Raw genomic sequence first — 140552 nt, 5'->3', positions numbered from 1 at the left:
TTTTGATCGTGTGTAGCATTCACAGATGGCTTGAGAGAAATACAGTTTTAGTGCAACTAATTGAACACTTAAAAGTTTGCATAAGCTGCAGGCACGACATTTTCTTCACAAGTGATGGAGCAGAAATAACGATGACAGTTCACTGTTTTATTTGCTTGGAATGATGAAGTGTGTCACTGTGTGGAATTCAGATTTCTCCTGTTAGGCTATACGCAGCAGGCTTTCTTACCCTGTGTGGGCCGTCTCCTTTTCCATTCTTACTCACAAGCCTGTAACAGGTTGAATTGAGCTGAAGCGTTGGATTGCAGGGATCAGTAGGGAACATACTCTGGCATTCGTGGCAGAGCTGAACATGTTCTGGTTTCCGTCTGGCCCAGGAGGGTAGTTAGTGTGTTTCCCCTCTGCTCGCCCCACATGCCCTGGCCTTCTGATCCGCCCCAGGTGAGCCTTGGGATGGTCAACCCTGCCCCTGGGATCACCGGCCCTTATCTGGTGTTGATTCCACCACACCTGGTTAAATTTGCTTTTGAATCAGTGACACGTTCATGTTTTAAAATTTTGAATTATGAAAAGGTGCAGAGAGGTTTCCTTTTTCCCTCTTTTGCCCATGCGGGTGAGCACCAGTGTTCACTTCCAGTGTTCCAGAAAATTCTATTTAACAAATAGAACAGTTTGTCAGTGTTTGCATGTGTGTGTTTGTATGAGTGCGCGTGAGGAGTGTGTATGTCAGTGTGCATGAGGAGTGTTAGTGTGTGCATGAGTGCGTGCATGTGTATGTGAGGAGTGTGCATGTTGGTGTGTTGTGCGTGTGAGGAGTGTCCATACATCTCTGAGTGTGCATGACGTGTTGAGTGTGCATGTGTTGTGTATGAGTTTGTGTGTGTACCTGTGAGTTTGCATGTGTGTGTATGCATATGAGTTTGTGTGCATGTGAGTCATACGTGGATTGTACTAATGTGCATGTGGAGTGTGTGTATTGTGAGTGCATGAGTTCATGTGAGTTGTGTCAGTTGTGCTTGCGTTTTGTGAGTTGTGTGTTGTGTGAATGTGTGTGTCAGTATGAGGTGAGTCTGTGTTGCATGCAAGTTGTGTGCATGAGATGTATTGAGTGCATGAGTTGTGTGTGTGCAAGTTGCGTCCATGTAAGTTGTAAGTTGAGTTGTGTGCACGTGAGTGTATGTGAGTTTTGAGTTGAGGTGTGTGCATGGTATTGTGAGTTGTGTGCATATGTGTGCAAGTTGAGTTGTGTGTGTGTGTGAATGGAGTGACTTCTGTGAATGTGTGTGTGTGCGTGTGTGTGTGTGTGAATTGTGTGCATGTGTGTGTGAGTGTACAGTCCTCACCTCCCCGACAGACACCCGTCTTCATTAGTGGGCCCCCTTGCCTCTAGTTTGAAAGGAGGTGGGGTGGTCCGGGCAGGGTCTTTGGCCCCTTAGATGGAGCCGTCGTGGGTGCCTTCTGAGCTGCCCTCTGTGGTTCAAGCGAGCAAGGCTCTGCCTTCCTCCGTTTGAGCCCTGGGAGCCCAGGGCCTGGTCGACAGCACTTCCAAGGGCTATAGAGGCCTCCCTTGAGTCAGATCTTGAGGAAGGACGAGCTGTCCAGGTGGGAGTGGATTGGGGAAGGGTGGAGGGGATGAGCCTGGCTGAGGCTCCTTGTGGGTCCCTGGCTCTGGTCCTCCCAGCTCCACTCCATGTCATAGCCTCCCAGGGCCACTGTGTCTCTTCCTGCTACTGCTGTGGGGGCCTGTGTCCAGGTCCACCCGTGTTTGTCAGCGTTCTCTAGAGCAACAGCCAGCAGAGGATGGGGATCCCGGGTGGGAACGGGGATCCTGGGTGGGTGGGGTATGGTGGGCCCAGGAGAGGATGGGGAACCTGGATGGGGACTCACTGCAGGACCCAGCGTAGCCATAGCGGGGCTGTCGGGGTGGAGCCTGCAGAGCGGTTGGTGATGAATTCCTTTTCTGGGAAAATGCACATGTTGCTCTAAAAGCCTTCAGTGGGTTAGACGAGGCCCACCCGCATCGACTGTGGTCCCCTTTGCTTAACGGCTCCTCTTCCAGGACTTCTGCAGCAAGTCCTCAGCCGGCCTCTGGCTGAATAGGTAGAGCACTGCCAGGCTGACACATGGAACTGACCGTCACACCCTTCAAGGCTCAGAAAGCTGCTCTCCTTCCTGAGAAACACACCACACTGGAGACATTTTGTGTCCACAGGTTCCCCAAGGATGAGAGTCCCAATGTGGAGGTTTCGACGATACATTTTATGTGGGCCATTTTAGTTGTCACTGTTTGGGTTGCCCATGATTGTTTCCTGAGAGCACAATGCTGGTGGGAACACTTACACACACTGTATGTCCGGCGATTTCATGTCCTCACCAGCATTTGCTGGTGTTGGGTTTTTAGGTTTTCTGGGACATAGAGGGGCTCTCATCCGCATCACGTCTGTGGCCCTGCAGTGCTGATAGGAGCTGTCCTCTCGCTTTGCCTGGTCCACCCTGCCCCCATCCCAGGGCTGCTGGCACCTTCCTCCCTGATGTGTGCAATCCTGCCCGACCTGCACCTTGTCCTCAGGGAGCCCAGCATGAGGCCGCAGGTGGCCCAGAAGTGTGCCGCCCTCCTCCGTCTCGGCCACAGATCTCCCGGAAGTGTGCCGCCCTCCTCCGTCTCGGCCACAGATCTCCCGGAAGTGTGCCGCCCTCCTCCGTCTCGGCCACAGATCTCCCGGAAGTGTGCCGCCCTCCTCCGTCTCGGCCACAGATCTCCCGGAAGTGTGCCGTCCTCCTCCGTCTCGGCCACAGATCTCCCGGAAGTGTGCCGCCCTCCTCCGTCTCGGCCACAGATCTCCCGGAAGTGTGCCGTCCTCCTCCGTCTCGGCCACAGATCTCCCGGAAGTGTGCCGCCCTCCTCCGTCTCGGCCACAGATCTCCCGGAAGTGTGCCGTCCTCCTCCGTCTCGGCCACAGATCTCCCGGAAGTGTGCCGCCCTCCTCCGTCTCGGCCACAGATCTCCCGGAAGTGTGCCGCCCTCCTCCGTCTCGGCCACAGGTGGCCCGGAAGTGTGCCGCCCTCCTCCGTCTCGGCCACAGATCTCCCGGAAGTGTGCCGCCCTCCTCCGTCTCGGCCACAGATCTCCCGGAAGTGTGCCGCCCTCCTCCGTCTCGGCCACAGATCTCCCGGAAGTGTGCCGCCCTCCTCCGTCTCGGCCACAGATCTCCCGGAAGTGTGCCGTCCTCCTCCGTCTCGGCCACAGATCTCCCGGAAGTGTGCCGCCCTCCTCCGTCTCGGCCACAGATCTCCCGGAAGTGTGCCGTCCTCCTCCGTCTCGGCCACAGATCTCCCGGAAGTGTGCCGCCCTCCTCCGTCTCGGCCACAGATCTCCCGGAAGTGTGCCGTCCTCCTCCGTCTCGGCCACAGATCTCCCGGAAGTGTGCCGCCCTCCTCCGTCTCGGCCACAGATCTCCCGGAAGTGTGCCGCCCTCCTCCGTCTCGGCCACAGGTGGCCCGGAAGTGTGCCGCCCTCCTCCGTCTCGGCCACAGATCTCCCGGAAGTGTGCCGCCCTCCTCCGTCTCGGCCACAGATCTCCCGGAAGTGTGCCGCCCTCCTCCGTCTCGGCCACAGATCTCCCGGAAGTGTGCCGCCCTCCTCCGTCTCGGCCACAGATCTCCCGGAAGTGTGCCGTCCTCCTCCGTCTCGGCCACAGATCTCCCGGAAGTGTGCCGCCCTCCTCCGTCTCGGCCACAGATCTCCCGGAAGTGTGCCGCCCTCCTCCGTCTCGGCCACAGATCTCCCGGAAGTGTGCCGCCCTCCTCCGTCTCGGCCACAGATCTCCCGGAAGTGTGCCGTCCTCCTCCGTCTCGGCCACAGATCTCCCGGAAGTGTGCCGCCCTCCTCCGTCTCGGCCACAGATCTCCCGGAAGTGTGCCGTCCTCCTCCGTCTCGGCCACAGATCTCCCGGAAGTGTGCCGCCCTCCTCCGTCTCGGCCACAGATCTCCCGGAAGTGTGCCGCCCTCCTCCGTCTCGGCCACAGGTGGCCCGGAAGTGTGCCGCCCTCCTCCGTCTCGGCCACAGATCTCCCGGAAGTGTGCCGCCCTCCTCCGTCTCGGCCACAGATCTCCCGGAAGTGTGCCGCCCTCCTCCGTCTCGGCCACAGATCTCCCGGAAGTGTGCCGTCCTCCTCCGTCTCGGCCACAGATCTCCCGGAAGTGTGCCGCCCTCCTCCGTCTCGGCCACAGATCTCCCGGAAGTGTGCCGCCCTCCTCCGTCTCGGCCACAGATCTCCCGGAAGTGTGCCGCCCTCCTCCGTCTCGGCCACAGATCTCCCGGAAGTGTGCCGCCCTCCTCCGTCTCGGCCACAGGTGGCCCGGAAGTGTGCCGCCCTCCTCCGTCTCGGCCACAGATCTCCCGGAAGTGTGCCGCCCTCCTCCGTCTCGGCCACAGATCTCCCGGAAGTGTGCCGCCCTCCTCCGTCTCGGCCACAGATCTCCCGGAAGTGTGCCGCCCTCCTCCGTCTCGGCCACAGATCTCCCGGAAGTGTGCCGTCCTCCTCCGTCTCAGGCTGCTTCTGCACCTCCTGTATGCAGGGGTGATCCAGGCTCACCGAGAATCCGTCCACACTGTTCCTGAAGGTGTAGGTGCCCATGTAGGCCAGGTATGGGGGCTCATGCCAGAAATCCCACTGCAGTGGGAGGATTGCTTGAGGTCAGGAGTTTAAGACCAGCTTGGGCAACAAAGTGAGACCCCATCTCTACAGAAAAAAAAAAAAGTAGCCAAGCATGGTGACACTATAGATAGTCCCAGCCACTCAGGAGGCTGAGGCAGGAGGATCACTTGAGCCTGGGAGGTCGAGGCTACAGTGAGCTGTGATTGTGCCACTGCACTCCAGTCTTGGGTGACAGAGCCAGACCCTGTCTTAAATGAGTAGGCTAGGCGTGGCGACTCACAACTGTAATCCCAGCCCTTCGGAAAGCCGAGGCAGACAGATTACTTGAGGTCAGGAGTTCGAGACCAGCCTAGCCAACATGGTGAAACCCCCCCTTCACTAAAAATATACAGATTACTGGATGCGTGCCTATAATCCCAGCTACTCGGGAGACTGAGGCGGGAGAATTGCTTGAATCCGGGAGGTGGAGGTTGTAGTGAGCTGAGATTGCACCTTTGCACTCCAGCCTGCGTGACAGAGTGAGACTCTGTCTCAAAAAAAAAAAAAAAAAAAAAGTATATATATATATATCTATATCTCTCTCTATATATATGTGTGTGTGTGTGTATGTATATAAATAATGAGTAAATGTGTAAGTGTCAATTTTAGCATGCGCTTTCACAGCTGGCACATGGCATGTCTGGCATACCCTTCACGCCCTGTGGTGGCTCCTGTCTTTAGTCACTGGGGCCCATCCTGTCGTGGTTTCAGCAGCTGTGAAGAGTTTTGCTGCCTTTTGTGATTTGCTGCCTTTTTCTCAGAGCGTGCTCATGATTTTTGACCTAGTGAATCCACGGAGAGTGCTCAGACACAGGCCTGGCTATGTGCGGTGCAGGCTCACCCTGTCTGCGGGTGCCGGGCCTGGGTCCCTCAGTTGCTGCTCACCTGGGAGTGCCCAGCACATGTGGGCAGTTGACTACACGTATGTTTTCTCGTAGCGCAGAATGACTGCTTTCTGAGGAGCATCCGCCTTTGTTGGTCTTTACTTTCCTTCTGCTTCAATCTCATGTCTAACTTTAGGGTTCTAAGGGGAGGAGGAAATTTAGCAACGATGTGTGGTCGGAAGCTTCATGTTGTTTACATCATTCCTGATGCGTGGTGACTGTTGCTTGTGAACTGTGCCCCTCGCCCCACGCACACACATGGTCTGGGTGAATTCATTCTGGTCTTTTACAACTCTTCGGAAGGGGGTTATAGAAAGGCAGGTGTTGGCCGGGCGCAGTGGCTCAAGCCTGTAATCCCAGCACTTTGGGAGGCCGAGGCGGGTGGATCACAAGGTCAAGAGATCGAGACCATCCTGGTTAACATGATGAAACCCCGTCTCCACTAAAAATACAAAAAATCAGCTGGGCATGGTGGCGCGTGCCTGTAATCCCAGCTACTCAGGAGGCTGAGGCAGGAGAATTGCCTGAACCCAGGAGGCGGAGGTTGCGGTGAGCCGAGATCGCGCCGTTACACTCCAGCCTGGATAACAAGAGCGAAACCCCGTCTCAAAAAAAAAAAAAAAAAAAAAAGAAAGGCAGGTGTCACTTTTGGTTGGCCTGTTCAAACTGCCAGCCTCCTACAAAACCGTCAGGAGAGGCCATCACTATTTCTCTCTTCCTATTTCTCAATTTTTAACCTGAAGGGCATTAAAAAACCCAGCATCGGGCCGGGCGCGGTGGCTCACGCCTGTAATCCCAGCACTTTGGGAGGCCGAGGTGGGTGAATCACGAGATCAAGAGATCGAGACCATCCTGGCCAACACCATGAAACCTCGTCTCTACTAAAAATACGAAAAAATTACCTGGGTGTGGTGGCATGCGCCTGTGGTCCCAGCTACTCTGGAGGCTGAGATGGAAGAATCACTTGAGCCCAGGAGGCGGAGGTTGCAGTGAGCCAAGATTGCACCACTGCACTCCAGCCTGGCGACAGAGCAAGACTCTGTCTCAAAACAAAAAAACAAAACAAAACAAAACAAAACAAAAACCCCAGCATCTGTTTTTAGCCTAGTAGTGACGATTCCATGGTGTAAGCCTCGTTCCCAGGTGTGAGCTGATGGCTCTTGGATGCAGTGCTGCTCTGTGGAGCCGCAGGGCAGCTTCCTAGAGCCCTGTGTGTTTGTCCAGAGAGGTTTGTGGGAGGGGCCTGGGCTGTGCTGTGAACTCGGAGCAGCACCCACGTGTTCTGAGGAGCGGGTGCTGCTGAGGGGCACAGCCACGTCGGGCACGGTGGGTGTGTGGTTTGTGCAGCTGAGACCTCTGACAACTGCCGGAGAACAGCTTTTGTGTGGGGGCTGCTTCAACGTGCGTCCCAGGAGCCTGGGTCTTCTGAGTCTGAGTAGAGTCTGGGGAGAGCAGTGTCTCCATGGAGCGGGTGCCTGGCTGTGGTCCCTTAGGCAGGAGCTTCCTCCTGAGTGCTGACAACAGAGAAGAATGTTCTGTTGTGGCCGGTCAAGTGTGCACAAATGCTGCTTGCCAGCTGGCTACGGAGGCACTTACCTGCAGAGGGGCTGCGCTTGGCCAGATAAGCAAACAAAATATCTCCAACATGGTGGGCAAAATAATAACTCTTACACATGGCTTTGACAATGTGAAGATGATAACGATTGTTTTTCAGAAAATACAAAACTTCATGGTTTCGTAATTTATCTTAAACCCTATAGATAAAAATGTGAATACTATATTTAGACTCCTTTTTCTGTTAATGGATTATAGCAGCTCAGACCGTATTCGTTCTTAACTAATTTTCTCTCCAAGAAAGGAATTCTCCATTTAAAATGCTGTATATAAAATGTTTTTAAACAGTTCCTTCGAAAAAGGCTATGTAGTTGCATTTTACAGCTGAAACAGTATCATTTCTGTTGAGTCAGCTGGTAGGCCTTGCCTTAATGTGACCCAGCTTGTCCCTGAGATGTTAGTCTTCCTCCCATGCATCGATCGTACGTGGCAGTCTTAACAAGAGAATATGTGGGGCACTATAGTTACATTGCCATATTAAAACTAAATGATTGGTTGGGCGTGGTGGCTCACACCTGTAATCCTGGCACTTTGAGAGGCCAAGGTGGGTGGATTGCTTGAACTCAGTAGTTCAAGACCCGTCTGGGCGATGCGGCGAAAGCGTCTCTACAAAAGTACAAAAATTAGCCAGGTGTGGTGATACGAGCCTGTAGTATTAGCTACTTGGGAGGCTGAGATGGGAGGATCCCTTGAACCCTGGAGATGGAGGTTGCAGTGAGCCGAGATTGCACCACTCTACTCCAGCCTTGGTGACAGAGTGAGACCCTATCTCAAAAAAACAAAACAACTAAGTGAAATGACACTTTACCCTGAGATGGACAAAAGAGCAGCAGGACGCAGCAGCCCGGCCGGCACTGGTGTGTTTGGGCGGGAACATCCACGTGGGGAGCTGGGCGGACTCCAGGACAGCGGCCGCGGGGACCCAGGAGGGGTCCCTGGGACACCTGCTTCCCTGGAGGCAGGTGTGCTGAGAAAAACCCAGCCTGCAGTTCAGTGGTAACAAACAGCGTTTCCTGTGACATCCGTGTTCATAGGGCCACGTTATGATAGTGGAGTAGCATCATAACATTTAAGGAAATCAGCCAGGTGTCTCTATGTATGCAGACTGTGAGCCATGTGATATTTTCTACATTTCCGAGGCACACAAAAACAGTCCTCACATCCTTAGGTTCAGCATACCCTGGAAAAGTATTAAAAACGAAGTGAGTGCGTCCACACGAGCCCTGGGAATTGTATGCGGGGCAGAGTCGAGGGGTGGCTGAGGATCTTGAGGACTGTAATTTTATCTCTACTGCTTATGTCTCTGGGAAACTTGAAGCAGGTATGTTGGTAACAGTGAATTTTAGGTATACTGGAATCAAATTGTCATGTTATTGTTTGTATTTGAAGTTTATCAGTGAATAGAAGCAAGAAGCCTGGCCAGGTGCAGTGGCTCACGCCTGTAATCCCAGCACTTTGGGAGGCTGAGGTGGGCAGATCACCTGAGGTCAGGAGTTGGATCCCAGCCTGGCCAACATGGTGGAACCCCATCTCTACTAAAAATACAAAAATTAGCTGGGAGTGGTGGTGGGCGCCTGTAATCTCAGCTTCTGGGAGGCTGAGACAGGAGTATTGCTTGCTGCTTGAACCCGGGAGGTGTAGGTTGCAGTGAACCAAGATCATGCCACTGCTGCACTCCAGCCTGGATGGACAGAGCAAGTCTCCATCACAAAAAAAAAAAAAAAGAAGCAGCCCACCCACCCAGCTCTGGTCCCCAGAAGTCACTGCCCTTTCTAGCCTGTACTTCTGGGTGTGGGTCAGAGATGTATTCAGGGAGGGCCTTGCTGCTTGCTGTGACTGGGTGGCCGGCGTGAGCTCAGTTGTGTCTCAAGGCCCTTCTGAAACGCTGTTCTGGTGGTTTGTCAGCCTTAGGATTCTTTCTCCTTGTTACTGATGCACATACCGTGCCCCTCCGTTCTGTAGAGACTCTCTGTGACCCAGGGGTGCTGCTGGGTTGATGTTGGTGTGCCACTCAGAGGTCTTCTGTTGGTTCATGTCTAGGCTGGGAGGGGCCATCTGTTCTTGGCAAGGCCTTGGGCTCCAAAACCCTTAATCTGCAGCTGGTGTGGGGCTTCAGACTCTAGGTGGACAGCAGAAATGAGTGGGGACGCTCAGGGGCCTTGGATGTCCGTGTGAATTTGCTCATCTTGCACTGGGTATCGGAGGAGGGACCCTCTTCCCTCTTTGTGTTTTTCCCCCTTCCTAGCTGTGAAAACCCTTAGCAACCCACCCCAGCTTCATGGTGCTGGCCTCGGGCCCAGAGGGAGAGACCTGGTTGGAAGGACAGATGGTGTAGGCAGGCCTGCTGGCTGGCCTGTGGACAGAACAGATGGAGGGCAGGCTGGAGGCCCTGAGGGTTAGCTGCACCTCTGTCTCGCAGCCCCCCACCACCTGAATCCCCGAGTCCTACCCACACTCCCCGCTAGGGCAGAAAGGGGAGCCCCAGACTGAGACCCCAGAGCGTATGGTACCTCTGGTGCTGGTGGGCAGGCGCTGTTGCCGGGCCGGGCCTGGCTGTACAGGACGGAGAGAGCCGCCCGGGCTGCTGATGGGGAGAGTGGTGTGTGCCACTGGCTTTTGTGAACAAAGAGGTCTGTTTTGTTCTTCTCATTAACTGAAATTACAGAAGTGTTTGCAGATTTTAAAAGGTGTTATCTTTTTAAGCAATCAACTTAATATTCTTGAAAACTTACTGTTTACTCGTCTGTATGTGGATCTGGAAAGTGATGTTTAATTGTGTATTTTAAATCATTCCCTGCATAGTAGAATATTATTTTTGCTTTTAAAATGGCAAGCATTACACAGTGTATATGTGTATCAAATCATCACTTACACGTTTTGAATGCACACAGTCTTTATTTTTCAATTGAATATTCTAAAATAGAAATATCTTTCACATATATAAAACAATTAAAAAGTAAATATTTGCTTTTCTTAGGATATACATCTTTGTTTTTGAAAGAAAATTAATCCAAAGCAGATCATCGTATTTTAGTTGCAGAAAAGAATTTTAAATATGTGTTGATACTGCTTGGAAAAAACGGACATTTAATCTACTTGGATCAAAAGGCAAATGTCTTTTTAATAACTTCCTAATGATCTGTCCTCGTCAACTTGGGATGTTAAGAGAAATTAACAAGTGTTCTTATGTAGCAGCAAAATTCATTATTTAATATATCCTAAAGAAATGCATAAAAGCAGTAGATGTTTTTAAAATGCATGAGTTGTAAAGGGCCCCAAAATGAAACTTAAGATCGCAAAGGCAAAGTATTCCCGAGTCTCACCAATGTTCTGTAACTCATGTCGTTGCCGACTGGTGCGAATGAAGGGAGATGCGTGTGAGGAGGTCCAGGACCTGCAGCTCTTCGGGCGGGCGGCTGTCTTGGGAGACTGGGCATTTTTAGAGGCCCGAGGTATGGCGAGCTCAGGGGGTTCTCACCTGATGTTGTCATGACCCGAGAGTCTGTCTTGTTCTTCACCTGAGGGTACCGTGCATTCTCAAATGGGGGGCTGTCCGCTCAGCTCCCCCAGCCATGGGGTGGGGTGCTCCGAGTGGCACCCTGACACCACTCCTGGGCTGCGCTGACCACGCAGGCCCCCACCTCATTCCCAGGGTGCTCACGACCACCTGGTTTACGGTTCCTCTGCTCTCTGCTTGGTGATGCTGCTTTTGGGGATTTTATCGTTACACGTCATTTTACTGTTTATCGTGTGAATGCCACATGACCCTTACCCACTGCTGCGTCCCGAGGACCTTTTGCGTGCCGCTGTTGGAGGAGAGAGGGTTCATGTCTCCTGCAGAGGCGCTCCCCACTGCCTTCGCCTGTGTTGGAAGGGCACTTGTGTGTTCAGAGGCGCAGCCTCCATGGAAGGCGCACTCCTTCCTGGGAACAATTGTGGCTCTCCTTTCTAAGGAAAGTGGATGATCAGATTTCCAAACTAGTTGTGCAGCCATATAGAGAAATATTGGGATAAAAATTAACTCTGGTTTTGGAATTCTGCTCCATAATTGTCAGAATCAGACTTTTCCAGGCCGTGGTGCCACTAGCACATTCTGTGGCAGACGTTGCCAAGGCCTGAGCAGTGGATGTTCAGCCTGGGTCCCCAGGGCTGTGTCAGCATGCCCCCCGCTTACAGTTTTACTTGAGAAATAAGCTCCGTGGAGGTGTTTGCTCTTGAGCCATGGATCTGAGACAGTGAAAGTGGGGAAAGCTCAGCATCTCTGATTGGAAGCGCTGTCTTGCTGGAACGGTTACTTTTAGCCTGAATTTGGAAAAGGAGTCTTGCCCTTGACCTGGTGTCCTTGTGTTGCAGGCGTGGTGTCCCTCGTGGCCGTTCACCCCTCCACCGTCAACCCGCTTGGGAAGCAGCTCTTGCCAAAAACCTTTGGACAGTCCAATGTCAACATTGCCCAGCAAGTGGTAAGGCACCCACAGGAGCGGACAACTGGGTGGGGTCGGGACTGCATGAGCCTGGCTAAGGGTGTTCCCAGGCGTGACTGGATTTGGGCTCCGGTGGCAGCGTGGGGCCTTCCCTTCATCAGGGAGCCCCCGGCCAGGGCTCCATTTTCCACGGCCCTCTGCAGGAGCCCTCGTGCTGCTGTGGGAGAGGTGATGGCACCCGCCGCACTCTTGCGCACCGCAGCCCACGCCATCCTTCCAGTAACTGGCGGGAGGTGGATGGGGTCGCGGCGCCGGCCAGAGGCAGCTTCCCCTTTGTGTCAGAGCTCATAGCTCTTCCTCTAACAAGGGCTTCTGACGTGGTGGGGCCAAGCGTTGGCTCTGGCCCTCCTGGCAACGCCGGGCTGGGAAGCCAGGGAGGGGTAGGGCCCTGGCCGTAGGCGTGCGTTGGCCCTGGGGCAGGGACAGCAGATGCTACCGCCTGCCGCACACAGGAGAGGAGCGCGTGGGCGTCGGGAGGTGGTGCACCCCCTCCCCAGGCCGCTGCTGGTAGCTGATGCTGCTTCTGACAGCGCTGTTTCCTGTCTCGTGCCCGCCCTCTGCATCCTCGATGGTGGGAGCCCATCCGAGAATCCCGCAGCCTCGCCTCACCAGAAATGGGGCCCCAGGCACTGGGTGGGCAGGTGGGCTGTGACTGGAGCTGTTGGTGAGGGACACTGCCACCGCCAGGGCTGGGACGGGCGTCCGGTCCTTCCTCGGGACTGGCTTGTGGTGCCTGAGGCTCCTTCCTGGTCCTGTGATGGCGCAGAGGCCCTGCTCCCACGGGCCCTGGGCTGGGGTGACGTAGCGCCTCTCGCACCCTGGCCTCCTGGTCCACTCCACCCCTCCCCCTGCTCCGCCCATGCTGTGGGCCTGTCTTCTTACAAGGATCTAACACCCCCGGGTGGGATGAGAACCTGTCTGCTCCTGTCCCTCAGGGGTCCCCAGGGGTCCCCAGGTGCCCCAGCCCCACTGGGGAGCGCTGTGCTGAGCTGTTTCGTGCTGTCAAGGGTGTCTCCCTTCGGTCTAATCACGTCTCCTTCTGAGGACGACGCGCCCACACCAGGGATGTTTTGGTCATTTTCGTACTTTAGTCTTTACTTGATATGCATTCCTGCTATTTCCATTTATTTAAATACACTTGAAATTCTCTGGATTCTTTAACAGATCTTAGGATGTGAGTTTTAAGAGAGAGCAGCTTGTGGGTCACAGCCCTGGAACCTGCACGGGACTCCGCTTCCCCGAGCCCCCTGCCCCGTGTGTGCCGCACGCAGCTGTCCTGAGTGAGCAGTTCCGGATCCCAGGCAGCTCGTGGCCCCTTTTCTGCCAGTGAAAGTTGACAAAACCTTGCTCTGCAGAAGTTGTGCGGCCGTTGAAAGTGGCGGTTTGTGAAAGCCCTACCAGTTACACAGCTGATCACAGCTTCTCAGTAAATGCCATTTTGATAAAAGCTAAAAATTCAGTTTTTGTTTTGCTTTCTAATTAGTTTGATTATAAGTTGGATTTTATAGGTGAGTTTATCTTGGGGAATCATTGCAGCACCACGTCTGTCCTTACTGCCAGTGTCAATGCATGGGAGGAAGATGAATGGGAAGATTATCTTACTGATGTGCTTTAAACTTCGTCACTGAAAGTCAGGTTCCTGATTTAAATCCACCTGTTCAGGTGGAGCCTGTCACTGCTGTTTCACACTTTGCAAAATCCCAGTGATGGGAATTAAAGCTGACAAATGGCAAATGTCTCTCCAACGATTTTATATACCACAGGTTCACAAAAGGTGGGACAGGCTCATTCCGGCGCAGGGATGGGGTTCAGTCCGGCATGTGAGTGAAAGCAGTGGGGGTCATTAGATCTCTGACCTTCACCGGTCAGCAGGCACAGCGCTCATCAAGGTCAGGGTCTTTTGTGAAGCCTGCGGCGCTGCAAAGCTCAGCACTTGCACCGAAGAGTGGGGGCAGATGTGCTCAGCCGCAGGAGCAGCAGCCCGTGTGAGCCCCTGGTGAGAAGCAGCCCCCACACCCAGGCCTGTGCCCCAGAAGGCGGCGTCTGTGGCTGCAGTGGCCCTTCCTTTGCAGCTGTGCTGCTGGCCGTGGCTCTCTGGGCAGTTAACCTTGGTCCGTCTCTAGGATTCTGTGTCTGGGCGGGGCCATGCTACACCGAGACGTTGTCATCTGTTCTTAGAGTGTGTGAGAGGAGGGAAAAGCGTGTTCGTAGGGCAGAAGGGATGCCTTAAAGCAGGAGTCCCCAACCCCTGAGCCTGTTAGGAACTGGCGCACGGTGGGCGATAGAGCGTGACTGCGCAGTACTGCTGAGCCCCGCCTCCTGTCAATCAGTGGTGGTGTCAGAGTCTCACAAGAGCGCGAACCCCACTGTGACCTGCGTGTGCAGCATCTAGGCCGTGCACTCCTTCTGAAAATCTAATGCCTGATGATCCGAAGTGGAACAGTTTCTTCCCAAAACCACACCCACCCTGGTCTATGGGAAAACCGTCTTCCATGAAACTGGTCCCTGGTACCGAAAGGTTGCAGACTGCTGCCTTAAAGTACCAAGGCTCCCTGAGGAGTCAGTGAGGTGGGGGCTCCTGGGGGAGGAGGGCTGGCCCAGGCAAGGCGGACCCCCAGCAAGGTGGAGCCCCGGCGGGCCGTCTGCTGTGATAGGCTAGGCTTAATGCCTCGTGCTCTGTTTTCTGACCACTGCTGGCGTGGAAGCTGCACGAGCTTTAGGGTCAAAAGACTGTGTTTGAAGCCATGTCATTGACCTTCTCTGAAGGGCAGCTTGGATTCCAGCCGTGAGCACAGTAGGAAGAGAGACCCCTTGTGACGTGCAGGGCCCGGGTCACCTCCCCTGCTCCCCCAAGAGAGGCGGGTAGGGGAGTCACGAGGGCGGAGCCCATCCTCCGGAGAAGCCGCTGTTAAATCTGAGGGATGAGGAGTCGGTGTCCCTGTCACCCTGCAGCCCTTGCCTACCTCTTGTTCCCAGAGGGCTCCTGGATCTCCTGGAAATGCCTGTTTGGAGTGAGACCCGCCACCTCCCAGCTCCGGGCAGCACTCCTCAGGGTGCTATGGCCACTTCCCCATCCAGGGTCTCTGCCCACTGCTCCAGTTAGTGTGGCCACTACCTCCGAAACCTCCTTTCCTTTCCTACGGGCCTAGCTCTGAACTGTCCTTCCTGGCACTGTCCTGTCCACCCTCTGGCACCTCCTTGGTTCCTGTTTTCCCTGTGCTTCTGCCTGCACACGCCCTCCAGGGCTTCAGCGCGTCGCTATGGCTCCTGTGGCTGTTGAGCGTGGCTTCTGATGTGGGGAAGTGAGGCTTGGAGCCTGCCCCGTGTCTGCTGAATGGAGGCCAGAAGGCGTCCTGTGGCACAGGCGGCCAGCCCAAGTTCAGCCGGCTTCCCATGCACCAGGAAGGAAGCACATGTACCTGCACCAGGTCCGGGAGTGAAGCCGCCGTGTCCCATTCCTGGGAGGGCTGGCTCCGGGCCGCCCTGGCGATGCTGACTTGGCACACAGGGCTGGTGAGCGGCAGGGGATGGGTGAGGAGCAGGGACAGTGCTGCGGAGAGGTGGGGGGGGACCTGCCACGTGGGGCACGCAGAAGAAGGCGCAGGCGCCCTTGCCCAGCCCTGTGCGGGTCTGATGCCACAGCGCCTTCCACAGGGAGCAGTTCACGCAGGGGAGTAAGGAGAGCTTCCTGCGAGGCTTGGCCTCTGCAACGACACGCTCCCAGTGCGCTGGCCGCACGGTCTCGGGGTGCCTCCGGGTGCTGAGTCCTGTCTTCCAGGAAAGGTTGTTGTGAGCATCCTTGAATGCCTGGTGTGTACCTGCCCTCTGGCTTTTTCTTCTTCCCTACTTACAGTGGGTTTGACCTGCGATGTTTTGACATTAAGATGGTCAGAAAACAACTCACGTTCGGTGGAAACTGCTTCCAGTGCCCATGTGACCATCCTGTTTTTCACTTTGAGTGCAGTATTCAGTGAGTCTCATGAGATACCCACACTTGACTAGAGTGGGCTTTGTGCGAGATGCTTCTGCCTGACTGAGCTAACGTGTGTGATCTGAGCATGTGTAAGGTAGGCTGGCTAAGCCATGAGTGCTGTAGCAGAGGACGATGGCCATACACTTCAACTTAGGGTATTTTCTTATATTTGTTTTGTTTTTTTTTTTTGTTTTTTGAGACGGAGTCTCACTCTGTAGCCAGGCTGGAGTGCAGCGGCGCAATCTCAGCTCACTGCAACCTCCACCTTCCGGGTTCAAGCGATTCTCCTGCATCAGCCTCCCGAGAAGCTGGGACTATGGGATGCACCACCACACCCGGCTAATTTTTTTATTTTAGTAGAGACGGGGTTTCACCATGTTGGCCGGGATAGTCTCGATCTCTTGATCTCATGATCCACCTGCCTTGGCCTCCCAAAGTGCTGGATCATGGGGGTGAGCCACCGTGCTCAGCTGACTTAGGATATTTTCAGCTCACATGGGTTTATCGGGATGTTCCCCATTGTAAGTCAGAGCTGCTGTTTGTGAGTCGGTTTGCTCCCGAGTGGAGGACAGCGCCATAGTGATTACATCTGTCTCGGGGCCAAGATCCAGTGCCTCTCATAGTCCTGGGGTTCCCAGGGAAGGGAGCGGACCCATCAGGTGGGTTAGCATTGTGCACAGGACTTCTCCAGCCCCCTCCGCCTGTGCATGTGGTATGCGCAGAGCCAGCCAGTGCTGCCTAGCATGGAGCTGGCAGGTTCTCAGTCTGACATCAGCTCCCGGAGAATGGCATCCCCTGAACTCAGCACGGGAAGCTGTGCAGGGCCAGTGCGCTCAGCAAGCAACACGGGCTGCAGGGTCCTGTTGTTGGCTGTTTAAATCTCCTCTGTGGCCCAGTGCCCCAGCAGCACGCACACACGCACTGAACAAAACAAGTTTCCCAGGACATCCACCCACACCAGGAGATTGGTCTTTTCTGTTGTTTCATTTTGCAGAAAATTCACTAGTTTGATTTCATGGCTTGCTGAGGGGGTGATCCACAGAAGGCTGCACTCTGATGAGTCTCTGATCATCAGAGACATGAGTGTCAATGAAAAGATCAGTCCTGTTGAAATGTTTTTCTTTTCAGGAGCTGACAGGTGATCTGGCCTAGGGATAATTGGAAAGTGTCCCCATCAGCTGCTGCCAGGGCCACCGCGGGTGATGCATTTATCCCTCTAAGAAGGGGAGCTGGGGAGGGCACCAGCTTAGAGTAGCTCAGGACGTCGGCCACACGAGGCCTCCCCCGGCATGCAGGTGTCCAGCTCCAATCCCTTTAACAGAAACTGCATGTCCACACAAGCAGTTTAATCGCTGAGGCACTTTGATTTGTTGTAAATTGAATGACTTAACATTTACTGAGAAATAGTGTTTCCAGTTTAGATAAAGTCATTCAGCAAGATCTCTGAAAAGTCAGTTTTATTTGCCCCCACGAGGGAATGTCTGTGTTGCCCCAGGTATTAACACTTGAACATCCATGATGGAACTAAAGTGATAAGACTTTGCCAAAACAAAGCAGCCAGCACTTTCCTTAAGGAAGAGACAGTTGTTGACATCTCAGGTGTGCCGTGGGGTGTGGTGGGTGGGTCGGCGTCCACACCAGCGTTGCCTCTGGTGGTTCCCCCAGGTGCGTGAGCCCTGGGGGCGCGTGGACTCCCTCGCTCCTTGCCTGATGCTGTTGTCGGTGCGGGCTCCCCCTGACAGGGCTCCAGGGCGCAGGGTCACCAGGTCACCCTGGCTACCTGGTGGTGACAGTGCGATGGTTGTCACCGTGTGGCGGTCACCCTACTGGGCCGGGGGAGCAGCTGGTGTCACTCTGCCTGTGCTTTTGTATTTTGAGAGCTGTTTTTTCTTTCAGGCCTCTTTTTAGTACCGTGCAAGGGTACAGTTTCATCCTCGTCCATATCATTAAAAAGAAGTAAAAGAGGGTGAAGGGAAAACTAGAAAGGTGCTGGGGCCCGTGTGGAAATCTGATCCGCCCCGTGTTCAGCTCCACGCTAGCGCTTCGTGTGTGGTTTGGGGTCACGCTCTGCCCTGTCCTGTTCTTGGCTTGCTTGGGTCGTCCAGTTTCTTGTTGCTTGTGTCTAATTGGAGAAGATGCCTGTGGCTGACGAGGGGAAGGTGAGCCACGTTCAGAGCAGGGGTGGTGCCGTCACCGCGTCAGACGTGTCCACCGCCGGGCGTTTCTCCTGCATTGTCTTTGCTGCTCACTGACTGCGGTTAACGGAGTTCAGCAGTGGCTGTGGATAGCGAGCAGATGGTGGGCATGGCACCCTCGCCGTGTGGGAGGGGACTGACTGACTGAATTGTCTTTTTTGACTGTAGGTAATTGGTACGCCTCAGAGACCAGCAGCATCAAACACCCTCGTGGTAGGAAGCCCACACACCCCCAGCACTCACTTTGCCTCTCAGAACCAGCCTTCCGACTCCTCACCTTGGTCTGCCGGGTGAGCACTTCCCTCTGGACCCTTAGAGTTGTAGGATTGCTTGCGGTTCGCATCTCCACGTTCTCCTGGGCCACGCGTGTCACTTAGTTGTGCGATGGGGCTCCCACGGCATCGATGTCAGCCTCCAAGTCATACCCACCCGCCATCCTGCCCTGCACAGGTGTGCGGCCAAGGCGCACTGCCTCGGTCACAGAGAAGTCGGGCTGGGCACTGCCCGCCCCACTTGGTGTCTGGTGTAGTGAGTGGGTGCTCTTTGAGGGGCTGGCAGCTCTTGACCAAGACGGGTAGAAGCTGGCCTTGTACTCGCCACAGGACCTGAGACTTTTCCTCGTCTGCGCTGGGAGCACGTGGGACGGATTTCAGCCTCTGACCCTGAATTCAGCCTCTACGGCCCCTGGAGTTACGGCCCCCCGGGTGGTCCCAACGGAGCTGCTCCTTCCCCTAAAGCAAGTCTGACGAGCTGTGCCTTTCCTTAAAACAGAAACAGACAGACGCACGCACACACACAGACACACACACACACACACACACACACGGCTACAAAAGCATGCCTGTGTCAGTGCCCGAAGCTTCACCAGTTAGGAACCAAACCTTGAGAGGCCTTCCCTGCGATGCGGGGACTGGCCAGACCTGAAGCACAGCCAGTAGTTTGCCTGTTGTCAGGCAGTCATCACAGCCATATGAGATTATAGCCTGCTGAAATTTGTCCTAAAAATTCCCCGATTTACCCTGAGACGTCCCATCGTTCCTGTTGCCAGTTGCCCTCTTTAGAAAAGTGGTGCTTGGTGTACTGACATGCCTCCCACACACTGATTCGGGCCCTGGGAACGGCTCCTGTTTCCCCAGCACTCGGAAGGATGGAGGTGCAGCCTGCCGGGGAGACGCTCGCCTTCTGACCTGCAGAAGGGCTGGGCCTGGGGGCTCGGCTGGGGTCCCGGCCTGCTCACGTGTCGGATCTGCTGCACCGGTGGGACGTGGCCCCGTTTTGTGCAGCTCGTTAGAGCTCTCCGGTAGAAGCATTCCTCGATTCTGCCGACGCCCAGGAGTGCTGACGGTCGCTTCTTTTTTCCTTTGTATTTTGAAGGAAGCGCAACAGGAAAGGGGAGAAGAATGGCAAGGGCCTGCGGCACTTCTCCATGAAGGTCTGCGAGAAGGTGCAGAGGAAAGGGACCACGTCCTACAACGAAGTGGCGGACGAGCTGGTCGCGGAGTTCAGCGCTGCCGACAACCACATCTTACCAAACGAGTCAGTAAGTGTGTGCCGGGGGCTCGAGAGCCCGAGTAGCCGAACCCGAAGGTGTGGCACGTTTTGCCCTTTTAAAATTGGGAACAGTTAAAAACATGCAGAAAATTCCAAGTACAGCACGAAAGAATTTTTCCCAACCCATTCGCTTTCGGGGTGCTTTGTCATCTCCGGTGAGTGAGCACGTGGGCTGACGCTGCCCGTCCACTGGCTTCCCCTGCCCAGAAGTGCAGTAACGCCCCCCTCACCCCCTGGGCTCCACCCTCAACGGCCCCCAGCCCCCTCCTGGCACACACTTGGGCTTCGCACAGCCCTGTCTCAGCCTGCGTCATCTGTAGGGTGGGAGCGCTCCACAGTTTCGGATGAGATCCACAGGCTTTTTTGGATCGTTTGGAAACGCCACTCCCTGCCATCCCCAGGCTTATGACCAGAAGAACATAAGACGGCGTGTCTACGATGCCTTAAACGTGCTGATGGCCATGAACATCATCTCCAAGGAGAAGAAGGAGATCAAGTGGATCGGTCTGCCCACCAACTCGGCTCAGGAATGTCAGAACTTAGAGGTGCCCCTTCAACCTCCATGTCCCTCTGCTCTGTGTAGATGTTTTTGTCGTGGGTCACTCCATCGGGTCCGGGCTCCGTGCCCTTGTGCTCTCTGTGTCTGGCTGGCAGACGGTCATGTAGACAGACGTCTCCCTGTGTTTCTCAGTCTTGGCTGTCGGGAGGGAGTGTGGCTGGCCCAGACCCACTAGAGTGTGTTAAACTCTACTGTAGGTTAATTCTGAATTCCAGTTTGTGGGATTTTTTTTCTTTTTAGATACCATAGTTAAATCCAAGAGATGAGAGGGGAGAAGGTAGGGTTTACAATCAGAGAAAAACTCACCTTTATCTTGTAGCACCTGCTATGTCTAGATTTGTCCATATCCCTTCGATTAAATTCAGGGTAAACATAGGTAACACTGTGAGGATATGGATTTTAAAATACGCTGTATGGAACAATTGTGATGATTCTCCACTTGGGTGGTTTCTTTTTGAAGGTGGAAAGACAGAGGAGACTTGAAAGAATAAAACAGAAACAGTCTCAACTTCAAGAACTTATTCTACAGGTAAGAGAATGCTTTGGAGACGGGGTAATTTTTATTTTACTTATTTAGTTTTATAACAGCAGTGTACCACCTTGGGTTACACTCCTGTGTGGTAAATCAAGTGACTGCTTTAAGATTCTGAATGTGAATTTCATGAACATTCCTTGAGTTCATCTCATGGGTGTGGCAACATGGGCCTGGTTCCCAGAGCGAGGTTGTGCATGGTTGTGTGTGTGTGTACCTGCGTGCATGTGCCTGTGTGTGCATGTGTGTACATGTGTATATGTGCACGTATGCATGTGTGTATATGTGCATATCCCTTGTCACAGCGTCTAAACAGGCAAAACACAGTTGGAGGGATGACTTCATGCAAAAGCAACATTTGGAAAATCCCCTCAGAGGTGCTTAACCCAAGGCCCAGGTGCCGGGCGAGGCCTCTAAAACTGTGGTGGGCACTGTGCACCTGGGTCTTGACAGTGCTGATCAGGGCCCTGGAGCTGGCCTCCCCTACCTCCCGTTGATTGCTGAGGGTGAGGGGCACCCCTGGGGGCCCCGTGTCTGGCATGGAGGGGGTTGTATGCAAGGTGCTCGCTGTAGAGCTGGCTGCTGCCCTGACAGAGGTGTGCTTAAGCCCTCCCAGAGGGGACCGTGTGGCGGCCGTGGTGATGGAGGCTTGTGTGGAGCTCCTTGGAGGCTGCGGGGACCGTCAGGAGGGACGGTTCTGCCCGCCAGTGTCCTCGTGCTTGCCAAGTGGGGTGAGACCCAAGGTGGCCGGGAATGGAAGGGATTCTCCTGGCTCTACATTAAAGCAGGGACGCTCTTTCCAAGTGGCGCACTTGGTTTGGGGCCCTGAGGCCCTGGCCCTAGGTTCAGCCTTGCAGGGCCCCTTCTTCCCGAGAAGCTCCTCTGCAGCACATGGGCCCCTTCGCGTTCCACTTTCCGGGGTGGGCGGAGTCCTCAGCGCAGCACCCCCTCCAAGGCTGTCACCCCATTGGTGCCACGGGTGTGGGTGGTCTCAGAGGTGAAGGACAGCAAGGAATCGACTTCCAAGATTGGCGTTTGGGTGAGCGCCTGTGCCATGGAGGATGCTTTCATCCTGGGCACGATGGCTATGCGCCCGCCCTCGCCCAGGTCTCCCCTCAGGATGCCATTTCCTGAGTGCATTTCTCCAGGGGTCACAGGGGTCAGCACCAGCGGCCGGCGCTGGCCTTTCCGATGTCCAAGCCAACTCCTCGCTGTTGCGTGGGCACAGGGAGGGCTGTGAGGACCCCTCGAGCACAGGGGCTCGTTCTTGTGCCACCATGTGCCACCTGGCTCCTCTTTATTTAGCAAATTGCCTTCAAGAACCTGGTGCAGAGAAACCGGCACGCGGAGCAGCAGGCCAGCCGGCCGCCGCCACCCAACTCGGTCATCCACCTGCCCTTCATCATCGTCAACACCAGCAAGAAGACAGTCATCGACTGTAGCATCTCCAACGACAAGTAGGTTGTGGGCAGGGGACGTTCCCTGGCTGTGCATGTCTTTTTGAGGGAGCTGACCCTGTTGGGATTATCCCTAGGACAAGTTTTAAATGTTGCACAAATTGCCGGGGTTGCTGTCCATCATGGGGTGGCGGGAGGCAGCCGCCGGGCAGCAGGTGGCAAGTCTGTGTCCCAGGAGCGCGTGCCTTAGGGCGTGTCCTCCTGGAGAGAATGGGCCTTGATTTGCTTCTTACCTCATTTACTGCTGAGTTTATAAATTCTATGAGGAGATGCCGATGACTGGGAACCTGAAGGCTGTGTGTGGCGGGCAGCAGGTCAGCTGTGCTGGCTCCACCCTGGCATGCACGCTCTCTGCTGGGAGACCCCGTCTTTCTGACTGTGCCTTTCCCCTTCAGATTCGAGTATCTGTTTAATTTTGATAACACATTTGAAATCCACGATGACATAGAAGTGCTAAAGCGGATGGGCATGGCGTGCGGGCTGGAGTCCGGGAGCTGCTCTGCTGAAGACCTTAAAATGGCCAGAAGTCTGGTCCCAAAGGCTCTGGAGCCGTACGTGACAGGTCAGCGGTTCCCAGATAACCCGGTGTGAGGAATGGGCCCAGCCTCGGATAGCTCCCTCCCCTCCTGGCTTGGGGCATGTCTTGCTAAGATTGGGCCCAAGTACGGAGGGCCAGGAGCAAAGACAGAGGGGCTGTGAGGGGCATAGGGGTGGGGTGGGGGTGCGGCTGGGGCGGGGTCCAGCCAGTGCCCTCACTTGCTTGATACGGGGCCTTGAGTCTGCAGGAGGCTTGTGTGGATTTCCCATGTGGCTTGTGTGAGGAGGTGCTAAGTCAGGATTTTACCCTCCAAGTAGGCCCAGAAGTAGGAGAAGCTGAGATTCTTTAAGGAGTGCAGTTGGATTGCTGATCCCACCCCCAGCCCCCACTGATGGTAGCTGATTGGTCACTAGGGCAAAGTGACCAAGAAAAAGCATTTCAGCATCATTGGCAGCCTGCTCTGGAGGGCTGGGAGCACGGGAGCTTTTGTTGAAGGGACTTTTTTTTCTGGTTCTGGTGAATTCTTTCCATGGGGCTGTAGGGTCCCAGCCTACTGACGACAGAGTGGCTTTAAGGCGAGAAACTGTGAAGGTGCTGTATCTGCGAGTCCTTTTCTTGTTGGCCTAAACTTTGAGTGTGGACTTACTCCCTGAGAGGGTCAGAGAGTCCTCCCTGAGCTCCTAAACCTTCCCAGATCTTGTAAAAATCTGGCTGGTCCATATTGTCCGCTGACAGTGGGGTCTGGCTGCCCGGGTGGGCTGGGCTCTGACCCGCCCTCCGTCCTGTGTTTCCTGGAGCTGCCAGGACGGGCTGTAGGAGGAGGGTTTCGGCTTGCTCCTTGATGGTTCTCTTTCATGATGGGTATGATACTGACACAGCAGCACACGTGTGCTGTGTCTAAGTCAGTGTGTGCAGGTATTGCAAGGCTGTTCATGCCTCTTTAGGGAAGACAGGCTGTGCGACTGTACAGTGGGATGTCCTCCGTGGCACAGTGCAGAAAACACTGCACAAGTGAAGGATGTCTAGAAGCCTCCCCAGCTGTCTGTCCTGCGGCACTGCGTGTCATTTTGATGGTTGTCTGTGTGTCTTGTCTGTTTCATGACCATTTGCTTTATATTCTTTCCTTTTTCAGAAATGGCTCAGGGAACCGTTGGAGGCATGTTCATCACGACGGCAGGTTCCACGTCTAATGGCACGGGGTTCTCCACCAGGTGACCGCGGTTGAGGGTGTGGGAGAAGCGTTGTCTGGGCCTCCCGTGGGGCCCGGGGCCAAGGCAGGGTGGCCATCTCAGACATGGCCGTGAGGTTCGAAGCTGCTCCACGTGTTTGTCTGTCCGGGCCGTGAGGCCCCACTGGCTTCCCCTGTGTGGAGAGAGCTGCTTTTCTTGGTTGGTTTCCCCTCACTAAAAACTAAAAGTGATACGTGGTGGTGTTTTTTTTTGTGTTAAAGTGTCACCTAAAAAGTAAAGTAGGAATGAAAACCACCCAAATCCTCTGTCCCGGGCAGCCCAAGTAACAGCAAGTATTTCTAGTTTTTTTCGTCCTGTCTTTCAGAACACACCTGCGATCACAGTGCTTTCATTTTTCACAACGCATCTGCAGTTACAGTCCATGCATTTTTCAGAGCAGTCACAGGGCACGTATTTTTCAGAAAGCATCTGTGGTCATGGCGCATGTATTTTTCAGAACGTGTTTGTGGTCACAGCACACGTATTTTTCAGAATGCATCTGTGGTATGCACTTTACACATTTTTCATAACGCAACTGTGGTCAGAGTACACATATTTTCTTCCATGCGTTTTTCACCTTACATTTTATTATATTAATATATACTATTTCTATGCTATTAAAGGGCCTTTATTTAAATAAATTTGTATTTAATCTTTGACCTGCAATCCCATAGGGTAGAATGATGTCCCTAGGTATTTATCTTAGTGCTTCAAAGAGAAATGTAGCTTTTATGATAAATATTAACAAAACAAAGATTTTGTTGACTTTTATATTGCATAGTGATACAATATGTAGTATTACTTTATATTAATTGTAAGTGTTCATAAAATCTTTAATTGGAACTGTAAGAACTTAGTAACCTGTGGGTCCGGATACCAGGGCACTGCGTAGTGAGCTGCAGTGCGCGTGAGCCTGTGTTGGGATGTGCTGTGGCCATGAGATGTAACAAGTGTGTCAGGGGCGCATGCAGCTTCCTGGCCAGCTCTGGGGTTACAAAGCCAGTCTGTGCCAGCCTTGGCCTCACCTGTAAGGCGAGACTGGTGATTGATGAGTCGTTGATCTGTGGCAAGGATCAGTGAAGTGGTGATAGAAGAAGGGACTTGTTGCAGCGCCTGGTAACAAGCTTTTGACCGAGGCCGGTTCTCTTTGTCTTCAGCTGTGTGTGAATGTGTAGGGGTCAGTCTGTAAACCTGTTTAACACTGGTTCTTCTGTGAGGTGGAATGTGGGTATTTTTAGGACTTTCATCATCAGATAATCCTTTTTATGGATGTGATTCTCAGACTTGTCAGTTTTTCATAACAATGGAAACAAAGCTATTACCATTTCTTATGAAATACCAATTTTCAAAGTGGCATGATAGGACATTTTGTGAAAGTACCTCATGAAAGGACATCTAGGTAGTTCCCAGTTATCAGGAAAACTACAGTGAGCAGCTTTGTGGCTGAATTTCTCACCGTTTCTGACTTGTTTCTACTTCATCAAAGGCATATTGACTCATTTTTATTGTAGTTAATAAATACCATTAAAATGTATTAAAATACACGCATATATTTTTATGCAGTTGGAAAACATTTTTAAATGTTCGAAACATTGCGAGCTGTGATTAGTGGTAGGTTATTGTGGTGCTGCAAACTCTCTGGGTTCCCGGTCCACGCTGCCAGGTTCCAGCCATGCTCTGGACTTGGTCCTGCACCAGGCTCTCTTTTCTGCTGTTGCTGGTTATGAGTGAAGGTCCTGGAGGGAGGGATCTAACGGTTTTACAGTTCATTGCCTCTGGGGCACTGCTCCTGATGCCATGATGAGTGAGGAGAGGGAGCTGGTGGCTCTGCTCAGCCTCCTATTTCTGGCATTGTGGATTCCAGGAGATGGGGAATGAGAACCAGACGGGGATGGAGTGAGTGCCAGCGTGCCGGCGTGCTGTAGTGCAGACGCTCACAACCTCCCAGTTCTGTGTGCGGGACTGACAAAACCCACACCTGTGCGGAGCAGCGTGTCCTTGGGCCACGGGCCCTGAGGTGAGGGGAGGCTGAGTGGGCCTCCCTGCACTGACTGCCTCGTCCGCCTCCTGCCTTGCAGTGACCTGACCAATGGTGCAGACGGGATGCTGGCCACAAGCTCCAACGGGTCTCAGTACAGTGGCTCCAGGGTGGAGACCCCAGTGTCCTGCGTCGGGGAAGACGACGAAGACGATGACGACTTCAATGAGAATGACGAGGATGACTGACATCCTCCCCGCTTCAGATTCAGCTTCAGGAAAACGTTTAGGGAAAAGAAACTTTTTTTTTTTAAATGTGGGTTTTCTGTTTCCTTTTGGCCTACTCCCAAGAAGATATTGGTAAGCTATTGAATTTAGATGTGCACCTCTGATAAGCAAGGATTGTTTCCCGTAGGATTAGGACGTGCTGTGGATGTGTGTTTTGATACCAGTGTGCTGATGCAGAGCGTTTATTTTACTATTTAGGATTTTGTGTTTTCATTTTTCTGGTTTTCTCTAAGTGCAGAGTTCATTTTTGCCCCTGAACAGTTTTTGCTGAGTCTTTGCTAAAGAACTTGTATTTCATCCACATCCATGAAAATAAAACACCCTCCTGGGGTGGATGGTGAGAACCTGAAGCCATTTATTTGCCGTGAGTTTGGACGGCACCCCCGCTGGTGGATAGCAGGGCTCTGTGGAGTGTTCCATTTGTTCAGTGGTACGGTGTCCAGAGCCCCAAGCAAACAGCAGAATTCGACTTTCTAAACAGTAAACTTCATCAACCTTATTGACTTTATTTTCCCTTAAATTATATTGACTGTTGTGATTCCATCAAGCTTATAAACTCCTTTCTCTCCCTATTTGCAGCAACAAATTGCAAAGTGCTTTTGTTTGTTTTTGTTTGGTTTGGTTAAGGCTAATTGCCACGCTGGTGCGGCTATGGAGACTGTGTGGAAGGCTTGGAATGGTTTATTGCTTATGGTAAAATTTGCCTGATTTCTTACAGGCAGCATTTGGAAACCTTTTATTATATAGTTGTTTACATACTTATAAGTCTATCATTTAAAAACATGTACTGAAACAAATGTTGTATTTGTTTCATAAGCATCTTCCTGTAATCTATTATAAAATTGAAATTAAATATAGAGAATGTTTTAACAATTTTTTAACTCAAAATTTGTCAATCATTTTTAATAGTTCTTTTTTTATAAAAAGAAAAAGGAATTTAAGGACAGGCAGTAGTCTCTTTTAAAGTTTATTCACAAAATCCATTAACTGCACAGTTGCTATTAGCTGCCTGTTCTGAAACAATAGTCTTTTTATTGAAACACAAATAAACTTTTCTGTAATATTTTATGGAATATAAAGAGACTTTAATTGTTTGACTTGTTTAACTTGGCACTGTTAGTTTTTATTAATAAAACGCGCATGGGCATTTTAAACAAGCTGTGTTTCTCTAATTCAGGATTATTGTCTAGAAATTTGTCTGTCTTGGTGGTCTTACTTTATACTTGAGAAACTAGGTTGTTACTAGGCCCAGACACGGTGGGTCCGGGTGGTCCCTGTGGGCACACCCTCCCCCCCCCAACCAAATCTGGTCAGAAGCACATCTTCCGGGAGCCCACCCTGAAGGTGGAGACTGGCCAAGGGTGGAGGTCTTGGATACAAGGAGAGGAGGAGGCACCTTTTTTGGTGCCTGTGGTGCAGAGAAAGATAAGCCAAGTTCCTTGGCTTTTTTTCACAATGAAAATTAAGGCTGAAAAATTTAGAAGTCTGACTTTCAGAACAAGAATAAGATTGAGAGGCTTCTGGGAAGATGGTGGAATAAGGAAGCCAGGGATCTGACGTCTACCTCGCAGGCAGGATCTGCTGGATGCAGCTGTTCTGTAACGACGGAATCTACTAAAGGCTTAAAGCTTCCAAGGGAGCACGTGGCAGTTAGTTTTGGTCAATTGCACCTTTCTACGCGACCCCTGTTCCTTCGTTTTTCTCTTTCTCCTTCTGGGAGCCAGACATTGAAGACTAGGACGTACAAAAATAGCTGTGCATAAGGTGCTGCCCAGGGAGAGGCTCAGAAACGGCCCGAGAAGACCTTATGTTTACATCTCAGGCTGAACCATGGCACAGGTACAGCCTAGAGCTATCAAAAAAACAATAAACAAAGCAGTAACAAAAATGGCGAATCCAAGGGAACAGGAGACCTCTTTTCAGAGATTTACCACAGTTGTAGATTCAGATGTCCGGTTGTCAACAAACAAGGCATACCAAGAAATAGCAAAGTGTGGCCCATTTAGAGGGAAAAAAGAAAAACAAACTGCCCTTGAAAAGGATCTGTTGGCAGATACACTAGACAAATACTTTTAAACAACTGTTTTAAAGATGCTCAAGGAAGTCAAAGAACGTGCAGAAAGTCAAGAGGATGATAAGAGCCTAAGAGGCCTGTGGGACACCATCAGGCTGACCCGTGCGCACGTTGTGGGGTCTATGAAGGAGAAGAGAAAGCAAGCTGCAGAGAGAATATTTGAAGATAATAATGGTTGAAAATGCACCAAGTTTAATAAAAGACATGAATATAAACATCCAGGATGTCCCATGAACTCCAAGTAAGATGAACTCAGAGATCCACACCGAGACATCATAATATTAAGCTTTTGAAAGACAGAGGAAGTTGAAAGCAGCAGGGGAGGAGCAACCCCTCACATACAAGGGGCTCCCAATAAAATTATCCACAGAGTTTTCATCAGAAACTGGAGACTACAAAGCAGTGGGCCAGTATATTCAAACCACTAAACAAAAAACTGAACTGTGTACCAAGAATCGTACAGCTGACAAAACTGTCCTTCAAAAGTGAGGGAAAAATTAAGACATTCCCGGACAAATACAAGCTGAGAAAGTGTGCTGCCCCTAGACCTGCAAGCAGTTCTTAAGGGGGTCCTGCAGAGTGAAATGAAGAACAGTAGACAGCAGCTTGGAGCCAAGTGAAGAAATCTAGATCTCAGTAAAGATAAACACGTGGGTGATTATAAAAGCTAGTATTGGAAGAATAGGTTGTAACTCCACTTTTTGTTTTTTACATGATTTAGGATACTAATGCATTTAAAAGAAGTATTTGTTTTTGAACACAGAATGTACTAAGAGGTAATTTTGTGGTATCAGCAACCTAAAGGGTTGGGAACCGAGCTTTAAAGGAGAATTGTTTATGCCATTGAAGGTAAGCTGGTACAGATTCAGATTAAAGCGTTGTAACTTTAGGATGTTAAATGCAACCACCGCAGAGAAAATCACCGTAGAATTTACAGAAAAGGAAATGGGAAACGAATGTAAACATTAGCTACAAGAAGCCAACTTAAGACAGTGATGCAGGAAATGAGAGGCAGAAAGAGCTAAAAAGCTGCAGGGCATATGGAAAAATATATGCCCAATATTTTGCACATATATGCAAAATAACAAGTCCTTATCAGTAATTGTTTTAAATGTAAATGGATTAAATTCTTCGAAAGACAGAGTGGATAAAAGCATGTGATCAACCTACATTTTGTCTTCAAAGTACTCAGTTTAGGTGCGGAGATGAATGGGTTAAAGTGAAAGCATGGGAAAAAGGTGTTTTATATACATGGTCTCCAGAAGAGAGCAGTAATAGACAAAATAGACTAAAAGACAAAGGACATTGTATCTTAATAAATTAAGCTTCAATACAGGGAGAACATAAAAACATTTAGACACCCTAATGACAAGACCATCAAGACACATGAAGCAAAAACTAACAGAAATTGAAGTGAGAAATAGCTCTTTAATTATAGTTGGAGACTTCAGCATAGCACTCCCAACCAGACAGAAAAGTCAGGAAATAGAGTATACAAGCCAACTAGATCTCGGACATGAATGTACAGAACACCCCTGACAACAGCATACACTGTTCTCAGACTTCCCTGGAACATTTTCGTAGATACAAATTCAGTCTCAGTAGATTTAACAAGATAGATAACACAACAAGTATCTTTTCAGACCACAGGAGATGAAGTCAGAAATCAATAACAAAACTGGAAAATTGACAAAATTATGGAAATTAGCCAGTGCACTCCTAAACAATGAAAGAAGAAACCATAGGGAAGATTACAAAATACTTCGAGGAAACCAACTTACGAGATGTGGCAAAAGCAGTGATAACAAGAGATTTATAGCTATAAACACATTTAAGAAACAAGAAAGATCTCAAAATCAACGGCCTAACTTTACAAGTTCAGGCACCAGAAGAATCAGAGTAAACTGGTAGTGAGTAGAAGGAAGAAAATTTAATAAAAATTAGACCAGAGCCAAGATTAGAGAACAGAAAAACAATGGAGAAGATCAAGAAACCAAAACGTGCTTAGATGAATAAAAGTGGCAAACTTTTTAGTTAGGTTTACTAAGAAAGAGTTACACTACTAAAATCAGAAATGAAAATGGGAACATTTCTACTGGATCTACAGAAATCAGGATTATGAGAGAGTAATAGGAACAATTGTATGTCAAATTTAAAAACCTAGATGAAATGGACAAATTCCTAGAAACAATACCCAGATTTAATCAAAGTAAGTAAAGTCCGAATAGACCTTTGACTAGTAAGGAGATTGAATCAGTCCTTTAAAATCTCACTCTGGACCTAGTGGCTTCCCTGGTGAATGCTACCAAACATTCGAAGAATAACTAGCAGTCCTCAAAAGTTTTTTCAAAAAATTAAAGAGATGGGAACACATTCTGATTAATTCTGTGAGACCACCGTTAATACCCTGATATCGAAGCCAAAGACACCGCAAGTACAGAATACCTACATGCCTGAGGAGCATTGATGCAGAAATGCTCAACAAAATACTGGCAACGTATTTAAAAGATCATACAGTGTAAATACAAGCAGCGTATTTAGAAGATTATACACCATGACCTAGTGAAATTTATTTTTGGAATGCAAAGATGTTTTGACGTAAGAAAATTTTAGTAAACACATAAACAGAATGGAAAAAATGATCATCTCAGTATTTTATTAAAAGCTTTTTTTATTAGGGATGGGATCTTGCTCTGTCACCCAGGGTGGAGTACAGTGGCGTGCTAATGCCTCACTGCAGCCTGGAACTTGCTAGACTCCAGCTTCTACCTTATGCCCTCAAGTAGCTGGAATGACAGGTGCCAGGCTAATTTTTTAATTTTTTATTTATTTATTTTTTTGCACAGACAGTGTCTCTGTGTTGCCCAGGCTGGTTTTGAACTCCTGGCTCAAGTGATCGTCCCACTTTGGCCCCCCAAAGTGCTTGGATTACAGGTGTGAGCCACTGTGTTCAGGTGTAGTCATCTCAATTGATGTAGTCATCTCAATTGATGTAGAAAAAGTATTTCATAAAATTCAGCATCCTTTTATGACAAAAAGAACAAACTAGGAATAGAAGGAAACTACTTCAATATAGTTAATGCCATAGATGGAAAAACTCAGAGAGAAAGAACATCAAGGTGAAAGACTGAAAGCTTTTCCTCTAAGATCAGGAACGAGGCAGAGATGCCCACCCTGGCCTTTTCTATTCAACATAGTACTGGAAGTTACTAGCGAAGCAGTTACGTGAGAAAAAGAAATACAAGGCGTTCGTATTTGAAGGGAAGAAGTAAAACCAGCTCCATTTGTTGATGATGTGATCTTATATGCAGGAAATCTGAAAGAATCTGCTAAAAAACTATTAGAACTAACAAAGGTTGCAGGATGTAAAGTAAACAGGAAAATCACTTGTGTTTCTGTACACTAACAAGGAAAATCTGAAAAGGAAATTAAAATAATTCCATTTACAATAGCATCAAAATAATGAAATACTTAGGAATTAACTTGATCAAGGAGGTGAAAGACTTATACGATGAAAATGACAAGACATAGTTAAGATAAATGAACAAATGGAAATGCACCCAATGGTTATGTATCAGAACACAATATTGTTGAGATGTCAACACTACCCAGCTTAATCTGTAGATTAAATGCAGTCCCTGTCAAAGTCCCAGTGATTAGTTTTTCAGAAATAAAATCCTGAAATTCATACAGAATCTCAAGTGACCACAAATAGCCCCTACAATCTTGAAGAACAAAGCTAGAGGACTCATACTTCTGGTTTCAAAACTACAAATATCTCATGAAAGACCTACAGACGAAAGGAATAGAATAGAGAGCCCAGCCAAAGATCCTCACATATTTGGTCGAGTGATTTTTGACAAGGGAGCCAAGACCATGCAACAGGGAAAGGGCAGTCTTTTCAGAATATAAAGCTTAAGACTCAAACTCTTATAAGAAAACGTGGAGCGGCCGGGTGCGGTGGCTCACTCCTGTAGTCCCAGCACTTTGCAGGGCCAAGGTGGGTGGATCACTTGAGGTCAGGAGTTTGAGACCAGCCTGTCCAACATGCTTGAAGCCAAATGAAGAAATCAAGATCTTAGTAAAGGTAAATATGGGGGCAGTTATAAAAGGTAGTATTGTAAAGCTAGTATTGTAAAAGGCAAAACCCTGTCTCTACCAAACATACAAAAAACTAGCCAGCAAGATTGCATGCACCTGTGGTCCCAGCAACTCGGGAGGCTGAGGCAGGAGAATTGCTTGAACCCAGGAAGTGAAGGTTGCAGTGAGCCGAGATCTCACCACTGCACCCCAGTGGGTGACAGAGTGAGACTCTGTCTCAAAAAACAAAAGAAGAAAACAGCAGAAGCTTCAGGAAGGCATTGGATTGGGCAGTAATTTTTTTTGATGTGACACCAAAGGCACAGGCAAAAATCAACAATGTGAACTGTATGAAAATCTAAACCTTTCTTGTATCAGAAGACAATGTCAGCAGAGTGGAAAGACAGCCCACAGAATGGGAGAAGCAGCCCCTGTATCTGGTAGGGGATTAAGATCCAGGATATATGGAGAACTCTTAAAATTCAATGACGAAACAACCTGATAGGCATTTCTCCAAAGAAAAATCTATGACTGGCTTATAAGAACAGGAAAAGGGGCTCGATGTCACTGTCACGAAGGCAACGTAGATTACACTGTGAAATAGGAACTAAGCACTAACGAGGGTGTGGAGAAATCAGAGCCCTGGACGCTGTTGGAGGGATGTAAAGAGGCGCAGCCACTATGGAAAACCGATGGCTGTTCTTCGCAGAATTAAGAGTAGAATTGCCCCATGGACGGCAATTCTGCTCAGTGCGTTTATCCAGAGTCGTTTGTACACCCACATCCGCATGCACCACGCAGGACGGCCACACGGGAGGCACCTCAAGTGTCCGTCGTGGATGAGTGGGCAAGCAAAGTGTGGTGTGTACGGACAGCAGAATCTTACTCTTTGAAAGGAAATCCTGTCACACTACAACACGGATGCCCCTTGAGGACTTTATACTAAGTGAAATATGCCAGAAATGAAAAGACAAATACTTCCTTATGTGAGGTACTTAGAGTCGTATGGAGACAGGAAGTTGAGTGGTTGCCAGGAGCTGAGGGAGAGGGGTGGGGAGTGAACGTTGAATGGGGAGGGGCCTTCCCTTTGGAAGGATTCCGTGGTCCGCAAGTGGACAGCGGTGGCGCCTGCAGCACCCTGTGAACATGCCCAAAGCCACCGAACCACGCACTTAAAAATGGTTAAGGTGGTAAATTTTATGTATATTTTACCACAATGAGAGATTGGAAAGGCGTGCAAAGTACGAAGGAGAATGAAGTGCTTTGAGTTGGCTAAATAAATCACTGAAAGTTCCAACACAAGACTAGTTTTAGAAGCGTCACTTTTGCAGGAGGAGGTGGAAAAGGGTCCTTTTTTCCTAATCTGGAATTACCATAAGCATCTTGAGGGTTGTGGAACTTACATAACACAGCGGGCAGCCGTGCCTCAGAGTGCTTCGTGTGGGCGCGTGTGCAGCCGGCACCTGCATGTGCGTGGTGGCTTCCGTGGCGAGCTTCCTGTGCCTGCGTTCCTTCCTAGCCTTGGAAGGGGTTCAAACTCGGGGCTGCTCATTCAGAAGGAGTAAGGGTGGGAGCAGCCCCTGGCGTCATGAGGAAGGGGCTCTGACCAGGCATGGGGGCAGGATTGCTGGAGTCCAGTTCGAGGCCAGCCTGGGCAGCGTAGAGAGACCCTGCTCCTAAAGAAAGAACGGGGCCCAGTGTCCATGGAGAGCCTGGGGAGGGAGGAGAGGCCAGGGTTCTGTGGGGGCCCGGAGATGGGGGCTCTGGGTGGCCGTGAGAATGCGGCAGGCGTGTTGGGTTCCGGCTGGGTTGACTTTTGAGGGTCTGGTGGGATGAACCCTCCTGGCTCCACCGTCACTTTGAGGTAGCCTCACTCTGACCTCTGACCTTCAGCATGGCATGACCTTTCTGAGGTGACCCGGGTCTCCCACACATCAGCCTGCCTGTTCTTAATACACAGTCGAGGGCTGCGTTCGTTGGAATGCTCTGGTGTCCCTGCCCACTTCACTTCTGTGCCTGGCAGTACTGTTTTACTCCCGGTGGGGAGCACGGCCGCCTCCGAGATCAGCTTACCCCCGTGTCCCTGGTGAGTGGGGCCGCTGCCCTCGAGGACCCTGGGCTCGCAGCCCACCTGGCTGGCACAAGCCGCCCTCGGGCGAGTCAAGCACTGCTGCTTCCCGGGCTCCTGAACGAACTCAGCACTGACTTCTAAAGGCAAAGTACGACTCGGGCCTCAGGCTCTGGCGCATAGCCCCAGATCTCCTCCTTCTGTGAATCTTCACTGCCCAGCGTGACGGGCGGGCCTGGGCTCAGGACCTGATTCCACAGGCTCCTGCCCCTCCCGCAAGCACCGGGGAGTGAGACGAAGTGCACCGTGTCTTCTGGGCTGCTGTCGCGACGCCCGGCCACCGCCCCATCTCAGACGTCCGGTGGCAGCCGTGCTCCGCCAGCCAGTGGCGTCACCTGCACACAAGCTGCCCTCTGTTCAGAAAGCACACACCGTGTGTGTGGCCACGTGTCCGTGACTTAAAGTCACGTCTGCACCCAGATGTTTGCGGACAGCTTTTTGTTGATGGAGCAGGCAGCGGAGGATGTTTGGTGCAGCATCTTCCATCAGCACATTGATTTAGTTAACCTGACATCTATGAGGTTTTTAATCTTTCCTCAGAGGCCGTTTTTCATGAACCTTCTGTGTCTGTTGGGGTGTTGGATTTCGATGTGCTAGTCGCTTGTGCTTGGGCCTTTTGGGCACTAACAGCCACACTGCTGTGTGCGCAAAATTGGGACCCAAGCCTCACATGGCCGTCTGGGTGGGAAGCCCGTGGCCTTTGGTGATGAAATTGGGACCCGGCCCTCACACTGCCGTCTGGGTGAGAAGTCTGTGGCCCTCAGCAAGGGCACGTTTGCTTGTTTGGGAGAGCGTTCTCATTTCAGTGTTTTAAGAGGATTAGAGTTGCTAACTTAACATTTATATTTATATTTGGAGGAGAGACTTGTCCTTGGTGAATGAGAAGTGTTTGTAACTAGCTGGGCTTTAAACTCCATCAGGCTGACGGCGCCTCACTCCCTCCGTTTGCCTCCTGGAGCTGCAAGCGTCCTTAGGTGACAGCCCCACCCCAACACGGTTTTTGTCATTTCCCCGACTTAGAACTGAGACTTTCAGAAGGAGATTTTTAAGGAAGGATTTGTTTTTTAGTTAATTTTTCTCCCATATCGGGAAACACATGATTTTTTTTTTACATACAGTAACTTTAATATGTTTTATTTTACAACTTAGGAATTGCAATTTTAAAAGCAAGAACTCAGAATGTCATTAGTGAAAGCCGTGTTTCATATCAGTGTATCAATAGTTTTTATATTAATGTGGGGGCAGTTCATATTGAAGTATAGAAAAATAAATTATAGTAAGAAAGTGACATCTACGTAGGAAAAGGCAAATTGATTTATGATCTGGTTAATTAGAAAGTTGCTGCCTTGGCGTTCCCGTGTTAGCTGGACATTCTTATAGCGGCAAATTCCATCTAAAAACGGTAAGAATTCAGTAAGGAAGAACGGATCCTCGCGGGCAGGCGCTTCTCTGGAGTTCCCACACTGACGCACCGTTGCTGCTCTCAACCGTTTTTGGGGTGATTCGGCAGGGAGGGCATCCGTGAGCGACCCCGCAGGCTGTGCCCAGGACCCATGTGCCCTGCGCACACTGTTCATTTCTCGATCTTGAGTTTGAACTCCACTTTCCCTTCATACGGGTCATGGGGGTTGTCGAAGGTCACGTGCTCTGCCAGGACCTTGCACACAATGGCAACCTGAGCGTTCCTGGGGACGTTGAGGAGCTTTGCTGCCACCAGAGGGTTGCTGTAGTGGGGCTGAAGTGGGAGTGTGGAAAGGAGAAGGGTTTCAGAAACCTCTGACGTTAAGGAGAGAAAACCAAGCAAGGGAAGTGTCAACAGTCAGGCTGGCACAGAGAGGCAGCTCTTTTGGGTGAGACTGGTCATGCCCTGGAATTTGCTGAGATAACACGTCCCTGCTTGAAAATGGGGAGGAACGGTCTGGAGGGCACAGGCAACACCAAGGGTAAGTTCAGCTTCAAACTATTATGATGATTAACATAAAAATAAAACAGGAAAAGCATTTGGCGTGGAGGAAAAGCTTTGAAGCGGATATGCAGTTGTTTAAAAGGATTGGGAGGTAGAAAAATTAGTCTGGGTGCAGTGGCTCAGCCTGTAATCCCAGCACTTTGGGAGGCTGAGGCAGGCGGATTGCTTGAGCCCAGGAGTTTGAGACCAGCCTGGGGAACATACTGAGACCCTTTCTCTACAAAAAATACAAAAATTAGCTGGGCATGGTGCTGAGTGCCTGTGGTCCCAGCTTCTTAGGAGGCTGAGGTGGGAGGATTGCTTGACCCCAGGTGGTTGAGGCTGTAGTGAGCTGAGATTGCACCGCTGCACTCCACCCTGGGTGACAGAGCAAGACCCTGTCTCAAAAAAAAAAAAAAAAAAAAAGTAGAAGAGTTCAAGTTGTTATTTTCATTTGCTTGTGAGGAATGTTTCCAGGTAGATACAAGAACCAGGGCTTGGGAAACATGCAGCCAGTTCAACGGTCAGGACTGGCTGGGTCACGCCTTTGTTTCATTTTTGTACACGAAGGTGCTTTCCTTTAGCTAAGTGTGGCGAGGGGAGCGTGGGAGGAAGGAGCCTACCTGGGCCTTCTTCCCGTAGTAAGGGAAGTAGTGCAGACTGAAGGTGCCGTTGGGGGGGTAGTACGCGACCTGCAGCGGCTGGCCGAGCTCGTGGGGCTGGTCCTGGGGAGGAGAGGCCAGTGCCTGAGTCAGCGGGAGCTGGCGTGTGCCCGTGTCTGTGTGCCTGCGTGTGTGCGTGTGTGCACGCGTGTGCCGTGTAAGTGCTTAAACACTTTACTGCATAATGAGCGTCAATCCGATGCAATCTTGATAATCAGTGCTGAGATCTCAGCAAGGATGTAATTTGATAGCACACAGAATGCCCGGTGACCCCGCCAACTTGTGCTTCTAGCAACTCGAAGTCTTGGAAGGATGACCTGGTGGGTGAAGCTGGGAATTCGCTTGATTGTCTACACTCGAGAATGGCCTCCGTGAAGTGGCAAGTGCCGGTTTGCCCCACTGGCTTGCGAGTCAGCGTGAGTGGGACCAGCAGACCCCCCCCTCGAGGCTTCGAGGGAAGTGAGGCTCCCACGGAAGCCCGAGTGGGAAGGCTCCCCACAGTGATGGAACCATGCTGTGAAACCTTCGCCTTTGGGCGTAATGGTGGAAGCAAACCTTAGAAAACACTTAATTCAAAACATTTAGTTTTAAAAAATGTTGACTTAAAAAGCAGTTTTGAAAAATGCCTGGAATTAGCCTGAGATCAGTGCCAATTCTTAGCAGTCTGAGTACTAAACACAGTTAGACAGCTGTAGCTGCTGGCAGGATGGCATGTTTTTGTAAAGCAAATAAAAAGAACGGAACTGGGAGAAGTACACGGCAGCATTCTGAAACGTGCTGTTGATGTGCCGCCCAGATGCTTTTGGAAGCAAAACACGAATTAAAAAGCACCGTTGTCCTTGCTGGGTTTTACCCCCCACGGTGGAACTCACTGTGGTGACGTTTATGCCTGGTTTACTGGGCCAGCAGCCGACACTCCTGGAGAGAACCAGGCGGGCTGAGCCCAGTGTGGACCAGCGTGACCCTGACAAGCTCCTTTCCTGGGGTACCCCCGCCTGCCGAGCAGCTGTACTCACCAGGAAGGCGCAGTCCACTCTGGGGGCCGAGCCATTGCTGGGGAGGAACTTGACAATCTAGAAGGGAAAAGCGTGCGTGTGCCCCCCTTCCCACGTGAGGTGCAGCGGCGCCCGCCTGCAGAGCTGGGACCTGGCCGGCCCCAGCCTGGGCTTTCTGGCTGGGACTGAGAGGGGCCCTTGTCTGGTTTGTGGCTTCCCTTGGAGGAATCTCCATGGGTGTCACTAACTCACCATTCGGAGCCACAGCCCTCCCCCTCGCCCATCGCCAGGCTGCTTGGCCCAGGCTGCAGGAGGCGGCTGGCAGGTGGCCGATCTGGGGGGCGGTCTTAGCCCTCCCACTGTGTCCAGGCCGGGCCTGCCTCACTGCAGGACTGGGTCTACCTCCTGCTCTGCACAGCTCTTCTGGAAACCTCTCTCTGAGCCACTCCGGTCTCCAGCTGCCTTCCCCACACCCCATCCCTGGGCTTCTCCAGCTCCAGCCGTCCCTTCCCTTGCTCCGAGGGGGGCAGCTGCCATGAGACGGGCACAGTGGCTGCCACACCCTGCTGAGACCCCGTCACAGCCCCTCCATGCCGTCCGTGCTGAGACCCCAGCTGACAAAGGGGCCTGTGAGGTGTGGTGGGCACAAGTGTACAGCCTCTTCAATGGAAAAGGAACAGCGCAGCTGGCCAGAGGCCCAGCACAGAGCTGCTGGTTGGTCCATGGAGTGGTGGCCCTAAGCCCCCGGCCAGGGGTCGCCTCCCCACACCCCAAGGGTCCCCTGGTTCCATGTTGGAAGACTGCTTTAGAAGGTGCCAAACCCCTCCCAGCCCTGGCTCTAGAACCTGAGGCCCCTTTACCCGGGGCGTCTCTGGCCACTCTGAAGGGCCCTGGCCTCGTAGAGACCCCCATTTGAGCGGTTCCACATGTTCCAGAGGGCTGGCTATGTGCTGGTGTCTGACGAGTGGTTTTACATTTGTATCTAAGAGCCAAACAGGATGGCTGTGTGCCGAAGCAAGGTACAGGATGGTGAGGCCGGAGTCCTCGTCCCCGCTCGGGCCAGCCCCGGACGGGCCACGAGTGCTCCCCGTGTGCGTGTGAGAGACCCTGACCGCACTGTCCGAGGCGCGCACGGAGACCTCCGCACTCACCCTGTTCATTTTGATGATAAAACACGGCTTTCCTTCTTCAAAGCCGAAGTCGGGGTCTGCCAGGCCCGAGCAGTTCTGCAGCATGGCTGCCGGGAACTTGCAGGAGAACTTGGTGTGGTTCGGAGCCAGGAAGCGCTCCTGGAAGAAGTACTGGCCGGAGGCGCAGTTGATGCTGTCCTCCTGGGCTGCTGGAGAGTAGCCTGCGGCACGGACGCACCTGCCAGCCCTGCCCTGCGCTGCCCTGACGCCCGGCCGCCCCCAGGGAAGGCCTCGAGCCCCGAGTGTGAGTTTCTTACCGAATAAAGCCGAAGCTGTGGAGCCGTTTCACACCTTACCTGCTAGGAAGGTGCGGAGAGTGCGTGTGAGGTCTGCCCAGCTTCTGTTATCGGAGACGTTGTAGACAATTTCCAGGCCTTTGTCCCCGTAAACATCTGGCCTTAAGGTTACCCCTGGGGAGAGAGAACTCCGGGTTTAGTGGCTCCGAGCACTCAGCACATCCAAGCCGTCGGCTCTGAAGTGGCTGAGGACACGCCGGAGGCTGTGGCCCAGGGCTGGGGCCCGGGTCTTTCCGGCGGCCCGGGAGCCTCAGCGGAGTCAGCTTGTGTGCAGCACAGGAAAGCAGGACCCCCAGGGCAGCACGGTCAGCAGGTGGCCCAGGTGCCCTGTTGGGCGCTGCCAGGCTCCGCCTGGGGTGTGGAACCCTGCCGGCTGCCATCGGGGAGCGGCCGGGCCTCCCCACCGGGTGCCTGCTCTGTGACAGGTGACGGCTAATTGGGAGGCTGCAACTGGCTTTCTACGAAAGATTGTATTTGAACGCGCGCTAAAAAAATCTTCAGTGGTTTTGGTTAAGAACACAAGCGGTCTCACGACGTTAGTTGTCAGACTGAACACCAGGGCGCACTGAACCGTCAAGTGCACGTCCTTGAACACCTTGCTGTTTCTGCGGAAACACGGGTGCAGAAGCGCGTTTGCAGCAGGTCCCCAGGACCCCCCGCCTCCCACACGCCACTCGCCTGTCCGTTTCCCAGTTGCCTGGGAGCCTCTTTTTTTTTTTTTTTCTGTCATTTCGTGTCAACTTACCTTGTTCTTTCCATAAACGAGGTTTCATTGTGTGAAGCCTGCAGTTTGCTTAGCAGGCCCCCTGTGGATGCAGCTGGCTTTACGTTTGAGGCTGGGTGCAGTTGTTTTATGGATGTTGTTAGAGTAACATCTAGACACGGTTTAAAATGAAAACCTTCAGCAGGGCCTAAGGGAAGAGGCGGCTCTGCGCCCGCTCTGCACCCGGGCCGGCCTGTCTGCCCTGCGGCCGCCCGTTCCTCTGTCCCCGGGCCCTGCTGACTTGGAGCTGACCGGCAGCTCTCTGTCCTGCTGGTCTCCGGGCGGGCTCCTTTCCCGTGCGTCCTTGCAGAAACGTTCCATGTGCGTACACAACACAGGAAGTGGATGGGAAGCTTTGTCTCTATAACCAAACCCTCTGTTTCATAATTAAAACTAAAGCCAAAGTCGGATGTAATTTGGGGTCATTTTTCTCATGGAAAGAAGCTGAGGGGCTGCTCGTGCCCTGGGGCTGCTCTTAAAGCCAGTTCGGGGTCCGGGAGGCCACCCTTGGGGGCACCTGTTGGGGGATGTGGTCCACCCTGGGGCTGCCGGGCTGGCTTCTCTGGGCTTCATTTCTGGGGGGACACAGGTCCCCCTGAGCATCTTCAGAGCCCCGGAGGGGGCAGCCCGGCCTGACATGGCGTGGGGGCATCTGGGTCTCCGGAACGTGGCATCCCCCGAGCTTACCTGGTGACCGCAGCTGGTCTTGGTAGTCCGGCGTGTACGGGTCGACCGTCTGCATCAGCACGTAGAGGCACAGCGCGAAGAGCCCGGTCATCACCACGTAGAAGGCCACGTAGTACAGGCTGATCCACACTGTGACACAAGGCGGGTGCAAAATTCACGTCAGCCGTTTTAACGAGCACAATTCAGTGGCCTTCAGCACATCCGTGACGAGGCGCGACCATCTCCCCTACCTAGTTCCAGAACATTCTCATCCCCCCAAACAGAAACCCCGCCCCCACGAAGTCACTGTGCTCCCCTCCCAGGCCTGCACCACCCGCTGCGTTCTGCCTCTGGCTTTGCCTGTCTGGATGTCCGCACACGCAGAATCCTGGGACCCAAGGCCTTTGCACCCGGCTGCCAGGATGTGCCCCCACCCCAGCTCCAGCAGGAACTGAGGACCCTCTGAGGGGACAGTTATGGTTCCCCCCATCACAGGAAGGGAAACTGAGGCAGAGAGGTGCCGTCCTGCCCGTGGTGACCGGTAGTGTAGCTTCGAAGTGCACGGCCGGCCCTGCTTCCACAAGGACATCGGGAGGAGAAAGGGAGGCAGGGAGGCCCTGGGAGGTGGCTCCGCTCAGCAGCAGGGGTGTCCGTGGGCGCCGGCCGCTCAGGCTGCGGCTTCTTCTCCTCTGCTTCTGAGACTCTCCTGTGTGAGCTTCTCCCTCAAAGTCAGAACAAGCGAAGCCGCCGCCAGCTCCTGGACACGGGCGGCTGCCTGGGTGCGGTCTCTGTCTCTGGAAATTAGCTTGTGTGGGTCACAGCAGGTGTTTTAGGGCGTTTTCAGGGAGACACCACTGGGAAGAAGATGGCTTTGTGTTGGCTGCAGCTTTTCTCTTTCCGGAAAGTGTGATGAGCTGGGCCTCCTGCTCCTCTCTGGCGATGTGGGGTGGATTCTGCTCAGTGAGCCATCCTCCAATGACCGAAACACAACCCAAGGGCAGGATCACGTCAGAGAGAAGCAAGGGAGCCCGGGACCAAGAGGCCGGAGCCCCGAGCCGCGGTGGGAGGCTGCGGCCTGTGGGCGGGGTGTCGCCTTCTGGCCGGGCCTCTCCTGTGAGTTGGGACGGTGCAGGTCTCCGGGCCGGGTCCCTTCTCCCTGAGCCAAGGCCCAGCACTCGGCTCAGGCCTGGCTCCTGCTCACCCAGCAGCCACTGCGAGTCCCTCCGTTCCCCGCGGCCGTCCCTGGTGACGGCTTTCTTGTGTGGCGTGGGCGTGTGGCCACCAACAACCTGGCTTCAGGTTCCGGTTTTGGGTTTCCGGCTCAGCAACACGGGGCCAGCTGTGGTGGTAGTGGAGGATCTGATCTCTTGCTGGATCACACCTGGCACCTCCCTGGCACTGGCCCTGCAGGTGTGTGCCTCAGTGTCCCCAGGTCACTCCTGACGTGGCTTCTATCTGACGTGGCCACCTGCCCCCAGGGACCTATGCTTGTGAAGGAAGGGGTCTCCGTCCCCCAACTGCGGGTTCTGTGGGTCTGCCTTGGGGCCCATGGTGCACGGCGGAGACGTGGGCAGTGCGCGTCTCCCCGGCGGCCGCTGACCCACTCCACGGTGAGTCTCAGACCCACCAGGCGGCTCGTCCCTGCCTCCCAGGTAGGAGCCGGAGGTTAGCCACGCTGGGCCCAGGCTTGGGTGGGCTGTGCGCCCTGCACTTCCCGGGCCCCCGCTTGCACCACGGTGTTCAGGGCAGGGGTTGGGAGGTGAGTGGGAGCCTCATTCCCGCCGGCTCACTCTGCCTCTACCACATCCCCCACTTCTGTAAGAATCGTGTGTCCTCTTCCTTTTGCTTTTGTCATTTTCCTTGAATTATGTTTTCCTGGGGGCCTAAGACTCTCATCCCCAAATGGAGGCCACGTCCACCAGCTGGGCAGTAAGACCCTTCCGGAAGGTTCTCTGTGGCCCTGCAGCCAGGAGGCGGCACGGGGGAATCTCAGCATCTAGACAGGCCGGAAAGATGGGGCTTCCAGGGGCGTGGCCGACAGCCCCCAGCCCTGCCCCTGGCCCAGGAGGCCCCTCCGCTCCTGGTCCCATCCTCTCCAGGAACGGGGTATTTGTTTGACTTTAAATGTGCCATGGCTCCAGCTGGCTCTGGTGCCCTTTGAGACTGAGGGGCCTCCAGGGCGGGCTGCGGCCTTCACCAGTGCTGCGGTGTGTGTGGGAGGCTTGGCAACGTGTCATCTGTGTTCCCGGCACATCTCAGCTGCACAGGCAGGTGGGGCGGGCCTGGAGCTCTGCATTCACACCTCAGCGCCGGGACCCCCAGAGCTGGGCACCATGGGGACAAAGGAGGGCCCAACCTTTCCTGGGAGCCGGGGGTGGTGCCTGGCCGGCCAGCGCAGCCACGTCCTGAGGCTCGGGGTCCTTGGGGAGGTGGGGACGTGCAGGTGCTTCCCCCAGACTCTCCTGTGAGGGGTGAGGTCGTTTCCCGGAATGGGTTTGGCAGCCCTGATGAAGGCGTGGATGCTTCCAAAGCACGTGTGGCCTTCCAGGCCCAGGTATCTGCTTTCCTCCCAAGAGGGCCAGGCCGCCCGCCCCATGCCTCTGCGCAGTCACAGGGACAGGAGCCTGCAGGGCGGACCTCACAAGGCGCAGGTGCTACAGGCTGAGCCAGGCCGGGTCCCACCTCCCCTCCGCGTCTGGACACCAGCGGTGTCCCGGAAAGGGGGCCTGCCGCCGCATCTTGGGAAAGCCCCTGATTCAGGTCACTGAGTGAATCTGTGTGACTGAGGAGTTGCCATTGCCACCTTTTACGTTCTTTTAAAAATGATTCCGTTTAGAAATATACTTTTAAAATGCTGTTCTCAGACATACGGCTGAAATTTGGGGCCAGTCTGTGGACACCCTCCACGGGCACTGTTCTGCAGTCAGGTGCCAGGTCAACTTGGCCTTTGGCACACTCTGGGGACCCTCGCTTTCCCGGGGAGGCAAGTGAGGCCCTGCCCGAAGCCCGTCCACGCTGTCTGGCAGGAGCGTCTGGGTCTCACTGTCAGGGACCCTCTGTTCCCCTCCTCCTGAGCTCACCCAGAGGCTGCGTTCTCAGAGCAGCCCCTCCATGCACCCAGCCCGCTGCCGCCCCAGCACGTACCCCACCGGGACAGGGTGCGGCCCAGCATCTGTCCCGTGTCCGGGTTCCAGCAGTAGCGCTGGAACTCCTCCATGCGCTGGCTGCACGACTTCTTCTCCTGCAGCGCCGCCATCGTCCCTGGCCTGGGAGCCTCCCACCTGCTCCCTGCACCCCCTACGTCCAGACTGAGGCCAGACGCCCTCTTCTGGGCTTTATAGTTTCCTCTGCTAGAGGTCAAAGGCATCACGGGCAACAGATCCCAGGGAGAGCTCCGGAGCGGAGTTATCAGTGCTGGCCATCGCCTCCCCAAACACCAGGGGTCACCAGGACTGCGTTCCACACCCCATTGCTCTTGGGATGCCCTTGGCTGTGGCTGTGCCTGCTCTGATAGCAGCTCGGGTGCCTTCCCAGTGGGGAGCACGCACAGGCCCTGCCCCTCCCCTCCTCTCCTTCAGGAGGGAAATCAAGACACCCTAGCCGCTATCAGAGCAGAGATCAAGGTTGGAGCAGGGCTGGCCTGGACCCACTGTGTCCTTGACCTTGGGTTGAGCCAGCTGGGGCCGCCCCCCTGGCCTGGGACGGTGTGAGGCCGGAGAGTGAGGGGCCACCGGCTTCGTGGGCCCCCAGCTGTGGCCGCCCCGCTTCTGGGTCACTCAATGGAAGGGTGAGCCTGGCAGCTGGAGCTGAGTTGGCAGGAAATGCAGGGGTCCTGGGGGCTCCTCTGCCTCCCACATTCACCCAGAGCAGCAATGTCCTCTTAGATACCCGGAGGGGTGGGGCACCGAGGGCCCTTTAGGATATTTTTTTGTCTATGGAGGAATTCATAAACATAAACCCCTAAATCTAGAGGTCCCCGAAATGAAGTTCCCAGGTGCCCTGAGCATCTGTTGAATGCAGATTCAGCTCCAGTGAGCCCTGGGTGAGGGTGGGGGTGGGCAGACTGCGTTTTTAACAATCCTGGTGGGAGGAAGTAAGGCAGGGGTCCAGGTAGGGGGTGCTCAGCCTGGGCAGCGCATCGGGGTCACCGGGGGCCTGGGCAGCGCAGCGGGGTCACAGGGTGAGGGCAGGGGCCGTGAAGTCATCACTGCCCACTTCTGCCCAGAGATTCTGCCTGAGCCCCTCGCCCTGGGGGCGGAGCACAGGATGTGGAGCACGGGCAGGCGGTCTGCTTTGTGGTGCCCTGCAGAATCCCGGCCCAGAGGCTTTGCTGTTGCAGACAGGGGTCTTGGGCGGTGAATGCCATGGCTGCCCGCTGGCTGCAACAAGCACCTCTACAGGGGGTTGACGGGAATGCAGGGGGTGAACAGAACGTGCACAGGGGTGTTTTGACAAATATGAATCGAGGTCAACTGAAATGAGGAGGCTTGTGCGTCCAGAATGACACGCGGGGTTTCCCACACTGTCACCTCGAGGCCGTTCCTCTCAGGAACCTGTGTAACCAAAGTCATTTCTTAGAAGAAAGAAAAGCCCTCTAGGCATTATGCTGCTTTAGTTTTTCAAGATAATTTAGAGTTTGCAAAATAATCACCCTAAAATTCAAATGGAATGACATCATTTTAGCCTGCATTTCTATAATTTTTTCATTTCTAACTTTTATTTATTTAATTTTTTTTTTTGGAGAGATGTGGTCTCCCTATGTTTCCCAGATTGGTTTAGAACTCCTGAGATCAAGTGATCCTCCCACGTCGGCCTACCAAAGTGCTAGGATTACAGGCGTGAGCCACTGTGCCCGGCCACAGTTTCTCAATGGACTCATCCTACACATTTTCTTTAACATCTTACCCAATTTGACTTTGGAATTTTAGGGCAATAAAAACACAGAATCTGGTAGTAGACCACAGTCTAATTGTTCACAGCCTGTGGCCCTGGGACCCCAGAGTGCCAGGGGTCAGACCACACCTGTATGCAGCAGTTGCTGTCTGTGAAGTATGTAGATGCTCCTGAAATGAACACAGTGTGGATTCCTTCTAAACATCTTTGAATTTAGTCTTCCTAATGTAGCCTCTGAATTTCCAGAAGCAGGTGCATGTGCTGAACTGTATGCACGTTATCAGAATGACCTTCTTCTGGACACATACGTGTGGGGAGGAGGGCCGGAGACCTTGGTGGAGGGCAGTTTCCCCGCAGCGTGCTATGAGAACATGGAACTAGGTGCTCCGTAAAAATCAGGTGCCAGACAATGGGGGGAGCCCAGAATCCCACCCCCTTCTGGTGGTCACTTGTCGCCCTCTCTTCCCCCACCTGAGTGGTGTCAGACACAGCCTCGTGGAAAGTCAGGACTGTGACCACCACGCCATGACAAGGCCACCCCCAACTGCGGTGTCAGTGGAGACCAAGTGGAGAGCCAGGACTCCTACGCACCCACCCAACAGTCCTCAGGAGCCCACCCGAAGGTTCCCAGTGGGAAACCCAGACTTCTAGGCCTACATGATGGTGACAAGGAGAAGCCTCTCCCTTTTGCTGCTCAAGTGGGGTCAGAGAAAGCCAGTAAGCAGAGAAGGATTAAGTAACAAGAACACGTCCAGGTTTCCTTAGATGACCACTCATCACACAAAGAACGAGGCAGATTTTAAAATGACTTAACACAGGCTGGGTATGATGGCTCATGCCCTGTGATCCCTGAGCTTCGGGAGGCTGAGGCAAGATCATTTTAGAACAGGAGTTCCGGACCAGCCTGGGCATCTCTACTTAAAAAAAAAATTCTAAAAAATGAATTAAAGAAGACAATATATGCAACACCAAGGTGACAGAGATGTTAGAATTAGCTGAGAAAAATTTTAAAGCAGCCATGTTAAAAATGCTTGAATAGCAATTACAAACGATCCTGAAACAAATGAAAAATTAGAAAGCTGTGAAATATGGAAAGTGAACTGATAGAACCAAAAATAGTAAACAAATCCACAATTACAGCTGGAGATCTCAACACTTCTCTCCTAACAATTGATAGAACAGCCAAATAGAAAATTAGCACGGATATAGAACTCAGCACCAGCAGCCAACAGGACTCCTCAGCAGAGAATGCACATTCTTTTTAAGTCTCCATGAAATATATATCAAGATAGGCCATATCTTCGGCCATAAAGGAAGTCTTAGCAAATTTAAATAATTTAAATCATACATAGTGTGTTCTCCAGTCACAACGGAATCAAATTAGACGTTAATCACAAAGAAAACAGGAAAACCTCCTGCAAATAGGAAAGCGGAACAGTGTACTTCTAACGACTCATGAATCAGAAGAAAGTTTCAAGGGAAATTTAAAAAATATATCAAAACGCATGGGACATAGCTAAAACAGTATTAGGAGGAAAATTCATACCACGAAAAATGCATGTTTTGGGAAAGAGGAAAAGTCAAAAAGCCTAAGCTCTCATCTCACAAACCTGGAAAAAAAAGGAAAAGCAAATAAAACAAAGGCAAGCACACAAACAACACAAACCAGCAGAAGGAAGAAACTAGAAGTTAAGAGCCCAAACCGATGAACTTGAAAACGCAGAAGCAATCGGGAGGACTGGTTCTTTGAAAAGATCAATAAAATTAATAAGCTTGTAGCTAGAGAGGAGTCTGAGATGACTGATAGCAGGAATAAAATAGGGGCTATCAGTACAGACCCCGCAAACATTGAAAAGGTAAGGAAGGAAATTCTACATGCATAAACTTTACAACTTAGATAATGGACTGCTTCATCAAAACTCACAATTCACCCAGTTTCAAATAGATAATGTAAATAGCCTGTAACTATTAAGAAAACAGAGTTCATAATTTAAAATCTCCCAATAAAGACACCTCTAGGCCCAGATGATTTCATGGGACGATTATACCACATGTTGAATAAAGAATTAACACTAATTTCTCACCATCTTTTGGAAAATAGGAGAAGAGGAACTGTTTCCCAACTCATAAGACTAGTGTGACCTTTATACCAAAATCAGACAAGGATAGTACAAAAAGAGAAAACTACAGATCAGTATCCCTTGTAAATATAGATGCAAAAACCACAAACAAAATATTGGTAAATTGAATCCAACAAAGTATAAAAAGCAAATGCCTTGACCAAGTGGGATGTATTCCAGGAATGCAAGGCTGGCTCAGTATTCGAAACCCCGTCAGTGTGATCCACCACATTAACAGGCTGAAAGGAAAAAAAAACAAAAAAACCACACATGATCATATCAATCAGTGAAGAAAAGGAATTTGAGGAAATTCAGCTTCCATGTATCGAAAGCTCTCAGCAAACCGGGAGTAGAAGGAAGCCTACTCAACTTGATTAAAACATTGAAAAAAACCCACAGCTAACAGTATGCCCAATGGTGAAAGATGGAACTTTTTTACCCCAAGGCTGAGGAGAGGGTTCCCTCATTCTTATCCAACATTGTACCGGAAGTTCTAGCTAGAGCAATGAACAAGAAGAGGAAATAAAAGCATGAATGTCAGAAAGGAAGAAATGAAACTGTCTTTATTTGCAGATGACATGAGTGCATATGGAGAAAATCTCAAAGAATCCATAACAAAACTCCTACAGCTCATAAGTGAGTTTAAAAAGGTCTCAGGATATGACATGAAGGTGTGAAAATTCACTGTACATGTATATACTAGCAATAGGCGTATGGATACCAAAATTCAAAATACAATGCCGGGCTGGGCACAGTGGCTCACGCCTATAATCCCAGCACTCTGGGAGGCTAAGGTGGGAGAATCACCTGAGGTCAGGAGTTTGAGACCAGCTGACCAACATGGAGAAACCCCATATCTACTAAAAATTCAAAATCAGCTGGGCGTGGTGGCACATGCCTGTAATCCCAGCTACTCAGGAGGCCGAGGCAAGAGAATCACTTGAACCTGGAGGGCAGAGGTTGCGGTGAGCCAAGATTGCACCATTGCACTCCAGCAAAAAGAGCAAAACTTCATTTCAAAAAAACAAACTCAAACACAAAAACAAAAACACAATGCCATTTATGATTGCTCAAAACCAAGAGGAATATTTAGGTTTTAATCTAACAAAACATGTACAGGATTCGCGTGCTAAAACCCATGTAACATTGATGAAAGAAATTAGAAATTAAATAAACAGAGACGCACACCATGTTTATAGCCTGGAAGTCTCAACAAAGAGATTAATCTCACCACGTTGATATATGGGCATAACATAATTTCTATCAAAATCCAAGCATGATGTTGTTGGTAGATATATACAAGATAATTTTAAAGTTTATATAGAAAAGCAAAGAACTGAAATAAGTAAATATTTTCTTGCATATTTTGAACATAGGGTTTTTTGAAAACAATTTTTGAAAATTTTTTTGAAAAACAAGAATAAAATGGGAGGCCTCAGTCTACCCAGTCTCAAAGCTTATTATGTGTCTGCACTAATCGAGATTGCGTGGTGTGGTCAGAGGGAGACACGTCATAGATCAATGGGACAGAAGAGAAGATCCAGAGGAGACCCACGCAATACGTGCGACTGATTGCTGACAAAAGCGTAAAAGGAAATCAATGAAGCAAAAATAGGCTTTTCAGCAAACAGCGCTGAAGCAATTGGACATCCATTGGCCAAAGAGGGAAGAAAAAGAGCCTCAGCCTCTTAAACCTTATGCAAAAATTAACTCAGAGTGGGTGTGAACGTAAATGTAAATTGTAAGACTATAAACCTTTCAGGAAAAAGATGGGAGAAAATCTTCAAGATCTAGGGCTGGACAACATCAAAAACACGATCCATGATATTTATAGTCCACAAAACGTAAAACTTCTGCCCCATGAAAGCCCATATAGAAAGGAGGCAGAGACAAGCTATCACTGGGAGAGGATATCCGAAAACCGTGCGTCTGACAGAGGGGTAGCGTCTGATACCGACAGAATCTCAGGACTCGTGACAGGAACGCAAACAACCCAGTTGTCACGCGGTCAAAAGACGTGAAGAGACCTGTCACCCAAGAGCACGCACAGATGGCCATCAACTGGTGGAAAGGCCTTCGCCTACCGTTAGGGAATGGGAATTAAAGCCTGTGGGAACGAACACCCTCCGCCTGCCTGCCGGGAGGGCTCAAATAAAAGACCGCGGCGGCGCTAAACCCTGGGGAGGATCCTGAGCCGGGAGCTGCTCGCCATCGCTGATGGGAACGTAAGATGGCTCGGCCACTCCAGAAAATGGCTTGCGAGTTCCTTCAAAACTGAAGGTGCAATTACTGTGACCCAGCATTTACCCCAGAGAACCAGAAACGTGTGTTCACACAGAGGCCTCCGCTAATGTTTACAGCAGCTTTGTTCATGACAGCTAAAAACGGGAAAAGACCCAGACGTCCTTCAACCGGTGAACGGAAACAGACTGTGGCACCTTCTCCATGGGGCACAACTCGGAGGTGAGGAGGGCGTGGCTGACACACCCAGGTGAGGGGTAGGTATTCCCGTGGACAACTGGGAGTGGCTGACACACCCATGTGTGGGGTATTCCCGTGGACAACTGGGAGTGGCTGACACACCCAGGTGTGGGGTATTCCCGTGGACAACTGGGAGTGGCTGACACACCCAGGTGTGGGGTATTCCCGTGGACAACTGGGAGTGGCTGACACACCCAGGTGTGGGGTATTCCCGTGGACAACTGGGAGTGGCTGACACACCCAGGTGTGGGGTATTCCCGTGGACAACTGGGAGTGGCTGACACACCCAGGTGTGGGGTATTCCCGTGGACAACTGGGAGTGGCTGACACACCCAGGTGTGGGGTATTCCCGTGGACAACTGGGAGTGGCTGACACACCCAGGTGTGGGGTATTCTCGTGGATGACTGGGAGTGGCTGACACACCCAGGTGTGGGGTATTCCCGTGGACTGGGAGTGACTGACACACCCAGGTGTGGGGTATTCCCGTGGACGACTGGGAGTGGCTGACACACCCAGGTGTGGGGTATTCTCGTGGATGACTGGGAGTGGCTGACACACCCAGGTGTGGGGTATTCCCGTGGACTGGGAGTGACTGACACACCCAGGTGTGGGGTATTCTCGTGGACGACTGGGAGTGGCTGACACACCCAGGTGTGGGGTATTCTCGTGGATGACTGGGAGTGGCTGACACACCCAGGTGTGGGGTATTCCCGTGGACTGGGAGTGGCTGACACACCCAGGTGTGGGGTATTCCCGTGGACGACTGGGAGTGGCTGACACACCCAGGTGTGGGGTATTCTCGTGGATGACTGGGAGTGGCTGACACACCCAGGTGTGGGGTATTCCCGTGGACTGGGAGTGACTGACACACCCAGGTGTGGGGTATTCTCGTGGACGACTGGGAGTGGCTGACACACCCAGGTGTGGGGTATTCTCGTGGATGACTGGGAGTGGCTGACACACCCAGGTGTGGGGTATTCCCGTGGACTGGGAGTGACTGACACACCCAGGTGTGGGGTATTCCCGTGGACTGGGAGTGGCTGACACACCCAGGTGAGGGGTATTCCCGTGGACGACTGTGCTGAGTGACAGATGCAGACCCTAAAGGCCACATCCTGTCTGACTCCATTCATACGGCGTTCTTGGAGAAGTCGTGGTTGCTGGGTGTTGAGAAGGACGGGCTGGAGGAACATGGGTACGATCTGTGAGGGGCCCAGGAGGGTCTCGTGGGTGGAGGCGGCCTTCCTCCGGACTGTATGGATGTCAGTATCCTCACTTGGCACGATGCCATCACTATGGGAAACGGAGTTAAGGGAACGCAGGACCTCTCTGGATTGATTTTTAACCCTGCATGTAAATCTACAATGATCACAAAACAGTTTAATTAGAAAGGGATTTCCAGAGCCAAACGAATTTGGGAAACTGTGTACTTGTCTTTTGAGAGCCACGTTCACTCTGAAATCGCTGAGTAAGCCCTGTGACAGGCATATGTAACATATTTTTAACTTTGCTTGTTTAATGTATTTAACCTGGTTTAAGCAAACGCTTCTCAACATGACCGCATGTGGAACAGCCCAGTCTGATGGGAAATTGTCCTCCCCAGACCCTGCATCTCCGCAGCATCCGCACCACCTGCGGACTTGTTACAGATGCACGATCTTGGCCTGCTGAAGCAGAGTCTTTATTCTAGCAAGGTCCCCGGGCGATTTGTGTCCGTAGCTGTTTGAGGCATGACCCAGGACAGGCAGGGAGACATCAGTGGAGGCGACTTCACTTCACAAAGCTCTGCAGTTGCCCTGATGGGTGAGCAGGCAGGAAGGAGTTAAAGTGATCGGCCCAAGGTCACCAAGGTCACCGCTGTGAAGGGCAGGGCTGGGCCCCTGCGGGGCTCCTGGGATATCACTCACCTCAAATATTTACTCATGATCCACCTGCCGAAGCTCTCTGGAGGCCGTAGGGCCCTCGGCTCAGTCCGCAGGCCCTCGCTTCAGCCTCCTTGGTTGCTGCAGAGGACCCTGCACCCAGGTGCAGCCCCGGTGCCCTCCCACAGGTGCCTTTTCTCCCGCGTGGAACAGGGTGGGCTGGCGGTCTCAACTTCTGCTCGCTCCAGCATTCTTCCTTTCTGGGATCCTTTGCGTTTTCTCTGTGTGAGCTGGACTCAACACTCTGCCCACGTCCTCCTCATTCTTCTCCAAACCTTTATTGAGTACCCACTGTGTGCTGGAATAAGACAGGCAAGTCCATGCCCTCACAAAGCTGACACTCCTATTGGTGTGACCATCTGCAGGTGTGTCCCAGCTGTGCCCCAAGTGTCTCAGGTATAGCCTACGTGTTTCCCAGGTGTGTCCCAGGTGTGCCCCAGCTGTCTCAGGTGTGTCCTAGCTGTCCCCCAGGTGTCCCCAGGTGTGCCCCAGGTGTGTCCCAGCTGTCCCCCAGGTGTGTCCCAGGTGTTCCCTGGTGTGCCTCAGGTGTGTCTCAGCTGTCCCCATGTGCCCCAGATGTACCCCAGGTGTGTCCCAGGTGAGCCCCAGGTGTGTTCCAGCTGTCCCCCAGATGTGCCCCAGGTGTGTCCTAGGTGGGTTCCAAGTGTGCCCCAGCTGCATTTTAGGTGTTTCAGGCATGGCCCAGGTGTGCTCCAGCTGTCTCAGGTGTGCCCCAGGTATTCCCCAGCTGTGTTCCAGGTGTGTCTCAGGTGTGTCCCAGCTGTCCCCAGCTGTGCCCCAGATGTGCCCCAGTGTGCCCCAGCAGTCTCAGCTATCTCAGGTGTGCCCAGGTATGTCCCAGGTATGCCCCAGCTGTCCCAGGTGTGTCCTAGGTGGGTCCCAAGTGTGCCCCAGCTGCATTTTAGGTATTTCAGGTGTTCCCAGGTGTACTCCAGGTGTGTCCCAGGTGTGCTCCAGCTGTCTCAGGTGTGCCCAGGTGTTTCCCCAGCTGTGTCCCAGGTGTGTCTCGGTGGCTTCCACATGCGCCCCTCTGAGTGGAGCCTTGGTTTGGTGTAGTTCTGGGGATCTGCTCCCGGGTCCTGGTGTCACCTGCAACTGTCTCTTGGCAATACTGCCTTGCCTGCAAACGCCAGGTGAGCAGAAGAAAAACGATGGGAGTTGACCTTCCATAAGCGCCGGTGTCCCCCTACAGAAAGCTGTTCACCCCAGGAGGCTGTTCACTGTGGGGCTGTTTCCCCTCTGAATTCCTATTATCAGATGCTTTTCTTCTCACTTGCTATTATCTTAAAAATAAAAATGAAATATGGCAGGGAAAACAGCCTTCATAAATTAAGGTTTCTTCTGGCACCACCCTCTCCCGTCCAGCCCACATCCCATGAGGAAACAGCCCGAGCCCAGCTGCTGAGGCCGGGAGTGGCTGGGCAGCTCAGAACGCAGCTTTGAGTGCCTCTTCAGCCCAGGGTCCCAGAAGCCTGGGGGTTGTTTGTTCTCAGGGGAAAAGCCAGGCGGCCCCTCGGAGGAAGGGGCTGGGCAGAATGTCTAATCCGATTCCAAGCGGCTCAGGGGATTGTCTTTTTCTAGCACCTTCTTGCCACTCCTAAGCGTCCTCGGTGACCCCAGCTGGGATTTAGCCTGGTGCTGTGTCAGCTCCAGGCTCCCAGGGGCTCCCCAGTGGTCCCCAGGCACCGTCGGCACGGCCAGGGAGTCTCCCTCGTCCAGCGAGGGCAGGGACGGGCCACGGGCCAAGGGCAGCAGCCAGGCCTGCTCTGGCTGTGAGTGCCGCCGGCTCGGCCCCGGCCAATGGGCCCGCACACCTGAGGCGGGCAGGAAGCCAGCTCCGGGATGGATTTCGGGTCCCTGGAGACCGTGGTGGCCAACTCTGCGTTCATCGCCGCCCGAGGCAGCGTTGACGGGAGCAGCTCCCAGTCCTCTCGGGACAAGAAGTACCTGGCCAAGCTCAAGCTGCCCCCGCTGTCCAAGTGTGAGTCCCTCCGCGCCAGCCTCAGCCTGGAGTTCGAGAGCGTGTGCTTGGAGCAGCCCATCGGCAAGAAGCTCTTCCAGCAGTTCCTGCAGTCGGGGGAGAAGCACCTGCCGGCCGTGGAGCTCTGGAAGGACATCGAGGACTACGACACAGTGGACGATGACCTCCGGCCGCAGAAGGCCAAGACCATAGTGGCCCAGTACCTGGACCCCCAGGCCAAGCTCTTCTGCAGCTTCCTGGATGAGGGGTCGGTGACCAAGTGTAAGGAAGGGTCCGTGGAGAGCCAAGACAGGCTCTTCCAGCCTCTGCTGCAGGCCACCCTGGCACACCTGAGCCAGGCCCCCTTCCAGGAGTACCTGGACAGCCTGCACTTCCTGAGGTTCCTGCAGTGGAAGTGGCTGGAAGCCCAGCCCATGGGGGAGGACTGGTTCCTGGACTTCAGGGTCCTGGGGAAAGGGGGCTTCGGGGAGGTGTCGGCCTGCCAGATGAAGGCGACCGGCAAGCTGTATGCCTGCAAGAAGCTCAACAAGAAGCGGCTGAAGAAGAGGAAGGGCTACCAGGTGAGCCACACGACCCAGCTGGCAGGGGTGGGGCGCGGGGTGGAGAGGGCCCCCAGGTCGCCCCCGGGATCCCTGAGACCGTGCGGTCACGGGCGGTGGAGAGCGGCCTCCACGTTTTTGGGGGGGGATGTGTCACGTTCGGTCGTCAGTTTTTCACCAGCCACAGAAGAGCCTCCAGTATGGGGGAAAGAGGGCCTTGCAGGGGTGGCTGCGGAGGGCGGGGTCCCCGGATTCTCTGCCCTGACTGCGGAAGACTTTCCAGCCCTGGCTCCCGTCAGAGCAGACGACGCGGGAGGAACGGAGGCAGGCCGGAGGCGGCCTCGCTCTGATGACTCGTTTATGTGAGGCCGGGTGCAGCGACTGCTTCCCGAGTGCGGCTGTTCTCGGGGTGGGTGTGAGTGACAGGATGGCGGTGGTGCTGTTTCATCCGCTCTGCCCCGCTGGCGTCAGACTGTGCATCTGGGCCGGGATCAGCAGAAGCTGCTTACAGGTCTTAAGGGCGAGGTGCAGCGGCCATGCCGGGTGTGGACGTGATCTCCCGAGCCGGCCCCCTGCGCCTCGGCTCCACGCGGCTCCCGGCCTCTCCCCCACCGCGCAGCCGTGTTGAGGGCACAGGGAGCTCTCGGGGTGAAGCAGCAGCCGCTGTGCACCTGGCTCTGCAGGGCCACAGCCTTGAGTGAAGGTGAAATGCCAGGTGCTCGTGGCGCTGGGCGGAGGTGTTCTCACCGTGGAACTCGGGGAGCAGCTGTGCCGTGTGCTCGTAGCAGTGATTCTAACACGAGCTTTCCTGACGTCTGATCCCACACCATGCCATTCACATCTACCTGCCAGTTTAACCCAACAATCAGTCCCTTCTCCTGACTCCGGTCACCTGATTGAACTTCATACTGAGATCAACTGAACACCTCCCGTGAAGTGCAGGCAGAGGGGCCTCCTCCTCCAGCAGCAATTCCTTCTCCAAAGAGGGATGTGCTGTCCTGATCCACAGACTTACACATTGTTCAGTGGAGCATCGGGAGGTCTTAAAGACAAAATAAAGCAGAGTCGTGAGGAGGTTTGGGAGGTGCTGGTCCGTGAGCCCAGTCCACGGGGCCAGGACGGGAGGGGGCTGTGGCTGTAGGACTGCTGGGCAGGCCAGGCTGCTGGTGTCCTCACGTGTGTTGCTCAGCTTTGGGCTTGAGCCTCGCCTTGCCGGAGGCTGGCCCGGAAGGCCAGAAGCCCCTGTATGTGAAGGAACTCACATGTCTGATTTTCTGAAATAGGGGTGCGGGCATGTTTTGAAGTCCTTTGCAATTGCTTTGTGAAACCAGCGTTTAAAGTGTGTTTGCAACTCTGTTTAATGGCTGTGGGTGCAGTGGGCATGGCCGTGTGCACACAGTCTCTGCGAGGCCTCTGGCCCCTTTCCTGTTCAAAGCCAGCGCTGAGGCAACATCTCGCTTTTCAGGGTGCTATGGTGGAGAAGAAGATTCTGATGAAGGTACACAACAGGTTCATCGTGTCTCTGGCCTACGCGTTCGAAACCAAAGCCGACCTCTGTCTGGTGATGACCATCATGAACGGAGGCGACCTCAGGTAAGGGCCGCTCAGGAGGGTGCCAGGGGACCCCGCTTTCCCACTGTGTCAGGGTTTCCAGGGCCCGATGGGGCTGCTTCCCATGTGCAGAGCCGTGGTGGCCAAGCCCTGCCCTCGAGGGAAAGCCTTGCCCCCGTCACAGTTCCCCTTCTCACTGCCTGCGGGCGCTGGTCCCTGAAACAATGCACCTCGGACCCACGTCAGTGCAGGAGCCTGGGAGGCGCCCAACCTGGCAGTCAGGGTACATCCTGTGTGCACCCTGGTGTGATGTGGGGGGCACGTGGTGCCCTGGGGGACAAGTGATGTGGTGGGGTGGGCCTCTGCAGGGCTGGGGGCCTTGTACCCAGAGGGTAAATGAAGATGGACTTCACCAGCGCCCACTCCTGGGGCTGACGCGGAGCTGGAGACAAGTCCCGCTGGGGGCCGTGGCTTTGCTGTGCCCTGGCAGAGAGGAGGGGCCACTGCCTCCACAAAGTCCGGCCCCAAATCTGCCTCTGGGGCAGGCCCCAGGCCCGGGTGGGAGATGGGATCTCAGGATGGCCGTGGGACAGAGACCTGCCTGGTAGCTGGGCCCTTAGCCACTGCTCGCTCTGTTTGCTGGTCTGTACAATGGGGAGAGATAATACCTACTTTCAAAGATTGTTGGAAGATTCAGACCACACGTGTGAAACACCCGGAGTGTCCGGCACCTGCAAGGAGGGGGCAGGGCCGTGGCTGTGGTTGGCAGCACCGTGCCCATTCTCACCTGCTTTTAATTTCCAAGGAAACTCCCCCAGGTGAGGCTGGCAGCCCCGTTTCTCAGATGAGGAATGTGAGTCCAGACTAAGTCACCACACAAGGTGCCTAGAGAGAGGAGGGGAGGGGAGAGGGTGCTGGGAAGGGGAGTCACAGGGGTGCCCAGGCGGAGGGGAGGGGATGCTGGGACGTGCAGACACAGGGGTGCCCAGGCGGAGGGAGGGGATGCTGGGAACGGGAGTCACAGGGGTGTCCAGGCGGAGGGAGGGGATGCTGGGAACGGGAGTCACAGGGGTGCCCAGGCGGAGGGAGGGGATGCTGGGAACAGGAGTCACAGGGGTGCCCAGGCGGAGGGGAGGGGATGCTGGGAAGTGCAGACACAGGGGTGCCCAGGCGGAGGGAGGGGATGCTGGGAACAGGAGTCACAGGGGTGTCCAGGCGGAGGGGAGGGGATGCTGGGAAGTGCAGACACAGGGGTGCCCAGGCGGAGGGGAGGGGATGCTGGGAACGGGAGTCACAGGGGTGTCCAGGCGGAGGGAGGGGATGCTGGGAACAGGAGTCACAGGGGTGTCCAGGCGGAGGGGAGGGGATGCTGGGACGTGCAGACACAGGGGTGCCCAGGCGGAGGGGAGGGGATGCTGGGAACGGGAGTCACAGGGGTGTCCAGGCGGAGGGGAGGGGATGCTGGGACGTGCAGACACAGGGGTGCCCAGGCGGAGGGGAGGGGATGCTGGGAAGTGCAGACACAGGGGTGCCCAGGGTTTTGCTTCTCTGCGGAACCTGGCAGTGGAAAACATAAAAATGATGTATTATGGGTCAAGGAAAATTCTTGCTACAAATCCTTCACACGTCTGTCTGAGGAGCTCGGGCCTGTGGAGCTGCGTCCCGCCTCGGCCCAGCCCCTTCCTGAGACGGCTTGGGCTGTTTCCCAGCACCTGGGTCCAGGGCCGGGGCCGGGGACAGGAGACGCACAGGGACGGCCCTTTGTCCCCGTTAGCAGTTGTGGTTCAGGGTCCCTGAGGTGCGAACGCCGCCCCCGGGGCCAGGCCTCACAACGACCAGAGTGCTGGCTGAGACATGGTTCTGAGGCCCCCGCTCTGTCTTTCCACGGCGTCACAACCCACTAAACCCAGGGCGCATGGCGCCCGCCCGTCTGCCCCCAGGTACCACGTCTACAACGTGAACGAGGAAAACCCTGGCTTCCCTGAGCCCCGCGCCGTCTTCTACACGGCACAGATCGTCTGCGGCCTGGAGCACCTGCATCAGCGGAGGATCGTGTACCGCGACCTCAAGCCCGAGAACGTCCTGCTGGACAACGACGGTAGGCACCGCTGCCGCGGCCGGGGGACGGGCTCCGAGGAAGGGCGGGCGCGGCTTCCCCGAGGGCTCTGCGTGAACCTCACGAGGGCAGCGGCTGCATGGACAGTGGGGACGTCAGGGACACCGAGTCACAGGAGTGAGCACAGGGGCCTGCGTTGCAGAACCTGCCGGAAACGGTGTCCGTTAGGCCCTGTCCCCACCGTGCCACCCTGTGCCTTCTGCTGGGATGAGCGTCACGCAGGGACGTGTCTCAGAAATAAACACGAGGGTTTAGGCTCCCGACACCGGCAGATCAGACAAGTGCCAGATGCACGCGAGGGGCCCTGAGAGAGCGTGGGGAGCGGGGGGCGACGAGAGGAGCTCAGTGGGCGACATCTGTACCCAGCTGCCCAGCTGCAGCATGGCCGTCCCCTTCCCTACACCCTGCGCCCGCTGCCGTCAGCCAGGGAGCTGCTGTCGTGGGCGCGACGTGTGCTGTGTATGTGTAGGTGGTTTGTGGGGCGTGTCTGTGGTGTGTGGTGTGTGTGTCTGTGGTGTGATCTGTGTGGTGTGTGGTGTGTGGTGTGTCTGTGGTGTCTGTGGTTTGTGTGTGGTGTGATCTGTGTGGTGTATGGTGTGTGATGTGTGTGGTGTGTGGTTTGTGTGTGGTGTGGTCTGTGTGATGTGTGTGTGGTCTGTGTGTGGTATAATCTGTGTGGTGTGTCGTGTGTGCATGCGTGTGTTTGTGCAAGGGTGGCTCTGGGGCTGCTGGCACCTGTCCTGTGCAGCCAGGGATGACTCCGCTGTGTCTGCCTCTCAGGCAATGTCCGGATCTCTGACCTTGGGCTGGCTGTGGAGCTGCTGGAGGGGCAGAGCAAGACCAAGGGCTACGCAGGGACCCCAGGTAAGGGTCTGAGCTCCGCTGGGGAGGCTCAGCGCATGCATGCCCATGTACGCGTGTGCCGGTGTACCCCGTGTGCGCATGTGAGTTTGTGCATGTAAGTGTGTCTGTGTGCACGTGGCCTCTGTGTGCGCCTGTGCCTGAGGGTGTCTGTATGCTTGTGTCTGTGTGGTTGTGCATTATGTGTATGGGAGCGTTGTGAACCCCGAAAATCAGGGACAGGTCTCAGTTAATTTGGGAAGTTTATTTTGCCAAGGTTGAGGACGCACGCCTGTGTGCTAAGGGTGCTCAGAGCGCGGTTTGGTTTTGTACATTCTATGGAGACAGGAGACGTCAATCAGCAAACGTAAGATGACCATTGGCTCCGTCTGGCAAGGAAGCACAACTGGAGGCGAAGGTGGGACGACTCAAAACAGGGAGGGGCTTCCAGGTCACAGGAAGATAGGAGACCAGCGTTTGCATTCTTCTGAGTTTCTGATCAGCCTCTCCAAAGGCGGCAATCGGAAAAGCACTTATCTCAGTGAGCAGAGCCTGAATGAGTAGAATGGGAGGCAGGTCTGCCATAAGCAGTTCCCCACTGGACTTTTCCCTTTAGTGATTTCGGGCCCCAAGATATTTTCCATTTACAGTGTGAATGTGTGCTGTGTGTGCATTCCTGTATCTCTGTGCACACATGTGTATCTGTGTGCATGTGTCTGTGTGCCTGTGTGCATGTCTGTGTCTCAGTGCACGTGTGTCTGTGTACATGTTTGTGTGCCTGTGTGCCTGTGTGTGAATGGCTGGGTCTGTGCACACGTGTGTCTGTGTCCTATGTGCATGTGTGTGTGTCTGTGTGCCTGTGTATGCATGCTTGCATCTGTGCGCACGTGTCTGTGTGCATGTGTTCCTGTGTGCATGTGTGTTTGTGTGCCTGTGTGCATGTGTGTGTCTGTATGTCTGTGTGCCTATGTGCATGTGTGTGTCTATGTGCCTGTGTATGCATGCCTGCGTCTCTGTGCACACACGTGACTGTGTGCCTGTGTGCCTGTGTGTGAATGGCTGGGTCTGTGCACACGTGTGTCTGTGTCCTATGTGCATGTGTGTGTGTCTGTGTGCCTGTGTATGCATGCTTGCATCTGTGCGCACGTGTCTGTGTGCATGTGTTCCTGTGTGCATGTGTGTTTGTGTGCCTGTGTGCATGTGTGTGTCTGTATGTCTGTGTGCCTATGTGCATGTGTGTGTCTATGTGCCTGTGTATGCATGCCTGCGTCTCTGTGCACACACGTGACTGTGTGCCTGTGTGTGCCTGTGTGCATGTGTGTCTGTGTGTCTGTGTGCCTGTGTGCATGTGTGTCTGTGTGCCTATGTGCATGTGTGTGTCTGTGTGTCTGTGTCCCTGTGCGCCTGTGTGTGCATGCCTGGGTCTCTTTGCACATGTGTGTCCATGTGCCTGTGTGTGAGTGCACATGCACGGCGCATCCTGCTGCCTCCCCCATCCCATCTCACTCATCTCCTCTCACCTCCCCCCAGGCAGGGAGGTTCGCAGCAGCTGCAGAGGTGAGGAGACCCCACAGCCAAGCAGAGTGGGGTCTGTGTCCCGGGCCCAGCACCTGCTGGCATGTGACCTGTGTGCTTTACTTAATCTCTGGGGCTCCTGCTAGCACTGGGCACACAGCCTTCTGAGCAGACCTCACACGCCACGTGCCCAGTGCCCGCTACAGACACCGCACCCTGAATCTCAGGGTCTGCTCTCTCCTCCGCAGTCTTGAGGGTCTGCGTGTTGGGGCTCACTTCCGCTGGGATTTCCAGAAAGGGTCCCTTCCCCATGATTGCTTTGGCTTTGGGGAGGCGGTCCTGTCACCTGACGGGGTTTGCGTGCAGTGGTGATGTGGTCTTCCCATGCTGGTGCTTAGGCACTGGGCGTGTCTGTGCCGTGGCCACAGCAGGGACATCCTCGCGGCAGCTGGACTCAGGGGAAGGTGCATCTCTTCCCTGAAGGGATGAGGGCTAAGGACTGTTTTCCCAAAGTTCCGAGGAAAGGCAGTGCCGCACCCACACCCGGCACAGCTGTGTGGCAGTCTGGATGTGGGGTTCAGTAGCCACTGAGTGCACGTGTGTGTCTGTGTGTGCTAATGTGCCTGTGTGTGCCTGTGTGTGTGTGCTAGTGGGTGTGCCTGTGTGTCTGTGCTAGTGTGCCTGTGTGTGCGTGCCTGTGTGTCTGTGTGTGCTAGTGTGCCTGTGTGTCTGTGTGCTAGTGTGTGCCTGTGTGTCTGTGTGTACCTGTGTGTCTGTGTGTGCTATAGCCACTGAGTGCACGTGTGTGTGTGTGCTAATGTGCCTGTGTGTGCCTCTGTGTGTGTGTGCTAGTGTGTGCCTGTGTGTCTGTGCTAGTGTGCCTGTGTGTGCGTGCCTGTGTGTCTGTGTGTGCTAGTGTGCCTGTGTGTCTGTGTGTGCCTGTGTGTCTGTGTGTGCTAGTGTGCCTGTGTGTGCTAGTGTGCCTGTGTGTCTGTGCTAGTGTGTGCCTGCGTGTGTCTATGTGTGCCTGTGTGTCTGTGTGCCTGTGTGTGCTAGTGTGCCTGTGTGTGTGTGCCTGTGTGTGCCAGTGCATGCTAGTGTGCCTGTGTGTGCCTGTGTGCCTGTGTGTGCCAGTGTGCCTGTGTGTGCTAGTGTACCTGTGTGTGCCTGTGTGCCTGTGTGTGCCAGTATGCCTGTGTGTGCTAGTGTACCTGTGTGTGCCTGTGTAGGCTAGTGTGCCTGTGTGCCTGTGTGTGCCAGTGTGCCTGTGTGTGCCTGTGTAGGCTAGTGTGCCTGTGTGCCTGTGTGTGCCAGTGTGCCTGTGTGTGCTAGTGTGCCTGTGTGTGCCTGTGTAGGCTAGTGTGCCTGTGTGCCTGTGTGTGCCAGTGTGCCTGAGTGTGCTAGTGTGCCTGTGTGTGCTAGTGTGCCTGTGTGTGTGCCTGTGTGTGCCTGTGTGTGCTAGTGTGCCTGTGTGCCTGTGTGTACCTGTGTACCTGTGTATACCTGTGTACCTGTGTGCCTGTTTGTATTAGGGCTCTGTGCAAGCCACCCAGTGGTGGAAGATCTGAGAACTTTCTGGAAGGCAGCTCATCCTGGGGATCCCATGGCTCAAGGAAGACTTGGGTGGCACCTGCTTTTTGTGAGACGATCCAAGCCTCTCTCTGGGTGGGCGCTGTGCCCCTGGGGTCTTTGGGACCCTTGCCAAGCCAGGGCTTGAGCGTGTGGGTGGAAGCCCCCTCACACATTTTGGGGAGATCCAGGTGGACCCTGAGGTCAGGACTTGAAGGGTTAACCTCACGGAGGCAAAGGTCCCAGGTTTGGGTGTGAGTGTGAGGGCCCAGCTGACCACCAGGGGGCTCCGCGCCTTCACTCGTGCAGGTTCCTCGGAGCGCTGGGCGCACAAAGGACCTCCCAGCACGTCTCCGTCCCCCAGTGCAGCCCGGCCGGGCTCAGGGCTCAGGGCTCAGGCCGTGCCGGCAGGTCACTGCACAGGCCTGTCTCCAGCCGGGGCAGGAAGTGCTGAGGGGCAGGAGAATTTGTGAACAGGCAGACGGAGCTGGCTCCCTCATGCTTGCAGTAATATTTATTGGCTGGTGTGGCTGCAGGTCCCTCGGGAGACCTGGGGCACCAGCAGATGCCCACGGCCGCATGGTGGGGTTCGGGCCAGGAGGGCTGGGGGCTGCTGGCCCAGGAGCTGAGGGAGCCCTGTGGTCTGGTGGGCCCTGCTCCTGCACTTTGGAGCTGGGAAGGCTCTGGGTTGTCTGGAGTTTGTGATCGTGTGAGCGGCTCGGGGTTGTCTGGAGTTTGTGATCGTGTGAGCGGCTCTGGGTTGTCTGGAGGTTGTGATCGTGGGAGCGGCTCTGGGTTGTCTGGAGTTTGTGATCGTGTGAGCGGCTCTGGGTTGTCTGGAGTTTGTGATCGTGTGAGCGGCTCTGGGTTGTCTGGAGTTTGTGATCGTGTGAGCGGCTCTGGGTTGTCTGGAGGCCGTGATCGTGATCGTGTGAGCGGCTCTGGGTTGTCTGGAGGTTGTGATCGTGGGAGCGGCTCTGGGTTGTCTGGAGGTTGTGATCGTGTGAGCGGCTCTGGGTTGTCTGGAGGCCGTGATCGTGATCGTGGGAGCGGCTCTGGGTTGTCTGGAGGCCGTGATCGTGTGAGCGGCTCTGGGTTGTCTGGAGGTTGTGATCGTGGGAGCGGCTCTGGGTTGTCTGGAGGTTGTGATCGTGTGAGCGGCTCTGGGTTGTCTGGAGGCCGTGATCGTGATCGTGGGAGCGGCTCTGGGTTGTCTGGAGGCCGTGATCGTGTGAGCGGCTCTGGGTTGTCTGGAGGTTGTGATCGTGGGAGCGGCTCTGGGTTGTCTGGAGGCCGTGATCGTGTGAGCAGTTCCTCCCTGGAGACTGCGCAGAATTCCAATGTCCCCGACTAGCTGGGCATAGTCAGGGCCTGCAGCTCTGTGGAAGATGGTTCCTGCGACATTTCTGGGGAAAAAGGATTCTGTGGCCACATCAGCCTGGCCCTGGGGCAGAGTGAGGGAGCAGGAAGGACCTTGACTCAGAGGTGTCAAAGCTGACCAGCCCCAGGAGCCCCCACGCCCCAGCCTGCAGGCCCCTGCCGGGTTTCTGGACGCCAATCATGGGCTGTCGGAATGGCCTGCCCACCATTGTGTGCCTGGTTGGCCTCCCTTGGGTGGCAGCTGGGGAACTGACATGGCTCACGCATGCCCCCTGTGCCACACAGAGCTGGCTCAGGTGGGCGGCAGGCAGGCGCCTGAACTTCTCCTGGAGTCTGACTCACCAGAGCAGACATCTGCCAAGGACCCTGTCTGGTAAGCATGTAGCTGCGTCTGGAGGGAGGACCCAGAGCTCGTGGCTGTGGCCACTGGAGGCAAGAGGGCAGAGTGCTCAGGGAGGCGGCCCATGGCCTGTGAGCTGTGGGCTGTGGGTTGTGGGCTGTGGGCAGTGAGCTGTGGCCTGTGGGTTGTGGCCTGGGTTGTGGGCTGTGGAGTGTGGACTGTGGCCTGGGCTTTGAGCTGTGGACTGTGGACTGAGCTCTGGGCTGTGGCCTTGGACAAGTTGCTGCACTCTCCGTCCGTGGGCTGGGCTTGAGTACCCATGGCGAGCTTGTGGCGTATAGTGAGCTGCCATGCCCAGCACTCAGGGCAGGCTGGAACAAGTGCTGTGCTCATCACCATGGCGGCATCGTGGCAGGGCCCGGAGGGTCTGCAGCCATCGCTCAGAGATGCCCCAGCTCAGGGGAGCAGGCCCGGGGCTGGGCCCAGGAAGCCCCTGAGCTGAGGCAGGCAGGATCTGTGGTTTCTGCTCTGGAGGGGAAGCTTGCTTACAAGGAGAGGGAAACCTCTGCATGTGGCTATGGTCTTGAACTTCATCCCTATGAAGAAGGAGGAATGCCCTGGGGGTAGTGAAAGGGTCAGGGAGGCCGCAGCCTGGCTGGCAGGGTCTGCAGGGAGCCACAAGAAGTGGACAAGCCTCAGGCAGAGGTGGGGAGGAGAGGAGAGGACCCCGTGGCAGCCTGAGCACTGCGGGGTCCTGGAGGCTGCAGCCCACACTGGATTCTGTCTCCTCTGTGAGGAGCAGCCGGGAAGGGCTCGAGAGGTGCCTGGCTGCCGCAGAGTCAGGCCGCGGGGAGGGAGGTGCCTTTTAGGGTGCAGAGGACTCACGGTGAGACTGTGGGACTGGGGAGAGAACTCGGCTTCGGCAAACTAGACACGTGTGAGCCTGACCTGGCTTCCAGGCACGAACCTAGAGCAGGGATGTTTGTGGGTGTGGGAAGTCCTGACCCCCAGGGAACTGCCTCGATGTTAATAAGACCCCAACAGACGCGTGAGCAAGGCTGTGCTCCTTCGCTCCCTGATCAGCTGGTGGAGCCAGAGCACAGGGCGGGGAGTGGAAAGTGTGTTTTGAATTGAGTAAGGTGTTGGGAACTCAGATACTCTGCGAACAAAGTTGGTGGCTGAACACACATGAGATTTGCTTTCCCTCCTGAAGTCCTGGGATGGGGCAGTGAAGGGATCTCGCCAAAGTGCAAACCCACGTGCTCCAAGGAGAGCATGAGCAGCAGTGTCATGGCCGCCGGAAGACCCAGGAGGGAGGGGAGCCAGCGGCTGACACAGGAAGCAGAAGGCTAAGCTGCTGCCAGAGCCCTCAGTGGCTCGGAACTGTCAGTGCCTGGCATCCTGGTGTCTGTGCAAAGGTCGCCTTGGTAGATGAATGACTGGGTGAGAGCAGCTGCACCCAGAGCCGTCCCTCCATCCTGAGTTGGTCTCCATGGCTGCACCCAGAGCCGTCCCTCCGTCCCGAGATGGTCCCCGCAGCCGCGCCCAGAGCCGTCCCTCCGTCCCGAGATGGTCCCCGCAGCCGCGCCCAGAGCCGTCCCTCCGTCCCAACAGTCTCTTCAGCTAAGAGCCTTCCTGGCAGCAGACTAGGGCCACCTCTCTGGAGAGGACACACCCAGAGCTCTTCCGGGACACTGGACAACTGGGGAACAGGCCGGCAGCTCAGGAAGGGGAGAAACCAGTGGCTGAGGCTCCTCAGGTCTCTCCTCCAACTTGGGTCTGAGAACATGGAGGACCTGCCTCTCCATAATCTGACCAGCCGAAGAGGAAAATTCAAAAGATAATGATGTTGGATTCTCCTGAGTAAAGGAGTCCAGGAAGGCTGCCTCCGCATGGCCACAGCCCACAAGCCTCACCCTGTGCACCTCACCCGGAGTGGGCCTGAAGCATTTTTGGTTGTTACAGCCTGGGGTGGGTGCTGCTATCACCCAGTGGGCAGAACCTGGGGTGCTGCTTGGCACTTGGTAACGCGTAGGGCAGCCCAGCAACAGGACTTTCTGGCCCCAAATGTGGAGAGTGCTGGGGCCCTGGGGCACATCTCCTGGGAGCATCAGTTCTGAGATGGCTGGGACAAGCACCTGCCAGGGACGCGGCCGCCTCTGAACCCACAGTGTCCTTGCAGTGGCCGGGGCAAGTGTCCGCTGGGGACGTGGCCACCTCTGAACCCACAGTGTCCCTGCAGTGGCCAGGGCGAGTGTCCGCTGGGGACGCGGCCGCCTCTGAACCCACAGTGTCCCTGCAGTGGCCGGGGCAAGTGTCCGCTGGGGATGTGGCCACCTCTGAACCCACAGTGTCCCTGCAGTGGCCGGGGCGAGTGTCCGCTGGGGATGTGGCCACCTCTGAACCCACAGTGTCCCTGCAGTGGCCAGGGCGAGTGTCCGCTGGGGACGTGGCCACCTCTGAACCCACAGTGTCCCTGCAGTGGCCAGGGCGAGTGTTCACTGGGGACATGGTCGCCTCTGAACCTGCACTGTCCCTGCAATGGCTGGGGCAAGTGTCCACTGGGGACGTGGCCGTCTCTGAACCCACAATGTCCCTGCAGTGGCCGGGGCAAGTGCCGCTGGGGACGTGGCTGCCTCTGAACCCGCACTGTCGCTGCAGTGGCCGGGGCGTGTCCACTGGGGATGTGGCCACCTCTGAACCCGCAATGTCCCTTGCTGGCAGGTTTCATGGCCCCTGAGCTCCTGCGGGGTGAGGAGTATGACTTCTCCGTGGACTACTTTGCCCTGGGGGTCACCTTGTATGAGATGATTGCGGCCAGAGGACCCTTCCGAGCCCGTGGAGAGAAGGTAGGAGGCAGCCTGCAGGTGTCTCTGCAGCCCTGGCTCTCGCTGGGGTTGGGGCAGTGATGGGGTCTATTACTGGGGTTGGCCTGGGAGTTGTTCTGCGGGGCCTGGGAGGGGGCACAGACTCAGGTCCTGGGGTCTCGCTCCTGGGCGATGCTGTTCTGGTCTTGATGGGTGACACCCCCAAGGCCTGCAGGGGGAGGGGCTGTGGGACTCCGAGTCACCCTGTGCCCCAGAGCACGCCACCACTCAGCCTCTGAGGGCCCTGCTGGGGTTGGTCCCTCCTGGCAGGCCAGAGGAGGGAGGGTGACTTATCCCAGCATGGCCCTGGACCCTGGGGAGTAGGGCAAACCTTCGTGGGGTGGGGCCTGATTCTCTAGACACTGCCGAGGCCGGGGCTCTTGTGAACACGGGGTAGGTCTCATCCCTCGCTGTTGCAGAAGAACTGGCTCCCCTTCTCCTCAGATGCCAAGAGCCCGCTGCCCACTGTGGGGCCAGCTGCTCTGAATGTCCGGGAGTGTGGACACTTAGGGGGCTGCCAGGTCTCCCCTGAGCGCCTCCCGGGGTGCCCCCGGCTCCCAGGCCACCAGAACCGCAAACAGAGATAACATGGGGAGGTGCCAGTCCCCTATTCAGGATGAGTGGAGCAAAGCTGGCTTTTTCCCTGTGAGGGGAACTCAGAGCTCAGGGCTGGGGCTGCCTCTCGTTTGACCTAGGGAGTGGCCACGCAGAGCCAGGAGGTGCCATCTCAGAGTCCCGTTGGGCTGCCTTGAGGTGCGGCCCTTCCCTGCCCACCTCCACACCACCTGGGCCCTGCCCACCCTTCTCCCTCCTGACCTCCTTGGACGTGTGGCCCATTTCGGAGCAGAGTGGTTTCGGGACGCTAGCATGCCAGTGGTCACTCTGTGTCTGTGGGGCGTGGGCTGCCAGGGCAAGAGGACACGTGTGGGAGGGGCATCGATGGCCTGACCCAGGGCCTTGGGGGCTGAGCAGCGCCTTTCATACCGTGCCTGGCGGTGGGGCCTCTGTGGTGTGGAAGGGAGACCTCAGCCAAGCTCCTGAAGACGACAGAGCCACTGCGGCCTTCTGTCCACCAGGGCGGAGTGAACGCGGAGGCGGCTGCTGGGCTGGGCCCGTGCTGGCCTTCGGTTTCCTGTTGCTGCTGCTTCCCTCGGTGGGTGTGGCTATGCCGGGGGTGGGTCAGCCAGAGTTCCCAAAATGCATGGCACTCACCTGTGGCTCCTGGGAGCTTCGCCTTTAGGGTTCCATTCTTGAGACTGGAGCCTCCAGCGCTGCTGTGCTGGGGAAAGACACGAGGCATCCTGGGTCCCCCACCCGTGGGGGAGGAGCTGTGGGGAGGGGCGTGGGGCCTCCCAAGTCCCCCACCCGTGTGGGAGGCGCTGTGGGGAGGGGCGTGGGGCCTCCCGGGTCCCCCATCCACGTGGGAGGTGCTGTGGTCTGGTCTGACTGCCCCAGAGTGGAGGGTCCGGCAGGCCTGAGGTGGCGCGTGTCCCTGCAGGTGGAGAACAAGGAGCTGAAGCAGCGGATCCTTGAGGAACCTGTGAAGTACCCCGACAAGTTCAGCCAGGCCAGCAAGGACTTCTGCGAGGCGCTGCTAGAGAAGGACCCCGAGAAGCGCCTGGGGTTCCAGGACGAGACCTGCGACAGGCTCCGCGCCCACCCCCTCTTCAAGGACATTAACTGGAGGCAGCTGGAGGCCGGTACTGCTGGGCGCCTCGGCCCCGGGGAGGGCAGGGGTCTGTGCTGCGTGGCCCTCGGGGGTCTGCCCAGTCCAGCCTGCGAGAGTCGGCAGGGAGGAGTGCCTGAGACCCCCGAGGCTTTCCCTCCACCCCCTGCAAGGCCCCCAGTCCTCCACTCATCCTCCTAGCCCCAGGACCAGCCGATGGAGCTGGCATCAGGCTGGAGGGCTCTGGGTGCCATGGGAGGCAGGAAACACACTGGCTGCACTGCAGCCTCAAGACCCAAACCTTCTGCCACGTGCCCGGTGCTGCAGGGAGCCTGAGATCACATGGAGGCTGGCGGCTCAGACTGCGGCCCAGGAGACAGTCACTCACCCACCAGCACATGCCGGGGAGACAAGATACTATGTGTGTGTGTGCATGTGTGCGTGCAGGTGCGTGCATGTGTGTGCACGTGTGCATGTATGTGTGGGTGTGCATTATGTGCATGCATGTGTGTGCGCATGCATGAGTGCGTGTATGTGTGTGCATGCATGCATGTGCACATGCATGTGTGCATGTGTGTGCATACACACGTGTGCCTGTGTTCGTGCACTAGTGTTTCTGAGACACAGCCGTGCCCTCTAGGACCCTGTGATCAGGTGGAAGGGGTAGGCCACGTGCACAGTGTGACTGACTCAGGCGAGGATAGAGCCACGGTGAGCAGGGAGCAGGAGATGCTCTGAAAGAGAAGTTGCTTCCGTACAACAGGGCTGCAGCGGTGATTGCCAGACGGTGCCCTAGGCAGGCCCCTCGAGGCAAGGATGGCTGTGGCCAGGGAACCCAAGGGGGCGCCAAGGGTTGCAGGGCAAGGTGGGGCCAGGCCTGCTCCATAAGGAAGTCTGAGCCACAGAAGGGTTTTTAGCCCAGGGTGCTGAGGCTGAGGAGGAGCTGAGAGGAGGAAGCACGTGGCAGCGGCGCGGTGTTCACTGGTGCCGGCAGACGGCGCTGAGCTGCTGCAGGGGCCGGCCGGGTCGGGGTCAGTGCACTGAGAGGAGGGGACCACCCGCCCGCTGGGGCTGTCTGTGACCCACTGTGTCTGACCATCGGGGTCCGGGGTATGTCAGGGAGGGACACTGGTTTGGGAGGGAGCCGCCAAGTTCACGGGAGCGTATGCTCGAGTGCCTGGTGTCTGGGGTCTTCAGAGTGGGCAGGGGAAGCCCCGGTGGGGACAGGGTCCCGGGGAAGGGGTGCTGGGGAGGTGCTGGGAGACCGCTTTGTGACGAGGCTTTACGGGAGGCTCCCGAGGAGGCAGACGCGGGTGCTGGCTCCTTTCACAAGAAGCCTCCAAAGTGGGCCCTGGGACCTGGGGCTTCTTCCAGCCACTCGTGCCCCAACCGCGTGGTCTCAGGGGAGCCAGGGCCTTCCAGGCACACTGGGCTTTCTCTGTCAGCTGCCAAGACACTTCCCCAAGGAAGAGCAGCCCCAGGCCTCTGAGCACCTCGGAGCTGCAGGGGGAGGCTTTTTGGCTGAACAGCGCTTCCTTCCCCGCGCGAGGTGCCTTTCATCTTTTTTGTCTCCCACAGGGATGCTGATACCCCCTTTCATACCAGACCCCAAAACCGTCTACGCAAAGGATATTCAGGATGTGGGTGCCTTTTCCACTGTCAAAGGTGTGGCCTTTGACAAAACAGACACAGAATTCTTTCAGGAATTCGCCACTGGCAACTGCCCCATCCCCTGGCAGGAGGAGATGATTGAGACGGGCATCTTCGGCGAGCTGAATGTGTGGCGCTCGGACGGCCAGATGCCCGACGACATGAAGGGCATCTCCAGGGACTCCAGCTCCTCGTCCAAGTCAGGGATGTGTCTGGTTTCCTAGGCGATGCTCCAGAGCCCACACGGAGGAAAAGGACCCACAGGGCTCGGTGGGGGCCGCCTGCCTCCGTGGTGCCAGCCTGGGGTCTGCCAGCGAGGGGACATGCAGCTCCCTCCACCGAGGTCGCCATCATGCCATCTCCTTGTGGCCCAAGGAGGAGAAAGCCTGAATCAGCTTGCCAAGCCACCAGACGCCCTCCCTGGTGCTGTGAGCCCCGGACTGAATAGTCCACCCATTCCGCTCCATTTGACGAAGAAGACCTAAGATGCTCTCCGAAGGAAATAAGCCAAAAATCTGCAAACTCTCAGGGAGCCTCCAGCACCGGTGAACGCACGACCATGCGGTCAGGACGGAGACTTGGCTTGGGCCTCCCAAGACCTTCGCCATCAGCTTCCCAGAGGGAGCCATGTTCCTCAGCGGGATGTGCGCTGTGGCCGGGTCAGGGGTTGGTGACCCCTGGCTGCAGCCCTGAGCCCCGCTGGGGAGGGGCAGGCCTCGGCCTCCACCAGGTCTCTCTGTGCAGACTCCTGCCCCCCAGGGTGAGGAGTGCAACTTCCCACAGATCCCAGGTCAGCCGCACCCCAGGGTGAGGAGGACATCTTCCCGCAGATGCCAGCAGAGCTCCAAGCGGGCTGGTTTTGTGGAGACTTCCATGTGTCCCGTGGAGGCGCGTCATGCGCCTGGAGACTGTCCTTGGGAAGCAGACCCGGACTGCAGAATAAACCTCCTGGCCTCTGAGCGTCTGCTATGTCTGAGACCTGGGGCATTCGGGAGGAGCGGTGGCGTGTCCGGTGGTTCTTCACTGAAATCTGCCCATCCGGGTGCACCTGAGCAGGCCCGGGGAGGCCCGTGGGAAGCTGTCTGCCAGGTGGATTTCCATGCCCGCTCTTTCCCCTTCCTGTTTTGTTTTCTTTTTTTTATTTTGAGATGGAGTCTTGCTCTGTCACCCAGGCTGGAGGGCAGTGATGTGATATCAGCTCACTGCAACCTCGGCCTTCTAGATTCAAGCGATTATCCTGCCTCAGCCTCCCGAGTAGCTGGGATTACAGGTACTCACAACCACGCCCAGCTAATTTTTGTATTTTTAGTAGAGACAGGGTTTCACCATGTTGGCCAGGCTGGTCTTGAACTCCTGACCTGAGGTGATCCATCCGCCTCAGCCTCCCAAAGTGTTAGAATTACAGGCGTGAGCCACAACGCCCGGTCCTTCTGTTTCGTTTTCTAGAAGGTTACACATCGATTAGGTAACGGCTGTAAATCTCACTTCACTACATTCTGGAACATGAAGGACTCCGTTTCTGATTCTTTAAACCTGTTTAACCTGCCTTGCATTCCTACAACCCTGGATGGGTGAGCAATCTCGTCCGGCATTACTGGGATCGGAAGACTTGGAGGGGCTGTGAGCGGTCACAGCAGTGTAGGGGAGCCTGACCCCAGTGCCCCAGAGGAGCCCCGCGGCCATCCCAGATCCCCAGCAAGACCCTCTGCCTGTCTTAGGGCTGGTTGCCAGATAACGATGCAGGACATCCTGACAAACTTGAATTTCAGATAAATGAGGAATCATTTTTTAGTGTAAGTCTATCCCATGCAGTATTTGGGACATACTTATCCTAGAAAATAGTCATCATTTTTCTGAAATTTGGATTTAATGGGATGTTCCAGTTTTCTGTTTGTTAACTCTGGCCAGCCTATTCAGCTGATATATTTACCTGTAACATCAGCAGTGGTTCCACTGCACGGGCAGTGGAAAAACTTCTAAAGCTTCGTGTTCCATGGAGAAAATACATCACAAATGCTGAGTGAATGATCCTGCAGAGACATGGGGGGGGGCGCCCAGTTCCAGAGCTAGGAAACTGCCGGCCCTGCCCCGGGCCCCCACCTGATGCTCCCCACCCAGGCAGCTGCACGCCTGCCCTGTGAGCAGCACCAGCCTCCTACGGGGCTTAGTGTGTGGGGCCCCGTGACTTTCACAGTTCCACACGCAACGAGCTTCAGTACCTCCTTCCTGTGGGGCTGCAGTGTCTGATGGTGGCAGTGCACTTGTCTTATGCCCACCTGCCTGCAGGGCAGCCATGCTCTCCGTGGCCAGCCTCAGCCTCTGTGCACACACACACCGATGCACACACACAGTGATGCACACGTGCACATGTATACACAGCAATGCACACACACTGATGCACACATGCACACTGATGCACACACAGTAATGCATATGTGCACACAGTGATGCACACATGCACTGATGCACACACGTGCACACATACAGCAATGCACACACATGCCAATGTGCATATGTGCACACGTGCACACACACCCATGCACACAGCGATGCACACATATACACATGTGCACACACACTGATGAACACGTGCACACATACAGCAATGCACACACACACTGATGCACACATGTGCACACGTACACACAGACCAATGCACACACATGCCAATGTGCATATGTGCACACGTGCACACACCCATGCACACACAGCGATGCACACATATACACACGTGCACACACACTGATGCACACACATGCATACATACAGCGATGCACACACACACCAATGCACACACGTGCACATGTACACACAGAGCAGTGCACGCACATGCCAATGCACACATGTGCATAGACACCAATGCACAGACATGCACACATACACACACCTATGCACACACAGTGATGCACACGTGCACACACACACTGATGCACACAGACACGCATGCAGCATGCCTTCATTTTCATCTCCACGTGGCTGGCAGATGTAAGCACTGTTGGCCAGGGCTGAGTCCCAGGTGTCTGCACTGGCTCACATGTCCTCCTTGTTACAGTAAGCACCTGGCAGCTTCACCTGCTGCTCACGCTGACTCAGGGCTGTCCCATGGGAACTGCCTGCTTTCTATCTGCTTCTGGTTGCCTCCACTGGAGGAGAAACGGCTGGACCTGCATGCACCTCTCGTGTCCCATGTGCGCTGTGGTGGTGCTGGGCACTCAGTCCACACCTGCCTGATTTGGGGGCAAATATTTCCTCAAACGCTTTGTCCTCAAATGACCCGACATTTGTCATAAATCAGATTTATAACATTTTCCATTCTTTCCCACAAAGCTGTTCATCCATGTGCAAGGCCTTGTACAAATCGTTGGATAAAGAGGGCCTTGTATAAGACAAGGAAGTGTCAGAGTTCGTGAGAAACCCTAGTGTGAGGCGCATGGAGGCCTCTGAAGAACTGGGGCCGTTATGTGGATATTTTGCAGCCCTGTGTTCATATTCATCTTGATGATGTTCTTGTAATTACAAAAAACCATAAAATTTTCTGATGGGCCTTGGAATGCATCCCAAGCCCACAAAGCTGCTGCCTGGATACAATCTTCTGTCTTGTAAGTAAATTAAGAGAAGAAAAGAGAAACAATTCCATCTACATGTCTGTTTGTTCACCCACACATTTCACCATTTCCAGTGTCTTTTATTTCTTCCTGTGGATTCCAGTTACCCTCTGTGGGGCCAGGGCAAGCTGAGCAAGAGGGCCCCAGTCCCAGGTCCTGAGAACACCAGCCCTCTGCCTTCTGAGCCCCCGTGTTAGCACCCTCCATGTCCCTCCCTGGGCACCTGCTCCTTTCATTCCAGCTGCAGGATTTCCAGCCTGGGGGATTTCCCTTTAGTGTTTCTTGTATAATATTCTTGTCTACTGGAAATAGATTCTCTCAGTTGTTGTCTATTTTGGAATTTCTTCATTTGCTTTCATTTCCGAAGGATAGTTCAGCTGGGTACTGGTTCCTTACTTAACAGCTCTGAGACACTGTGGCACTGAACCTGTGGTTCCCCTGCCTCCAGTGCCCTTCATTTCCGAAGGATAGTTTAGCTGGGTGTTGTATGCTTACTTGACAGCTCTGAGAGATCTCAGCACTGAACTCGTGGTTCCCCGCCTATGATGCTGTTTGTTTCTGAGGGGAATTTGGTCATCAGTCATGCTGCCACTCCTCAGCTGAATGAATGGGTTTCTCTTGCTATTTTCAAGATTTTTTTTCTCCATCTTCAGCCTTCACAGTTTGATGCAATGTGCCTAGGTGTGGATCTACTTTATCCTACTTGGGATTACAATATCTGCTGATAATGGAAGCCGATCATAATTATAATTTTCATTGAGGCTATTTTTTTTTCCCACTTCAAAAATCTTTTATTTTTAAAAGCAGCCAAAAAAAAAAAAACCATGTCCATAGTCTAGAAACAATCATATACATTAAAATAAATCATTCTTTGAAATAGAATATTAACATTCTCCACTTAGTTGACATTTTTCTCTAATGACTATACTGCTATACTGGCATTTTTTTATAGTGTGCTATTTTAAAGCTTTGTTTTTGCCGACATTGTAAATTTAACCTGCATAAGCTAATTAATGACCTCAATTTAATCTTCCTTTCCTTCCACATTTTAACTACCCATCCAGTTTTCAGAGTTAATTCCTAGGCTTTAAGACCTCTTAGAATTTACAAAACATTTTTCTTGGCAGCACTGGGATTATTTACCTATTTATTCTAATCATCTGCTTTCTCTGGTAACACTTCTATATCACATTCATGCAGTTTATGCTTTTGGAATTTGAGGAAAAAGCTTCAGAATTACAAAAGAATGTGATTTTATGAGGCTATTTCAAAACCGTGATGAATTGTCACTTACAGAGGCTGAGCTGTCACGGCAGTAGCTGAGATGTGATTCAGGGGCACCTCTGCTAAATGTCAGGTAAACATGAGGTTAGAGACTTGGGGCTGCAGCGGCCCCCAGCGCCCTGGTTTCTCACCACCCTGACTTTGCACTTCGGGGCAGCCGGACGCTCTGAGCAGAAGCCCCTCGGATTGGATGGGGTAGCGAGGCCTGGGGAAGCTGTGACGCCAGCCCACAGTCTCTCCAGAACCAGTCGACAGGGTGGCTGGGGAGAGGGGGTTCTTCAGACGAAAGCAATCTGGAGAAAAGCAGGGGCAGACTCTTGCCGCGGCCCCTCCCGGGAGGGCCAGGGCTTCCCAGGAGAGGCCATGGGGCTCAGTGTGGATGCTGCTACGGGGCCAGCTGGCACCTGGGGGGCCGTGCCTGAGACATCCTTGTGGGACATTTGGGGCCAGGTCTGATCATCGGACATGGGCTGCAGGTCAGCACTTCTTATTTTATTCCTTCACTCAACTATTTATGATCACATTGTCACAGTGGCGGCTCTTTCTTTCTTCCTGTCTGCAGTCACGGGTTTGCTGAGCGTGTGACTACCTCAGCACCTGCTCCACAGTGAGTCCTGGAAACGCTGTGCCATCTCTGGGGCCCGGTGGGTTTTGTTTTAGAATGGGTGTTGGCCCCCTCTGTGAGTGTTTAGGCACCTAAACAGGCCTCGATTGCAAATAAAACATACAGATTGCAGGCATGATGCCAGTCAACAGAAGAGCAGTTTTGAAAGAGAGCCTCAATTTCGTAACATGAAATTAAAAATAAATGTGAGATTGACTTTGGGTTCTATCTAGGCAATTTAAAATGAAGATGGGAAGGCGTGATTTGATTTTTAAAGAACCAAACCCCAGTCCCCCAGTTACAGTAGTGAAATGTTCTTCCAAGTTCAGCGTTTTCATTTCCGAGGCAAATGGGCTGAAGGCTGAGTGTTCCCAAGGGTGCGGCGTCGTGCCGGGGTTTGAGGACGACAGTGTGAAGCACGGTGAACCTGGCTTTCTCCCACAGGCCTGGGCAGGGTGGCTCGGGGAGCCTCAGCTCGGGGCCCTGGGGTTCTCCTGCTGGCTGTGGGTATCCAGTACGCGAGGTGTGCTCGGAGGCCAACTGTCCGGCGGGTCTGGTTTCTCAGCTGCAAAGGCGCGGTGCCGAGGCCGCTGCACTCTGCACTTGAGAGAAACGTCACCTAAGACAGGAGGCCCCGGATGAGCCGCCGTTGCCCAGTCCAAGGCTCGGGGGTGGGGAGGGGAGGCTTCAGGTTTCCCATGGGGTGTAATTCTGCCTTTCCTGCCGAGAACCCTGGAGCAGTCCCGGGTCACACGGTGACAGAGGCCTTCTGGCAAAGCCCAAGGAGTGTTCTCAATTTTAAAAAATTCATGTCTCTGAAGGCACCTCCTGTCTCCTTCCTGCCGTCACCCTGGAGCCTGCAGACAGGCGGGGCAGCCCCTCCTGCTCCCTCACGGCTCGACTTACATTATTCATCTCCTGCTCCGTTTCGTGGGATATTTGGTTACAGGAAGGGTCATGTTTTGCTGCCAGCGCTACCGATCCCTGAGAGCTGAGAGCCAGGACACACGCACACACGGGTGCCTCGGCGGTGACTCCCACCCGTGCTGGGGCCAGGATGCTGCGGCTCTGAACAAACGGAGGGACCGGGCTCCCCGGTTCATGGAATTGCCACCTTCACAGAGCCACATCACTGTCTGAGTCTTGTTGACGCAGCTGCTCAGGCCAGCAGTTATTCCCAGCAGTCGGGCCCCCGTGGGTCCAGTGGGTGTCCTGTGTCCTGTTGCCCAGGCAGGGGCCATGGTGGGCACAGGCAGGAGAGGACCAGGCGTCCCCGTGGCCCTGGCCTGGCAGGTGCTGGTCAGGGTTTGGGAGTTTGCCAGGCAGGGTCTTCCTGCAGCCTTTTTTCAGGGGGTGCCTCCCGTGAGCTGACTCTGTCCGACGAGGGAAGGACTGGGGCGAAGGTCCCTGCCCTCAAGGAGCTTCTTTTGAACTCAGTAGTGCCACGGCCACCTCCACCCCCAGTTCCTGCGGCCCTACTTTCATGCAAAAACGTCACAGCTCTCGACTCACAGGGCACCGGGGAGGCCCATTCCCTCGCGGACCCAGCGGCTCCCTCCCCGCCCAGGGCAGTGTGGTGGGGGAGGCCCCTCTCCCTGGGGGGAGTCAGGGTTCATCGCCTGCCCTGGGGCCCAATCCGGTGAGTCTGGAATCATCCTGCTCGCTGTTCCGGACGCTGCTCGTAAGATCTTCCTCCACTTCCCCCCCTATTCCAGTGGGGGCCGGTGGAATCTGGGGCTCCAGGGAGGGCCCGTGTGGGAGCTCCTGGCAAGTCTTTATTCCTGGTTTCTCCAAAGCCTAAACCGGAGGAGAAAGAGGCAGGGAAACAGGAAGAAGGGGATTCACAGGCCTGGATGGAAAGCTAGGAGTGGCTTCCCGGGGAGGGTGGGATGGAGAGACGGCAGAGCGGGGGCAGGTGATCTCGGTGGCTTCCTGGTCAGGCCTGGCTGCAGACCCAGGGGTATGAGCACCAGGCCACACGGGACATCCACCCTCTCTGCGGCTGGAAGGTCATAGGCATGCTGGCCGTGAAAGGCTGCCGGAGCCCCGCAGTGGACGCAGGGGCAAGTGTGGCCAATGGCCGATGTCTTAGCCCCGCCCACTCCAGCCACCACGACGCCGCACAGCCTGGGCCCGGGCCAGTTCCTGTGTGAGTGTGTGCACATGTGTGTGCGCTTGGCAGCCTGGGCGAGCGTGTGCATACCTGTGTGCGGGAGCCTGTGTGTGTGGGAGAGGCCCATGAGTTTAGCAGGCAGACGGGAGTGGGGGCGGGAGGAGAGGCCCCGTGCCCTGGTGTCTGGGGCAGGGCCTGCCCCTCTCGTCGCTCGGAGTGGGTGCTGGATGGGTTCCAGGACAGGGCATCTCCCTGGCGCTCGTGCTGGAGAATCTACTGTGGGTTGCAGGAGGAAGAGGGGCTGCGATGAGGTGTTGCCAGGCCCAGGATGAGGGCCAGGGTTAGGGTTTGCCCCACCTCCTGGAATTCTGCCCTCTCAGTGCTACCCTCCAAGGTCTGACAACACGGCCTCTGCCTGGAACCACTGCGGACCCCACAGGGAGCGGCTCACCCACTGCTCCTCTCCCCACCCCAGGCCTGGCTGCTAAGAGAAGAATCTGGGGACCTCTGACTATCCACCCCTCCAGAGACTGTTGTGCATGGGGCTCAGGCCCGTGTCCTGAGTATCCGGGTCCTCAGCAGCCCCTGGGGCCCCTCACATGCGGCCACGGTTGGTGGCCCCTGCCTGAAGTGCTGGTGGGTCAGTGAGCTCCTGATCTGCGCGGGGGCCGGCCACATCCTGGGCTTCCCGTGAAGTCTCCAGCAGGGCAGTCGCGGCTGCGTGCTTCGTGTCTTCACCGCTGGCTCCTGTCTCTTGCTTCCTACTTCAACTGTAGGTTCTTAAAGGGTGGAACGGCCCGACTCATCTCAGCAGCTGGTCTAGCATCCTGCTCAGGAGGAGACTCAGCCGCGGGTGTGGACTGAGTGACAGATCAACCTGAAAGCACACGTGCAGGCTCCAGGTGCTCCCCCTTTGGGAGACGTGGTTAGGGTTAGAATCAGACGCAGCTGGGTTAGCCAGCTACTTGACTCTGAAAAAAGTTACTCAATTCTGCGTGCCTCACTTTCGTCATCTGGGAAATGGCCGCCACGTGGCAAGGATGGGATGAGGCAGAATGTGCACGTGGCAGCCACAGTGCAAGGCGTACACTAGGCGCTCCCTCCTCGTCCGTCCCGCCTCCCAGACCTTGATCTGCTCGCAGCTTGTGAAGGGAAAACTTTTAGGAGTCTCTGTGGTTTCTTGGGCAACAGTGGGGGCGTGAAGGGGAAATGAAGTCTGGGGCCTGAATTCTCTGCCACAGGAAACGGGCGAAGCCGGAAGCCCAGCCCTGCCGCGAGCGCCTTCCTTGCGTTCCCAGCAGAGGTTCGGTGTCCCCCTGGCCTCATGCAAGTCCGACTTTCTGAGCCCAAGACGGACGCACCATCCGCTATGGTCCTGCCTGTTCTCTCTCCTGCAACAAGGGGTCTCAGGCACACGACCAAACCCACCCTCTTTCCCCTCAAGCCAACGTTTCCCCTTTAAAATCTCGAAACCCTCAAAATCTTCTTGGGGAAAGGCCCGGACCTGCCTCCTGCGCGTGCCCTTGACCTTGGAAATGACCTCAATGGACGGAGGCCTGTCTCACTCAGATGCTTTCTGCTTTACAGGATCCATGCTCATGAAAAGGAAGCCAAGGTAGGAAGCCTCGGGGCACGTGGGGCACTTTAAACATTCTCCTCTAAGCAGGAAGGAGTTTGGAATTAGGAAGGATAGCAGGCATTTTTTCTAGCGGTTCTGAGGAATTATCTCCTTACAGTCAGTAACAATTCATCCAGTCTCTTTAATTATCTTTAGTCTGGCGGAAGACAGATTTCCTCATCTCCTGATTGCCTTTTGAAGAGCTAAAGTCAGTTACATTAAAAAAATACCCTGATCCCCGGGGACCGCCCTGATCTCCGGCCACGGGACACCGGCTTGGGCCCTGGGGCAGGAGGGGTTCCAGGGGCGCCAGACCCTGGCCAGCGTCCCTGCCCTGCCGTTAAGCATATGGGCTGTGGGGGTCCGCTCTGGGCCACAGCAACAGCAGTGTTGAGATTGTTCAGGCATGGCTTCGGTTTCCACGTCTGACACGAAGGCCTGAGGTCCCAGCTCTCAGCTCTCAAGGAGTTTTCAGAAATGTGACCATGTCAGGTTTGCATCTGAAGTACGTTTGGTATGGTTGGAAAGAGTATCCCTTCTGGAGACGCAGCAGCACAACGTGTGCCCTTTAGTGCATTTGCCACGGGACGGGGGATCCGCAGACGGGGTCCTTCCGTCCAGGTCTTGGGGCGCACAGGCCGTGCGTCAGCTTGGCGGGGGCTGGGTCTGGCCCCGTCTCTGCCGCCGCCGGCTGTGTGACCCTGGGCTGCTCACGCTGCTGCCTGGAGCCTTGGCGTCTTCGTCTGGCACAGCACTGGTGATGGCCCCTAACGTGAGGCTGTGATGAGTCTGCACGTGGTGCTTGGGCAAGGCTTGGCTGGAGTTCACCAAACAGACGTGGGTGACCTGGCTGGGAGCCAGTCCTTATTTTCAAAGCAGTTGGTGGAATGGGTCCGGCTTCTGTCAGAACTGTTAGGACGTGGGGAGGTGCCCAGTGACGACCCTCCCTCTGGGTCCGCCTGCCCTGGCTCCTGGGCATGGATGAGGAGAAGGCTGGGCCCTGCACGAATCTCCCGGGCAGGCACAGAATCCACGGTTCTCACCCGGAGCCTGGCCTTGCCCTGTGCTCTGCGACTGCTTCTGTGTTCAGGGCCTGAGGGTCACGCAGGGAGAGCTGCACCCCAGGAAGGCTGGGCTGGGATGGGGTTGGCCCCTCTTGGTGGCTGTCAGTTGGGAAGGAGACGCAGTGGAGCCCTGTCCACGGCCAGATCTACTGTGGGAGAGATTACATCTGGAAATCAGGGATCTGGACGCGATTCCCTTAAGCAATTGCAGCACAGCAGCCATTGGAAGATCCTTGCACACCCAGCATGGAGGTGTCCAGGATGCTGGAACCCTCAGGGTACTGTTGTGCGTGGAAGCCTAACACACACACATGCTTAGCCTCTTACAGCTCTGGGGTCTGAGTCAAAGATGGGGCTCATGGGGCTAAGATGGAGCTGTGAGCAGGCCCACAGTCCCTCTGGAGGTCCTGGGAAGCCTTACGACCCTGCCACCTCCCCGACGCTGTCCCCACTGCCTCCCCAACGCATATGTCTGTGTCTCTGTGTGATGTGTGGGCATATGTGTGTGTGTGTGTGTGCATATGTGTGTACATGCGTGCATGTCTGTGTGATGTGGGCGTGTGTGTGCGTGCATGTCTGTGCCTGTGATGTGCGTGCATACGTGTGTACATGTGTGTCTGCATGTCTGTTTCTGTGTGGTGTATGTGCATATGTGTGCGTGTGTGTATGTGTGTGTGTACATGCACATGTCTGTGTCTCTGTGTGGTGACTACACATGTGAATCCTCCTACTTGATGCCGGCTGCAGTTACCTGAGCAGGTCCTTGTGGGGAGGCCGAGTGCTCTGTAACTCCCATGTCTCTGCTCCCTTGCGTGGTCCCTTGTGGCAGACGTGGGAGGAATGCTGCCGTCTCGCAGAACCAGAGCTGGCATTCCTGGTGCTGGTTCCAGGGTCCTGAGGACTGATTTCTATGGTCATGCTGTTGAGACAGCTCCTTGTGGAGATGCCTTCTATGTGTAGGGAAGAGATTTCTTCTCTGCCCCAGGCTTCAAGGGGACAGTGTCCACAGTGTCTCTGGCTTCTGGGGCCAGAGCCACCAGATGTGAATGCTGTGTGGTCACCCTCTTGGCTCTCCCTCTGCATGTCCAGACCCCTCAGTGCATCTGGACATCGCGGTGGGTGTCTGCCATTTACAGACACAGGCGGGTGTTTCGCATGGCCCGCCTTCCTTGCGTTTTCTCATTCCCTGCAAACCCATTGCTTTCAGCTCTGCGAGTTGCTTTCTGGTTGTGCTGCCTCTGTGGCTGAGGAAGCAGATTCTTTAAGGTCTTTGCTGTGCTGATGCTTTTAGCTTTATTGAGATTTTGTTGCTTATCGCACAATTCACCGTGAGGTGACCTCGGGTGATCTGATGCTGACTGCTTCCGAGTCCAAAGCTCTCTAAAGGAAATTCTCAGAAGAGCTCCAGGGAAAAGCACAAATAATTTATGGAGTTAGAAAGCAGAGGATTTGTAAGACATCACAAGGAATTCAGTTACCATTTAGGACTGGTCACCTCCTAACTTAGGTATAATGAACTTCTTGACTACTTTCCGGGAAGTTTATCTGGGGATTTTTTGCGTGGTCTCAGAAGGCAGTTCTTGGCCACAATGATGATGTCAGTGGCAGAAGTTGCATTCTGGCAACTCCAGACCCTGGTTGACTTTGCCTAGCTCTGCCAGGCCTGGTGTTGCAGGAAATACGTTAATTCCAGGCATGGAAGCTGGGAATGCATCTGGTCTGGGGAGCATTTGCCTGTTTAAGAGGCCCTCAGTTCTGCTGATGGTGCACATTTGACCTTTCAGACTTGGAGAAGTCAGATTGCAGACATTTTGCAGAGCACCTGAGCAGAACCAATGTGGTGTGAGACACACACGCACACACACATGCGCACACACACGCACACACATGTGCTCACAATCATGCACACACGCGCACACAATCATACACGCACACGTGCGCACACAATCATGCACGCACACGCACACATGTGCACACAATCATGCACACACACAATCATACGCACACACGCACACATGTGCGCACACAATCATGCACACACATGCACACAATTATGCACACACACGCACGCACACACACACACTCAGTCATGTTCACTCACACATGCACACACACCCAATCACACACACACCACCACACATATACCACATGCACACATGAAGTCATGTGCACCCACTCACACTTGCACACACACGCAGTCATGTGGACCCACCCACACACGAGCAGTCATGCACACCCAACTATGCACACGTACCCATATGTACCCATGTGCACAGTCATCCACACCAACCCACACATATACCCACACACATTCACACAGTCATGTGCGCCCATCACACATGCACACATGCATGCAGTCATGTGTACTCACCTACACATGCAGTCATGCACAATCATGCACACTCACCCACACATATACCACACACACAGTCATGTGTACCCACCCACACATACACACATGCAGTCATGCACACCCAGCCATGCACACACACCCACACATATAGCACACGTACTCAGGCAGTCATGTATACCCACCCCCCCACACAGTCGTACACCCACACACACACACAATCATGCACATCCAACCATGCACACCCCGTCACATACACCACATGCACTCACAGTCAGGTGCACCCATCCACCCCCAGCCATGCACACATGCATACATGCACATGTGCACACACAGACATACACACACACAGTAAGACCTCTGAGCTGGCGTTCTTAGCCTCTGTGCTCTGAGCTCTGCAGCATCAGAACCTCCTGCTGTAACTGAGCCAAGTGAACTCCTGAAGCAGGAGCACCGCTGGGTATGGCAGGGGAGCGCCCACCACCAAGACTCCACTCTGCTTGTGGGGAGGGGAATTGTGTCTTTGTTTTTATTTCTTTCTATAATTCCAGGAAACCATGACTTTAAAACTGACTGTTTTTCTTATTACAAATGAATATTCACTGTAGGATATTTAGCATATTCACACAATAAAAACTGTGATTCGTTTGTGCTCTCTGAGTTTCTGGGCTTCCTTGTGTTTTTCTGGCAGCTCCTATTCTCTCTGGGTGCCTCTGATGCACACATCATGGCTCTAGGACAGTCTCCCTGCCTGGCGTGGCTGCCTCCTCCACAGATCCCAGGTCCATCTCCCTGCCTGGCACAGCTGCCTCCTCCTTGGCTCCAGGACCATCTTCCTGCCTGGCGTGGCTGCCTCCTCCACGCTGGCCTAATTAACTGTGGTTTAGGGAGCCTTCAGCAGTTCCCAGTCCAAGCTGCCCAAACAGCTGCTAAATACCTGCTGAAGTCAGAGGAAAAGGTTCGCTGTCTCTGGTTGTCACTTTGTTCATCTTCCAGCCTCCTCTGTAGTGCGAGTCCTGTCTTGGCACAGCGATCTCTATGCAAATTATATTTTCTCCGAACGACCACATCACCATTCTATTTCCCACACACAGGGAGAGTCTCTTCTTTCTTCCTTTGAATTTTGTCATTGTGTTGCTGAAGAGAAAGTGGCAGAGGTGACAGCGTGAAGCCGAGGCTGGGTCATGGAAGGTGCCACAGACTCCACCCAGCTCTCTCTCACCTGACGTTCCTGGGAACCCAGCCTCCATGTTGTGAGGAAGCCCCATCACCCTGAGGTCACAGGCACAGCCATAGTCAGCCATGCACCAGTCCTGGGAGCCACCCTAGCTAAGCCTGAGCAGAGCAGAGTCAGGGTGTCCACCCCAAGCCTTGCCCAAATTTCAGCTTGAACTAAATAAATGTTGTTTTTCAAGCCACTGAGTTATAGGGTCATTTGTCCCACTGTTGTAGTAACTGGAACAACCCACAAGGACCTGTCCCACTGTAAAGACTGACAATCGTGTGACTTCTGGCTCCTGGACTCCTCTCAAGCCCAACACTTTCCCAGATGCTCACAGGTCACAGTGTTTCTTGGGCAACCCCATCCACTGCCCCCATCAAGCTAGCACCCGGCCTGTCTCCTGTTTCCTGGAGCTTGCTTGGGGATAACAGATTCACCCAATCCTCGAGGAAGGGCCCAAGCAGCCTGGCTCCCTACCCTCCCACTCTCAGCTCTGTGTCGCTCCTCCTGGGAATCCTCCCTGTGTACCTTCTGTGGCCTCTCAGTGCTAAGCTTCACACAGGGGTGTCGCCTGGGAGGGGCTCAGTCTTCCTGTCTCTTCTCCAGCAGCCTCTGAGCTCCATACGGGCCCCGGGGCACTGATCACTCCTGTACTTCCATAGCCCAGCACCCAGCCCAGCCCTGCTCCGAGCATGGTCCATGCCCAGGACAGGACAGTGGGGAGCCAGCCCCTGGCCCTCGGAGCCAGTGTGTTGCTTCCCTATCTCACTGGATGTTGCAGGAATGGTTTAGAGATCTGAGTACCACAGAGAGTTAGGGCGAGGGGAGGGTGAACAGTCTTGGGGACCCCTGTATCTCTGCGTGAGCAGAGGAAGAAGGCAGGCTGGCAGGAAGGAAGGACAGCAGCTGACTGTGGGTGGGGAGCGGGGCTGTGCTTCCCACCACTTCTAAGGTGCAGGTCTGGAGAGAGGAGGCGGGGGGCAGGGGGCTTGCTCAGGGAGCCCCCCAAGGACGTTCTGAGTCCGCCATGCTCTCGTCAGCCCTTGTGCATTCCCCACGCCTGGCAGGCACTTTATCTCCTCTTTGAAAAGGCCCCCTGAGCCCAGTGGGATGAGATTAACATGGGAATCCCCGGGCTGCTCTCAGGGTGGAAGAAGCTGGGCACCCGGCAGCTCAGAGTGGGACTCTGCCTGCAGAGCCCAGCAGGCACTGCCTTTCCTCCCTTTCTTTTTCTTTTGTCCATTTATTTCTTCAAATGTAACAGGCTGTGGCCAGGGGCAGTAGCTTTCACCTGTAATCCCAGCACTTTGGGAGGCCCAGGCGAGCGGATAACTTGACTCATGACATCATGCATCTGCCCACACACGACTCATGATATCCATGCATCTGCACACACGATCATGACGTCCATACATCTGCCCACACACGATCATGACATCCATGCATCTGCCCACTCACGACTCATGACGTCCATGCATCTGCCCACACACGATCATGACATCCATGCATCTGCCCACTCACGACTCATGACGTCCATGCATCTGCCCACACACGATCATGACGTCCATGCATCTGCCCACACACGATCATGACGTCCATGCATCTACCCACACACGATCATGACGTCCATGCATCTACCCACACACGATCATGACGTCCATGCATCTGCCCACACACGACTCATGACGTCCATGCATCTGCCCACACACGACTCATGACATCCATGCATCTGCCCACACACGATCATGACATCCATGCATCTGCCCACACACGATCATGACATCCATGCATCTGCCCACTCACGACTCATGACATCCATGCATCTGCCCACACACGATCATGACGTCCATGCATCTGCCCACACACGATCATGACGTCCATGCATCTGCCCACACACGACTCATGACGTCCATGCATCTGCCCACACACGATCATGACATCCATGCATCTGCCCACTCACGATTCATGACGTCCATGCATCTGCCCACACACGATCATGACATCCATGCATCTGCCCACACACGATCATGACGTCCATGCATCTGCCCACTCACGATTCATGACATCCATGCATCTGCCCACACATGATCATGACATCCATGCATCTGTACACACACGACTCATGACGTCCATGCATCTGCCCACTCATGACTCATGACGTCCATGCATCTGCCCACACACAACACATGACATCCATGCATCTGCCCACATGACTCATGACATCCGTGCATCTGCCCACATAACTCATGGTGTCCGTGTATCTGCACACACACGATCATGACGTCCATGCATCTTCATACATGACTCATGACATCCGTGCATCTGCACACACGACTCTTGGTGTCCGTGTATCTGCACACGTGACTTGTGCTGACACATAACTTACATGCAGTATTAATGTATTGACATGATATGAATTTGGGCTGACTTTGTCTCATCACCTGCACTTTCCCAACCTGGGCCAAGCCACCATCACCTCCTGCTGCATCATAATATCCTAAAACCAGTTTCTTGGCATCTACCCTGCCACTCTACAACTGCTCTCCAGTGATCCTTCTACATAGGCCCCTTCAAGAATCCCCACATCCCTTAGAGCAAAGGCCAGAGGTCCTGCAGCTCACCCCTGATGTCCTCCACCTAGTCCCTGCAGCCTCTGGCACCCTGGTCTCCTTGCTGCTACCCTGGGCCTGGACAGCTCCACCCCAGGGCCTTTGCATGGGGTTCCTTTCCCCTGGACCCTCTGCCCCAGATGTCTGGGAGAGCAACCACGTCCATGCCAAGCTTGGGTTTCCACATCACCTCTCACTGAGATCTCTTTTCACTACTTCAAAACCGTGGCTCACTCCCTCTCCCACACTCTACTTCCTGTTTTGTTTCTTCTCCCCTCTTTCCTTCCCTGTGGCCTGCATTACCTGGGTGTGTATGTACGTGTGCATGTGTGTGCAAGTATGCATGTATTCCACAGCATGTATTGCCTGGCTGTACATGTACGTGTGCAAGCATGTATGTATGTGTATGTATATGTATGTGTACATATGCGTGTATGTATGTATCCCATAGCATGTATTGCCTGGCTGTGTGTGTGTGTGCACATATGTGTGTGCATGTATTCCATAGCACGTATTGCCTGGCTGTGTATGTATGCATGTGTGTGTGTGTGTGTGTATGTATGTATTCCATAGCATGTACTGCCCTCTAACATGTGTGCATTTTTCTTGTTTGTCTTATTATTATTCATGGTCTCTGTTCCCCACCAGGAGCCTTGTCTGCCTTGCTTATTGATACGTCCCAAGTACCTGGTACAGTGTCTGGTATATTACGGATGTTCAGTAAGTGTTGAGAGGATCAGTGAATGAATAGTGTTGGTTTTCCTGTTTGAAACTTAACGTAAATGTTCTCATACTCGCTGTTGCACTGTGCACGTGTATTTTTGCCCCACATTGTGTTTTCGGCATTTATTCACATTGATCTGTGTGGCTCTCATTTATTTTAACTGCCATGTGGTATTTCACTGTATACACCCATTTCTCTATCATGTCTCCCCGTGCTGGATGTTCGGGCTGTGCCGTTGTTCTGGACACACAGTGTTGTGGACGATATTCTGTGTGTGTCTTCTTGTACATACATTCTTCTCATGGAAGTTTCTCTCTCACAGTGGATGGCCTATTAGAAGGACTAGGGAATTCTTAGCAATTCGTTTCTTCCCAGAAATTCTGATTCGATTGATCTGCTCTGGGTTCAGGACAGCAGTAATTTTGTTCTTTTAAAGACATTCCTAGATGACTTTAAAGACAGCATGGCTGAGAACCACGGCTCCTGGCTCTAAGGAGCCTATCTGTGTTTACGTTCCTGGGCGCGTCTATGAAGAGAAGGTTGCTGGCTTGCCATCCACACCTTCAATTTCCCGGCATGTTGCTTTCACAGTGGTGGCACCACGCGTGTTCCCCCAGCCAGCAGTGAGTGCAGATTCCCATGTTTTCATTAACACTCTTCAAGTTGTTTAAGGGTTTTCCGATAGGATGAGGGTGAAACAGCGTCATCCTGTCCCCACGGTGTTACCCTAATTCTAGGGGCTGAGTTCAGTGGTCGTTCAAGCATCTTCGCTTGTGAAGGGACTGCTGATGTCCTTGACTCAAAGATGTTAAAAATAACTTTAGAAGGACCTCGGTTTTCCCTGCTGCGGTGTGAGGCACGCTCTCTGGCGCGTTTCCTCGCCCTTCTTCCCAGCAGCAGATTTTCCTCGGAACAGCTGCAGCGCTGTGGACGCCGCGCGGGCCTTGGCGAGGCCACTTAGCCGGACCTGGGGCTGCCGAGGGGCTGCAGGCGCGCCTGCTCCTCATGCGCTCATTCACGGCAGACTGAGTTTTAACAGACGCGCTGCCCTCTGAAAACAGGGATCCAGGACTGGCCTGGCCTGCCCTGCGGTCCCCAGGAGGCCTGTCACCCCAATGGGGAGGAGAACCCCTGACGGCCCACCCCGTGGCACCGCCGTGCCAGGCCCCCCCGGGTCCTCCCCAGGCGTGTCCCTCTGGGGTCTGTCTTCCACTCCTGGCCGCGGCACGCGCATTCCTTTCCCGGACGTCCTGATTTCCAGGAACCAGGAGGCGGCGGGAGGGGGTGGGAGGGAGATGTGGGGACGGGGTGGGGGGAGCGGAGGGGGAGGGGGAGCGGGGGGGAGGGAGCGCGTGGGCGCGCGGGGAGGGGAAAGGGGCGGCGCTGGGCGCTGGGACTGGGACTGTCGCCGTCGCCCGGAGCCGGTGCGGCCCACGGCCTCGGGATGCAGCCGCCGGCGCCCGGGCCCCTGGCCCTGCTGGACGCCGCAGGTGAGCGCGGGCGGGGGCGCGTGGGGACCCCGGGGCTGGGAGTCCGCGGGTCCCCGGCCGCGCGGGCGGACCCTGGAGAGACTCCGGTCCCCGCGCCTCCTTTGAGCTCTGCCTTCGGGACGCTTCGCGCTTTGCAGGGCGCTGGCCAATCGTTCATTCACTCGCCTTCTCTCTCCTGCCTCTCCCTCCCTAGGCTTGCTTGCCTTCTCTCTTTCTTTCTCTTTCTTTCTTTCTTTCTCTCTCTTTTCTTCTTTCTTCCCCCCCTCCCCTCCCTTCTTCCCTCCCTCCCTCTCTCTCCCCGCTCCTGTCTCTGCCTTCTCAGTCTCTCTATCTGCCTTTTTCTGACTCTGCGTCTGTTCCTCGTGGCCTCTCTGCCCGTTAGGTTTTCTTACGAAGAACAGGCCACCACGCGTAACGGGAACACCAGAGTGTGCTCCTTTTCCATCTTTTCCATTCATTCAAACCTACGCATTTTCTGGGAAAACTTCATTTCGAAGAGCCAGGTCGCGTTTTTCTGCTTGACGGTGCAGAGGCCCTGACAGAATCTCACAGCGCGGCCCCTCGCGCGGTTCTCCCCAGGGTGTCCGTGGGCTCCAACTGCTCCGCTTCCCAGATTAAGCCCCTGCAGCCTTGGAGCCGGTACAGGCAGGAAAACAGGAAACCTGCTGCGTGTGCGAGCCGGGAGCGGTGCTCTGCTGGGAAGCCGCCAGGATGGGGATAATGTAGGGTGTTTCCCTGAGGGCAGAGGGCTGGGCAGATTGAGGGGAACCGAGCTCCCTAGAAAGTGAAGCTCTGATGGCTGAACTGAGGGGTTGGGTGACGTCTGGGGGGCTCGGCCGCTCCCGCAGAAATAATTCAACAGAAACTGCTGGGGATTCACCTCACGGCCCTTTGATTGGGGCATCTTTGGAAAGTCTCAAACAACCAGATGAGTTACAGTTATTTAAAATAATTGAGGAATCTGGCTTCTTTCTAAAAGAAACGGCGAATATACCTTCCACTCTAAAGCAAAATGCTCTATGATCAAATGTATTTACGTGTCTTCATTCTCCAGGAAATGGATCAGTCTATTAATGCATAGTAATGATAACTATTTATTAACTAGTTTTATCATTATTATATTAGAATGCCTTGATGGTTTAAAAATAGCTCTTGACTTAGATTTTCTTCTGACAAAGAACTTTAAACCTTAAAAGGTAATACCTGGAGCTGGTCTTCTTAGTATATGAAACATTGGTGTGCCTGGGGGTGGGATTATGGTCTTTCTGCTGTTGTTTATCTGGGGGTGGGATTATGGTCTTTCTGCTTTGGTGCGTCTGGGGTGGGATTACGGTCTTTCTGTTTTTGTGTGTCTAGGGGTGAGATTATGGTTTTTCTTCTTTGTTCACCATTCTGGGCATGTGTAAGATCAGAATGAAAGGGAAATTGATGGCTGAGTAATGACAGTTTTACCTGGGATTATTACTTTGATGCCGTGACTGGTGTCCCCAAGTGATCCTTCTTTCTGGGCGTGCCAGGCCCTGCTGGCAGGAAGGCGGTCTCTGGGAACCTTCCCGGCGGCGTCAGCGCCTGTGCTTTGTGACATTCCCCTTCCTGGCTCTTCAGAGTAGAGGAAGTGGGTCTGAGGGACAGGAAAGCCGCACCTCCAGCCTCGCCCCTCTTCCCGGTGGGACCGGGCATGGACACAGCTAAGGCGGGGGGTGGGAGCCAGGAAGGGGACAGCTGGTCAGGTGGGAGAACTGGGGGCTAGCTGGGGAGTGACAAGGATATATTCTGAGACACTCTAGGTGGGCTGCACCTGGGGAAGACTAGAATTAGAAAATCCACAAGCACGATAGTGGAGAGGCAGCTGTTGGCCCACTCATCTTCACGTCTCAGAACTTCTGGCAACTCCCAGCGGGAGAAATGCTGGTGAAGAATGATGGCTGTGCCCTGGTGAAAGTCCCGTATGACAGCCCGTGTACCGTGCCTCACTGGACGGGTATCACAGTCTCAAGGTAACTGCGATGGCGTCTTACAGCGAACACTGCCTGGTGATTAGCATATTCATGACAGTGACAGAAACTTGTATGAAAGCTCATGCGTGGTGTCTCACTGCATACTTATCACAATCTTGAGAAGTGGATAAGCAAGTGGTTCTCATGATTTCCATCCTACAGCTCAGAAGACTGAAGTGCCTTCATTCATTCCACACTAGGGGATGTGTCTGTGTCCACTGGGAACCAGAAACAAGACAGGCAGAGCTCTTGCCTCTCATGGGGTTCTCTGCTCCCAGGCTCAGAGAGTTTAAACAGCTGCTCAAGGCCACACAGTGGGTCTGGACAGACCCGGAAGGGTTTGGGTCCAGTCCCTGTAAGCTGCCTCTGCAATAAACCTATAGTAGATATTTTAATTAATAGTCAGGGCACTTAGGAACACTTTAATTTTAACAGTGCATATAATAACAGTATTTCTGCTAACAGAGACAGGAAAATCAAGAAATTATTCAGGTGATTTTAGTTATATTTCTCCTAAGTGGAACCCCCTTTCTTTCGAAAGACCTTAAAATGCTTATATCGTATGGTAATTATAAAGATATTGGCCAGGCGCAGTGGCTCATGCCTGTAATCCTACCACTTTGGAAGGCCGAGGCAGGTGGATCATTTGAAGTCAGGAGTTTGAGACCAGCCTGGCCAACATGGCGAAACCCCATCTCTACTAAAAGTACCAAAAATTAGCTGGGTGTGGTGGTAGGCACCCACAATCCCAGCTACTTGGGAGGGTGAGGCAGGGAGAATTGCTTGAACCCAGGATGCAGATGTTGCAGTGAGCTGAGATTGCACCCTTGCACTCCAGCCTGGGCAACAGAGCGAGACTATATCTCAAAAAAAAAAAAAAAAAAAAAAAAAAAAAAAAAAAAAAAATCCCACCTTCTTTTCTTGAGTTTATTTTTGTCTTATTTTTATGCTGTGTCATGTATTTATAAAATGTATCTAAGGTTGGGATACTTCTTTTTGCTGTCTCTATTATACCTGGAGTCAGAATATTATTGCGTAGTTGAATGAGATTATTCAGAACCATTGCTTCCAGAGTCCCGTGTAAGTCCTGCTATCTTTCTAGGCCTGTATTAATCTAGGAAGCTGTGATAAAAATGCTGATAAAAGGGTGGCTCATACCTTCTGCTTTTTATTATGCAGCAGATATGGGGGGAAGTCAGACTCAGGAAAGAGGGGTAAACAGCAAAGTTAGGTTGAAAACATTTGTAGGAGGATTTGCGTGATTTCAGAGGAGATAATGTCTAACACTTCCCTTAGTAATTAGCAAATCAACATGTTACCAACTGTCTAGACAAAGGCAGATAACCCAGTGGGTCTTGCTGGGCCCCCACTCTTCATGCCAATGAAGCAAACAGAGCTTCCGGCTTTAAGAACCAGAATGGAGTCAAAGGGGTCCTGACAGACAGACGTCCCCAGGAGGCTGGGACAGGAGCCCCACAGAAGGTTCTACTTGTGACTTGAAGCAGACGCTGAGTCATCTGGTCAATTATTTTGAGCATAATGTTATATGTGTGCAGTGCATTTAATTAAAAAAAAGCACACAACAAAATCCTTTGAGGAGAGCATTTGTCTGATAATTTTCTCAAATACTTAGTCCCATAAAATTTACTTTTAAAAATCCTGTTGCTCTTAAAACACATGGAAACAGTCAAAAGATTGGAATGAGACCTGAGGGAAAACAGGAAAGGCAGCCAAAGGGGGAATTGTGTGAGCCGAAGGCACCTGGCATTTGGCTACACTGGCAGGTGCTGCGTGGAGGCTGGTGAGGCGACCTGGAGCCTCTGGTCATGACGGAATGAGATCAGGAAGTCACACTGCTCTGAAAATCCACGCGCTGCCCAATCCCAGGATGGTAGGACTGTCATTAATAGGATGATTTTGTGTCATTCCGCAATAACAGCTTCATTAACTTCCAAAATGTGGAATTTTACATATTTTTAAATTTTGTGTCCATTTTTGAAAAGTTTACCTGCCTTTTTAATATGAATCAACCAGAACAGAGCTCCCCCTTTCTAATATGAATCAACCAGAACAGAGCTTCCCCCACGGGAGGTGCCTCCCTTTCTCTGGCCCACTCGCTCCCAGCGTGGCTTTGTCGTTTCCCGCCTCAACTTCCCGACAGAGACGCCGGATCTGCCGCCATCGTTCTTGTCTCTTAGGGAAACAACCGTGAACATATAACCTTTCAGGTTTTTAACAAATTGCAAGATTTCAGTGAAAAATCTACTATAATATTGGGGTCCTAATTTGAGAAAAAATGCTTTAAAAAGTACATAGTGCATTGAAAAAAGACCATAAGATTTTATACCTACTTGTTAATTTGGGTTACTGTGAATTTTATTTTCCCTTTCGTATTTTTCAGTATTTATGAGTGTTCTATAAAAAATAACTATTGCTCTTGTGAGCAGCATACAAATCACGCTTTTCAGCATAGACCCAGACCCACAGTCTTCCTTTTCCTTGTAAAAACGTCATTATCACCTTCCTAAGTTTTTCCAGCCCAACGAGGGCTGGTTTTCAGTTCACAAATACCACGAGGGAGGCGGGGAGGCGGAAGGAAGTCTGAGGCTGAAAAGCCAGGAACCCAGAGGCGGAGCTGGAGGAGGCCTCGCGAGTTCCCGACTGGCAGGTGCAGCGCCCGTCCCTCGTGCAGGGCAGGCGTCGCGTGCCCGGGCCTCGCCCACCCGGGGGGAGCGTCCTCCCCATCTAAGGACACGCGCATAGGAAGGCAGGCGTGGCCTGGGATGGGACCGGCAGGGGCGTGGGCGTGGCCTGGGATGGGACCGGCAGGGGCGTGGGCGTGGCCTGGGATGGGACCGGCAGGGGCGTGGGCGTGGCCTGGGATGGGACCGGCAGGGGTGTGGGCGTGGCCTGGGATGGGACCGGCAGGGGCGTGGGCGTGGCCTGGGATGGGACCGGCAGGGGCGTGGGCGTGGCCTGGGATGGGATTAACGGAGCGTGGGCGTGGCCTGGGATGGGCCCGGTAGGGGCGTGGGTGTGGGCGTGGCCTGGGATGGGACAGGCAGGGACGTGGGCGTGGCCTTGGATGGGATGAACGGGGGGGGGGCATGGGCGTGGCCTGGGATGGGATGAACAGGGGTATGGGCTTGGCCTGGGATGGGACGGGCGGGGGCGTAGGCGTGGCCTAGGATGGGATGAACAAGGTTTGGGCGTGGCCTGGGATGGAACCTGCAGGAGCATGGGCGTGGCCTGGGATGGGACGGGAAGGGGTGTGGCCACAGGCATGGGGCGGGGCGGGGGAAGTGTCATTCTAACAGACCCCGGTTGACGTGCGCAGGCACCAGGTGCTGGGCAGTCAACCTGGCCTCTGGGCTGCTCGTGCTGTGCCCGCCCCCACGTCCACCCGCTTGCTCAACCCCCAAGCTTATTCAGTGTTACCCCTGCAGAAATCGCTTGGGTACCAGTAGGGCACAGGCGTGGCCCTGGCTGCAGGGGAGCCCACACTTAGGGCGGGTTTCTGGGCTGGGTGTGGGGACTGCTCCCCGGCCCGCACCAGGCCGAAGCCTTCGGTGTCTCAGTAGGGTGGCTTTCAGAAGGAGGGCCTCACTCCACTGGGCTGAAGGGTGCGCTGTGCCATCGTCAGGCCCCCCAGGGAAGGCTCTGTCCTCTGCCCGCTGCCTGTGGGTGACGCATCCCGAGCGCCCTGACCCCAGTCCTGCCTAAGTTTTCTCCACTGAACTTGGCATTTTCCAGTGTCTGCAACGTGTACTCTTGTCTGTCTGGCGTCCCCTCGCCTCCTCACACCCGGCGAGGCTCTGCAGGGGCAGAAGTGAGGGGGTGACTGTGGAGAGCGCAGGGGTGAGTGGGGGCAGCTGTGCTCAGGGTGTCTGTGCAACAACATTTTAAAAAGGCCTTCAGAGGTTGCTGGGAGCCGCTCCGAGCACCTGGCTGGGAGATAGCAGGTGCAAAGGCCCTGTGGATACGGAACAAGCCTGCCTCTAAGGAGGCAGGAGATGGGACAACCAGGGAGAGTCTGAAACCGCTGGTCTTCAGCCTGGAGCATAAACCAAGGATGGTGCTGCTGGCTGCCTTGGTGCAGTGGGTCAAGGGGGCAGCCTGGCTGGCTGGTGGGAGCCAATGGTTTATTACGTTAGCAAGTGGAGTGACTTGGTCGCCTCCAAGGTGGAAGGTAAAAAGCGTTTTAGGATGAAATTCTTGGGATAAGTGTGTTTTTGTGAGGGTCAAAAGGCAGGCAGGGTGGCTGTGCCAGTGGCTGTGCTGAGTCTGAGGGCCTGGAAGGAAGGCTGTGCCCTTGCTGGGTCAGCCAGATAAAAATGGCTCTCTCAGATCAGCAGAGCGATTCTGCATCTGCACATTGATTTATAGTTTTGTGAAACTCATTTCTGAGGACTTAACAACCCCTTCTTTGGGCACAATAACCTTTCCGTGCCATTGAGCTCCGCTGATGGGATTGCGGAAGTGCAAATCCTCAGACGTGGACCTTCCAGAGCGTGGATGATGTCTGCGTGGCTGTCCTCCCTGCTGGCGGCTCTCCAGGGTGGGGTCTGCTTCCCTGCACACACGCACTCACACGCACGCACACACACAAATGTTGATTTTCACAATCTTGGAGAAGGCCTTGCCATGGTTTTTTAAATTCCCTATTTCGTTTGGAGTCACACAGTGATCAAGATGATTTAGTTTTCAAAAAACAAAACAAAGCAAGCCAGACGGCACAGCTGGATGGCTGCCATCTTCTTCCTGTCTCCCTGGCCCTCCCTGGGCGGCAGCAGCCCCGACGCTGTGTGTGGCCGAAATAGGCAGGTGGAGAGGGTGTGTCTGTGAGCAAATGGTGACGGTGAAACAGTAAACAAAAGACCAAAAGTTGTTCCCTGTCCTCCAGGGACACCAGGACACCGAGGGGAGAAAGTCACACTGAGGAAGAGGCAGGCTGTGGGAAGTGGCCCTCTGCGGTTGGCTTTCTTGGGTTCTGTGACACTTAGAATGAGGGTTGGTTGCAAATACCAGGCCATCCAGTACAGTGGCTTGTGGTCCAGAGGTTTCATTCTGTTATCTAGTGGAGGTTGGGGGTGGACCCCTGAGGTGCGTCTGGAGGCAGACGAGGATAGTGCCTCCCGGGACCCTTGGGCCATGGAGCACAGCCCAGAGCCTGCGGGGCTGGAGAGGAGGGTGCCTGTGACACCCTCCCGAGCCTGAGCCCTCACTGACCCGTCTTCACCTTCCTCCCTACTGAAGGGCTTGCAAGGAGGAAGAAGACGTCGCTCTGGTTTGTGGGGTCTCTGCTGCTGGTGTCCATCCTCATAGTGACCGTCGGGCTGGCTGCCACAACCAGGACAGAGAACGTGACCGTGGGTGGCTACTACCCAGGGATCATTGTGAGTGTGCTGAGCCGGTGGCCTGGGCTGGGGGGCGGGTGGTGTGCGGTTCTCTCAGAGGGAGTCCATGCCAGCTCACAGGGCTGGGCTGGAGGTGGGAGGGCTCCGATCGGTGCTCGTGGTCAGCTGTGTTACGGCCCCCACAGACGTGCACGTCCCAATCCCCAGGACCGGGACGGAGGCAGGCCCAAGGCAGAGAGGATTCGGGTTGAGGTCCAAGCTGACCGTAAAACAGGGCCAGCTGCCCTCCATTGTCCGGGCTGACACAATGCGGTCACAGGGTTACCAGGGGACGGGAGGGGCCAGAGCCAGGCGGCGGGAAATGCCCACGGTGGAGGAGGGGCCAGGAGTCCAGGATGCCCGAAAAGGCCAAACAGAGCCTCCCCCAGCACCCCAGAAGGATTTTACCCTGAGGGTCCAGGCCCACCACTCCAGCCCATGGAAGAGATGATTCCTGCCAAGAAGCCGTGGATCAAAGACTGTATTAGTGACACGCTCAGGTGGGAACCACCAGAAGGTGATGGTGCTGGCGTCACCACCCCTCAGACCAGATTTTGGACGTTAAGGCGGCGAGGTAAATTGATGGTAGCCTAATTGGGCCTGGTGAGAACTGGTCACCCAGATCCAAATTACCGAGATTTTTTGAACTATGAAATTACATCCACTGTCATTAGCAATAAAAATGGCCCCAAGTGCCTGCATTCTGGGACAGGGAGCCTCTGTGGAAGTGGCTTGGATCAGCTGCGACACCCTTCCCGTGCCCTGGAGCCCGGCTGCTATGACATAAACTGCTAAAGCAAGACTTTAAAATGTGGCTTCTTCAATCTCGTGACTCTCACCTAAAGTCCTGCCAGGATGGATAATATTATTGATGACAGTCAGCAAAGATGAAAGGTTTTTGGCACTCAGCATTTAGAAATACTTCACAAATGCTGTTTATTTCACTTTTATATCTTCCTTTGTTTATATCTTTAGGCTGTGCCTTGTACATCTGTGCTATCTACCTGTGTATAATTCATGAATAAACATATACGAAGAGTGTCTGTGTGGAAAAAGATTTATTGGTGAAATTGCAAGAGGCTGGTGGTGTGAGGATCCTGGTCTCATATGCGAGGGGCTTTCTGCTTCCTGAGCAGAAAGGGGGGCCTGGGAACCCAGAGGGCAGGCAGCTGTGAGGAGGAAACTCCAGGTGATTTGCAAAATATCAAGATCAGCCTTGAGTGCTGGTTTTGTTTGTTCTCAAGCTTCACTTATTTGAGAGTTTCCTCAAAATAACATAATCAAAAATTGGTTAACTCTCGAGCTATGCTTTGTAAAGAATCTACTTTCTGGGTGTTGAATTAACACTATACTGACCAGATGGAAATTACCTTTAGCCCAGACAGTTCTGAAAGCCAACTAGAGAGACAACACATAAAATCAGCTTTAAGGAAATGTGGCTGAGTCACCTCTCTGGAGATTTTGTGCCAATGTAGAGACTCTAAGGAAAAAGCGGATCCAGAAGAAGCGGCCTAGAACATAAAAACATCTCAACATTGTCAAGAAAGGTTTTTGTTTTTTTTTTAAAGTCCCCCCAAAATAAAATGTAGTGAAACAGATGTATTTTAATACATGTATGTTGAAGTGAAATTTTGATATTTTTGAACTGTGGAGTTGAGCTGTGGTATTTTGAAGCTCAGCCCATGAAGAAATATTCTTGTTATCCCTGGAGAATTCTCAAACCGTTGGTGAACACCACGTGTGTACATGTCTGTCACCACAGATGCACAGACACAATCACAGATAAAGGTGAAACTATTCACATGAAGAAGTCTGGGCTCCACACCACGGCCCCAGGAGCTCCAAGGCTGGACTGCGTGGGCCACCCCTTCCCCCGGACGCCCACCGGGAAATAGGACCGGCCGGTGCGGCCGCCTGTGAGCAGCAGCCACCTTAGGCCTCTGCAGCGTCGGTCCTCGGTGGCTCTGTGTTGTCTGCGGGAGGCACTTTCATGGGCTGCTCCAAGCCGCGTTTTCGGTGGGCGTTGCTGAAACGCACGTTCTTTGCACTGATTTAAAAAATTCCTCCACTAGGTGGGCATCACTTGCCGGGATGGGCCTGGGGTGGAGGGTGTGGGTGCCCGGCCGCTGGCCTCCATATTTCCTGACAACCCGGCATCGTTTTCTGCCCAGGGCTGGGGCTTCCTGTGGAGCAAGGGGGCTCCGCCGGAATCCTGGTGACCTGTGCTGCCGCCCGAGGCCCCATCCCAGCCTGGCCCAGGCGCCCTATCCCCACGCCTGGTGCCTCCCTGCTGACAGCCTGCCCTGCTCACCCTCCCGAAGCAGCGGGCACAGTCAGGCAGTCTCAGCGGGTGTCACAGGTGGCCCTGGGGCCCACGGCTGTAGTCTCCTAATACTTTACCCAGGAACCGTGCTGAGGGGCACCGCAGACCTGGAGAAGACAGGGCAGATGGTGGTGCTCCGTGGCCCGGGGTCCCCGAGAAGATGCTGTCTCTTGGGGAGGAGCAGGATCCTTTCTTTCCCCACAGTCACGAGCCAAACACACTCATCATTAAATACCTCTGAGTAGAGACGGCAGGACTGTGGCATTGCAGAGACGCCCACCCAACGCCGGCTGGCATGCCTCTGCTCAGAGGTTGAGGCTCTGAGGTGGGGACCTCTGCCCCTGGAGAAAATGCTTTTGAGGGTGGGATTGTTTGCTGTTAAATGTCAGTGTTCTGGTGTTAAGCTGCCAGGTGCGCTAATGAGTGTTTCTCTCTCGTTCTTCGCTGGTTTCAGCTCGGCTTTGGATCCTTCTTAGGAGTTATTGGCATCAACTTGGTGGAGAATAGAAGACAAATGGTAAGAAAGTTCAGTGCTCCTTCCAAATGTGGGGTGGTGGGGCGCATGAGCCCTCCTCTGGGGATGGTGCAGCTGTGCTGGAGCTCTGAGAAGCGTCAGCGCCCCCTTACCCCCCGCTCCCCAAAGCATTGGCATCTACAGGACCAGCTCTGAGGTTCCCTGGGCTGTGGCCTGCACAGTCCTGGGTGCAGGGCTCAGTGGGTACGATTCACACCTTAGTCTAAGTGAGCATTGCCCTGGGTTGCTGCTGCATCAACCTCACGTGGGGTGCAGGCACCAACGGTGAGGCCTGGGAAGCTCCGCAAGTGCGTGAAGTTGGGACGGTGGTGGCAAATTAAATTAAGTCCTAGTGTGTAAAGTTCAGGCAAAAATGCGTGCATGAGCCTCTCTTCCTTTTGAACCAGCAGCCCTAGAGTCTTCCCTCTCATCTAGTTTGGTTAATGTTTATCTTGCCCAGACTAAGAGGAGAGGTAAAGACAGAAAACCAGGAAGGAGTGCCTGGTTGACATGGCAGAAATGCGGAGTGAAATCTAGACACCGCCTGTCCATGATGCTAGTGGCTCTCTGCATGGCAGCAGTGATCAGGTCCAACTGGAAATCTGTTGATGCACTGTTTTGGGGACTATAACTTTAAAAACAAAAACTAGTGAATTTTGTGAGTTCGTAGTGACAGCCAGGACTGAATTTTAAGATCGGGGTTCGGAGGGGAGGTGGACAGGCCATTTCTGCCCCATCCAATTGTTGCCTCGGACCAGGCTGGAGTTCCCAGCTCTCCCTGCACTGGCTGTCATCTTATTGTATCATGCAGTGTGCAAATGACCTGCGCTGGGCCCCTAACCCCTGCCTGATCCTGGTTTCCAGGCCAAGAGGGAGGGTGAGATGGCTGGGCCACAGCGTGTGCCCTCAGAAGCCCTCGTATTAGTCTGTTTCCATGCTGCTGATAAAGACATACCCAAGACTGGGTAACTGACAAAAGAAAGAGGTTAATTGGACTTACAGTGCCATGTGGCTGGGAAGCCTCACAATCATGGCAGAAGGCAAGGAGGAGCAAGTCACATCTTACATGGAGGGCAGCAGGCAGGAGAGTGAGAGCTTGTGCAGGGGAACTCCCCCTTCTAATAACCATTGGGTCTCATGAGACTCTCTGTCATAAGAACAGCACGGGAGAGACCTGCCCCATGATTCAACTGCCGCCCACCAGGTGTCTCCCACAACACGTGAGAATTCAAGGTGAGATTTGGGTAAGGACACAGCCAAACCATATCACCCTGCATGGGACCCAGCAAACTGCTTCTGCTGCCTAGGAAACTCAACCTCGGGCAGATGCAGCCTGATTGCGTGAGGGTAGGACGTCCCTGGAGGGTTGGAGGGGTGGCTGCAAAGACACTGGGATGCTAGTGGAGCAAAGTGTTCTGTTCTGCATATTGGATACAGTGTGCACTGCAGGGTGAGATGCCATTCTTGGCCAGCTGTTGCAAGAGATGGAGAGATAGGCCCAGCATCTTCTCTCCCAGCCACCTCCCGTTGTTGGCTCCTGAGGGTGGGCATCACAGCTGACCAAGGTGGGCAAAGGACTCATGCACACCAGTCTGCGGAAAGGTGTTGGAAATAGAGGCCACCTTTGGGAGCCAGCTTACCCCTGTGATGATCTCTAGACAGCATCTCTTCAGGGTCTGTGGGGCTGGGTGGGCCTGCAGATGGAAGGCCTCCTGAAGGCAGAAGCAGGGTGTGAAGCTGGGCTTTGGTAATGCACATAATAGGTAGGCAGTGTGGGACTATTTCTGTTTCTTTTTTTAAAAAAAGGCTTTAATGAGATATAGTCTACGTTCTGTAAAAGTCACACATTTAAAGTGCACAATTCAATGGTTTTTAGCGTATTCACATGTATGTGAACCATCAGCACAGCCAGTGTTAAGAACATAAATCACCTCAGCAGGAAACCCACCCGCTTCTGTTAGCACCCTACCTACCCAGCCTAAGTGACCAGGAATCAACTTCGTGTCTCTGGAGATTCCCACTCTGGGCTTGTGTGTGGGGGAGTAATGTGTAATATGCGTTCTCTGTATCTGGTGTCTGGGCTTGCATGTGGGGGAGTAAGGAGTCACATGCAGTCTCTGTGTCTGGTGTCTGGCACTGTGCATCATGTCTTTAAGCTTATTCCGAATTTCCTTGCTTTCTATGGCTGAATAATAATCCACTGTATGGACGGGCCACACTTATCCATTCACCAGGTAATGGGCATTATGGCTGTTTCCACCCTTTGGCTGTTGTGAGCAATGCTGCTGTGAACGTCTGTGCGTATGTGTCTGTGTGAACATGTTTTCATTTCTTTTGGGCATGTACCTAGGAATGGAATTGCTGGGTCGTACAGTAATCCTGTTTAATCATTTGAGGAACTGCTGGACTGTTTTCCAAAGTGGCTGCCCCGTGTTACATCCCCACAGACAGGCCTGAGGGTTCCAGTTCCTCCACTTCCTCACCAGCCCTTGCTACTGTCTGGTTTTGATTCTGGTCATCCAATGACTGTTAAGTGGTATCTCATCACCGTTTTCATTGCATTTCTCTGATGATTGGTGATGTTGAGCATCTCTTCCTGTGCCTATCGGCCATTTGCATACATTCTTGGAGAAACGGCTGTTCATTTCCTTTGCTGGTTTTTACGTTGGGTTGCCTTTTCCTGTTGAGTTGTCAGTCATTTGTGTATTCTAGATACAGGTGCCTTCTCAGATGTGTGATTTGCAGATATTTCCTCATTCTGTAAGCTGCCTTTTCACTTCGCTAATGGTGTCCTTTGAGACACAAAAGGTTTTAATTTTGATGAACTCCAATTAATCTGTTTTTTCTTTTGTTGTTCATGCTTTTGGTATCATGTCTAAGAATCCTTTGCAAATCTAAGTACATGAAGATTTATCCCTAGATTTTTGTAGAAGAGTTTTTATAGTTTTAACTCTTCCATTTGGTTCTGTGATCCACCATGAATTAACTTTCTCCGTGATATGAGGTAGGGGCCCACATTCATGCATTTGCATGTGGACATCCAGTTTTCCAAGCATCATTTGCTGAAAAGACTGTACTTTTCTCATTGAATGGTCTTGACACCCTTGTTGAAAATTAATTGGCCATAGCTCTATGGGTTTATTTGTAGACTTTTAATTATATTCTATTAATGTATATGTCTGTGCTTGTACCAGTACCATGCAGTCTTGATTACTGTGACTTCATAGGACCTTTGAAATAGGGCTGCGAGTCCTCCAGCTTTCTTCTTCTTTTTCAGGATTATTTTGGCAATTCTGAATGCCTTGCAATTCCATATGGTCAATTTCTACAAGGAAGCCAGCTGGGATTCTGGTAGGGATGTATTGAATCTGTAGCTCAGTGTAGGGAGGGTTACCATCTAAATGTTAAGCATGCCAATCTATGAACATGGAATGCGTTCCCAGTTATTTAGACCTTCTATAATTTTTTTTTTTTTTTTGAGACGGAGTTTCGCTCTTGTTACCCAGGCTGGAGTGCAATGGCGCGATCTCGGCTCACCGCAACCTCCGCCTCCTGGGTTCAGGCAATTCTCCTGCCTCAGCCTCCTGAGTAGCTGGGATTATAGGCACGCGCCACCATGCCCAGCTAATTTTTTGTATTTTTAGTAGAGACGGGGTTTCACCATGTTGACCAGGTTGGTCTCGATCTCTCGACCTCGTGATCCACCCGCCTCGGCCTCCCAAAGTGCTGGGATTACAGGCTTGAGCCACCGCGCCCGGCCTTCTATAATTTTTAAAAACAATGTTTTGTAGTTTTTAGAGTATAAGTTTTGCATCAGATTTACTTTTTCTTAAGTAGTTATTAAATTAAGTACTTACCAAATTAAATTAATTCTTAAGTACTTTATTCTTTTTGAAGCTGTTTCGGGTGGAATTGAATTTAACTTTTGGATTGTCCATTGCAAGTGTTTACAAATACAATTGACTTTGTATGTTGATCTAATATCCTGCAACCCTGCAGAACTCGTTTCTTTGTTCTAGCAGTTTTTTAAAAGATGAATTCTTCAGGATTTTGTATCTACTAGAGCATGTCTTCTACAAATAGAAACCCTTGCTTCTTCCTTTAGAGTCTGGATGCAGGGGGACCATTGCTATGGCTTTGGTAAAAGCACATGGGTACTGGAATAACAGGATAAAGACCCAACAGTGACAGCAACTGCCAGAGCCAAGTGGTGTTCACCTTTCCATGGGCTTTCCCACACCCAGGTGAGGAGGGCACCCAGATGCCCCAGACCAGAGCTCTGAGGGGTTGTCTGTGGTGCCTGTGCAGGCTCATTTCTGCCTTTTCAGGAGAGGCATTCTTCTGAGCTAATGTTGTATGGTGAACACATTTTTTACAATCTCACATTAATTTAACCTGGGTGCCCATGAGTGCTGCATGATCCCAGGAAACTTACTGAAGCATTTCAGCCTCAGTGGCTTCGTGTGCATGGTGGTTGGGAACATTTGAGCCAATGCATGTGAGAGTGTCTTGTCCATGACAGTTTTCTAGAAAGTAGTGCTCATTGTTGTACACCCGTTTTCAGTGCATCGATGTCAGAACATTCAGGTTATTTCAAAAGGCATCAATGGCAGGCTGTGAATGTCAGCTGCAGAGAGAATGAGTGTATTTCAAATGCATACAGATACACAGGAACACTTTTTTCTCAATTTCTTTTTACTTTTAATTTTTACCACAGAAAACTTTAAGCTCATACAAGGGTGGATAGAATCACGTAATGGACCCTCTGCGCCCCACCCACCTCCATCACTTGTCCTGTTCCCTCCCAGCTTCTTCTCATGTTGTTTAGAAGCAAATTCCAGACATGATGTCATTTCATTTGTAAAGATTTCACTCTGTTCACTTAAGGGCTGGAATCTGATAATTAGAAATGGCTTCACCATTATCCCTGCCCATTATCATGTTAGCCTCCAGTGACATCCGAAGAATGCCCCAAATCACATCAGCTTTAGATATTTCTCCACTGATGAATGAGTTACTGTTTGCTCCTTACCCAAACAGACATATGAGTCATTGATTTCAGGAAGAGCTCTGTAACCTGGCACAGTCCCACAGGGATGGGAAAGGGAAGGGCATGAAACAGTGTTAACTAGCAATTCTCCTGTGCCCCACATACAGGCACACGCACAGACACACACACTCCACACTGCACACAATACAAAACATGCATGCCACACACCACACACGACACACAACACATAACACACACTACACACTATACACATGACACACCATACAACACACATCACACACACCACACAATACACACTACACACAACACACACACTACACACAACACACACAATGCACATGCCATACAATACCACCACATACACTACATGCACCACACATCACACACACCACACACTACACATACCACACATACTACACACCACACACAACACACAACACACACCAGATATACCACACATACGACACACAACAAACACACTACACACACCACACCCACCATAATACACAATACACACTAAACACAATGCATGCCACACACCACACACCACACACACTACACACATACACAATACACACCACATGTGCTACACACAACACACGATACTTGCTACACACACCACACACACCACACACAACAAACACCAGGTATTCTACACACAACACACATGACACACAGCACACAAAACACACCAACACACCACATACATGACACACACAACACACACCACACACTACACATAACACAGACACCACATAATACACAACACACACTCCACGCAATACACAACACACACATACTACACACAATACACAACACACACATACTACACACAACACACATGACACACACATCACACAATACACACCACGTACACTACACAGAACACACACCACACATACTACACACACCACATAGGTCTTTGTTCTGGACCAAGCCTGTTTTCTCCATTGCTCTAAGTGCAGGAGGGTGGGGTCTCGGCCACCTTCCTGTGCCCACCCCTGTTAGCTTCAGCTCAGGGCCTCACTGTCCTGGGAGCCCCATCAGCCTTCCTGGGGCATCCGGCCCTGTGCCTTCTCCTGTGGAAGCTGTGAGGGTCTTCACCACTTTGGGTGGGGCTGGGGCAGGGTGTGGATTTCTGATATCCCTGGATGGCGGTGCTGGGTGGCTCTGCAGGTCACTGGTGAGGACACTGTGAGTTGCCCAGGGCAAGAGCCCCTGCCAAGGTCCCACGGCCCTGCGTAGGTCCCACAAGGGCTGGGTGTGCAGGAGGGTGGGCCCCATTCACATGCCATCCAACCCTGGATCCCACCACCTTACCCACGGCTGGGGAATAACGAGGGAGTGGAGCACAGGCAGAGCACGGGCACATGCGGCACATGGGCACAGGTGAGGCGCAGGTGCAGGTGGGGCACGGGCACAGGTGAGGCACGGGCACAGGTGGGATGCAGGCACAGGTGGGGCATGGGCACAGGTGGGGCACGGGCACAGGTGGGGCAAGGGCACAGGTGGGGCGCGGCACAGGTGGGGTGCGGGCACAGGTGCCCACACTTGCTGGCACCCAGCTCGGGGTTGGCCCTGGACCCACAGCCTCACCACTGAGCCTCTTTCCCCCGAGCTTGTGGGGCCCTGGTGGGGCCCCAGCTCTCTGTGCCTGTCAGGCACGTGCTGGGGCGTGTGTGCTTCTTTGAGGCCAGTGGTCCCACGTCCCTGCCCAGGGACCCCTGCGGTCCCACAGGTGGCTGGAGTCAGACTTTCCCAGGTGCACGTGCCTGTGGCATCAGGAGGTCTCTGTGCAGCCACGTGCGGCCTGCGGGCCGAGGCTGAGACCTCTGGGCCACCCCTCCTGAAACGTGGTGGGATCTGCCCAAAACACCAGTTCACGCCTCCTCCATGCAAATGCCTCAGGCCACACCTGCAGGGGACAGGGCGAAGGCCAAAGAGGACCCTGTCCTGCCCCCAGTCACTGCTCATAGACGGTGCCATCCGAACCCTCCAGACTTGGGTTAATTTTGGGAGAAGGGTAGGAGGCTGGCACAAGGGCAGGGGCATGGAGACACTTGGGAGCCACCAGCTCGGCCTTCTTTTCTGGCTGCTGGGACGTCTGTCACAGGAACTAGGTGTAGTTACAGGAAAATCAACCTTGTCCCCGTTTTGTCGCCCCTGAGATTGGAGGTCTGCGGGACTGTGAACCTACCACTCAGGGCGGACTTGGTCACACTGATTTCTTAAAGTGCCTCTCTTCTTCAGTGGCATCTGCTTCCCGTGGTCCTCCTGATGGCCACGTTGAGCCCAGACAGGCTAGAGCCTGACCCCCACCCTGACCCCCACCCCCTGCTGCTGGCCGAGCCGTGAGCTGCACACGCGGTCCGCCTCAGAGCTGCCGGCTCCTCCCACGGCCACAGTGGGGCCGGGCCCTGGCAGGCCTCGCGTCAGACGCCCGTGTTCACAGTGGGGCCGGGCCCTGGCAGGCCTCGCGTCAGACGCCCGTGTTCTCTGCTGTCCGAGCCGCCTTGCCTCTCCGGGCACTCCTGGGGCTGGGGTGCAGCCTCCGGGACACGGGGGGCTGAGTGTGGCACTCAGAGGGGCGCCGACGTGGAGCTTCCCGGCACAGCGGGCACAGGCGACCTGCCTCCCCTCAGTCTTCCCCTCGTTGTCTCCCGTCCTGATGTGAGCCGGTGGTGCTGACGCCCGGTGAGCAGGAAAAGCTCCTCGCGTCCTGCAGCACCCACACACACACTGAGCACCCCGACGCTCCCCCGCGGGGCCCAGGAGCCAACACCTGTCGACGCCTTGATTACACGGGCAGGGGCTTTGCCCAGAGCCACAGGCGCCTGGGCCGTCTGCTTGCCAAGGCTTCTGTCTGAAACCAACACCTGGAATTTCTCTTTTGCCAACACGTAAGCGGCATCCACCTCTGCTTGTTTGGAAAATCCAGCTTGTTTCCTGGCTGGGTCCTGATATCTGCGTGGATCCGGATATTTTTGGACGGGCCCTGGAATTCCTCACGGAAAGCCACAGCTGGGTCAGTTTCGGTGTCCACTTCACAGGGAGTTACACGTCCGGGAGCCTCAGCGGCTGTTAGAAGATGCAGGCGCACCTGGGGCATCTCTGTCTCCCTCTGACTCCCTCTCTATCGCTCTGTCTCTGTCTCTGACTCTCTCTACCTGTCTCTGTCTCCCCCTCTGTCTCCCTCTCTGTCTCTATCTCTCTGTCTCTATCTCTCTGTCTCTATCTCTGTCTCTGCGTCTATCTCCCTCTCTGTCTCTATCTCTCTGTCTCTATCTCTGTCTCTCTGCGTCTGTTTGCCTCTCTCTGTGTCTCCCTCTCTGTCTCTGTCTGTCTCCCTCTCTATCTCCCTCTCTGTCTCTATCTCTCTGTCTCCCTCTCTATCGCTCTGTCTCTGTCTCTGACTCTCTCTATCTGTCTCTGTCTCCCCCTCTATCTCCCTCTCTGTCTCTATCTCTCTGTCTCCCTCTCTGTCTCTGTCTGTCTCCCTCTCTATCTCCCTCTCTGTCTCTATCTCTCTGTCTCCCTCTCTATCGCTCTGTCTCTGTCTCTGACTCTCTATCTGTCTCTGTCTCCCCCTCTATCTCCCTCTCTGTCTCTATCTCTCTGTCTCTCTGCATCTGTTTCCCTCTCTGTCTCTCTGTCTCCCTCTCTATCTCTCTGTCTCCTTCTCTCTCTCCCTATCTCTCTGTGTGTTTCCCTCTGTCTCTCTTTCTCTGACTCCCTCTCTATCTCTCTGCCCCTCCTTCTCTTTACACCCAGCACCCCTGGATTTGAACTCAGACCCAGCCTCTTGCCAGCTGTGTAACCTGGGTGAGGCCAACATGCCTGTCAAGCCAGGTTGAGCACCTGCCGGGCTCCCAGTGCAGGGCTGGGCAGTGGCTGAGGCTGCCGGCTCCACCCTCCGACTGCGCACCCCAGGCTGCTGTGGGGCCGAGGGGAGGCGCGGTGGCCCCGGCTCTGGCTCTGTCTCTGGGGGCAGCTCGCCGGGCGCTCTGCTGACTCTGCAGTCAGTCCAGAAGGTGGGGGCCATGGCGTGCGGGCACGTGTGTCTTCAGCACCTAGAACAGCTCCCGCCTGGTCCACTGGGCTCTACCGAATGGGAGGGTGGTCTTAGGAGGAGAATCCCCCGGGTTCCCTCAAAGGAGGGGAGGAGCCGTCTCCCCAGGTCATGGGGGAAATGAGGGGGTGCTTCCTGCCGCTGCCCTTGCGGTGCACAGCCTGGCCTCAGACAGAGCCTTCCTGGGTGGGCGCAGTGGCTCTGCCTCCCCCCAGTGCCGCCTCCTTTGCCCACTCTGTCATTCACCGCCTGAAGCCGTTGCTAACAGTAACCAACCCGGGTGGTGCTGGGCAGGGTGCATGGTCTCTGGGGGGTTCCTGGATGACTGTGGAATGATCGGGGCTGGCCAGGGCCACAGAGAGGGGCCCACAGCTGCCTGTGCCAGGGTGGAGGGCCCGAGGGTGTGGACAGCACAGGGCTAGCCCTGAGCTTGTCAGGAGCTGTGGATGGAATGCGTTCCTGTGGAGGAAGCCTCGGAACAGCTGCACTCCGGCGGGATCGGGTGGGACGGGTGTGTTCCCGTCTGGCAGCCGGCTGAAGAGGAATCTAGTGATTTTGGGCAGGCGTGGAGATGCGAGGGATGGAAAGGGGATATTTAGCTTCAGTGTGTCATTTCCCACCAAGATGAGAGTCTGAACCTGTCTGTGTGTAGCTGGGTCTGCGACAAGCAACAGCATCACCTGCTGTAACAATGTGACCATGATCCTCTGTGGGGCTGAAGCATCTTCTCTCCCGGTGAGCCCCAGTTTCACCTGCTGTGATGATGTGACAATCACCTATGGTGCTGTGGCATCTCCTCTTGGGAACTGAGTCCCGATTCCACCTGCTGTGATGATGTGACGACGATCACCTGTGGCATCTTCTCACGGGCTGAGTCTTGATTTCACCTGCTGTAATGCTGTGATGATGATCACCTGTGACACCACAACATCTTCTCCTGGGGTGGGGCCTGACTGCACTCAGCTGCCTCAAGAACCTGACAGTAGGTTTTTGTTAATCTTTTTCTAGCTGGGGCAGGGCCTCGGCTCACCCACAGACAAACACCGCAAATGCTCACTCCTGGCCACTGGCTGCAAGAGTTGAAGAAAGAAGAAAGAAAAGCAGCTCATCAGTCAAAGATGGGTTTATTTTGGAGAATAAACCTGAGAGGGGCTTCTGGCTGATTTAGGTCAGGTGTGCTTTCTCTTATGGACTCTGTGTGTTTAAGGCAGGCGTCCCCAAACTATGGCCCGCGACCCCCTGAGGCCATTTATCCGGCCACCCCACCGCACTTCAGGAAGGGGCACCTCTTTCACTGGTGGTCAGTGAGAGGAGCACAGTATGTGGCGGCCCTCCAATGGTCTGAGGGACAGTGAACTGGCCCCCTGTGTAAACAGTTTGGGGATGCCTGATTTAAGGGTTTAGGGAGGGGCAGCTTATGGCAGGTTCAGAATGTTTTTGGGTGGAAGGAAGTTTTATGGCAGGGTTGGAATGTTTTGGTCCAAGGGGTGTTTATCTCGGGGTTGGCATGTTTTTGGTTGAAGATGTCATTTGTGGTTTATGGTCATGCTGACATTAGACATTAGGTTGATGTTGTTTTCTGGGCTGGATTTTGGTGGTTTTTAATCCAGGGAGCTTAAAATGGCGGTGTTTGTCCAAGATGTTGTTGCTTCCGCGAGGTCAATCCAGACCCTAGCATTGTGAAGGGACGGGGCAGCTTCCTGCGGAGAGAGAGTAATCATGGCGGGGCGCTGAGCGCAGCCCTGGAGTGAAAGACGGTGATTTGTTCCTGGTAGCACTCTCTGTTTCCGGGGCTGAGAGGCAGCGTCTGCTGAAACGTCTAGTCTTCATCTTATGGGACTTTAAGAAAGCACAGCTTAGGTTTCAGTGATTTCCAGTTAGAAAAGTGGGGAAAAAGAAAAAATTGAAAACATTATTTTGGAGACTTGTAGCCAGAAAAATTAGAATTTGATCTAAACTGTTGAAAATAATAAAAATTGACAAATCTCAGGCAAGACTAGAATTTAACAATAGGTGTGCTATAGTTTTTGAAACATAATTTTCTCCAGTTTTCCATTTTTATTAAAAGACAAATCACAGTTCAGGTGGTGAGGAGCAGATGCAGGGGCTTCATCTGAAGGGTCAAAGGAGTTTCGGAGGAAGGAGAGACCTGGGGAGGTTTTCATTAAGAAGAAAGATTTCATGAGGGGTGCAAGCTTGACATGGGAGGGCAGAAGAACGCCTGAATATAGGGAGCCTCTTGCCATTTGCTGTTCCTGGTTATAAAGTTGTCAAGGTCCCTGAGAATTTGAGTCAAGTTTCTGTTTTTGGGCCATTGGCTGTCATTACCTAGTTTGCATTGGGGCCAGGCTGTGTTACAATAAAAACCTAAACGCTTTGGAGTTAGGCTCCCCTGTAAGCCAGGTTTGGCGAGGTTGTGAAGGAGCAGGGATGTTGTCCTCCAAGCAGGGAGGACATGGGGACACGGGATTGTTTGGCTCCCACATGGGCTGGTAAGAGCGGGCCAAGGGTGTCTGTTTTTGTTCTAGGTAGGAACATGGGACTGTCTGGCACCCATGTGGGGTGGCAAGGGGAGGCTGAGGGCATCTGTTTTGTTCTAGGTGTCTCCGGAAAAAAGACAGAGCCCTGGAATCCTCTTTATAAAGAGGACAGTTAAGCTGAGAAGAGATTGGGCTTCCCAAAGTTTCTTCCAACTTAGTCCCCTGGTCCTCTAGGGCTGGGACGGCAGACCTGACTCCGGGCACGGCGAGACGGTCGAGGAGGGCAGGTCTTAGCAGTCAGCTGGGTCTGTACTGACTGTACACGTGGACACCCCAGCCCTGTGCTGACCCTGCACATAGACACCCCGGCCCCGTGCTGACCCCGAAGGTAGACACCCCAGCCCTGTGCTGACCACACACGTGGACATGGCGGCCCTGTGCTGACGTGCACGTAGGCATTCCAGCACTGACCACGAATGTGGACATCCCAGTGCTGTCCTACTGTGCACATGGACATCCTAGAGGCATTTAGATGCCGACTGTACACGTGGGCATCCTGGAGGCATTTAGACGCTGACTCTGCACGTGGGCTTCCTGGAGTCAGCCCCAACAGATCTGGGGGAACCACACTGGCCACAGACCCCTCAGGAATCTGAGGGAGTAACGCTGTGTGGAGAGATGTCCCCCTGGGGACACCAGGGGCCCTGAGGGTCGTCAGCCCAGCCGGGGAGGGGAGAGGGTGCTTGCAGCCCCAAGTCCTTAGAGGCGCTGCTGTGAAATGCAAATAGTGGTGATGACGTCACAGATGTGTGGATTAGCGGGTGTGCTGAGGAGAGAACTCTGGAAGCTTTAACGGGAATTTATGCATCTTTAAGTCTCATTTCCTTCTGCCTCTTTGGCTGGGAATTGTGCCCAACAGAAAACGTGGGCGTTCTTAAGGAAAGAGTGGCAGTTGTGCCTGGACCACGCCCCCTCTGCATCTTCACATTTAATGCTGGAAGCATCTCTGCAGATGTGGTGGGGCGTGACGTGCTCTCCCCGCAAGGCTAGAGCAAGGCGTGCAGCCCCCGGATCCAGGCTGGCACTGTGAGAAGAGTGCGCTGTGGGGCAGGAACAACCCCCAGAGCTGGGGACATGGCCGGCTGGAGGCCGACCTTCCTCTTCCTCTGGGAAGGTGGGGGGGCCCACAGCCTGGCCCTGACTGGGAAACCTCAAATGTTGCCCTCTGAGCCATCTGTGTGTTTTTTTGTGTTTGTTCAGTTACATTTTTAATGCATTTTATGTATTTATACCAAACCAACTGTAGGAAATTTCAGTTAGGTGTAATTTCTGCCCACTATCTTTATACAGCTCTGCATAATAATCGTTTTACTTGTATGCAGCAGTTTCACGTTTTCTCTGGGAAGGTGGAGGGAGTATGTTGCCTTCCACCGCATGTCCTCGGCATTGACGACCTTCTGACAGTAACATGGTGGCTGCAGCTCACCTCAACCCTGCACCACGCGGGCTCTGCCCCACCCACGGACGAGCAGCCCCCAGCACCTTCCTCGTCTCCCCTTGAGGAAATTCTGATCCTTCCAGGGCTAGCTCAAGGCTTCCCTTCCTTTCAGGGTGAATGGGCCTTTCTTCTATGCACACCCAGGGCCCTGGTTTATGCTCTGGCTGTGGCAGCTGTCCGCCGGGGTCAGCTCTTCAAGGGGGAACCCGCCTCGTCTGTCTGTTCCTCCAGCACACGGGGCAGCTACGCCATGCGATGGGCTCAGTCATTAGTCAAGTGAACCAGAGCAGTTAGGTAGAAATTCCAAATAGAAATGTGTTTGGTTATGACCCAGGCTGATGCAGCCGTAGTTTTCCGCACAGCCTCCTTCTGGGAGCCCATTAGCTTTCTTTTAGGCAACTCACGACAAAATGCCAGATGCGTGCGTCTCGGGAAGGCGTGTGGTTCCTGCCTGTCTGCGTCTGCAGCACCGGGCTGCAGGTCCATGGGGCGCATCCATGACACTGGTGAATAAGTCCGCCTGGCACCTCCCTTCCAGAGGGGGATCCAAGGACCACTTTGGGTGAGTCCAGCCCACAGTTCAGAGAATCCCCCGGAAGCACTCAGCACGCCCCCTTTGCTCTGCTCTGCCTGGGGAGGTGAGGGTGCGAGGCCAAGGGCTGCGGTCTGAAGCCACCCTGAGAACTCATGTGCTGGCCTTGGTCTGGCGGCCACGTCCCCATCCGCCCCCTCGAGTACCACTGGGAGCCAAGGCTCAGGGGTGTTCAGCTGCAGACGAACTGCCCAGACCTTTTTCAGACCTGCCTCTTCTCACAAACCTGAAATGTGCATTTTGGAAGTGCACATGCTCGATGGCTGAGTTCTTAGGACACCTCGTTTGATCTGCTGTGGCTGAAAGTCGCCTTAGAAGAAAGGTGCCAGAGATGGAAGAACTGTCTCTCTGTGACTCAAGCAGGCACCGCGCCAGTCTGGGACCCGCCCCTGGGGGGCACTGACTCATGGACTTGCCCTCTGGCTGCTGTGTCAGCCCCGCCGCCTCAGCACTCACATGTGATGCCAGGTGCCATTTGTGACTCCCGAGCATGAACTCACCAGGAAGCTACTGATTGACAGCTCGTCCTCTGCTGAGGGATAAAAATGCCCAGATTCACAGTGAGGATGCCCACTGTTTGAAAAAGAAGCTGCAGTCTCCTCTGCAAAGGGGCTTTGCCAGTCGCGTGGTGCGCCCTGAACCGGCTCTGACGGGGCTTCCAGGGAGGACCCCCAGCAGGCCTGTGGTGTGGGGAGGGTTGGAAGGAGAGGGAAGGGCAGGTGGCCACCACGGGCTCATGGCCGGCAAGGTTGGTGCCCACCACGCCCACGCCTTCTGCTGCCATGAGGCCTGCTGGGAATGCGTCCCATCTGCGAATCCAGCGGGTGGCATTAGAGCCGAGGCCAATGGGCTGGATTTGGCCACCGTTTGGGTTGTGGGTGATGATAGGTGTGCAGCCTGGGGCCGAGGGGGGCACACGGGGCCACACCGTCAGGGGGAAGAGGCCGTGGCAGTTCCACGGGAGGGTCACGGTGGATGACACTCATCTCTCCACACGCTCGGCTCCCTGGGGAGAAGGAAGGCCGAGGTGTCTCCACTGGGCATCCTTGCGAGTGTGTGGAGACCCTCGCGCGTGGTCAGCTCTGCTGGGACCAGAGTTCAGTGGTCCGGACGAGCACCGCTGTCTTGCTTGGCGTGAAGGACGGGTCAGAACAGACTGGGGCTGTCCATGCCCCTGGAGCTGCACCTCGGTGCTGGGCTGCAGGCCCTCCTACTGCTGTCACCGACGGGTCCTGCTCATCACCGGGCCGTCTCTCCCCAGCCAGCAGCTCCACATCCGTGGGGAAGGAACCAAGTGGGTCCTAACTCGGAGCCACAGTTTTCAGGGGCCGTTGGGGAGGGTCCGCTCTGCCCAGCATGGAACCCAGCAAGACACTGAAGAGAGAACAATGGTACCCCTCCCCCAGGGCCCACGGGGATGGAGACTCCATGCCAGTTTTCAGGGTTGGGACAGAACACCCCGTTTTGTAGCAGTTTATAGTGGCAAGAAATTGCCAACTGTTTAAAAATCCATCCACGGGCACTGGTTAACTGTAAACCATTATAAACCATCCTGGCTCCAAGACCATTAGGTATGAAAAGCAGGCTGTGCAAGTGTGTGAAGCTGATCAATTACCGTGAGACCTGTGGTAATCGTGCACAGGCACGCGTGTGTGTGTGTGTGACGAGCACACAGGTTAGAGCCGTGCACACGGCCCGCACTCAGGGTGTGTGTGTCATGAGCACACAGGTTAGAGCCGTGCACACGGCCCGCACTCAGGGTGTGTGTGTGTGTGTGTGTGTGTGTGTGTGTGTGATGAGCACACAGGTTAGAGCCGTGCACACGGCCCGCACTCTGGGTTGCTTCTCAGAGGAGTGGGCTGACGGCCCAGGGGAGGGCAACGCCCTTCTGTGCAGAAGGTTCCTGGTGGGTCTTGGGCAGTAAGTGCGTGGGGATGACCCACAGGTGGCATCTGGGGGGCTGCCCTGGGCCGTCAGTCCCGCGAGGACAGGTCGGAGGGTCACACACACCTTTCTGGGAGAGAAGCCCGACCCGGGGCTTGGGCTTCGCCCTGGTCTGCGTTTGGACCGCGGGGCCGTTGCGAGCGGGACCCCCACGCCTCTCCTTCCGTTGCAGCTGGTGGCAGCGATCGTGTTCGTCAGCTTCGGTGTGGCGGCCGCCTTCTGCTGCGCCATCGTGGACGGCGTGTTTGCCGCGCGGCACATCGTGAGTACACCTGTCCCACCTCGGACTGTCGTGCGCGCGGTTGCGTCCGGGGCTGGAGGAGGTACGACTGCATTTTGCGAACGCGGCTCGGACGGCTTCCCCGTGGGTCTCCCCTGCGGGGTGCGGCGGCTGCCACCTCTCAGCGAGTGTCACTTCCTACACAACAGACTTCCCTCGCCACTCACACTGCACACGCCACACACCACACACCACACACCACACACAGCGCACACCACATGCAACACAGCACACACCTCACACAAAACACACCACACAGCACACACAACTGACAACACACACCACATACCACACACAACACACCCCACGCACCACACACAGCACACAGCATACACAACACACACAGCACACAGAGCACATACCACACGCACCACACACACCACGCACCACACACACCACACACCACACAGAGCACATACCACATGCACACCACACACAACTCACACACCACACACACCACACAGAGCACGTACCACACACACCACATACAACTGACAACACACACACACCACACCACACACAACACACCCCACACAGAGCACGTACCACACACACACCACACACAACTCACACAACACACACCACACACACCACACAGAGCACATACCACAGACACACCACACACAATTCACACCACACACACACCACACACCACACATACCACACATCACATACCACACACATCACACACAACTGACAACACACACACCACACCCCACACACCACACAGAGCACATACCAAACACACACCACACACAACTGACAACACACAGCACATACCACACACAACACACCCCACACAGCACACACCACACAGAGCACGTACCACACACACCACATACAACTGACAACACACACACCACACAGAGCACATACCACAGACACACCACACACAATTCACACCACACACACACCACACACCACACATACCACACACCACATACCACACACATCACACACAACTGACAACACACCACATACCACACACACCACACACCACACACCACACAGAGCACATACCACACACACACCACACACAACTGACAACACACACACTACATACCACACACAACACACCGCACACAGCACACACCACACAGAGCACGTACCACACACACCACATACAACTGACAACACACACACCACACACACCACACAGAGCACATACCACAGACACACCACACAATTCACGTCACACACCACACACCACACATACCACACATCACATACCACACACATCACACACAACTGACAACACACCACATACCCCACACACCACACAGAGTACATGCCACACACACACCACACACAACTTACACCACACACCACGCATACCACACACCACATACCACACACCACATACTACACACACCACACACCACGCAGAGCATGTACCACACACATCACACACAACTGACAACACACACATTACACACCACACATACCACACATCACATACCACACACATCACACACAACTGACAACACACCACATACCACACACACCACACACCACACACCACACAGAGTACATACCACACACACACCACACACAACTTACACCACACACCACATACCACATACCACACACCACATACCACACACACCACACACCACACAGAGCATGTACCACACACATCACACACAACTGACAACACACACACTACATACCACACAGAACACACACCACACAGAGCAGGTACCACACACCACACACAACTCACACCACACATCACACACAACTCACACGACATGCAACACACCACATGCAACACACAACACAACACACAACACACCACACAGAGCACATACAACATACCACACACGGTACACACACCACACATAACACAACAAAGAGCACATACCACACACACCACACAGCACACATAACACACACCATACAACACACACAACACAACACACAGAGCACATACCACACACAACACAGAACACAGAGCACACACCACACACAACACAGCACACAGAGCACATACAGCACACCACACACACCACACACAACACACCACACAACACACAACACACAATAGACACCACTCAACACACCACACACAGAGCACACAGAGCACACAACACAGCACACACCACATGTAACACAACACACACCACACAGAGTACGTACCACATACACCACACATACCACACACAACTCACAACACACACAACACATAAAACACATCACACAACACAGAGCACACAGAGCACATACACACAACATACAGCGCACACCACACAGAGCATACACCGCACACAACAGAGCACACACCACACAACACATGCAACACACAGAGCACACACACAACACAGCACACAGCACACACAACATACACAACTCATACCACACACACCACACACCACACACACAGCACACAACACACAGAGCACACACCACACGCAACACAGTGCACACAACACATACCACACACTACACATCACATATAACACAGCACATACACCACACACATCACAGACCACACAGAACACACACCACACACAACACATACTACACCAGACACCATACACACCACACACACACACTTTTCACCTCTAAATGAACAAGTTTTCTCTAAAATCGCAGGCCTAGAGAGCGTTTCTGTGTCCTCCTGAGGCGGGTCCTTGGGCTGTGCCATCTCCGCCTCCTCCCCGGCCGGGCTCCTCTTGCCATCTGGGTGGTGGCTCGTCCCTGGGAGCCGCGGAATTGCTTGTCGTGAATGCACAAACCAAACACGTGATCGTTTCTGCCTGTTTTCCCATAAATCACACTGACAGGCACAGAGAGTTGACGTTAAGCCTTTGCCCCAAAAGTTTAATTAGATGCAGGCAGATGTGGGAGCACACCCACAAAACACATGTGCACACACACACACACACACATGCACACACAGGGAGACATACCCACACACCACAGCTCACACATATACATGAAGACATGCACATCCACATTCACGGCTCACATACATGCACACAGACAGGGAGACACGCACACCCATGCACTACAGCTCACACACACACACACACATGCACACACAGGGAGATTTACAGATCTGCACACCACGGCTCACACACACGGGGAGACAGACACATCCACACACCATGGCTCCACCCCCACACAGAGATGCACACCCACACACCATGGCTCACATGCACACACACATACACAGGGAGATGAGTACACCCATACACCGTGGCTCACACATGCCCACAGGGAAACACGCACACCCACACACCATGGCTCACATGCACACACACACAGGGAGACACACACCCACACACCATTGCTCACATGCACACACACACAGGGAGACACACACACCCACACACCACGGCTCACACATATACACACAGGGAGACACACCCACACATCACGGCTCACACACACACAGGGTGACATGCACATCCACACACCACAGCTCATACATACACGCACAGAGGAACACGCACATTCACACACCATGGTTCACACACACACAGAGATGTGCACATCCACACACCACAGCGTGCTCTCTCTCTCTCACACACGCACACACACACACACACACAGATGTGCACAGCCACACACCACAGCTCTCTCTCTCACACACACATAGGGAGACATGCACATCCACACACCATGGCTCACACACACACACACAGAGGGAGATGCACACATTCACACACCACGGCGCGCTCTCTCTCCCTCTCTCTCTCTCTCTCACACACACACACACACACACAAACACAGAGGGAGATGCACACATCCACACACCACAGCTCACACAAACACACACACATACAGGGAGACGTGCACCATGGCTCACATACACAGGGAGATGTGCACATACACCACAGCGTGCATACACACAGGGAGTTGCGCACATCCATACACCATGGCACGCATACCCACACACACACACACAGACACACACATCCACACACCATAGCACACGCACACACACACAGAGGGAGACTTTCATATCCACACACTACAGCTCACACACACAGAAGGAGATGTGCACATCCACACACCATAGCTCACACACACACACACATCCACAAACATCACACATGCAGATGCACACATCCACACACCATGGCAAACACACACACACAGAGGGAGACGTCCGTATCCACACACCATGGTCCACACACACAGACACACACAGAGAGAGACGTGCACATCCACACACCATGGCTCACAAACAGGGAGACACACACATCCACACACCATGGTGTGTGTACACACACACAGATGTGCACATCCGCACACCATGGCTCACACACACACAGGGAGATGCACACATCTACAGACCACAGCTCACACACACACACACACAGGGAGACATGCACATCCACACACCATGGCTCCCACACACAGGGAGACATGCACACACACACACCAGAGTATACATACACACATGGAGATGTGCACATCCACACACCACGGCTCACACACACACAGGGAGATGCACACATCTACACACCATGGCACACACACATACATACAGGGAGACATGCACATCCATACACCATGACTCACACACACAGGGAGATGTGCACAACCACACACCACAGTGTGCATACACACACAGAGATGCATTCACACACCATGGCTCACATACACACAGGGAGACATGCACATCTACATACCATGGCTCCCACACACAGGGAGACGTGCACATACACACGCCACAATGCATACATCGAGATGCACACATCCTCACACCATGGCTCACACACACACATCCACAAACATCTCACACATGCAGACGCACACATCCACACACCATGGCTCACATACACACAGGGAGACGCACACATCTACACACCATGACACACACATACACACATCCACAAACATCTCACACACACAGATGCACACATCCACACACCATGGCACGCACACACACACATGCAGAGGGAGACGTCCATAACCACACACCACAGTACACACACACAGACACACACAGAGGGAGACGTGCACATCCACACACCATGGCTCTCTCTCACACACACACATACACACATCCACAAACATCTCACACACGCAGATGCACACATCCACACACCATGGCACGCACACACACGCAGAGGGAGACATCCATATCCACACACCACGGTCCACACACACAGACACACACAGAGGGAGACGTGCACATCCACAAACCATGGCTCACACACAGGGAGATGCACACATCCACACACCACGGCTCACACACACTCACATATACACATACCAGACATACTTCCACAGAGGCGCGAAACAGGAGTTTTCTCACTGGGCAGCTGGGTACTGGCTATTCCACGGCTTCCAGAGGGTAGTTTCCACTGCGCTCCTGGTGCCCGTAGCCATGGCCCCGCTGAGAACCATGAACCAGTCTCCATACATAGTCGAGGGCATCCCTGGCTCTGGACATCTGCCCCATGGGTTTGGGGTGCACTGCCCTCCCTCCAGGAAGGAGCCTCTGCCCTGTGGGGTTGGGGTGCACTGCCCTCCCTCCAGGAAGAAGCCTCTGCCCCGTGGGGTTGGGGTGTACTGCCCTCCCTCCAGGAAGAAGCCTCTGCCCCGTGGGGTTGGGGTGTACTGCCCTCCAGGAAGGAGCCTCTGCCCCGTGGGGTTGGGGTGCACTGCCTGCCCTCCAGGAAGGAGCCTCTGCCCCGTGGGGTTGGGGTGTACTGCCCTCCCTCCAGGAAGGAGCCTCTGCCCCATGGGTTTGGGGTGCACTGCCCTCCAGGAAGGAGCCTCTGCCCTGTGGGTTTGGGGTGCACTGCCCTCCCTCCAGGAAGGAGCCTCTGCCCTATGGGGTTGGGGTGCACTGCCCTCCCTCCAGGAAGAAGCCTCTGCCCTGTGGGGTTGGGGTACATGGCCCTCTAGGAAAGAGCCTCTGCCCCATGGGCTTGGGGTGCACTGCCCACCCTCCAGGAAGGAGCCTCTGCCCTGTGGGTTTGGGGTGCACTGCCCTCCCTCCAGGAAGGAGCCTCTGCCCCATGGGGTTGGGATGCACGGCCTTCTAGGAAGGAGCCTTTGCCCCATGGGCTACTTGTTGTTACCTGTGGCCTTGTGTCCATCCCCCCAGGGGAAGATAAACACCCAGAGACAGAGACTTGGGTCTGCATCCTCCACTGCCGAGTCACCTGAATGTGCCCGGCCACAGTAGTACTTCACAAGTGGGGCCCGAAGGACGGATGAGTGACTCTTCTCATTTGTTGCAGTGTTACTAGTAGTTTCTAATACTTTTCTTGGATCAAAACTAGGAGCACTTTGAGAAATATGCTCGTACAGTAATAAAACTAAACACGGACAATGAGACCCTGGTTTATGTGTGGGTGATGCTCTTTTGTGGCGTTTCATGGTTTTGGTGCTTCCTGCTGTCCTCTACCGTAACAATTATCAGCACTTTGCAATGGTCAGTTTATGGGTCTGTCTTCCTCACTAGTCTATAAATCCTTTAAGGGCAAGCAGTGTGTCTCATTATCTCCCCTTACACTGTGTCTGCTGCATGAACATTGCAGATGGTTGGATGGGTTGATAGTTGGATAGCACCATAAATGGGTGTGTGGCTGAATGGTCAGATGGATGGGTGATGGATGGATGGATGACAGAGAGATGGATGGATGGAAGGATGAATAATGGATGATGACGGATGGGTGGGTAGATGTGGACATGTGCATGGATTGAAGGGTAGATGGTGGATGGATGGGTAGAAGGATGGATTATGGGTGATGATGGATGGAAGGGTAGATGTAGTGGATGGATAGAAGGGTGTATTATAGATAGATGGGATGATGGATAGGTGGATATAAGGATGGATAATGGATGGACAGAAGGATGGATAATGGATACATGATGGATAGAAGATGGATGGGTGGATGTGGATGGGTGGATGGACAGAAGAATGGATGATGGATGGATGATGGGTGAATGGGTAGAAGGATGGATGACAAGAATGGGTGGATGGATGGATGTGGATAAATGGGAGGATGGATGGATGGATGTGGATGGATAGAAAGATGGTTGATGGATGGATAGATAGAAGGATGGGTAATGAAAGATCGTTGACAGGTGGATGGATGGAAGAATGAACAACAGGTAGATATGGATGAATGGAAGGATGGATGATGGATGGATGATGGATCGATAGAAGGATGGATGACAGATGGATGACAGATAGATGTGGATGAATGGAAGGATGGATGATGGATCGATAGAAGGATAGAAGGATAGATGACAGATGGATGATGGCTGGATGTGGATGAACGGAAGGGTGGATGACAGATGGATGATGGATGGATGAATGGAAGAATGGATGATGGATGATGGACAGATGTGGATGAATGGAAGGATGGTTAATGGATGGATGATGGATGAATGAATAGATAGATGTGGAAGATGGAAGGCAGAATGGGTGGATGCATAGATGATTGACTGGATGGAGGGATGTTTGGGTGGATGGTTGGAGGGGTGCATTTATTAGTCTGAAATCCTTCCTGCTGCCTTCCTAGTAGAAGAGACAATGTTTTCTTTTAGGACAAGATGCAGGACCCCAACACCTGTGGTGTGGGGCAGTAGGGATGCCTCTCAAAAGGCCAAGCACCTGTCTCCCCGTCTCGGCCCAGCCTGCGTGGCCCAAGGTGCCCTCCGGTGGGGCTTTCTGCTGCCTGGCCTCCGGGATGCAGCAGCCCAGCTGCTCTGCAGGGAGCGTGGAGTCTCCTGTCTTGTGGGCTGTGTCTGGGAGGCTGGAGTCAGTGTTGGCTTGCTCCTGGAGGCCCTGATCCTGAGACCCACAGGCCTGAAATTGCCTCTGGACTCTCCCACCTGGAGAGACCCATTTCATTCCATCTGTGTTCATCTGTTTCTCTAGGAACCAAGGCCCCTCAGCACAGGAAGATGCCAGTTTTACTCCAGTGGGGTGGGGTACTTGTACGACATCTACCAGACAGAGGTGAGCAGGAGCACTGAGGTTCGTGTGGGTTTTGCTCAGCGAACCCCACCGGCCCCATGTGGTTTTCCCTGTGCCTCGGCATGGCCTAATGGTTCCTGCGTGTGCCCCGGTGGCTGGTGAGCCGCTGATGGCTCCGTACGTTTTGGGGCCTTGATGCTTTGATGTGCCGTATTTCACTCTCGGTCAGAGCTCCAGACTTGCTTCTTTAATTCACGACAGTCTCAGAGTTCATGTGTCCAGTTCTGTGTGGCTCTCCCAAGTCGCACTTTTTTCTAACTTAATTCTTGCAATAAGAAGCAAGGATAATGCATTTACAGTGTTTGAAAAACCTCTGGATTTCCCTGAGCCACTGACAGGTGTGGTGTGACCTTGTTTCTCCTTGCAGGTGAGTGAGATTTGAGGAGTAATGACCCACGGGCAGCCGCTGCCTTCACCGCACCTGAGGGCAAAGCTCTGTGAAGTGCTGTCTGTGTGTCACCCGCCCGCCCTGTGTGGATTTCCAGCTTTAACTAAATGTGGCCTCTCGTCCTGAGCATGGGTGTCAGAGGAGGAGGAGGAGCTGGAGGCCCTCTCGGTGGCCAGCACCTGCCGGCTTGTCTGGGATTCTCCAGCAGCCACTGGGAGCATCCTGTGTGTGTGTGTGTGTGTGTGTGTGTGTGTGTATGTGTGTTGGGAGGATGGGGTGGGGGGCCGTCCTGTGGCCAGGGCTTTCACAGTTGCCACAAGGAGGTGGCAGGTGTCTCTTCTGAGGCTGCCAGTGCTGGAGCCTGGAAGGAGGGAGCCCTGGGACAGGGCCTGCTCTGCCATGCTCCGGGCACTCAGGCTCCTGTGCACCCCACCCGAGGGCCTCCTGCGCTCTGTCCTTCCTCCCAGTCACCCTGATGTTTCCCTCTGCTCCTGGGACCATGGAGAAGCGAGGCCTCTCCTCTGAGCCCCGTTTATCCAGCCTCTGGGACCAGCCCGCACCCCTGAGTCCTCCTGCAGGAAGGGTCCCGGCCCCTAAGTCCTGACAGTTGGGAAAGTCAGGAGGGGCAGCTGTTTGGCCGGGCCCGAGTGGCCACTCCCACGAGGCAGCCCTGCCCTTGGTGGGGTGGATGAGGTGGTGGGCACCAGGGTGTGACCTGACAAGGCCTCTCTGCCCCAGGTCACCTGCCACTCCCTGAATGGCAAATGCCAGCTGAAGGTGAGGAGCAACACGTGCTACTGCTGTGACCTGTACACCTGCGGGAGGTGAGGGGTGTCGCGGACTCGAGTATCTGCCTGCAGGGCAAGGCCCCCAACACGGTGCCTGCAGGGGTGAGGCCCCCCAACACGGTGCCTGCAGGGGTGAGGCTCCCACACACGGTGCCTGCAGGGGTGAGGCTCCCACACACGGTGCCTGCAGGGGTGAGGCTCCCACACACGGTGCCTGCAGGGCAAGGCCCCCAACACGGTGCCTGCAGGGGTGAGGCTCCCACACACGGTGCCTGCAGGGGTGAGGCTCCCACACACGGTGCCTGCAGGGGTGAGGCCCACACACACGGTGCCTGCAGGGGTGAGGCCCACACACACAGTGTCTGTGGGGTGAGACCCCCATGAGGTGCCTGCAGAGGCGAGACCCCAGCTTCCCCTCCCAACGTCACCCCCACACCCCTGCACCCACATCGTCTCCTTTGCTCCTAGAAGTTTATGTGAGGAAAGGAAATTGTGTACGTTTCACAGATAAGAAGACAGAGGCTCTGGAGGTAGATCTGCCCTAGAGGACACAGCTCATGTGTCAGGCAAGAGTTTAAACCTGGCCCGGCCTCTGTGCCCCATCTCAGGACAGGGGCCCGTGACCCTGACAACCTTCCATCCTGCTGTGAAGGCAGAGGTGGCTCAGCAGGGGCCCAGACACCTGTCCTGTAGGCTGTCGGGCAGAGCATGGGCTACCGGCCCGGTTGCCGCTCTTTGCCCACTGTGGGCCGCAGGTGGGGGCCTCACGGGCCAATCCCATCACTTGTAGGTTTGTCCCCCAGAGCAGCGCAGGGACGGGCGTTTGCTGGGCTCCAGCCCTGACTTCCTCCTCCGGCCCTGCAGGGCTCAGTCGAGAGGTCACCCGACCACAAGTATAACTTGCTCTAGTGGGGGCGCCGTGGGGGCGCCGTAGGGACGCCGTGGGGGCGCCGTGGGGGCGCCGCAGGGACGCTGTGGTGCCTTCTTTGTGCAGCGCGGAGCCCTCACCTGCCTACTACGAGTTCGTCGGTGTCCGCAGCTGCCAGGACGTCCTGCACCTGCACCGCCTGCTCTGGGCCTCTGCGGTCCTGAACGTCCTGGGCCTGTTCCTGGGCATCATCACCGCCGCCGTCCTGGGGGCCTTCAAGGACATGGTGAGGCCTATTGGTGTGACCCCTGCTGCTTGCCGGGGGCCGGGGCTCTGGGCCCCTCTCCCAGGGTGGGCTGGGGGGTCCCTGGCCCTCACTTTACAGATGGGCCACTGAGGCCCGTGTGTCTGCCAGCGGAGCAGGGTGTCGGGGCGACAGTGGGTGTGTACCAGCTCACCACGGGCCCGTCCCGTCCCACAAGAATCGCCTGATTTAATCCTTGCCTCCCTGCTGAGGTGGGCACAACCCATCCCCAAGAAACAAAAGTTTAGCTCCCAAGAGGGAGGCCCAGCCCTGCTGCCCGAAAGTCCCGTCTAGCAGCTGCCGGGGGCTTCAGATGGGCAGGTCCAGGGTGGGGCTGGGGCCAGTGTCTTCACAAACCCTGGAGGCAAGACCCACACAGCCTGGGCAGGAGGAGGGAGGGACAGGGCCCCTCACAGGAGCTGGGCTGGACCCGTCCTTGAGAGGCCGGCCCTCACCTGGGAACCCACAGGGACATCGCTGGCCTGGGCCCACCGCCCTCTTTCTTCTCCCTCCTCTGCCCTCTCCTGGCACCCATTTCAAATGAGATGTGCTTGTGGTGTCCTGCCAGCAAATCCCACCCGAGCCCGCAGAGAAGCTATGAGGGGGCAGCCAGGCGTGAGGGAGCCGGAGGCCCCAGAACGTGCAAACAGCAGGCCAGGGATGAGGGGCACCCCCTCTTGCACCCGCGCAAGGAGCCCGGGCAGCACCAGGCAGACGAAGGTCCTGCAGGCCAGACCCTGCCCAGCGAGGCAGCAAACACACTCCCGAGCAGCCTCTCCACGCCCCAGCCATCCCAGAGACCGTCCATCACTAGGAAGTAACTCAGCCTGGAGCCCTGCAATCTGCTCCTCAGCCTTTCCTTTTCTCAACACTTTCCTGCTTCCAGACAAAACTGGCGAAGCTGAGTGACCCTGGCATCCTGCGATCCAGCCCTCTGGCTCCTGCCCCAGTGGTCCCCACAAGCCTCACCTTGGGCCCCAGATTCCTGCACACCAACACAAGACAGGCGCCCTCCCAGGGGTCCTTGCTCTGCAGTGACGGCGGCCAGCGCCTGTTGGGGAGCAGCAGTCTGGGGTCGGGAAGGGTCTGCTGGGGTCACGCAGTGTCCTGGCAAAGGCTTCTGCCCCACGGCTCGGCCTCTCACTGGCTGTCCTAGGAGGAACCGCAGCCAGATTGCAGACAGGACACGGAAATGCGTGTCTGGTGCAGGCACCACGCTCACCTCCCACGCTGGGGTGTCCAGGCTGGAGCGGACCCTGCCTGAGCATAACTCAGCCTGAGTGTAAACGCACGCCGGGCTGGGGTCAGCTCCAGCCTGAGCATCGGGGGTCAGGGGTGCTGGGCTTTCTAGGAAGGCTGTACAGCCCCTCCTTCCATGGGGGGTGCATGCTGACCTCCCGTCTCTCCGTGGCAGGTGCCTCTGTCACAGATGGCCTATGGCCCCGGTGTCCCTCCGCAGACCCTCTACAACCCTGCCCAGCAGATTCTGGCCTTCGCAGGCTTCCGCCCGACGCCGGAGCCCGCCCCGACCTGCTCATCCTACCCTCTCCCCCTTCAGGTAGGGCCAGCGTCACCTGCTGGAGTTGCACGTGCTGGTGGCAGGCAGTGGGGTGGACGGGACGGGGCTGGGGTCAGACAGGAGGAGACCCTGCAGCCCCTCACCCTCTGGTTTAGGGGAGGGGAGGTGGGGGGCGGTGGCAACCCTGCCGTTGGGGCACCAGCCCACCACAGGGATGGCTGGGGACTGTGCCAGGTGACCCTGGGGAACCGCCACCATGCTCGGCCGGCACCCGGCTCTTCTGACCCTGGGACTGGCCTGCGTAGGCCTGGGTGGCTCCCCGCTGTAGAGGTGGAGGCTTCGGCACCTGCCTGCTGGCTGCTTTGTGTCCCGTGGGCACAAACAGGTTATTTAGGGGGAGCCATATGGATTTGCCAAAATCCAACCCCGTTTTACCTGCAGACGTGGAGACTCATAGGGTTGGTGAGTGGGACAGCGGCCTCTGCCTCCTGCCATAGGGGGTGGTGAACTGGAAAGTAGCCTTTATCTGCTGGGGGGGTAAAGGGGTGAGCGGGACAGCGGCCTCTGGCTGTGGGGAGGGAGGGTGAGCGGGACAGTGGCCTCTGCCTGTGGGGGAGGGTGAGCGGGACAGTGGCCTCTGCCTGTGGGGGAGGGTGAGCGGGACAGTGGCCTCTGCCTGCCGGTCCCATTTCCACTGCTGGGCACAACCGCCTTCTGTCAGGAAGCTCTGTCCCATGGCCACGGGTGAAACAGACCCCGATAATCCGGCGTCACTACAATGATTGTGCCGAGTTTCTTAGCTTGGCACTGCAGGCATTCAGGGCCGGGCACCGCTCTGCTGGGCACCCTGGATGATGGGGCTGCTGGGGGTCCCTGGTGTCTAGGGTCTGCTGGGGGTGGCCGCCTTCAGTCCTGCCTGGGACACAGCAGCTGTTGGGCTCAGTGGGGATGACCAGGGCCCCCACCTGACACCATCTCCCTGTGGAGGGAGCCCTTCGCTCCAGGCCTGTTTCCTCTCTCACTTTGAATATAAAGCTGGGGCCCTGCCCAAGGAACGAAAGTCCCCTGGGAGAGGTCTGGCCCGGAAGCGTCTTTTCCATTTTTGTCACACGGGAAGATGTCCCAGTGTCAGCAGATGGTGGGAGCTTTTGCCAGTGACCCCTGTGGGCAGGCGTGTCCAGGTGGTGCTACAGGCAGCTTCCTCCTCCCCCCAAGCCTCCTGTCCCTGCCCCAGGAGGAGGCGGCCCCCAGGGGCAGGAGGAGGTGGCCCCCAGGGGCAGGAGGAGGTGGCAGAGGCAGGAGGAGGAGGCCCCCAGGGGCAGGAGGAGGAGGCCCGCAGGGGCAGGAGGAGGAGGCTGCAGGGGCAGGAGGAGGAGGCTGCAGGGGCAGGGGTGTCTCCAGGGATTCTGGGCCTGCAGGTGCTCCCTGAGTGGCTCTGCACAGACATGGACTTGGAATCACATGAATGCCAGGAACTTGCAGCCCAGAACACAGCCTGCGTGGCCCGGCCTGTCTTCCAACCTCAACCTCAGCCACAGCCCTTCAGGACCCCAGAGGAAAGAGAATATGTGGTTCCCTCCGTCCCGTCCTCTCCAGGGCTGGTTTGGGCTGCCCTGGTGCTGGGGCCACTGTCTGAAGCTCTGGGGCCCGGCTTCCTGACATGGGACCTCCCAACCATCTTCCCTGCAGAGCTGGCTTTGTGGGGAGAGGGGGTGGTGACTCCCTCAGGCAGGTGCCTCCTCCCTGCCCCTGAGCCCGACAGAGGTGCAAGATGTGGGGGTGGTCCTCCCTGCCACACGTGGTCTTACGGGATGTGGGGGTGGTCCTCCCATCACACTTGGGCTTATGGGATGTGGGGACAGTCCTCCCTGTCACACGTGGGCTCACGGGATGTAGGAGTGGCCTTCCCCATCCCATGTTGGCTTACGGAATGTGGGGGATGCTCCTCCCCATCACTCGTGGTCTTATGTGATGTGGGGGTAATCTTCCCCATCACACTCAGGCTGATGCAACGTGAGGGTGATCCTTGTCACACTCGGGCTTACGGGATGTGGGGGATGGTCCTCCCCGTCGCACGTGGGTTTACGGGATGTGGGGGATGGTCCTCCCCGTCGCACGTGGGTTTACGGGATGTGGGGGATGGTCCTCCCTGTCGCACTACACAAAAGGTGGATGTTCCCCTCGTCTTCTGGGGAGGCCCGGGGCCCCCCATGGTGCAGCCAGCCTTTGCGCCAGCGTGTGTGGGAGCATAATATACACATGCTGATAATCAGATTTTGGAGATTGCAAATCGGATGAGGCTCATGTGCTCCTCAGAAGAGGAACAGAGGAGGGGCTCTGCTTCTGCAGACAGAGAGGGAATATTTAGGGTGTTCTGTGGAAGCCATTAGCTGTAGAAAATACTCTCACGTAAGAGACAGTGGGCGGTGGGGAGCAGGGACTTGAGGGTTGTTCTGAGCAGTTAGTAAAAAGGACAATTAAAGAGATCACCTTCCTTGCACCCTGCAGCTCGCTGGGATGAAGTGGCATCACAGCAGAGGACCAGTTCCTGTCCCGTTACTAAGAAATTTGCTGTTCCTTCCCCTCTGAGGTTGCTCACGGGCAGGGCCTGTCCCTAGGGGTCCCTGTCCATTCAGTGGTTAATCCCGTGGTCCTGGGGTTTACTCTGTAGTTCTTAGAGGGTTACTCTGTGGATTCTGGTGATTACTCCATGGTCCTGGTGGTTGACTCCATGGATTCTGGGGGTTACTCCATGGGTTCTGAGGTTTACGCCATGGATTCCTGTGGGGTTTCCTCCAAGGATTCTGAGGGGTTACTCCGTGGATTCTGGGGGTTACTCCATGGTCCTGGTGATTTATTCAGTGATTCCTGGGAATTTACTCCATGGGCTCCTGAGGGTTTAGGCCATGGTTCCTGGGGGATTACTCTGTGAATTCTGGGGGGGTTACTCTGGTTCCTGGGGGTTTACTCCGTGGTTCCTGGGAGTTACTCCTTGGTTCCTGGGGGGTTATTCTGTGGATTCTGGGGGGTTACTCTGGTTCCTGGGGGTTACTCCATGGGTTCTGGGGGTTTATTCCATGAGTTCTGGGGGTTAGTCCGTGGTCCTGGGGGTTACTCTATGGGTTCTGGGGGTTACTCCATGGGTCCTGGGGGTTTACTCCATGGGTTCTGGGGGTTAGTCCATGGGTTCTGGGGGTTACTCCATGGGTTCTGGGGGTTTACTCCATGAGTTCTGGGGGTTAGTCCGTGGTCCTGGGGGTTACTCCATGGGTTCTGGGGGTTACTCCATGGGTCCTGGGGGTTTACTCCATGGGTTCTGGGGGTTAGTCCATGGGTTCTGGGGGTTACTCCATGGGTTCTGGGGGTTTACTCCATGAGTTCTGGGGGTTAGTCCGTGGTCCTGGGGGTTACTCCATGGGTTCTGGGGGTTACTCCATGGGTCCTGGGGGTTTACTCCATGGGTTCTGGGGGTTAGTCCATGGGTTCTGGGGGTTACTCCATGGGTCCTGGGGGTTTACTCCATGAGTTCTGGGGGTTAGTCCGTGGTCCTGGGGGTTTACTCCATGGGTTCTGGGGGTTACTCCATGGGTTCTGGGGGTTACTCCATGGGTCCTGGGGGTTTACTCCATGGGTTCTGGGGGTTAGTCTGTGGTCCTGGGGGTTACTCCATGGGTTCTGGGGGTTACTCCATGGGTTCTGGGGGTTTCCCCTTGGTTTCCATGACTGCTCCTCTGCCATGAACAGAGCGAACACTATGGAGGTGGAAATTGGGAGCTCCCAGCAGACTTGATATTCCCTAGTGTCTCACTCTGTCACCTGTGGCCAGAAACCTGTGTGAGTTTCAGGGGGAGAAAGAAATGAGGTTGGCAGGCATCCCTGAGCCACTGGATCCCACCAGCCTGGCTGTCAGCCTCAGCATCACAGTCCCTCTGAGCAAGGGTCCCATTCTCAGCTTTACCTACACCCATGTAGAAATTTTCCTCTCAGGATCCAGAGGTCTTGCTGGCTCCCAGGGTGTCTGCAGCGCAGGGCTCTCTAGGGAGAGGCTTCTCAGGGAACCCTGCACGCCAGGGCTCAGACAGGCAGCTGGATTCTCAGGGGACCCTGCACGCCGGGGCTTAGGCAGGCAGCTGGATTCTCAGCTTCTCGGGATCCTGTGAGCTGGTGCAAAGTGAGTACACTGCACATCTGGTAGCTTGGAGTTCAAAAAACTCTGCCTGTGTTATTTCTTAGTTTGTTTTATTTATTTAAAATTTGATTTCAAGAAAGAGTTTTTAGCCCCTAGAATTTAAGGGGGGAAAATAAAAGAATTAAGATGTGTGTTGGCAGATGGAGGAACACTGGAATGTATTGATTTCAAATCTGTGCCGTTCTTCACCATTCTGGTCTCAGCATCACTTGAGTGGGGCTGTGTGTGTTAGTCAGGGCTCGTGAGGGAAGCAGAGCCCACCGGAGAATGTCGGGCCCTCTCTGTGAAGAGAGCTCAATCGGTCGGTTCTGAATGCCTGGCTGGTGACTGTGGGGCTGCAGGAGCACCACCACAGGCGGGGGACTGAGACTGGGGAGGGCGATCCCGCCCGGGAGTCCCCAGGCCGCTGGGCAGAGTCCATTCCTCCTGGGGACTGCAGCCCCTTCCCTTAAGGCCTTGCATGGATACGAGGGGCTGTCCCACAAAGTCAACTGATTACGTCAGTCACACCTGAAGGCGCCTCCACAGCAACACCCAGACTCATGTGTGAGCCCCTGGGTCAGCCACACGCTGCTGGACGCGCGGGTTCCCATGTAGGCCTTTCCTAAACACGAAGTGTCAGGTGAGATCAGTGGCCCTGGGCCTGTTGGCCCCTGACCATTTTGGAGTGACGCCAGAGGCTCCCTGGCTGCGAGGAAGTGGGATGTGCTGTGGGTACAGCCTTCCTGGGGTGTCTACCCCCCCGTGCAGCTGTGGAAGCCAAGGTTGTGCCAGTGAGGCCCCAGCCACCCTCTCCTGTCATGCCAGGGCCAGAGCTGCTCTTTCCAGTGGCTCTGGGTCCGCAGGGGACCCGTGGGAGAGGCCCTGGGTACACAGGGATCCCGTGGGATAGGCCCTGGGTCCGCATGGTGCCCGTGGGAGAGGCCCTGGGTCCGCAGGGATCCCGTGGGAGAGGCCCTGCGTCTGTAGGGGCCTGGGATTGTGGCCCTGGCATCTGTCTGGCTTCCTTGCGCTCCAGTGCGGGGCTTTCACCTGCTAACCTGGGACCCTCTCTGTTTATTGCAGCCCTGCAGCGGCTTCCCAGCTACGCCCTCCTCCGCCCTGGCCTCATCTGAGGACCTGCAGACTCCCTCTCTGAGCAGCTCCAGCTCTGGGCTTCCCAGCCAGGCCCCACCCCGCTATGCACCAGCCTATCTTCCCCCGGGAGAGAAGCCGCCCCCCTACGCACCCTGACACAGAGTGAAAACTAAGTTTGTTTAAAAAAAAAAAAAAAGGCAGCTTGTAGAAATCCCGCTATTCAGCTAACCTCCTAGAGAACCCAGGAGAACATTCCAGAAGTCTGGAATGAAGTCTGTGCCTGCCTTCCCTCCCTGAGCACATTGGTGAGGGGGCCGCCACCGGGCAGGGAGCAGGTCCCTGCAGAGCCAGGCTGGTGCTGGTCACACCACACGGCACTGAACGGCCCCACCTGGCGTCCTCGTTGAGAGCCGCTGTTCTGCTGTTTTCTCTTCCCTTAATTCGCCATTATTGTTATCTGCAAGGAGGGTGCGGCCCCGTGCCTCCCTGCGTGTGGGTTCCTGTTTGCAGCTGTGTTGTGCGTTACACGTTCACGTGTGCGTCTGTGTCTCGGAGAAGGGGAGGGCAGGGCAGGGCAGGGCCGGGCAGGGCAGGGCAACCCACCCACCCCTCGTGCTGGGCCCCTGACATACGCCGCGAAGGGAAGGACGCTTCAGCTCCTACGCCCAGCGCTGCGTCTAACCGCCCACAAGTCGCCAGAATCTGGGGGTCCGGGTGTCTCCTGGCCGCTTGTGTGAGGGTCCCCCCTGAGCTGTCTCCCAGCGATGGCACCTGGGTTTCTGCTGTCCTTCCACAGCTGCTCCTCATAGCACTACGTCTCAGGACCCCTGGCCGCTGGGGCGGCGGGGGCGGTGTTTAGGGGTCCCTCGGCTCAGGGTCTGAGGGTGCAGCACTCCCCTTGGAAACCAGCTTAGCTTCTCTGGTCCCAGCATGCACCCTGCCAGACACACCTGGGGAGACAGGTGAGTGCGCCTGGGAAGCGGCAGGTCCCGGGGTCACAGGAGGTGCCCCAGTGACAAGAGTTCAGGATGTGCCACCCAGAAGTAGCCGAAGTCTCTCGAAAAGCAGCGGATAGGGGAGGGGCTTTCTCTGAACTCCTAAAGTCAGATCCTCCACAGGGAACCGTGGGCTCCCCTGGCAGGAGGAGAGGCAAGAGGTGACCCCACTGCTCCCCAGACATGTCACAAGCCATCGAGTCTCCGTCTCCACTCTGCAGGGCCACTCGTGGTCCCCAGTCACTCCCTCTCCCCTCAGAAGCCAAGCTGGCAGCCCAGGTCTCACCCCTATTGGAGCCTCACGTCCCTCCCGGGAAAGACCCTCACAGCCCCAGCCTGTGCCTGCAATAAAGACGTGCCACTCTTCTCCCGAGTGAATCTGAGGTCTCCAGCTTACTTCACAGGACAGCGCCCGCCTGGAGGTGCAGCGGGCCCTTCCTTCCCTGCCCAGTCCTGGATCTGGGAGAAAAAGACAAGGTTGAGGGGCCACGCTCGTGCAGACACAGCCTCCTGCCCAGTCCGTTGGCCGGGAGCCTCCCTCTGCCCCACGGAGGGGCTCATCCTGTGTCTAGCGCATGTCCACACACTGATGGCAGCAGGTGGGGCCTGGGAGCACCAATGGACCTCTGAAAAGCCTGCAGCCAGCTCTGGTCTGTGAACCTGATGCTGTTTACCATTTTTATTTTATTAAATCCAGCCTTACCAAATTGCTATCCAGGAGAACATGGTCTCGGCCTCTCCTCAGGTCTGACTGGCCCTGAACCAGTCCAGGAGGCCGGGCATGAGCCAGAGGTGCGGTGTCCTGTCTGGAAACTCACCTCCAGGGCTGCCGGTGCCTTGCTCCGAGTAAGAAGCTGAGCAAGCAGCAGAGACCGAGAGGTTCCCGGAGACCGTGGGAGACTCATGAGTGCCTGGGACGGAAGAAAAGTGTGCCACAGATTTTCTGAGCCCCCGAGGTGCCCACTTTACCTCAGGGAGGCTGTGTGGGTGGTTCTCTGTGGCCCCAAAGTTGTCTGGTGCAGGCCCCCGGCTCCCTTGTCATAGGGGTGTGAATAGCAGAGAAGCCAAGTCACAGGGCTGGGCTGGCAGCCTCTGCCCACTGGAGCCCTGGCCCCAAAGCCACAGGAATAACTTTCCTTCCCCTCATGTCAGCCCTCAGCCACGGGGTGTGGTGTGGGGGCATCAGAGTGCTTCCCGAGGCTGCCCTCACCAGCTTCCCCCAAACAACCTGGAGCTTCCCTGACTTGGTCTTTTAATCTAGAGTCAAATCGGTCCACAAATATTAAACTCCAAGGTCAACAATTTTGTTCTTGCCACAAGAATGTCTTTATCCTTTACCCTAGCCACAAAGAATGTGAACAATTTGGCTGGTAGTGGCCACAGGGTCCCCCAGGCCCCAGGGCAGCTCCCACCCGGCACAGGGCTCAGCTGATGCCGTCTGTAGTGTGGGCCGGGCTGCTCTCAGGCTGTGTCCTCTCCCGTGCACAGAGCCTCTCTGGGGCACCAAGCTCTGCCGGCCTGGGTCATGGTCTGGTGAACCCCCTCCCTGGGCTCAGCTGGGGCCTCCTGATCCCAGCCTCCCCTGGAGGTGTGGGCTCCCAACCCCGCCCTTGCCCACTTCCCACTTGCAGCTGAGGCCAGTGAGGCCCTGGCGGCCTCGGGAGGCTTCGCCCAGCTGTTCCAGGAGACTTGTCTCACTGGCCCCTTGGGAGATGGGGTGGAGGCAACGGTGGGGCAGGGGTTGCTGGGGGGTTCGGGATGCTGTGGTCCCGCCTGCACTCCCTGCCTTGCTGGGGCAGCACAGGAGACAGGCTTCTCCTGCAGCTCAGGGGTGGGGGCCTGGAGCAGCTGCAGGCCGCACCTGAATTGCATCGCCCAGAATTCCCACGTGCTGTGGGACGGACCCACAGGGAGGTGATTGAGTCCCGGGGGCTGGTCTTTCCCGTGCTGTTCTCGTGATAGTGAGTAAGTCTCACGAGACCTGATGGTTATTCAGGACTTCGGCTTGTGCCGCTTCTGCCGCCATGTATGAAGCGCCTTTCACCTCCTGCCGTGATTCTGAGGCCTCCCCAGCCGTGTGGAACTGTAAGTCCAACTCGACATCTTTTTCTTCCCAGGCTCCCTTTTATCAGCAGTGTGAAAACAGTAATACAGTGGTCCATCCACACGGGGCCACCCAGCCACAGAGAGGGAGGGACGTGGTCCATCCACACGGGGCCACCCGGCCACAGAGAGGGAGGGACGCGGTCCATCCACACGGGGCCACCCGGCCACAGAGAGGGAGGGACGCGGTCCATCCACACGGGGCCACCCGGCCACAGAGAGGGAGGGACGCGGTCCATCCACACGGGGTCACCCGGCCACAGAGAGGGAGGGACGTGGTCCATCCACACGGGGCCACCCGGCCACAGAGAGGGAGGGACGTGGTCCATCCACACGGGGTCACCCGGCCACAGAGAGGGAGGGACGTGGTCCATCCACACGGGGCCACCCGGCCACAGAGAGGGAGGGACGTGGTCCATCCACACGGGGCCACCCAGCCACAGAGAGGGAGGGACGTGGTCCATCCACACGGGGCCACCCAGCCACAGACAGGGAGGAGGTGTAACATGTGCCATGAGGCGAGGCTGGAACACACTCACCCAGGGAAGGACACCAGACACCTAGACTGAGCTCTGTTTATATGCAGTGTCTGGAGCAGGTGCATCCACAGACAGAAGGCAACTGGGAAAGGAAGTGCAGTCACTGCTCGTGGACTTGGGTTCTTGTCGGGGAGACAAGTGTGTTCTGAGCGTGTTCTGGTTGGGAGGAAGGCACAGTCACTGCTCGTGGACACAGGTTCTCACTGGGAGAGGATTGTCCGAGAGCCAGATGGAGGTGAGGGATGGATGGCCCCTGAATGGACTGACCACGGAACCGTGCCCTATACTCATGAGATGTGGCGACTGCTGTAGGAATCACATCTCCATGGAAACAAGGGTGGGGGACCTGTGCCCTGAGGCTGTTGTGAAGATGGCAGTAAGGGCTGCACTGGTGTCCTGGGCAGTGCCAGCTGCTGGCTGTGCTGGGTGAATGGGAGCCATGGGCATCACCCTCACCACATAGAGCAGCTCCTCCTGCAGACTTGGGGCCTCTGTGGCCACCACGCCTCACAGTGCCATCTGCTGCCCCCACGCCCACCTGTCCTGTCCTGAACAACACGGTTGTGGGAGCAGAGATATCTCCAAAACTCCACAGAGGCAGAGGAGGATTCCAGTAGACTGGGTCCCATCAGCAGAGCCTCAGACAGCCACAGTTCGGGCCACTTTCCGTTCTGCTTCCCAAACCTTTTAATGGATGGAATTCAGTATGCAGCAGAAAATGTGCTTCAAACAGGGGCACGATGGCGTGGCCGCTCCTCCGCTACCTTCCTTCGGGCAGGTGACCCTTACTGCTCCACTGTGGCGTATACCACCCAACATCACTGTGTTGCTCCCGGGCCTTGGTGGGCATGGAGATGGGGTCTCCAAGGTGCCACCCCCATCAGTGTGAGTGGAGGTGGGGTCACCACCTAGCCGTCTGGCGTTGGTGTGAGTGGAGGTGGGGTCACCGCATCGCTCTCTGGCATTGGTGTGAGTGGAGGCAGGGTCTCCGCATTTCTTTCTGACTTCAGGGTGAGTGGAGTCTCGGTCACTGTGTCACCTGTGCCTGGTTTCCTCCCTGTGTGTTACGCCTGCCAGCTCATGCCTGTGGCCCTGTATTCCAGAGGCTGTGCGTGTTCTGATTTGGGACCTTGCTGCAGTGCAGCTGCCTTTCTTTTGGGGGACATGGGGCTGTTTCTGGGTTTGGTGCCTCAGAACCAGCCCTGCTGTGCCTGTGGGCACACAGTGTGTTTGTCAGGGTGGGCACCGACGGGTGGAAGCCTGGTGGGATGTCAACGCTCAGCCTCACCAGAGTGCCGCCACTCCGCATCCCCGGGGGCCCAGAGCCTCCTGTAGCTGTGGCTCCTGCCTTCCTTAGATCCCAGAGCCTCGGGCCTCTGTGGTTCGTGGGGTCGTCTCCATAAACTTCCATTTGGCTGGTGTATTTCCGGCTCTGCCCGGCACCTGCCCACCCCCCTTTTCCTGTGGGGTCACTTCCCTCAGTGACCGGCAGGCCTTCATTCTCCATCCTGGACAGCAGGAACGCTTCAAAGGAGCCCAATTTTTAACCCTTTCCTTTCTTGTTAGAGGATTTTGTGTTTCGTTAAATAAATCTTTCCCTGCTCTAGGTCATGGCATATTCCTCGATCACAGGGGTGAGCAGATGTCTGGGAAGGGTCAGGTGGTGAAAGACTCAGGCTTTGGGGTGCCATGAGGGGTCCAGGCCTCAAGGCTCTGCCTGGCAGCCAGAAGCTGCAGCTGCCACCAGCAGGCAGGGGCTGTGGCTCCAGCTTCTCCTGCAGACAGCTGGGCTGGGATTGGCCCAGCTGTACATTCGCTCTAAGGCTTTGGCTTCATGCTTCCCTTGGTGTTCAAATACCTGATGTTCATATTTTCTCCATTACGTGAAGTAGGAGGAAACTTTTCTCTTAGACATTCCCAGGCGAGCGGACAGGAGAGCTTGTGTTGTAATGAGACTGAGTGTCCAGGAGGGGGTGCTGCTACATCTGCTGGGCAGGGGACACGGACACATCAAAGGATCCCACCGGCAAAACGTGGCCCAAGCCTCCCTCCTGCCTCCAGCTCAGAGTCAGAGCTGTCCCTCCTCCCTCCCGGGGACACATCCCTTCTCCCTCCCGGGGACACATCCCTCCTCCCTCCCCGGGACACATCCCTCCTCCCTCCCCGGGACACATCCCTCCTCCCTCCCGGGGACACATCCCTCCTCCCTCCCCGGGACACATCCCTCCTCCCTCCCCGGGACACATCCCTCCTCCCTCCCCGGGACACATCCCTCCTCCCTCCCGGGGACACATCCCTCCTCCCTCCCCGGGACACATCCCTCCTCCCTCCCCGGGACACATCCCTTCTCCCTCCCGGGGACACATCCCTCCTCCCTCCCCGGGACACATCCCTCCTCCCTCCCCGGGACACATCCCTCCTCCCTCCCCGGGACACATCCCTCCTCCCTCCCCGGGACACATCCCTCCTCCCTCCCGGGGACACATCCCTCCTCCCTCCCTGTGGTGCGTGCTCCATCATCCTGCCACTTGCGCCCTCCAGGCATGCCTGGTTGTGGAGCGTGCTGGTCGCCAACGCCACAGGCTTGGCTGGGCCTCTGTGTTGCAATTCCTAGCACCATTGGTCTTGCTTGTTTGGGACAGTGGCTATTTTAACCTCTGGCACCCCTGGAACTCTAAGAAAACAACACCAGGAAGCAGAAGTTCCTGATCCCTCTAGAGCCAGAGCAGAAACCTGGCGGACTGAGGACACTGTCCTCAGGACTCGGGTGATCTGGCCTGTGTCTATGGGGGCCTCACCATGGCCTGGCCCCCAAGGCTGGCGTTGCCTGATTCTGCTCCTGGTCATCTTGACTGAGGAGGATGGGGGCTGGGCGGGAGGTCCCCGACAGCCGTGGAATGTTCTGGGAGAGCTCGGCGGGGCACCCACCCACGTGATCTGACCGATGCTGCAGCCCCAGGTGGGAGGCTGTGGCCCTGTGGCTGTGCAAGGCCTTGTGGTGGGCAGTGCAGGTCTCTCCTGGGCCCGGGGGGCTGCGTTTCACAGGCTTCTGGAGCTCTGCTCGGCTGTGGTGCCTTCAGGGTCAGGCGGGTGGGCCTGCGTAGCGAGCTGGTGGCATCCACGCCTGAGCCCTTCTGGAACTGGGTTCCTGTGCTCCTGATGGGCAGCTCCAAGCCCGGGCCCAACCATCCTCAGCCCCACCAGCACCTGGGGGACTGGGCTTGGGGTCCCCACTGTGTGAGCAGCCAGTGCCCTCCTGTCCTGGCCCGAGCGGAGGAAGCGCCTCTGCCTGCAGAAGGCCCACAGTGCTGCTGGACGAAGCTGGCGAGAGCCGTCCCACGCACGTGGCACTGCCGGCTGCAGGTGGCCGTTTCTGAAGGGAACCAGCAGGAACCGGCTGCCCTCCTCGCTATTTTCTCATGGTGCCAATGTGAAAGTTGCCTGCAATGCCTCTTAGACCATGCTGAAGCCCTGAATTAACAGAACTTCTACCCAGATGCTGCCAAGGTTTGGAGAACAAGAGGCCCTCACCAGCGTGTCCGGGGCAAGCAGCGTCAGGCCCACGATGGTGCAGGGTCAGGGGGTGTGGCCCGAGGAGCCCAAAACTGGCACCAGGGGTCCCACAGACACAGGGCAGGTCTGCGCAGGACCCACAGGGGTCACCAGGAGCCTCAGACACAGGGCAGGTCTCCCAAGGACCCTCAGGGGCCACCAGGGCCTGGAGACTCCAGCATGGATGAGCCAGGCAACCCTGACCAGCAGGGGCTGGGGCCTCAGGGCTGGGGCATGGCCTGTGCATGGCCCCTGGCAAGGAACCCGGCTGGCTGTCCATCTGTGGTGTGAGCTCGACCCCGGCAGGCTGGGTCCCTCCGGGTGGGCTGGCTCCCGGAGTCTTGAAGAAGCCCTGCCCATTCCACAGCCGCCAGGCAAGGGGGCCAGATGGAAGCCACTCCTTCCTGGTCTGGGGCTGCCCTCTTGGGAGCCCGCTCGGCCAATGCCACCTTGGGAGTCCAGCCAGCGGGGCCTCCTGGGTGGCCCTCAAGGCCACAGCCCTTTCTGGAAACCCCCTTGCAGTTGTGTGTGGCGATTTAGCCTTGGACGGGTTCTCAGGGATTCTGCCCTGCTTCTCCACCTGGCTTTTCTCTGGGTCAAGGGCCAGCCCCACAGCCCGTCCTGCCTGGCAGGTGCAGCTCCGGGACCGGCTGGGCTGAGGGAGATGCTGGTCTGTGGCTGCTCCCAGCTGTCTCGTGTCTCACTCCCGCCCAGGGAGCTCCGAGTAGAATCCCAGTCTGGACCTCAGATGCTGAAACCCTCCCTGGGCCCCCGTGTGACAGTGACAGCGTCTGCCCTGGGGGCCCATGCTCGGACCAGACAGAGGCCCCAGCACAGGCGGCCGCGTCACACAGGAGTGTTGAGCCACGAGTCTTGGTCGTCCCCTTGGGACCTGGGAGAAGCCGTGACTCCAGGGCCCCCACCAGCTGTGGCTCCTGCAGGCTCCAACAGCCTTCAGGGAGGCAGGCAGGGTCCCCACTGCATTTCTGGGTCCTGGCATTCCGGCTGCCCCAACCTTCCCTGGGGACTTGGGGCCTGCTGGGGTCAGACAGCACCAGTGACCACTCCATCCCCTTGCAGACAAGGAAACTGAGGCTGAGGAACACGGGGACCCTGCCAGTGGGGACACAAGAAGCAGGGCCAGTTCTGCCCCGAACTGAGAGAGAGAGAAGGCAGGGTTTCCCTTTCAACAGAACAGGCTTGAGGCCCAGAAGCAAGGGGTCTGTGCAGGGGGCGGGGGACGGGACTGGCACAGAAGGGAG

At 54.9% G+C, this 140552-nt stretch overlaps 4 protein-coding genes across 13 annotated transcripts in view; 3 read left to right on the top strand and 1 right to left on the bottom strand.

Annotated features, from left to right (window-relative positions):
- The window catches only part of TFDP1 (transcription factor Dp-1), a 58858-nt gene extending 31725 nt beyond the window's left edge, over nt 1-27133 (top strand). For all 5 annotated transcript variants that reach the window (XM_074387396.1, XM_074387395.1, XM_074387397.1 and 2 more), the window contains 9 exons: nt 11550-11656; nt 18014-18135; nt 19220-19385; nt 19798-19941; nt 20416-20484; nt 21793-21944; nt 22340-22506; nt 23615-23693; nt 25790-27133. In XM_074387396.1, coding sequence (XP_074243497.1) covers nt 11550-11656; nt 18014-18135; nt 19220-19385; nt 19798-19941; nt 20416-20484; nt 21793-21944; nt 22340-22506; nt 23615-23693; nt 25790-25937 — 1154 coding nt within the window. In that variant the 3' untranslated portion in view covers nt 25938-27133. The remainder of the gene's footprint in view (nt 1-11549; nt 11657-18013; nt 18136-19219; nt 19386-19797; nt 19942-20415; nt 20485-21792; nt 21945-22339; nt 22507-23614; nt 23694-25789) is intronic.
- Nucleotides 27134-35300: 8167 nt separating this feature from the next.
- On the bottom strand, nt 35301-44085 carry ATP4B (ATPase H+/K+ transporting subunit beta). Its single transcript, XM_074387340.1, has 7 exons — nt 43920-44085; nt 40797-40925; nt 39347-39460; nt 39012-39211; nt 37882-37938; nt 36827-36928; nt 35301-35993 (listed from the first exon to the last, which is right to left on the bottom strand). Exons 1-7 carry the CDS (start codon nt 44029-44031, stop codon nt 35832-35834), a joined length of 876 nt encoding a protein of 291 aa, XP_074243441.1. The 5' UTR covers nt 44032-44085; the 3' UTR covers nt 35301-35831.
- Nucleotides 44086-54055: 9970 nt separating this feature from the next.
- On the top strand, nt 54056-74023 carry GRK1 (G protein-coupled receptor kinase 1). The gene is made up of 7 exons (XM_074387392.1): nt 54056-54754; nt 56199-56326; nt 58225-58382; nt 59181-59264; nt 66769-66893; nt 68410-68611; nt 70156-74023. Exons 1-7 carry the CDS (start codon nt 54056-54058, stop codon nt 70449-70451), a joined length of 1692 nt encoding a protein of 563 aa, XP_074243493.1. The 3' UTR covers nt 70452-74023.
- A 14781-nt stretch (nt 74024-88804) lies between these two features.
- On the top strand, nt 88805-134462 carry TMEM255B (transmembrane protein 255B). Of its 6 annotated transcripts, none has more exons than XM_074387388.1 (10): nt 88805-88910; nt 96164-96303; nt 99081-99143; nt 114907-114996; nt 122870-122950; nt 124095-124180; nt 125139-125298; nt 126203-126390; nt 126731-126874; nt 132090-132258. In XM_074387388.1, the coding sequence occupies exons 1-10, from the start codon at nt 88865-88867 to the stop codon at nt 132160-132162; spliced, it is 1071 nt and encodes a 356-aa protein (XP_074243489.1). In that variant the 5' UTR covers nt 88805-88864; the 3' UTR covers nt 132163-132258. The 6 variants fall into 6 exon arrangements, with proteins under 6 accessions (XP_074243489.1, XP_074243488.1, XP_074243490.1 ...); XM_074387387.1 differs by lacking the exon at nt 132090-132258 and adding an exon at nt 128254-128574; XM_074387389.1 differs by lacking the exon at nt 126203-126390 and having other exon boundaries at nt 132090-134462.
- Nucleotides 134463-140552: the final 6090 nt, after the last annotated feature.

This window comes from Saimiri boliviensis, chromosome 16, assembly GCF_048565385.1.
Source record: "Saimiri boliviensis isolate mSaiBol1 chromosome 16, mSaiBol1.pri, whole genome shotgun sequence".
NCBI classification, from domain to species: domain Eukaryota; kingdom Metazoa; phylum Chordata; class Mammalia; order Primates; family Cebidae; genus Saimiri; species Saimiri boliviensis.
The sequence above is the reverse complement of the archived record's forward strand: the minus strand, read 5'-3'. Positions and strand labels throughout refer to the sequence as shown.

Coding starts and splice junctions, on each gene's coding strand:
- ATP4B (XM_074387340.1), bottom strand. CDS start 44,031: ATGGCGGCGCTGCAGGAGAAGAAGTCGTGCAGCCAGCGCATGGAGGAG. Junction 39,461..40,796: donor AGACCAGCTGCGGTCACCAG/GTAAGCTCGGGG, acceptor CTCTCTCCCCAG/GGGTAACCTTAAGGCCAGAT. Junction 35,994..36,826: donor ACTACGGGAAGAAGGCCCAG/GTAGGCTCCTTC, acceptor CTCCCACTTCAG/CCCCACTACAGCAACCCTCT.
- GRK1 (XM_074387392.1), top strand. CDS start 54,056: ATGGATTTCGGGTCCCTGGAGACCGTGGTGGCCAACTCTGCGTTCATC. Junction 54,755..56,198: donor AGAAGAGGAAGGGCTACCAG/GTGAGCCACACG, acceptor CTCGCTTTTCAG/GGTGCTATGGTGGAGAAGAA. Junction 59,265..66,768: donor GGGCTACGCAGGGACCCCAG/GTAAGGGTCTGA, acceptor CCTTGCTGGCAG/GTTTCATGGCCCCTGAGCTC.
- TMEM255B (XM_074387386.1), top strand. CDS start 88,865: ATGCAGCCGCCGGCGCCCGGGCCCCTGGCCCTGCTGGACGCCGCAG. Junction 99,144..114,906: donor TGGAGAATAGAAGACAAATG/GTAAGAAAGTTC, acceptor CTTCCGTTGCAG/CTGGTGGCAGCGATCGTGTT. Junction 126,875..128,253: donor CCTACCCTCTCCCCCTTCAG/GTAGGGCCAGCG, acceptor CTGGGCCTGCAG/GTGCTCCCTGAGTGGCTCTG.